Genomic DNA, 144,179 nt, shown 5'->3' with positions numbered 1-144,179 from the left:
GAGCTGATTGTTGTTCTTGTAGGCAAAGCTCAGTAAAACTTTAATCCGCTTGACTGTTGATGGGTGGGGCTGGGTTCCCCTCCCTGTTGGTTTTTTGGCCTGAGGCAACCCAACATTGGAGCCTGCCTGGGCTCATTTGTGGGGCTAATGGTGGACTCTGGGAGTACTCATGCCAAGGAGTACTTCCCAGAACTTATGCTGCCAGTGTCCTTGTCCCCACGGTGAGCCACAGCCACTGCCCGCCTCTGCAGGAGACCCTCCAACACTAGCAGGTAGGTCTGGTTCAGTCTCCCCTGGGGTCACTGCTCCTTTCACTGGGTCCCAGTGCACACACTACTTTGTGTGTGCCCTCGCGGAGTGGAGTCTCTGTTTTCCCCAGTCCTGTAGAAGTCCTGCAATCAAATCCCAGTAGTCTTCAAAGTCTTATCCTCTAGGAATTCCTCCTCCCTTTGCCCGACCCCCAGATTGGGAACCTGATGTGGGGCTCAGAACCTTCACTCCAGTGGGTGGACTTCTGTGGTGTAAGTGTTCTCCAGTCTGTGAGTCACCCACCCAACAGTTATGGGATTTGATTTTACTGTGATTGTGCCCCTCCTACCATCTCATTGTGGCTTCTCCTTTGTCTTTGGATGTGCGGTACCTTTTTGGTGAGTTCCAGTGTCTTCCTGTCAATGATTGTCCAGCAGCTAGTTGTGATTCTGGGGTTCTCACAAGAGGGAGTGAGAGCACATCCTTCTACTCCGCCATCTTGGTTCCTAATCTTCAAACTATCTTCTTTTTTTCACTAATAAATACTAGGTGCCTAGAAGTTCTCTTAGAGGAGAATTTAATGCAATGCAAGACAATACATTTGTAAAGGAGACCAAAAGTTTCCTCTTTTTATACAGTGCTTAATTTCATGAAAAGTGCATGAAATTCAAATATATCTTACTCTATATAAAGAAATCCCTCATGAACTTGAAGTAGAAGCAATAAATTGAACCCTTCATGAAGCCAAATTCCCTTATCTTGTAGAGAGGCATCTGCGAGTATGACTGTACTTATACTATTACTTCAGTCTTTTGGTTAGTGCTGTGAGAACTCCATTATCCTGAGTGCATTATAAATTTGGGTATTTTTTCAGTTCAGTTAACAGAGCTAAATTGAATAATTAAAAAGAGATGTAAGTACCAACAATCAGGCCTATCATATTGCTGTGAATTTAGCTATTATTTCTTTGATTGATTTCTAGGAGAAATACATTTTCTTGTAAAAATAAATTGATTGAGAGGACTTCTTTAAAAGTCCAGCTTTAAAACAACTGCTAGCCCTAAAATTATTACTGACATAACTAATTAAATATAAAATACACAAGAACCCATTTTACCACCAACAGCTAGGGAAGCATGCCATCTACATGCCATAAATATCAAGACATTTCTCTAAGACATAATGCAGAGGAGGACAGTTTGAAAATGGTCTTAAAGTGTCGATTTATTCAGTTCCATATATAGGACAACATTAGGAACAAATAGATGTAGACTACTTTGGCAGGTTCCCACTAACACTTCCTATGGTGTAGAGCTAAGAGGAAAGTCATAATTTATATAATTGAGGATTGTATTTTGTAGTGCTTGCTTTCTTCAATGTGGATTTCATTTGTAGCATTTGAAAATAGCAGTCAAATTTCTGCTCTGCCTTCCCACACTTTCACATTTCATGAATTCTCTCAGGTTTTTGAGCATCTGAATAGGAATATCTATTTATGGAGTCAGAATATGTACACACTTTTGTATTCCTTTAGTCCCCTTTTATCTGGATTAGAAGAATTTAGGGAATGGCATGCAACAAAATCAAACACAAACTTTTACAAGCTATTATACAAGTAAATAGTAGTCAAAGAGATCACTGCCTATAAGATCTTCTTTATAAGAATATGGAAATGTGAGAAATTATTCCTGCAAATACTGCTAGAATTCTGTAAATGCTATAATTCAAAATAAACTCTTATATAAATCAAAGAAAGAATTCAGTAAAGAAACTCCCAGAAAAAAAATTCACTTACATTCTTAATAAAATTTAAGCTATTTTAACACAGTGACTAAGGGTTCAGAAATGATCATAAAAATAGAACTATCTATCTACATGACCTTGGATATGGTGATGACTTTTTAGATAAAACACCAAAGGCTTGGTCCATGAAAAAATTGATAAGCTGGACTTCAGTAAAATTAGAAACTTCTGCTCCATGATGAAGCAATGCCAAGAGTATGAGAAGACAAGCCACAGACTGGGAGAAAATAATTGCAAAAAACACATCTGATCAAGTACAGTATCCAAAATATACAAAGAACTCTTAAAACTCAACAATAAGAAAACAATCTGATTAAAAAATCGACCAAAGAGTCTTCCCTGGTGGCGCAGTGGTTGAGAGTCCACCTGCCGATGCAGGGGACGCGGGTTCATGCCCCAGTCCGGGGGGATCCCACATGCCGCAGAGCGGCTAGGCCCGTGAGCCATGGCTGCTGAGCCTGCACGTCCAGAGCCTGTGCTCTGCAGCGGGAGAGGCCACAACAGTGAGAGGCCGGCGAACCGCAAAAAAAAAAAAAAAAAAAAAAAAAAATCAACCGAAGACTTTATCAAACCCTCACCAAAGTAGATATCAACATGGCAAATAGTCATATGAAAAGATACTCCACATTATAGTCATAAGGGAAATGCAAATTAAAACTATGAGATACCACTACATGACTATTGCAATGGCCAAAACCTGGCAAGCTGACAACAGCAACTGCTGACAGGGATGTGGAGCAATAGGAACTCTCCTACAGTACTGATGGGAATGCAAAATGGCACAGACACTTTGGAAGTTTGGGGTAGTTTCTTACAAAATTAAACATACTCTTATCAGAGTGATTCAGCAATCATGCTCCTTAATATTTATCCAAAAAATTTAAGTACTTAAGTCCACACAATAACCTGCACACAAATATGTTTACAGAAGTGTTACACAAATTTGCCAAAACTTGGAAGCAACCAATATGTCCCTCAGGAGGTGAATAGTTAAATTGTGGTATATCCAGACAGTGGAGTATTATTCAGTGGTAAAAAGAAATGAGCTATCAAGCCGTAAAAAGACATGGAGGAACCTTAAATGTATGTTACTAAGTGAAAGGAGGCATTCTGAAAAGGCTGCATGCTGTATGATTCCAACTATATGACTTTATGGAAAACACAAAACTGTGGAGACAATTTTAAAAGTCAGTGATTGCTAGGGATTGGGGATGGAGAGGGATAAATAGAGTACAGAGGTTTATTTATCATATATATATACATAATATTCAAATCAGCAGAAGAAAGTTTTTCCCAAAAAAACAAAAAAATCATGTTTGGAAATTTTTTAAAAGGTTAGAAAGAAGTTAAACAGAAATGAATAACAAATTGGAGGATAATTATCCCGAAAGCATTATAAGTAATCAAGAAATATTATTCTAATATTATTCCAAACATGGTTGTGAACAGATTCTTCCCTTAATGACATAGTTTACGATATCCTTTCAGGAAGAAATTAGCATTCGTGATAAAGTGCTTAAACAATTTTCGTATAAACTATAAAGAAATTGAGACCTCTTCTGGGTGAATACTACTCACCCACTTCACTGAATGACAATTAAAAACCTAACTTTATCTAGCACTCTTTTTGCTTATATTCAGTGTAAAAATGATTGTGTCCATTCTTTCTTCATATAAAATCCTGATCAAAAAAAAAAATCCTTGAAGTAGCATGCTAGAGGTTTCTTACAGTATTAAAACTAAAATTAAAAAGTTGATATATGGTCAAAACTAATTCTGGAAAACTTTTTAACTTAATGGAATAATACTTACATTTTATTTCAATGTGTTACCTTGTCCATGGCAGAGACAGTGACCCTCAAATTAGATTTATTAATATAAATGAACTATCCCATGAGATTATTTTGGTAAGTGTGAAAAAGTCACATAAATTTATTTACATTTTAGTTCACTCCTACTTAATGTATTATCTGTTATTAACATTTGCGTGTGCTATCTTACAATATTCTATACGTATATGTGGAATACATATATATGTATACACATAAACATTTGCATATGTATAGCCTCCTTGGCGTTTGGTCTTGTTAAATTCAGCTCATCATTCTAGCTAAAAGATAAGTTAGTGTCTGTTTCAGTCATTTAACTGATTACTTCTTCCAATTTTGTATAATATGTGGATTTGATGAGCATTACAGCAATGCCTTTTGTAATGATGTTGAACTAGGTGAGAATAGGACAGCACACCACTAGAGATTTGCCTCCAGTCAGTACTATAATTCATTAACTTAAAACCATTTATTTAAAGTTGCTCTACTAATCTGATCGAATGGCTAACTTTCTAAGCATTTCTGCAAAGAAAGGTGGAAGACTTGAAAAGGAAGTAATACAAGTCTTTTTTAAAAATAAAAAAAACATATTTCCTTTTTCTAGACAGTGTTTCTAGACCAGTTCTTCAAGTCAGTGGTCATGCTGAAAGGCATTTAGAGGAAAGGCATGCAGAGGAAATGAGCAGAGATGCATATGTTGACCATATGTCAACTTGGTTTTTTTTTTGCTCTTTATAAGTACAGTGCATTTAATGCTCCTAGTGTCATTCCACATAATTTAAGAGAACATTCTAACATTCGACTTGCTCATTTTACCTGAGCAGTCTTAAAGTGCGAAATTCGTTCTTATTTCATATAAATAAATGATGCCATCACAAATGTCAATACTGGGGAAGTTTCTGCCTGTCGAGTGCTGAGAAAGTTTGACTACAGCCTAGGGCAACAAAAGAGAAGTTCAGGAATAACACTGCTGGGAATTTCCATCCAGGAATTTGTTGTCAGATGCATTGATGGGACACCCCAAATGACTCCAAAACTGCTTGCTCCAATGACAAGAGCAACAAAGCGCTCATTTCCAATTACCAAGGGGTTTTAAAGTGTAAACTGTATTCCTCTTCTGTCAACTGCTCAGAAACCTGGAAAGGGAAATCAGCAACATATCAACACTACGTTGTTCAACACTGTTGCATGTGTTTAGGTAGCATTCTAGGACTTACATTTGGTGAATAAAATGTTAACAGCCTGTTTGAGATATTGTTTCCTGTGTGATGGATTTTGTTTAGAATATTAGAACTATCATCTTCTGAAATCAGACATTGCATTTAGAGAAACTGTTCAAGTGATATAAGCAAGACTCTCCCAACATATTTTTTTAAATGTGATTAAGGCACTTTTAATATAAATCTTGCTGGTAGAGAGGAAGCAATTTCTTATAATTATAAATTTCATGTAGAAAAGTGACACACCTAAGACACACTTTAATTTGGTGGCCTGAGAGTTAATTCTGGTCTCAGATTTTATTTTTAATTAGTTTTTTGTTTTGTTTTTTCTACTTTACGGTGATGATATAACAAGTGTGATTAGAAAGAGTTGACAACATTGAAAAATAATGTTTAGATTTCGCGACACTTAATAACCCATGACCTCTGGATAATTTCCCATACATACTTCCATCTCTCACCAGATCTCCATGGTTCATATTTCCTATTCCCTCCCTATGAATGGATTTTTCACTTAAGACAGTAACTCAATATTTGCTTAATCTCTAAAAGCATTAGAATTAGTAACCCTAATACAATCATCTTTATTTCTTCAAACTAAATTTTGAATTTTTATTCATCCTTTCTAACATGTCAAAGTATAAAGAAGAAATAATATCATGCCGCTCATACTAGTAGAAAATAAACGCACGTCAAAGATTTTATTTATTTCATTAATTAATAAGGAAAGCAGTAAGGTGTGGTAACCAAAGAACATTTTAAAAGCTTAGGTATACATATATATAATTGCTAGATTTAATGTAGAACTGGTTAATGTCTATCTAGGACGTAAAGTGGTATATCCACTGAACAGCAATTTTTTGCCTCTTTAACAAATAAAATCAGACTTGGCATGCAAGTTTACTACGTATGGGATATTTAATCTATAGTTAACATTTTCATTTGTTTTGAGATTTTTTTTAAATTTTCCATTTTGATTTCTTCTTTGACCCATTGGTTACATCAGGGGCAGGGGCTGGGAGAATTTGGGGAGGTGTTGTTCAAAGGGTACAAACTTCCAGTTAGAATATGACTAAGTTCTGGGGATTTAATGCACTGCATTTGGTTTGCATACTTGAAAATTGCTAAGAAAATAGATCTTAGATGTTCTCACCACCAGAAAGAAATGAAATGGTAATTATGTGATGATATAAATATTAGCTAAGGCTGTGGTGGCAATTACACTGCAATATGTAAGTGCATCAAATCAACATGGATATCTTTAACTTACACAATGTATATGCCAATTATGCCTCAATAAGGCTAAGAAAAAAACAGTTAACAGTGAATCTCACTAAAAACATGCACATAAAATCATATACATGCTCTTGAGTAGCTGTATCTCTCCTGATATTGAAAGAACAGAGCAAGGAAATATATGTACCCACCTTTTTGCCTTATTTCTAAGATTTGCATTTTTTTTTTTTTTGACACGTAAGGGAACTGATTTTCGGAGAAGGCACTATTGGAGAAGAGGAAAAGTGCTATAATTAGAATCTGTATTTTCTGGCTTGAATTTTTATGACCTTGCCAGTACACATAACAATACTTAGCTACTTCTCAATGGAAAATACAGGTTTGAGTAATTTTTCCAAGTAAAGGAGAAACGTTTGCAAATTAATTTCTTAAAAAACTTAGTCATTCTGTTATAGCTATCTTTTCTTTATGAAATCACTTTTATTTTTTATCCAGTTCTAGGATCTCATCCAGGGTACACAATACATTTAGTAGTCACGTGTTCTTAGGCTCCTTTTCCCTGTGACAGTTTCTTAAGCTTCCCTGATTTTGATGAACTTGACAGGACTGGTCAAGTACTTTGTAGAATGTCCTTCTATTGAGTTTTATTCAATATTTTTGTCATGATTAGCCTGGGGTTATGAGTTTTGAGGAGGAAAAGCACAGAAGTAACCTGCCATTCTCATCAAATCATATCAAAGATATATACTAGCAATGCGATTTATCACTCTTGCTGTTGCACTTGATCACCTGGCTGAGGTAGTGCTTATCAGGTTTCACTTTAAAGTTCCTCTTTTTTCCCCCATTTTCTATATTGTATTCTTTAGAGGAATTTATCATTCTCAGCCAACATTTAAGGAGTGGAGAGTTATGCTTCTCTTCCTTGAGCAGAGTTTCTATATAATTTATTTGGAATTATTTTGCATGTGAGATTGTCTGTTGTCTCATTTATTTATTTAATAACTTTAGATTTCTATGGATATTTATTTTGTACTTTGGGTTATAGTCCAATACTGATTCATTGGCACTACAAGATGCTTCACACTCACCTTGTATACTTGTTGCCCCACACCTAGATTCAGCGATTTCTTCAAGGAATGCTGATTCCTTGTATTAGAGAATGGGATTATAAACTAAGGGCTTGGTGCTAGGTGTTCTTGTTGCTCCTGGGGTGCTATTCCCTTCAGGCTTTCTTAGCTAACAGAGCAGGGGAATATATAGTAATTTGTTATTTTTATTGAATATACTCCATACAAAATTATTATAGAATATTTACTATATTTTCTGAGCTATATATTACATCCTTGTAATTTATTTATTTTACACCTAGTAGTTTGTACCTCTTAATCCCCTTCACCTATTTTGCCCCTCCCCCAACCCCCTCTCCCCTCTGGTAACCACTAGTTTGTTCTCTGTATTTTTGAGTCTGTTTCTGTTTTGTTCTATTTGTTCACTTGTTTTATTTTTTAGATTCCTTATAAGTGGAATCTAAGTAAATCTAAGTAAAAACACAGTATTTGTCTTGAGCCTCTTTTATTATAAGGGCATTAATCTCATTCATGAGGCCTCTGCCCTCATGACCTAATCACTCCCGAAGGCCCTACCTCCTAATACCATCATACTGGGCATTAATATTTCAACATATGAATTCAGAAGGAACACAGTCATTCAGACCATAACAAACCTGCTCTGAATACCTAGAATAAATCCAAGTAGATTGTGATTTATAATCTTATTATGCCTTGCTGAATTTGATTTGCTAATACTTTTCGAAGATTGTTTCATCTTCATGAAAGATATTTGGTTGTAGTTTTCTTTTAATGTCTTTATGTGGTTTTGTTATTAGGTTATGGTGGGCTTCATAGAATGAGTTGGGAAATATTTCCTCAGCTTCTGTTTTCTGGAAGAGATTGTGGAGAATTTGTATTATTAAATGTCTGGTAGAATTCGTCATTGAAATAATCTGGGCCTGATCTTTCTTTTTTAGAATATTATTCATTATCTATTCAATCTATTTCATAGATACAGGGCAATTATTACCTGTTTTTCGCCTTAAATGAGTTTTAGTAATTTGTGACTTTCAAAGAATTAGTCGATTTCATCTAAGTTATCAAAATTGCAGGCATAGTTGTTCATAGTAGTTTTTAATTCTTCTTAATGTGTGTGGAGACAGTCCTAATGACCCCTCTTTCATTTTTTATACTGGTAATTTGTGTCTTCTTTTTCTTTCTCTCTTCTCTCTTTGGTTAGCTTGGCTAGAGGTTTATTAATTCTATTGATTTTTTCAAAGAACGAGATTTTGGTTTCATTAATTTTCTCTACTTTTTCCTGCTTACTGATTCGTGTTCTACTTTTTATGATTTTTAATTTTGCTTGCTTTATGTTTAACATGCTCTTCTCTCTGTAGTTTCCTAAGATGGTTCTCAAGTTATCTTTCTATTATTTGTCTTAAATTTAATTCTGTTTTGGTCTGAAAGCATACCTAGTATGATTTCTATTGTTTTAAGTATGTTTTATGGCTCAAAATGTGGTCTATTTGGTGATTGTTCCATACATTCTTGAGAGGAATGTGTATTCTGCTGTTGTTGGACCAAGTATTCTATAAATATAAATTAGATAAAGTTGATTAATAGAACTGTTTACATTCAGTATATTCTTTCTGATTTTCTCCTCTGGGTATCAGTCACTTAAAGATGGTGTAGTTGTCTATAAGTATGATAGTGAATTTGTCTGTATCACCTTTCAGTTCATCAGTTTTTGATGCTCTGTTAATTGTGTACATATTTTGGCTTATTATGTCTTCTTGAAGAATTAACTTCTGTATTATTGTGACATGTTTCTCTATAGTCTTGAAAATAATTTTGTTTTGAAATCTGTTTTGCCTGAAATTAATATAGTTATCCCAGGCTTCTTCTGATTATTGTCAACATTGTATAGCTGTCTTCATCCTCTTACTTTTAACCTATTAGAGTTTTAATACTTCAAGTGATTTCTTGTAAATAACATATAGTTGGGTCTTGTTTTTTAATCCACCCAGACACCTGACTTTCAATTGGTGTATTTAGGTCATTCACATTTAAAGTGTTTATTGATATATTTGGATTAATACCCACTATGTTTATAACTTTTCTGTTTGTTGCTCATTGTAATTTTCTTTGTTTCTTTCCGCCCCACCTCTTTTCCTGCTTTCTCTGGTTATAATTGAGCATTTACAGGATTGCATTTTACCTTTTTTTTCTTAGCATGTTCATTTTACTTCTAAGAAAAAGAGATTAGTGCTTGCCCTAGAGGCTATAATATTCATTTTTGACTAAACCAGATTAAAAAACACTATACTCCTTCATGTGTGATACATGTAGCTTATGACAGCGTATTTCCAAGTCTTCCCTACTGTGACTCATAACACTGCTGTCATGAATTTCACTTCTCTGTACACTACAATTACCAATACATTGCTCCTACATTGCTACTATGATTATTTTAAACATTTATTTTTCAGTAAACTAAGAATAAAAAATATAATTTTATTTTCATTTCATTTATTCTTTTCCTGTGCTCTTCTTTCCTCTGTTCTATGATGGATTCCAAAAAAGTAATTGATTTTTGTTTCCTTAACCTTTTTTTTTGGTAAGGTTGAGAATTCTGACTTTTAAGCTCTATGTGTTGATGTTAAAACTGACTGTCCTACATGTTCTTTTCTTTAAAACGTATTACCTGAGAACTAACATATTCTTTTTCCCATTTCTCCTTTCATCAGTTGCTCTTCTCTACTTTAAAAGAAAATGATGTATTGATCATCAGCCCTGATTTATTATAATACATTGCTCAGATACAAAAAAAAAGGCACTGATAACAAAGAGATAATCATAAATATTAATGGCAGAAAAATCTCCTTTTATCCAGGGTTCATAACACCTTCCTTCTATTTATTCCATCTCTTAAAGAAGTGCATTTACACAGTGCTACATTTTGTTTAAATATATTTTTTGGAAAATTTTAAAAACAGCTCTTTGCTCAATTGTAATAACTTTAGTCAAAGGGAATTTAAAATGTAGTTTTATGATTATAATAACTTTTAAAAATACAATTTTGAATAATACATGTTTGTAGTGTAGTATTCTGTAGGAAATGTAGGATTGAAGTTATTTCAAAGAGAAATAGACAATGTAAAATGAGATTATTTATTAATTTATTTTAATCATTATAGACCTCAAATTACTATGGTATTTATATTCTGTTAGATACTCCTAAAAGAGCAATATAACCATATTACATAAAATTGTCATTCACCATATAGAATTTTCCAGAAATTATGTCCTTTGCAATCATATAATTTTATGATAATTTTTAACTACCTGAAAATATTTATTAGGAGAGATATAGTTCTTCAAAAGTATTTTATGGATTATAAAAGAAAGGGCAAAATATAATGGATGTCTTTAGGTTTTGTTACGGTTTAGAATCAGAGTCCAAACCTTAGATTGCTAATCTCAAGCGTTTGGAGAAAACCAACTCTAAGAGATTCATATAAAATTGAGCAAGTAATCCTCTGTTGATGATCACATTAATAGGACAGAAATATTAAGAAGCATACGGTAAGTTGTATGTTCTGCTGGATTGGCAACAGATATTTTATGATATAACGAAGTGGTACACATCCTTTCAGATCCCAAGTCCTTAATACTTACACTTTCTCTAGTGCTTGCAATTTCAAGTGTAGTCTGCCAACCATATGAATTAGCATCATTTAGGAGCATGTGAAAATCTCAGGCCCTAATCTAGGTGATTTCCAAGCACAATAAAGTTTGGGATGGAGGCATTAACTTCCTCCCTCCCTCTCTCCTCCTCCGTTTCTTTCTTTTTTTCCTCCCTTCCTTCTTCCTTCCTTCCTTCCTTCCTTCCTTCCTTCCTTTCTTTCTTTCTTTTTCTTTCTTTCTCTTTCTCTCCCTTCCTCCCTCCCTCCATTCCTTCCTTCCTTCCTTCACTCCTTCCTTCCTTCCTTTTTATCTCTCTTCCACTCAAATATAAAATTTGAGTGAGCAATTGTTCTGTCTGCTTCATTCTCTGTTCCTCTTACCTCAGGGACTAGGACAGTGTCTGCTACATAGTAGGTGCTCTATAATTACTTGTTATATGACTTTTCATAAAAAGAAGTCCAAAGGTAGGCAGTTTTACTTTGGCAAAGTCAGCAGCTCCACAACAAATTCAGATTTTTTTCCCATCTTGTTGCTTTGCCATTCTCCACAACTTTATTCCTTGAGGCTATAAATTGACCTGAGTCACCTAACGTCCTCATACATTATTGTTCAAAAACTTAAAATAAGAAGGAAAAAAAGGCCTTTGTTCTAGCTCTATTTAAAACTGAAGAAAACTTTCCTCAAAGCCCCATTTCTCAGAATTCTTCCTCTCTTAGTTAATTGACCAGATTGTTTCACATTCTCCTCTTTAAATTAAACACTCATAAGGAAATTGCCATCTTTGACCCAGAGCAGGGTTCAGTAAACTATGGTTCACGGACCAAATGTAACCTGCTGCCTGTTTTTGTATAGCCTGTAAGAATGTTTTTAATAATGTAAAGAGTTGAAAAAAATTTTAAGTATAGTATTTCATGATATTTGAAAATTACAGAACTTCAAATTTGATTATTTGTTGTAGGTTGAATTGTATCTCCCAGAAGGTATGTTGAAGTCTCAACCCCTATACTATGAATGTAACCTTATTTGGAAATAGTGTCTTTACATATGTAATTAGTTAAGATGAGATCATACTGAATTAGGGTTGGTCCTAGTTTCAGTGACTGGTTTCCTTGTAACAAGAGTGAGTTTTGGAGACACAGACACACACAGAGGGATGAGAGCGATGTGAAGGTGGAGGCAGAGATGAGAGTGATGCGGCCACAAGTGCAAGGATGCGAAGGACCACAAAGTAAACACCAGAAGCTAGGAGAGAGGCAGTGAAGGATTCTTCCCAAGAGCCTTCAAAGGAGCCAGGACTTGCTAGCACTTTAAATTCAGAGGTCTAGCCTCCAGAACTGTGAAAGAATAAATGTATGTTTAAACCACCCAGTGAGTGGTAATCTGTTGAAGCAGCCCCAAAAAACTAATACAATATCCTTACATAAAGTCTTACTGGAACCCAGCCATGCTCACTCATTTACCTATTGTATGTGGCAGATTTGATTAATAATGACGGAAATAGTCTGGCCTGCAAGGCTAAAATACTTACTTTCTGACCCTTTCCAGAAAAAAGCGTGCAGACTCTTGGTTTCATGTTTAGCACTCTGATTCATCCCTTGGGTCTGGGGACCACCTTTCCTGGGACACTCAAATGGGAAGAACAAATTTGGTGTTATATTAGGTTTGGAGAACAAGTTGAGGGGTTAGGGTATATGCAAATAGCAGACTATCTGCAGAATATCTTACAAATAACAAGCATGATATGTATTTCTACTGCTACAAAAATTAGCTCTGGGTTAATAATTTGTATATATTTTCTCAGAATTCTTCCTACTTTTATAGTTATAAATTATTTTTTATAGCACTACATACACAAAAAATATAATGCTTCTCTTTGGCCCATGTGGAAATTGTGAAAAAGTAGGAAATTTGAATAATGTTGATTAAAGGTGATTGCAGAAGCAAAGCTTAAGCCTGTTTCTAGACATACAGAAGGTCCAAGATCCTGCTTCTTGACTCATGTCATTTCTAATCATTTCACTGAGACCTAGCAGCCACAGCACAAATTCTGGAATGTGATATCAATTACCTGAAGAATGAAATACCGTGAATGAGGTATTTGCTTCAGGCACTTACTCTAGGACTGACCAGCAATTGGGAATATAGTAGAGATGGGCAGCCTGCCAAGCCTGGGGATCACTACGAGTCTTCTCCAAATAGTTGGATGCTCAGAGAGATTATCCTTTCCCAATTATAGGCACTGTGACATGGAACAGAGTTTCCAGGTGCTGTTTCTGCCATTAGTTTCCTTCATTAAAACAACTAGCAAGTGCAGTAAAATTGTATTTAAAGCTTACCCACTAATTTTAAAAGAAATCATGGTTCTTTAAAGGCAATAACAATGGAAAGAAAAAAATGGCCTCCCAAATTGAACCGTTATCCTGAGTCGATTCTCCATGAATCTGTGGCATTTCGACAGGTCCAGATGTTAAGAGGCAATGTGCCCTGGAACTGTCTTTTCAGGAACATTTATGGAGACATAAAGGCTCTGGAGAGACAGAAATAGGAAATTCTTCTTCAGAAAATCTATATGTATTCCTGAATCCATTAAGATAATGACAGTGATTTCCTCTAGAGAGATTTAGAGGCATCCCTCCCTGGAGACCTTTGCTTGTATTCCAGGACAATATATGGAATCTAAAAAAAAAAAAAACAGGCTCTGAAGAACCTAGGGGCAGGACAGGAATAAAGACACAGACGTAGAGAATGGACTCGAGGACACAGGGAGGGGGAAGGGTAAGCTGGGATGAAGTGAGAGAGTGGCATGAACATATATACACTACAAGTGTAAAATAGATAGCTAGTGGGAAGCAGCCTCATAGCACAGGGAGATCAGCTTGGTGCTTTGTGACCACCTAGAGGGGTGGGATAGGGAGGGTGGGAGGGAGACGCAAGAGGGAGGAGATATGGGGATATATGTATGTGTATAGCTGATTTACTTTGTTATAAAGCAGAAACTAACACACCATTGTAAAGCAATTATACTCCAATAAAGATGTTAAAAAATTAAAAAAAATCTCTCTTTCTCCAGAAAAGAGGATGGGCAGGTGTGGATGGGTTTGTCAGTAGCCCCTTTATAAGGTCAGAGTCTATGAAACTTAGGGTTCCTCACCTGTCAGTCACCCTCACTATGTGTGCAGTTCCTCACCAAGGCACACTGTAAGAATTGGGGCTCAGGGAACCCACACTACATTATTCTGTCTGCTTCTCTTGCTGCATGTAATAAGTTGTCTTTGTCTCTAACTCAGAGGTTTCCAGTTTTATGTGTAAATACAGAATTTGTGGTAGGCTGGCTTGCATAGTGTAAAATTTTGGAACTTTCACAGTAACTGACTTTATTTTGTAAGTTATATTTTCTGATTTAAAGCATAAAGTGTGTTCACATGTTCATTGAAGAAAATTTGGAAAATTAAATAAATAAAAATTACAATTAAAAAAATTACTCCAAACCCTTTTATTCTTTTCCTTCCATCTTCTTTGGTTATAGAATTTTTATTTGCCATGGTGTATAAAATTTACATTGTGTTTTATAAGTTTCACAAAAGCTTAACATGGAATCCCTTATTTATTAAATAGATTTGTTGGTCACCAGACATACTCTTGCTTATTTTTCCTTTTTATTTTTATCTATTATTTTTTCTTTCTTATTCATTTCTTCCTTGTCTGGAATCCATTTTTAGAAGAATGTTTGTTAATTTGAAAATATTGTCTTTGCATTCCAGTGTCATATTTGAAGTTTAATTATTTCCTGGATCATACTTTTCTTCCCCTGAAGACATTACAGGCATGATTTTAGTGTCGCTTAGAGAACAATGTTGTTGTGCAGAAGCCTATGGTCAACCTGATTGTTTAGATGACAAAGGATTATTTCTTTTCCTTTGTCCTCCAGGATTTTAACTAAGATAGAGCTTGTTGCTGATAATAATTCTGTTAACTTATACATAGACATCATACAACTTTTCAATATAGTGAAGAACTTTTTTTCTGGAAGGTTTTAAAAAATTATATGTTTGTATAGTTTTCTTTTTCTATTTTCTCATCCTCTTCATCGGAAACACTAATTAAGAAATATTGATGCTCAAACATCACATTTAACAGCGATTATTTTCTCTATAAGCCTTTTTAACAGTACAATCCTTCCCAAATCATTTTGCCCATTTTATAAAGTCCACTTTTCCACCTTTGTCATTGTTTTTAGCATTACTTGTTCTCGTTAAGCTGCTTCTGGTATGGAACACTTCTTTGATAATTTACCTTTCTCTCTAATTTCTTTTCCCAAACACTGCCATCTCTTTTTTCACCTTTTTATGTTGCCTTATGCTCTTTTCCTCAGTACTGAAATACGTGTTTCTTTACTGAGTTACTTAATGCAGTGATAAGTGTAGTTACACTTTTTATTTGCTTAGCTTAGTTGCAACTTTTTTTGGGGGGTGGGGGGCAGGGGTTGAGCATTCTTCATCTGACTTATTTTTTCCTGATTCTTTCACCTTCGTTCCTTTAGTACACTATTCCATGATGCCAAATAAGGTTCAGGAAAGTCTCATTACCAACTGGAACTGCTGTCCCTATTATGCCAACAAGAAATAGTTGGATTTACCTCAGTCTGCATCACCTCTTTTGGAAAAGTGATCTGCCAGTTCTCTTTGAGTTCAGGAATCCACAGTGTTTGTTCTTCCCACATCAAGACGATGTAAATTGCATTTGTGAATACTTATAATTTAGGATTATAGATGATAGTTACATTCTTATTTCTTATTCTCTTTGTTGTCTGGAGGAAATTTTCAGGGAAGAAGAAAATTAAGTCTCTTATTACGACCGTAGAACATTTATTTTATAACTGGCTACCCAGAAGAGCTCTTTTTCTTCGTCTATTGATTTCGTCTTCGTCTAATCATCTGAAAATAATGACACATTTAGCATCCCTTTTACAAAGTTATACTATATAGTGTCTCTAAAATGCATACAAAAATGATTGATATTTTATCTTCAATTTATGATACAGTTTCCAGGAATTCTTAGCAACTAAAATCATAGTTTGATTCTAACTATATATATACGTCAAAGCTTCTATATTATTGGAACTTTCGATTTATATTTATGTTTATTCTTCTCTAGAAAATATATCTTCCCCACAAAGAATCCACTTTATATTTACATGTGTTCAATCATTGTAATTAGTGGTACACCATTAATAATTCATGCTCCGTGCAGAATAAGTATAATAAGATACTGACATTTACTGTCTAAACCTGTTGTGCTTGGAAATGCCTTGCATTACACTGTGTACCATGACCCAATGATTTCACCAAAAGAGAAAAAAAGATAAAAGCTTTTAGTTTTTAAACTTAGGTACATAAATGGATAGAGAGCTTTGAAAATATGACACAGCAATGTTTTATTCTAGGGATTCTGAGACCCTTGACATATTAAACATTCTATATCTGATTTATGGTGCTTTCATTTATATTGCAGAAGGATACACCAACCACTTAACATGATATAGTATAGTTATATTTTCTATAAAAGTCACTCCATTATCAAGGCTGTTAAAATATCCATTGACGGTGGTAATTTACTTCTTTGAATAAAGTGAATTAAGTTCAATAAATCATATTTTTTCCTTGATGAGCTCTGAGGTTTTGTTTATTTGCTTTTATTTATATATCTCTCAATGTCTTTAAATTATCTATTGAATATAGTATCCCCAGCTAGTGTAAGTAGTAAGTACACCTTACTTTTTTCCAGTAAATTATTTTATCATAAAGAATCTACAACTACTTTGACTCTACAAATTTCAAGCAAGAAAAATCTAGTATTTATCCTCTTAAAACTTACCTCTTTTGAAGCATTTGTATTAATTGCCTGAATTTTTAAAAAATACATAATTTTATATTTTATGAATTGAAATAATTGGAGGTGGTCAAACATCCACCAGAATTTCATCTACTTTGATAATCCATAATGTTAATCTAAGTATCTGATAAACTTTATGCAACCTCAATTTAGTTACCGCCTCAGCCCACTGTGGAAATATACTCTTCATATTGTATTTTCTGCCATAGATCAAACTAAAGACTAATAAAAGGTGTCACAGTCTAGGGTCTTGATATCTCCAAGTAATTATTTTGGGGAAAAGTCCTTAGAAAAAACTTAATTCAAAAATTGTTTTACAGATTAGGAGACACTTTTGGTTCTAGAGTGATAAGAAATGTAAAATTTTCAGAAAATAATTATGAGAAATATATATTTTATAAATATAAGTATATATATCACTTGGGCTTAATAGTTTCTGCATTTCATTATGAAAATTTTCAAGTATAATGTACATTATACAATGTATAAGGACTATAACTGCTCTAGGGTCTACCCATGGCTATTAAATTTAAATTGATTGTAATTAAATAATATTTAGTTCTGAAGTCACACTAGATGCATGTCAAGTACTGAATGCCCACAGGTGGCTAGTGTCTACTCTATTAGGCAGCACATTTTTATCATTATAGAACGTACTATTGAGCAGCCCTGTTCCCATTTGGTATTGTAATTTTTAGTTTAAGTTGGTCTAGTACAGGTGTAATGGCATTTCATTGTGTTAATAGTTTAATCTGCATTTCTCTGATGAGACATGATATTCAACACTTTTCCATGTGCTTATTGACAATCTATGTAACTTCCTCTGTGAAGTGCTTGTTCAATTCCATTACCTCTCTTTTTGTTGGATAGTTTATCTTTTATCATTGAATTGTGAGTTCTCTTTATATCCCAGATACAATACTTTTGGTAGATATATGTATTGTTAATATTTTCTCTTATATTTGGCTTCTCTATTAATTTTATTAATTTTACATCTTAGTGAATACAATTTTAAATTTTTGATTAAATATAATTAAGCATTTAAAAATTTTGTGGTTATTGCTATCTGTGACTTATTTAAGAAAATGCTGCCTACACTCATGTCACAAAAACATTTACCAATTTCTTCTAGAGTCTTTATAGTTTTAACTTTTATAATGTAGGTTGGTGATGTATCTCAAATTGGTTTTTAGGTATGGTATGAGATACACAGCATGTATCATTTTTTTATCCATATAAATATACAGTTTTTCTAACATCATTAGTTGAAAGTACTTTCCTTTGCTCATAGGGTTGCTTTGGATCAGTTAAAACATTAAAAATTGAAGAAGCGTGAGCCTACGTTTGGGTCCTCTATTTTCTCTCATTCTTCTAATTTTCTATAATTATGTCACTACACATACAGTTTTAAAATTGTATTTCTATAATAACTCTTAAGGTAATGGGATATAAGTTCTTCATTGTTGTAGAATTTTCTGAAATATGTTTTAGGCATCTGGTGATTATATTTTTTTCTCCATTCATTAATTCAATGAATTTTATTAATTGATTTTCAAATGATAAACCAATCTCATATTTCTCACTAGTAGAAAGGCTACTTGGTTTAGAATGTATTGTCAAGTACATATAGATAGATTTGACTTGCTTATACTTGATTAAGAAATATATTTTCAATAAGAATATTAGTCTTTAATTTTTTTTAGAATTTTGTCAGTTTTTCATGCTGTATTTGTGCTGGCCTCATAATATTTTCTACCCCTCTATTTTCTTGAAGAGTTTGCATCAGATTGATGTGATTTCTTTTTTAATTGCATGACAGAATTTACATGTAAAACCATCTACACCTGAAACTTTCATCATAGGGAGATTCTTTAAAATAATTATAAATAAAAATTTCTTAATACATACAAGGGCATGGCATCTGGAAAGCAGACTCTTAAATAGACTTACCGTGTAGAGAGTTTATTTGTGAAAGCCGTTAGTATCAATTCCTGTGGAAGGGAGCTGGAAAAAATAAAACAAACAAACAAAAGTTTGGGTAGAGAAGTGAAGACCTGACCTCAACCTCAGCTTACACACAGAAAGTTCTGGAATTAAAATAGCTTGTTAGAGTTGTCCCACCTTAGGCCAAAATGGCAGAGCCATTCCTGCTAACCAATTGATCATTGGATAAGGGCCTTCTGAGCAAGGTCTTCTCAGCCTTGAGTGGAATGACTCTCTGAAGCTGAAACAACTATTAGAGGAGCTGAAGATTGAAGGTTGTTGGGTGACAGTACTTTTAGCAGCATGGACAGTGCATCTCTGTTTATACCACAGAAACTGTTTAGATTTTCTGTTCCATCTTGTTTCACTTTAGTAGGTTGTGTTTTCAAGCACTTTGCTCATCTTATTTAAGCTGTAGAATTTAATAGTCCCTAATCATATATTTAGTGTCTATAGAACATTGATTTTATTTAACATGTAACAAAATCCATATCTGATATTGATAATTTGTTTTCTCTCACTTTTTTGTAATTTAACACAGTACTAAATCTAAGAAAATGCTAAAATATTTTTTTAATTTAGATGTAGATTATCAATATGAAATTTACTAGTAATTATATGAACATACTGTTCCCAGAAGAAGAATACAATTGGTCAATAAATGTTTAATATGTTCCTGTAGCTCAAAGTAGTAAAGGTCGCATGAATTAAAACAGTTTAACAACATCATATTTTATTTACTATATTGGCAAAAATTAGTTTGGTTATATCAAATGTTAGTGAGGGTTTGGAGGAAAATGAACACTTGCACAGTCTTGGTGGTGCTATAAATTTGTTAAGCTTTCTTGGTGAGTAATTTGACTATATCTACAAAATTTTAAATGTGTGTGATCTATGGTGTCTTTTTGGAAGAGGAGAAAGTTGAGAGGATCATAAAGTTTAGTTAATTGTCACCAACAGTTATTCTTTTCTTTTCTTTTCTTTGTTACAATCAATCTAGACCCTATGAGACTTCTTACGTATTTAGCATGTTCTGAACTAAATTAGTAAATTATCCAGTTAGTGCTTTAAGTTGTTCTCTACTTTCACTTTGTAATTCTTTTTATAGAGTAAATAAAATATGGAATGTCCCCATTAAGTGTTGATTAGAAAGCTAATCTTTTGATGCTTTGTGACTTTTTAAAAAATGATTAATGCCATTCTTAACATCAATAGCAAACTGTTATCTCTCATTGTTTATTCTGGCCAGTAAAAAACTACCAAATATTGGTATCCATTCGTAATTGTTGGCACATAAATTCCTTCCCTCACTACTGTCTCCTACCTTTCTACGACTGTTGCCAAGTTTCCATTATTTAGGATCATTATCACATAACAAACACATGTGTTTTAATTTCAAAACTAAATTTTGGCTGCCAAATGTATTATTTAATAACTAACATAACTTTAGAGTAAGAGAAGAGCCATCAGTTACATTTTTAAAACATTAAGCCTGAATTAGTTTTTAAGCTTAAAATATTTGCTCAACTGCCCCCTTTGGGTTCAACTATCCAAGGCTGTGGAAGCAATTCATGCATCTTGCCAGTAAAAATTTCTGAGTTAGAATAAGATGTAGAATTGATATATTGAAGGTTGGGCTTCAATTGGTGATATCTAAAGTTGTTACTAAAATAATTGCCAATATTTCATTCAACTTATTTTAGACTTTTCTTCATGGGCCAGAAGAGGAACCAGGTGAACCACTAAATGTTGTCTTATAATTCTATATCTTGTATTTTGACATCTGCAAGGAGATTTTTTTTTCCTTCTTCCAGGATTGCTCATGATATTAGATGTGGGAATTGAGTAAATATTTGTTGTTGTTGCTCTTATATTGAAAGTAGATTTTAGGATCTAATTTATCAAAATGTCAACTGTGTTCTTTCTGGATAACTTTGCTTAAACAATATTCTTATCAATATTAAATTTTAACATGAAATAAACTAATCTATAAATCTTTGGCTTTTAGGCCAACATGCATCTTCAGAGGGACTCTGGAAAACATTGTAAATGGGCAACCTAATAAAAAAATGGAAAAATCCAGAAATGTTAGCAGCTGAATACCTGAAATATCAAGGTCTTTTCTTGACCAATTGGGGTGGGAAAAAAAATCATTGAAAAGTAACTCCAGCAGGACCAGGTGGGGTAACTAATGCCAGGCTTTCCAGGCAGGGTGGGCTGGGAACTACCCTCAGCTACAACTCTGAATTAATTCCCCCCACCTGGGCAGTAGCATGGGAACCCTCCACGTGGTTCTGGCTTTTATCAGGAGGCCGTAAGCCCCTCCCACCCACCTCTCAGCTCCTGTGCTGTTGGCTGTACAGCTTCCAGGTGTCCACTCCTCTGGTGAGACGCAGCTAGGAGACGCTCTCCTCAGCTCCTTGCCTGGGTGGGCAAGTCAGGCTCTAGGGCTGGCAGAAATCCTCGTTTGAGGGTCCCACCGAGTTCCCCGGTAAGAGTACTGCAGCTGAGCAGAGCAGCTGCTTGGGACTACTGCTCGGGCGCTGCAGAAAGCTTTCTTGGAAGCTGACATGTTATTACTTTGGGACCGTTAGCCAGCTGCTCCTGACTTGGACACATAAAGGCTCAGACTGTCCCAGTCTGAACTGAAGGGAACCAACACTTTTAGCATATCTTTTAACACCATGAATGCAAGGTATTTCAGTGAAGAGTATCAGGAGGACATCTACAAATCCCAGGCTGGCATGTGCAAGTTCTGAGGAATGGTGGAATGACCCAATGTATCTGGGAGACATTTGGAGACAGCTGAGACAGAGCTACAACAGGGCAGTGGCTGACACCCAACTCATAGCCCATCTTCTCCAGCTGTGTGGCTGATAGGGTCTTTGTGCTCTGGTCGGCTGTCAGGCCTGAGCCTCTGAGGTGTGAGAGCCAAATTCAGGACATTGGTCCACCAGAGACCTTCTGGCCCCACGTAATGTCAACTGGCAAGAGGTCTCCCAGAGATTTCCATCTCAATGCTAAGACCCAGCTCCATTCAACAACCACCAAGCTACAGTGCTGGACACCCTATGCCAAACAACTAGCAAGACAGGAACACAAACCCACCCATTAGCAGAGAGGTTGCCTAAAATCATACTAAGTTCACAGACACCCTAAAACACACCACCGGACATGGCCCTGCAACCAGAAAGACAAGATCCAGCCTCATCTACCAGAACACAGGCACCAGTCCCCTCCACCAGGAAGACTATACAACCCACTGAACAAACCTTACTCACTGGGGGCAGGCAAAAAAACAACAGTAACTATGAACCTGCAGCCTGTGAAAAGGAGAGTGCAAACATAGTAAGTTAAGCAAAATGAGAAGACAGAGAAATACACAGCAGATGAAGGAGCAAGATAAAAGCCCACCAGACCAAACAAATGAAGAAGAAATAGGTAGTCTACCTGAAAAAGAATTCAGAGAAATGATAGTAAAGATGATCCAAAATCTTGGAAATAGAATGAAGAAAATACAAGAAACATTTAACAAGGACCTGGAAGAGCTAAAGAGCAAACAAACAATGATGAACAACACAATAATGAAATTAAAATTTCTCTAGAAGGAATCAATAGCAGAGTAATGGAGGCAAAGAACAGATAAGTGACCTGGAAGATAAAATAATGGAAATAACTACTGCAGAGCAGAATAAAGAAAAAAGAATGAAAAGAATTGAGGACAGTCACAGTGACCTCTGGGACAACATTAAATGTGCCAACATTCAAATTATAGGGGTCCCAGAAGAAGAGAAAAAGAAAGGGACTGAGAAAATATTTGAAGAGATTATAGTTGAAAACTTCCCTAATATGGGAAAGTAAATAGTCAGTCAAGTCCGGGAAGTACAGAGACTCCCATAAAGGAAAATCCAAGGAGAAACATGCCAAGACACGTATTAATCAAACTATCAAAAATTAAATACAATGAAAAAATATTAAAAGCAGAAAGGGAAAAGCAACAAATAACATACAAGGAAACCCCCTTGTATGTTATTAACATACAAGGTTAACAGCTGATCTTTCAGCAGAAACTATGCAAGCCAAAAGGGAGTAGTAGGACATATTTAAAGTGATGAAAGGGAGATACCTACAACCCAGATTACTCTACCCAGCAAGGATCTCATTCAGATTCGACGGAGAAATTAAAACCTTTAGAGACAAGCAAAAACTAAGAGAATTCAGCACAACCAAACCAGCTCTACAACAAATGCTAAAGGAACTTCTCTAGGCAGGAAACACAAGAGAAGGAAGAGACATACAATAACAAACCCAAAACAATTAAGAAAATGGTAATAGGAACATACATATCGATAATTACCTTAAATGTAAATGGATTAAATGCTCCAACCAAAAGACACAGACAGGTTGAATGGATACAAAAATAAGACCCATGTATATGCTCTCTACAAGAGACTCTCTTCAGACCTAGGGACACATACAGACTGAAAGTGAGGGGTTGGAAAAAGATATTCCATACAAATGGAAATCAAAAGAAAGCTGGAGTAGCAATTTTCATATCAGACAAAACAGACTTTAAAATAGAGACTATAACAAGAGACAAAGAAGGACACTACATAATGATCAAGGGATCAATCCAAGAAGAATATATAACAATTGTAAATATTTATGCACCCAACATAGGAGCACCTCAATACATAAGGCAAATGCTAAGAGCCATAAAAGGGGAAATCGACATTAACACAATAATAGCAGGGGACTTTAACACCCCACTTTCACCAATGGACAGATCATCCAAAATGAAAATAAATAAGAACACACAAGCTTTAAATGACACATTAAACAAGATGGACTTAATTGATATTTATAGGACATTCAAAAACAACAGAATACACTTTCATCTCAAATGCTCATGGAACATTCTCCAAGATAGATCACATCTTGGATCACAAATCAAGTCTTGGTAAATTTAAGAAAATTGAAATCGTATCAAGTATCTTTTCTGACCACAACACTATAAGACTAGATATCAATTACAGAAAAAATAACTGTAAAAAATACAAACACATTGGAGGTGAAACAATACACTACTATAAACAGGAGATCACTGAAGAAATCAGAGAGGAAATCAAAAAATACTTGGAGACAAATGACAGTGAAAACACGACGACCCAAAACCTATGGGATGCAGCAAAAGCAGTTCTAAGAAGGAAGTTTATAGCAATACAAGCCTACCTCAAGAAACAAGAGACACCTCAAATAAACAACCTAACTTTACACCTAAAGCAATTAGAGAAAGAAGAACAAAAAAACCCCAATGTTAGCAGGAGGAAAGAAATTATAAAGATCAGATCAGAAATAAATGAAAAAGAAATGAAGGAAACGATAGTAAAGGTCAATAAACTAAAAGCTGGTTCTTTGAGAAAATAAACAAAATTGATAAACCATTAGCCAGACTCATCAAGAAAAAAAAGGGAGAAGAGTCAAATCAGTAGAATTAAAAGTGAAAAAGGAGGAGTAACAACTGATACTGCAGAAATACAGAGGATCATGAGAGATTACTACAAGCAACTATATGCCAATAAAATGGACAACCTGGAAGAAATGGACAACTTCTTAGAAAAGCAAAACCTGCCGAGACTCAACCAGGAAGAAATAGAAAATATAAACAGACAAATCACAAGCACTGAAATTGAAACTGTGATTAAAAATCTTCCAACAAACAGAAGCCCAGGACCAGATGACTTCACAGGCCAATGTTTGAATTCTATCAAACATTTCGAGAAGACTTAACACTTATCCTTCTCAAACTCTTCCAAAATATAGCAGAGGGAGGACCACTCCCAAACTCATTCTGCGAGGCCACCATCACCCTGGTACCAAAACCAGACAAAGATGTCACAAAGAAAGAAAACTACAGGCCAATATCACTGATGAACATAGATGCAAAAATCCTCAACAGAATACTAGCAAACAGAATCCAACAGCACATTAAAAGGATCATACACAATGATCAAGTGGGCTTTATCCCAGGAATGCAAGGATTCTTCAATATATGCAAATCAATCAATGTGATACACCATATTAACAAATTTAAGGAGAAAAGCCATGTGATCATCTCAATAGATGCAGAAAAAGCTTTCAACAAAATTCAACACCCGTTTATGATAAAAACCCTGCAGAAAGTAGGCATAGAGGGAAGTTACCTCAACATAATAAAGGCCATATATGACAAACCCACAGCCAACATTGTTCTCAATGGTGAAAAACTGAAACCATTTCCACTAACATCAGGAACAAGGCAAGGTTGCCCATTCTCACCACTATTATTCAACATAGATTTGGAAGTTTTAGTCACAGCAATCAGAGAAGAAAAAGAAATAAAAGAAATCCAAATCAGAAAAGAAGAAGTAAAATTGTCACTCTTTGCAGATGACTTAATACTATACATAGAGAATCCTAAAGATGCTACTAGAAAACTATCAGAGCTAATCAATGAATTTGGTAAAGTAGCAGTATACAAAATTAATGCACAGAAATTTCTTGCATTCTTATACACTAATGTTGAAAGATCTGAAAGGGAAATTAAGGAAACACTCCCATTTACCATTGCAACAAAGAGAATAAAATACCTAGGAATAAGCCTACCTAAGGAGACAAAAGACCTGTATGCAGAAAACTATAAGACACTGATGAAAGAAATTAAAGATGATACAAATAGATGGAGAGATACACCATGTTCTTGGATTGGAAGAATCAACATTGTGAAAGTGACTATACTACCCAAAGCAATCTACAGATTCAGTGCAATCCCTATCAAACTATCAATGGCATTTTTCACAGAACTAGAACAAAAAGTTTCACAATTTATATGGAAACACAAAAGACCCCGAATAGCCAAAGTAACCTTGAGAAAGAAAAACGGTGCTGGAGGAATCAGGCTCCCTGACTTCAGACAATACTACAAAGCTACAGTAATCAAAACAGTATGGTACTGGCACAAAAATAGAAATATAGATCAATGGAACAGGATAGAAAGCCCAGAGATAAACCCACGCACCTATGGTCAACTAATCTATGACAAAGGAGGTAAAGATATACAATGGAGAAAAGACAGCTTCTTCAATAAGTGGTGCTGGGAAAACAGGACAGCTACATGTAAAAGAGTGAAATTAGAACAGTTCCTAACACCATACACAAAAATAAACTCAAAATGGATTATTAAAGATGTAAATGTAAGACAGACACTATAAAACTCTTAGAGAAAAACATAGGCACAACAGTCTATGCCATCAATCACAGCAAGATCCTTTTTGAACCACCTCCTAGAGAAATGGAAATAAAAACAAAAATAAACAAGTGGGACCTAATGAAACTTAAAAGCTTTTGCACAGCAAAGGAAACCATAAACAAGACCAAGAGACAACCCTCAGAATGGGAGAAAATATTTGCAAATGAAGCAACTGACAAAGGATTAATCTCCAAATATACAAGTAGTCCATGCAGCGCAATATCTAAAAAAAATCCAATCCAAAAATGGGTGGAAAACCTAAATAGACATTTCTCCAAAGAAGATATACAGATTGCCAACAAACGCATGAAAGGATGCTCAGTATCACAAATCATTAGAGAAATGCAAATCAAAACGCCCATGAGGTATCACCTCACACTGGTCAGAATGGCCATCATCAAAAAGTTTACAAACAATAAATGCTGGAGAGGGTGTGGAGAAGAGGGAACCCTCTTGCACTGTTGGTGGGAATGTAAATTGTTACAGCCACTATGGAGAACAGTATGGAGGTTCCTTAAAAAACTAAAAATAGAACTACCATATGACCCAGCAATCCCACTACTGGGCATATACCCTGAGAAAACCATAATTCAAACAGTCATGTACCACAGTGCAGCCCTATTTACAATAGCCAGGACATGGAAGCAACCTATGTGTCCATCAACAAATGAATGGATAAAGAAGATTTGGCACATATATACTATGGAATGTTACTCAGCCATAAAAAGAAACGAATTTGAATTATTTGTCGTCAGGTGGATGGACCTAGAGTCTGTCATACAGAGTGAAGTAAGTCAGAAAGAGAAAAATAAATACCATATGCTAACACATATATATGGCATCTTAGAAAAGAAAACATGATTTTGAAGAACCTAGGGGCAGGACAGGAATAAAGACGCAGACGTGGAGAGTGGACTTGATGACATGGGGAGGGGGAGGGGTGGGCTGGGAAAAGGTGAGAGAGTGGCATGGACATATATATACACTATCAGATGTAAAATAGATAGCTAGTGGGAAGCAACTCCATAGCACAGGGAGATCAGCTCGGTGCTTTGTGACCACCTAGAGTGGTGGGATAGGGAGGGTGGGAGAGAGACGCTAGAGGGAGGGGGTATAGCGATATGTGTATACATATGGCTGATTCACTTTGTTATACAGCAGAAGCTAATGCACCATTGTAGAGTAATTTTACTCCAATAAAGATGCTGAAAAAAAAAAGAAAGAAAGAAATGTAACTCCAATATCTGAGAGAGATTTGGGAATTGGAACCTGACAACACTGGAAAGTTATAATACCTGCAGGAATATAGGCAAAAATGAGGAGCCTATGCTTTTCTCCAAATGGATTTCTAAGGTGAAATTCAATAATGTTTCTTTATTTTATACATTAAAATACATCTGGATTTAATAACCGTTCATAAAGGGTAGTATTGCATATTGGTTCACATTTTGATATAAAACAGACCCTGATATAAGCCCAGCTGCGCCACTAATCTGGCTATTAAATTTAATTCTTGTAAGGCTACTTTGTCTAAATCTCAGTTTTCTCATCTGTAAAATTGCAATTGTAACATATATCTATGGGTTGATGAGAAAAAAAAATCAGTTTAGAAATTCAAGTCAAAAACCAGAGTGAATGCTCTAATTTTTCAGCTGGAAATTTGTTCAGCAAAACAGAGTGTGCTACAGCGGTGGGTTCTAATCAGACTCAAGAAGGTAAACAGTGACAGTCACCATCTTGGATAAAAGTGGTAGCCTCCAGAGTTATAACATTAAATTTTGATGAAGCATTTTACAGTGTAAAGTATTACGATCTCTTTCTAGACATCCTCCACATTACCCCTTAGTGAAATGATGTGAGGCTCCTATGCTGTGTGTCTACTATTACAGTGATGGAAACAGAAAATGTAGGTATAGATTAGAAAAAAGTCTCTCAAAATGATTCTGAACTCTGCCTAACGTATTTTATTTATGCCTACTGAATACATCCTGATTTATTATAGTACAGGAGAGAAAAATAGGATGTGCTTTGATAAGGTCAAGATAAACTAAATTTGTATAAGACAATTCCAGATTACTAAAGTATAGTAACATGTGTATTATGCAGGTGAGTAAAATATAGCCTTTGTCCATACTTCAGCAATAGTAAACAAAAGAAATAAACAAAACATTCATTTGCCAGATAGTTTTATAGTCCAAATTAAATTCATTGTTTCAAACTAGGATGATGTAAATCAACTACCTCATCTGAAAGTCTCCTCCTGCCAATTTAACTTTCTCAGTATTCCAGCAATTAGAGCATAGTATTAGCTAATCCCATGTGCAAGAGAAGTGAAACTGCACCTTCATTGTTGTGTTCTTTGCTTAGTTTAATTTTTCAGAAATTTTAATATCTGGCATTTGTTATTCAGCTAGATCTACTAATGATTCTCTAACAATTTTCAAAGCACTGATAGTTCTAAGCAAATGTATTCAGAGAGCACCTGGAAAACCCAAACCAACGTATGGTCACAGATTTTATCCAGAGTTGCTTTTAGAAATTTTAAAGCTTTATCTTGTATATTTAAGTTTCTATCTTCAGAAATTTTTCGTGTATATATTAAGATAAGGGAATAAGTTTATTTTTTCTGTACATGGTTATCCAGTTATCCCAGGACCATTTTATGGAAGATTTTCCTTTCACCATTGAATTTCCTTGACATCTTTTTCAAAAATTGATTGACGAAAAACCTAAGGATTAATTTCTTGATTTTTGATTTGTATATGCCTGTTATTAACACTGAAACTGTACTCTCTGGTTCTTTATACTAAGTTTTGAACTATATCTGAAATCAGGCAGTGAAAGTCATTTAGCTTTGTTCTTTTTCTAAATTTCTTTCATCTTGGTCATTTTCATTTCTGTGTAATTTTATGATTAGATTTTTATTTTCAATTTAAAAATACCCTGTTTAGATTTAGTTAAGAATCTTATTGAGTGTCTAGGTGATTGGGGATAATTATCATCTTAAATTATATAGTTTTTCTATGCATTAACAATAAATGTCTCCTTTTTAAGCTAGAGATTCTTTATATTTTCTCAGCAACGTTTTAGAGAATTTTAGTGTACCAGTCTTGCCTTTCTCATGTTCAGTTTATTTACTGGTATTTTATTCTTTTTGGTGCTATTTTAATTGAATTATTTTCTTTATTTTTGGATTGATCACATTGATCATATTGATCACTATTGATTATTTTATATAAATTTATTTTATTTATTTTTGACTGCATTGGGTCTTCTTTGCTACGCGTGGGCCTTCTGTAGTTGGGTGAGTGGGGTCTACTGTTCGTTGTGGTGCAGGGACTTATTGCAGTGGCTTCTCTTATTGCAGAGCATGAGCTCTAGGCACACGGGCTTCAGTGGTTGTGGCACGTAGGCTCAGTAGTTGTGGCCCGCAGACTCTAGAGCACAGGCTCAGTAGTTGTGGTGCACGGGCTAAGTTGCTCCGTGGCATGTGGGATCTTCCCGGACCAGGGCTTGAACCCATGTCCCCTGCATTGGCAAGCAGATTCTTAACCACTGCGCCACCAGGGAAGCCCCTCTATTGATTTTTATATAGGTCATGAATCCTTAAATCCTGCTAAATTCATTTATTAGTTCTAGTAGTTATTATCTAGACCCCACAGGACTTTCTACACAAAAGAGCAAGAGGTCTATGATTAAAGAGATATTTTTTCTTATCTTATGTTTCAACTTCTTTTCCAGAGATACTGCAATGATACAGTAAAACACTGAAAAGAACTGGTGAGTACAGACATTTTTGTTATGCTTAAGGGAAAATAATTCAGTCTTTGAGTGATAAGTAATATGTTAGCTGTAGGGTTTTCATATCTGTTCTTTATCATATTAAGGACATTCCTCTCAATTCCTAATTTATGGTGAGTGAATAATGAATTTTTTCAAATGCTTCTTCTGAATCTATTCAGATACTCATGTTGTTTATCCCTTATTCTATTAATATGGTATATTATGTGAATTGGTTTTTGATTGTTCAACTTACGTGCCATTTCTGAAATATATGCCACTTGGCTGTGGTTGTGTAATCCTTCTTTTTTTTTTACTGAATTGGATTTGCTAGTATTTTTTTAAGGATCGTGCATCTATGTTCATGAGTTTGTAGGTCTGTAAGTTCACTAGCTTTGTTATCAGGGTAACACTGACCTTATAGCATAAGTTGGGAAGTATTCCCTGATCCTGTATTTTCTGAAAGAGTTTGTGTAGGACTGGTATTGCTTGTTCTTTAAATATTTGATAGAGCTGACTACTGACATCACGTGAGGCTGTTTTTTCCTACATTAAAAATGTATCTGAATTCCAATTCAATGCATTTTGTTTTCATAGATCTATTATGATTCTTTCATTAATATTGAGTCATTCTTGCTAATTTGTGTCTTTCTTGGACTTCATCCATTTCATTTTAGTTGTATCATTTGTTAGTGAAATGTTGTTCATATCATTATATCATAATCTCTTTAATTTCTGTAGAATTGCTTGTGATGTGCTCTCTTCTACTTCTGAGTTTTGGAAATTTGCACATCCTGTTTCTCTCTTTTCTTTTTCTTTCTTTTTTTTTTTTTCGGTCAGTCTAGCTAAAGATTTATCAAAGTCCTTGTTCTTTTTAAAGAGCCAACCTTAGATTTTATTGATTTTTCTATATTTTTTTGGTTTCTTTTTTAGCCTATTGATTTCTGCTTTGATACTTATTATCTTCTTTCCTTCTGCTTGCTTCGGGTTTCATTTGTTCTTCTTTTTCTAGTTTTATTAGCAAATGCTTACTTTATATATTTTTAAATGTTCTTATTTTCCAATACATTTATTTTTCTAAAATATGTATTTTAAGCCAAATTTTCCCTCAGTGGTTGACTATAGCTGTATCCCATACATTTTGATATTTTGTGTTTTCATTTCATTCAATTAAAATATTTTCTAATTTCCATTAGGATTTCTTCTATGGAGGATAATATATTTAGAGATGAGTTATTTTAATCTTTAAATATCTGAAGTAGTACAAATTTCTACGAGCAGTTAAATTTTAATTTATATCCATTGGTATATATTAGACTGATTTCAGTTTTGTTTTTTTTTTTTGAGAATTGTTGTATGGCCTAGTATATGTTTTATCCTCATAGATATTCTAAGCATTCTTCTCTTGATAGATGAAATGTTCTATAAATATCAGTTTTGTCAAGTTGTTTGATAATATCATTCAAGTATTTTTATACAAAATAAAATAAAAATGATTAACATATGAATACATATATTAAAAAATGTGTACAGAAAAGATTATAGTAACTTTGTTCATAACAGCCAGAACTTGAACATAATTCAAATGTTCATCACCAAAAGAATGGACAAAATTGTTGGTATATTTATAAAATGGAATGCTGCTCAGCACTAAAAGTAATGAATACTCTCTGATTCATTCAACCACATGGATGAATCTTCAAAACATTATGCTGAACAAAGGAAATCATACACAAGAGTGCACACTGTATTATAACATTTATATGATAATTCTAGACCAGACAATCTAATCTATAGTGGTAGAAATCAGAGCAGTGCTTGATATGAAGGTCAGACTGACTGCAAGTGGCACAGACAATTTTCTTTGGTCATGAAAAAGGAATATACAGTGCTTGGAGTATTGGTTAATGAGAAGTATATATTTGTCAAAGCTAATCAAATTGTATAAAGATACGTGCATCTCAACTAGAGTGTGTACTTTCATTACACATATACACATAATTGTACAGAATATTGCTTGCTTTTTGTTACATAAAATTTTGTCACACTTTGCCCCAAACTCTACTGAACACCTATAATGATCTGAATATAAATTTCAGTATGCTAACATAGTAAGTGTAAGAATTTAAATTAGATGAAGAGATGCATAAAGGGAGGAGTAAAGAGAATAAACATGAAAAGAGAAATTAGGAACCAAAATAGATTCACTTGCTTACTTCTCTAGGAATTTAGTTTTTTCGAAAAGCAATTCTTTTGAGGATATGAACTTAGGCTATAGTAGGGTAGCTTCCATCTCTGACAAACAGTAGCCTCTCATACTATATTCTATTCTATAGGTAATATTGATCAAAGAACTGCTTTATTTTATCCTAACATATTTACTTCTTGATTGCCCTACTTAAAATGATTAAAATAGGGGAAGTCTTCTGTGGAACAAATGGAGATAAGTTTGAGTATAACACTTTCTTTTAGTGTGGTTGACAAACCTTTTAGCTTCCTAAACATTTATTAGTGCTTTGAATTTTGACTTCACACAGCATGTCAAGGTGAGATAACTAGCAGTTCGCTTGATTTTATCTGATAGAAAAAAATAAGTCATATCAACATTTTTCAAATGCTCTACACTAAAATGTAATTCTATAAGCAGCCCTAGGGTAACATTCGAGTGGAAAAAGTAAAGAATGCATTTTCAATTATTAAGGACCCCAACACATAAAATTTAAGAGGAAAAATCAAATTTCTCACAAAGTAATAAGTCAATATATAAATAATATAGCAATGAGATGTTTTCATTAAATCAACAAGTATTTATTGGTTAGCTTCCCTTTTCCAGGTTCCGTTCTGAGGATATAAGAAGTTAAAATAAAATGCGTGAAGCATCTTCCTCGCACTCAGGGAGTTTATTCTTTGCAATGTCATTATATCCACTATGTGCGACTATGGGTCCTGTTACAAAAATATCTGCAATATGAGGCAGTATATAAAATGATGCATATATGAGGTAGCAAATGCTATGTTCTGTGAGAAAGGAGAGGCAAAGCACTTCCTGCTTTTGTGATGAGAGTAGATTTTACAGAGCTGATAGAATGTGTTTCTTTGTCAAGTAGGGATGCCCTCCAGATGAAACATGCTCACAAAGCTCTATCCAATGTCAAAATATTCAGTTTACATTTGCCAAATAGTTGTTACCCCAATATCTCTTATTATACCCTATACCTGACACCCAGCTGCCCTAGTTCTACCTTTGGAACTAAAATTTTCCAAGTTCTGTAAATGAAAATGTTAATGCATGGAAAGCAGGAACTTCTGTGACATGGCTCCAGTACTCTGGTCTTTGTCCATTCTTAATGGAGCATATCTTTCAAGTACCACTTGTTAAATATTTTGAATAGAACTTCTGCCTTTTAGGGTTTTAACAATGCACATTAATCCAAGTAGTTGAAATAATGGAATTCCAAGAAAAGTGATAATATGACTAAATGCCTGGGTGTCATTTCATATTGGAGAGGGATAGTAAGGGAAGTTATTCACAGATTTACCTATTGTAAAAGTAAATTGGTGTCAGCCTGCAGAGGGAAAAAGTACAAGGCCAAGGAATTTAGATAAACTAACCCTCATACTAAAGGTAAATTTATTTTCTAACTTTGATGAAATATGATAATAGTAATACTACAGGAAGATCAATTTCATGAAGGCAAAATAATTTATTGAAAAGTGTTCATTGCAACCTGATGTAATTCTCCTATCTATCTAGGCTAAGAATTGCTTTGTTTTAAAGCTTCAGCAAAACATATCCAAGGATATACTCATGTAGGTGAATATATCTTTGTATATGTTTTAAGGTGAAGAAATAGTGGATGAGTACATATTTGTGTATGTGGGTGTATTTGAGTGAAATCACTGCCATTTTCTCAGAGAGCAGACTAAGACTTGGTATGGGTGTTTTATGGTAGAAATTATACATATTATAATATGAAAGAAATTGTCAAACGAACTTACTAGATTTGTAGGTAGTAGTATTGGTGTTGCAAGCTTTAAATTTTATAAATTTCAACTTCTTTTTCTTTTCTTTCATGGTTTAGCCTATTGGCATTGTATATAAGGCTTGTAACCCAACAGAAAGTCACAAAGATTTTCTCCCAAGATTTTTTTTCCTAATTGTTTATTTTTAAATTGTATATTGTATATCAAAGTCTAGATCCATTTTAAGTTAAATTTTATATGAGTGTGAGATATAGATCGAGATTCATGTTTTACATATGGTGGTCAGTTATTTCAGCACCATATATTAAAGGACTATTCTTTGTCCATTCCTTTTTCTGTGCATATTTGTCCAAATTATTCATCATACTGGTGGAGATCTATTTTTTTTCTTAATTAATTTATTTTTGGCTGTATTGGGTCTTCATTGCTGTGTGCAGGCTTTCTCTAGTTGCGGCGAGCAGGGGCTTCTCACTGCAGTGGCTTCTCTTGTTGCAGAGCACGGGCTCTAGGCATGCGGACTTCAGAAGTTGTGACACATGGGCTCAGTAGTTGTGCTTCGCGGGCTCTAGAGCACAGGCTCAATAACTGTGGCGCATGGACTTATCTGTTCCACAGCATGTGGATTTTCCTGAACCAGGGCTCAAACCCGTGTCTCCTTCATTGGCAGGTGGATTCTTAACCGCTGTGCCACCAGGGGAGTCCCGGAGGTCTAGTTCTCGATGTTCTATTCTGTTCCATGGGTTTATATGGCTATCAGTACCAAACTGTACCTTTTTATATAGTAATGTAATATATTGGTCACTCCCCAAAGCCTTCAAAATGATGTATTTTACATATTTTATCTACAATTTATCATTGCTATCAGGTAAGAGGGTTAGTCCAACCAAGCTAATCAGTGACTACATGCCAAACCATCAGTAGACTTAACTTTACTTAATGTTCAGTGAAAACTATTAAAGGACATTCAATGATGACATGATATGTTGTCATGGTGCCGTTTAAAAGTTATTGAGATATGAGAAACATGTCCTTAAGCTTCCAAACGCATGCTTTAATGCAAGTTTAAATAGTATTCAGTAGTTAAAGATAGCACATCTTTAAGCCTTAAAGGCATGAATAAACCACTTTGCGAAAAATAGAAAGTCCTTGATTTTATAAATTATTCAAGTTGCAAGTACGTATAAATTAAAATGTGTTATCTTAGTAATTTCAACAAAGTGGAAATTTTAGCCCTTGTTGTTTTGGATTCTTGTGTTCTATTTTGGATTTTTGAGATATACACTGTATTCTACTTAAAGAAGACTTTGCATCTGTTAGGTGTTCTATACTAATAGTGTTCTCACTTACGGGGATTTTCATATGTATAAATCAACAGAAAGTACCCATTTTAGTTAAGTCTATAAAGAAGGAAGAAAATGTCTAACTGTGGCTCTAAAATTTCACAAACAAAAGAGCCATTCATTTTAAATCAGTTTTTGTTTTTTCCACAGCATATTCTAATATGCATTTAGATGTCATTTTATTCTGAGATTTTTTTGGATTTGGAAGTTAAGTTAATCTACATTTTGAATAGTATACTAGTTTGAAATATATAAAGTAAGCTTAACAATAGGATATAACATAAAAAATAACTCAAATGCATTTTGTTGTAGCAAAATTATCCCCAAATGTAAGTCTCTTTTCATTATCTGCAATCATAAAATCTTTCTTATTCAAAATATACTATATATTAGAAACCATTTCAAATGATAGTACTATAGTACTACCATTTCTTGTAATATCCATTTTAAACTCATTATAAATACATATAGATGAAAGGAGAGTGTTTTCAACAAATGATGCTGAAAAAACTGGATATCCATACACAAAAGAATAGAGGTGGAATGGACCCTTACACCATATACAATAATATATTTAACTCAAAAGTAAATGAAATCAAAAATAGATTAAACCTAAGTGTAAGACCTAAAACTATAAAACCCTTTGATCTTTATAGGGGAAAAAAGCTTCATGACGCTGGAATTGTCAATGATTTATTAAATGTGACATCAAAAACACAGACATCAGAAGGAAAAATAGGTATATTGGACTAGTTAAAATTTTTTAAAAAACCTTTCGTGCATCGAAGAATGCTATGAACCTAGTGAAAAGGCAACCCACAAAATGGAAGAAAATATTTGTAAATTATATACCTGATAAGGGGTTAATATCCCAAATATATTAATATAAGGAATTCCTACGACTCAACAACATAAAAGCAAACAACTTGGTTAAAAAATGGGCAAAGGACTTGCATAGATATTTCTCCAAAGATATACAAATGGCCAATGAGCACATGAAAAGATATTCAACATCGCCAATCATTAGGGAAATGAAAATCAAATCCGCAATGAGATACCACTTCACGTCCATTGGGATGGCTATTATAAAGCAAGCAACAAAAACAAAAAGCCAAAAATTATCAAGTGTTGGTAAGATGTGGAGAAATTGGAACCTTTGTGCTTTGCTGGTGGGAACGTAAAATAGTGCAACCACTGTGAAAATGTTTGGCAGTTTCTGAAAAAATTTAAAACAGAATTGCCATATGATCCAACAATTCCAGTTCTTGGTATATATCCAACAGTACTGAAAGGAGAAACGTAAAAAGTTACTTGTACACCATCTTTATAGCAGCATAATTCACAATTGCCAAAAGGTGGAAATAATCCATGTCCATTGATGTGTGAATAGATAAACAAAATGTGATATATACAAATAGTGGAGTATTATTCAACCTTAAAAAAGAAGGAAATTCTGACATATGCTACAACACGGTTGGACATTAACATTATTCTAAGTGAAATAAGGCAGTTGTAAAGGACAAATACTGTATGAATCCGTTTATATAAAGTATCCATAGTAGTAAGATTCACAGAGATAGAAGAATAGTTGGCAGGGGCTGGGAGGAGGAAGGAATAGGGAGTTATTGTTTAATGGATATGGAGTTTCAATTTGGGAAGATAAAGTTCTAGAGATGGATGTGGTGATGGTAGCCCAATAATATAAATATGCTCAATATTGATGAACTGTACACTTAAAAATAGTTAAAATAATATTTTTATGTTATATGTTTTGCCACAATAAAATATACACATAGAAATACTGAACCAGCAAAATCCCAGATATAATTCAGCCCCCACCACTTTCTTGAACTCCTCTCACACAAAATTTTTTAAAAAGACTTAAAATCAGTTTAAATCTATATTTCAATATAAGGATGACAATTGTGAGAGGATATATATCCAGAAATTCTGAGTGGGACTCCGTCAGCCATTAAGTGTGCATTCTTTTCTGTTCTTATTACAAAAAGAAAAAAGTCAAGTTCAAATTCACATTTTTACCTTAGGGAAACCGATCTTTAAGGTTTATCACTCCTACCCACTTTTTTGTTTTTCTAGGGAAAGGAGAGCAAAGATATTTTACTGCTCTGGCTAGATCTGGCCATTTACTGAACCTACTAGCCCAACTTATCCTGTGGTTATAGGCAAGGGCCAGATTACCTCATTTTGCTTCCTCACACAAACATATACACTTGGGGATTCTAATAATTTCCATGGCATGGAGTCCACCTCAAACTGCTAAAAGACTCTAGGGAAAGAATAAACATGCTGAGCAATTAGTTTCATATAGCACCATGCTTAGAAAACAAATAGCCTAGTTCCCAACAGCTATACCATTTCTCAAGGGGAAGGAAACAAGGCTCTCATGACTTAGTTCATATATATATGTAACTGAGTTTACCCGAGACTGAAAGTTTGAAAATGGGCTTTCTTTAATTGACAATTTTAAGTTCCTTTCAAAAAGAGAGAATCTCAAGAGTACAATGAGGTCAGTTACAGGAATAAAGAAAAACTCCTTGGTGATCTGCATGTGTAAATTTAGTGATTGTATTTCGATACTATCAGAAAACAAATGTAAATATAAATAAGGGTTCATTTTTAGGAAACCCCCCCAAAAAAAAGGTTTTGTGATATAAAGAATTGCAGAAGAGACATAATTAAGGTAGCATGGTCAAAGAGGTCCTCTCTGAGAATGAGCTTTCCCACCCTGAATGATGAGGTCTGATTGCTGTCTACAGTGTCTCCTAGTACAGAGAAGCTCATATTTTTATCTTGCACTTCTCACCATTTCTAATTAATGTATTCTGAACAATAAACACAGTACAAAGATAAAAGAAACACACACAGACAGCATACATAGTCAAAGAGAGGAAAATAGGGGACAGAATTACAAACCCTCTTCAAATAAGAATTATTCGTGAAGTATAATAATATATTTGATAAATCTAAGTCCAGTTAGAAATGTGGTATTTCTCCTCAAGAAAGCCACAACATGTATGGAAACCTAGTTCAAATAAATACAATCTAATTTTGCAAAATGATCCCATATTATGTCAACTGTTATTCAAGTTATTTTTCTTCATATGAATCTACTCCAAGGATGTTTAAGCACTTGTTCTACATTAGTATGACTGAAAAAACATATATCATCAGCACTTTTTCCCAGAATTAAATAGTATGTCCTCAGAGGTAAATTTAAGCCTACATTGTTTATAAAGAAACATTGTTTGAAATGTTAAAATGTAAATATTTCTAGTTTCTACTCAACAGAATTTTTCTAGAATCTTGAGGTTCCCTCAATCATCACCATGATGATTATTCATGGTGAAATTTTGTTATACATTTTATTCACTGATGAATAGTGGGGCTTATTTATCTAGGAAGTTGTGGGATTTTCTTTCATTAAAATTTTAATAAAAAGAAAACATAATTTATATAAATACCTGAGTGGACAAACTGACATTTTCTATATTGAACTAGCAAGCATATTATACAAACCAAGTGAACAATGCAGTAATTTCAACTGAATTTATTATTGCAATTGGCAGAGGGAAAAAAATATAGCTGGCAGTGAAAGATACTACTAATTTTATGCTTTTTAAAACATGTGATATTTATGTCTAAAAGGTAGCTGCAGACATATCCAGCGGTGTTGCTGCAAATATGGAATAGTTTACTGGAAATTACAATTAAGGGACTCTGGCCAAGTTGCCTAATAGAGTGCTCTGGATTTTATTTTGATTTTTCATCATCAAAATTACAGTTGTTGCTCTTTTCCTGATTGTTTGGGAGCTTTGGGTTGGTTCTACAAAGCTAATTAAACAGATCTTATTCTAGAAAAATATATGATTTGATCTTTTACCATCACCCTGCCCCTTGCCACTATCCTCAACAAAAGGTTGCTCTGTAGCACACAATTTTTAAAATTGAATTAAAAAATCAAGCCTAGAAAATATTTCAATTCACTTTAAAAATTCTATTGATTTCTGAGACTAGGATTTTGTACATGCTTCTCAATTCCCATCAATTTTCATTTATTATTTTATTTTATTATCCATGCTCAGATAATTGTGCTTATGTATATTTTGTTAGATTCATATCTAAGTATTTCATTTTTTAATTGCTATCATAAATAGTATTTTGTTTTTAATTTCAAATTTCAGTTGTTCATTGTTGGTATAAAAGGCAGTTGATTTTGTATATTAAACTTTTATCCTGCAGCCTTGGTATAGTCACTTATTAGTTCCAGGAGGGTTTTTTTTAATGTTGTTAAACTTACATGTCACTTTACAGTTTACCCAGGTTTGTCACATATTTCATCATGGTAACTACACTCTGATGAATGCAGAGTTGGCATTATTATATGCATTCTATAAACAGAATCTATTAAGGCTCTCATTAAAATGTCATAAAGCTAGTTTGTGTCAGAATTTGGAAGGAAAATCACATATTATGACCTCTGAGCCTATGTTCTGTCTATTATCCTTAAGAAAAGTATTTTAAATAATTAAGTTGGTCATTCGCTGAAATACCAGGACCTCTACCAACTACCAGAGTTAGTGGTGCTCAATAGGGTTAAAGAAGACTGGGGTTCAAGGATGAGATGTGGGTCAGTTAGTGGATCACAGCTGGACTGAATTATAGGAATGATGTGAAGGAATATATAATGTTCAGAATCAAGGATGGACTGAGATTCAAGGATGAATTGGAGGTGTGAATTACTCAAAACTCAAGAATGGGACGGCCACAGTAGTCAAAGATAATAAAGATATAATTGCACACATTAATATTTCTGGTGTCAGAATATTCCTGTGGCCAAGTCAAAAAGTTTACTTGGTCATCCATTCAGCAAACACCATCGAATACATATTATGTGTCAAAGCACATTGTAATATAAGTGTGAACAAGACACAGTTATGCCTTCATAGAAATTTTATGCTTGCAGAACCAGGCTAACTTATACAACAATATCTAACAACTAGACAGGTCTCTTTCTAAACTATATGGTAAAAAGGTAAATATTTCATCAGAAATTTAGAAATAATTTAATATTTTTAATCCAGTGTGAATATGAAAGTATTAGTATAAACATATTTAAGATTTAAATAATAATATTTTTAAAATTTAATGCTTAAAATGATATACCGATTCAGTTCTGGTATATATAATATAATTTAATTTTCTCACATAAGATTACCAAAGAATGATGGTGATAGAGAAGAACTTACTTCTGGAAATGAATGCATAATCCAGATAAATATAGAATGATGGTGAGCTTAATGAATCTTTACAAATGTAAAGAATACTGAAGAGAAAATAAACTTGTGAGCTGTCTTTCTGCCACTGATAAGCCCTGAATAATAAAGCAGACAAAAGTCTGAAAAATATCAATTATCTGTTTTTTCAAGCCAGATATATGTAGAGACATCATTGGGTTTATCAGAGCCATATTTGTCTGATTTCTTAGATTTGGTTGTCCAGACCTTCCTTTACTCTCTAGTCAGAAAATAGGTAATCAGAAAATGATTTATATGAGGCTACACTTGAAGGAGTAATGAAATTTCTCAACCATGACAATTATGACTGTCACTTTTCTCTTATTAAAGAATTCATATTAAAAATAATTTTGGAAGGGACATTTTGTCCCCTCTCAACTAGGAAAACAAAATTGATAAGCTGACATTAGCTCACAGGTCTTAGATAATTAGTAAAAGTGCCTTATCCAAATGCTTTTCAATTTTCCTCTAAGGCAAACTCATAATAATCCCAGGAGTGAATGAATATATTTTAAATCAATAAGCTAAATAAGCTAGAATATGCAGCCCTGAGGAACTTCCTACTAGTGAAACTTAAATCACACCTGAATTAGTCAATACAATGAGTCATTCATTCCTCAATATATTTTTTTAAGCATTGTGCTTGTGCTTGACATTGTGCTAGATCCTGAGGAAGATGAAATTAGACTAATTTCTTTTCTCTTTTTTTTGTTTTTTTTAACTTTTTCTCAAAAGGCTTATAGTTTAATGGCACACATATGCACACAAAAAGCAAAAAGTGTCTGTGATACAGAATATTTAACACTATGTACATAATACAGGGTATTTATTACTATGTAAATACAGAGTAGGACTTCCTACTCATACTAGAAGAAAATGATAATATTCACCATAGAATGATATAACATTGCTCAGTTTTGCAATAAAAATAAGAATAAGCTAGAAGAGAGTACAGAGCATGCAGGGGATATTCTAGGCACAGGGAAAGCATGAAGATAAAAGAATTTACAATTGTTTTGTTTCTTAAAATTGTTCTGTGGCTGGTTCACAGAATTTATAAAACAAAACACTGGCTGGAGATGCAAACAAAGATGATGCCGTGGAAGAACGTACACAGGCTGAAGAGCTAGGAGTTTGTCCTGGGCACTGATGTAAGGAGTTACAACGAAATTCACTGCCCCATGAGATACATGTTTTCACTAAGAAGTTTTTAAAGTAGCAAGAGCATTTATTGCATATTTCTAGTGACCCTGCACAGGTTTCAACATGGCATTTGGGTTGTCTTCTCCACCTTTAGCTTTTCAATATTCCGATTAAATTTTTTTTAAAAAATAATGAAATGGAAAAAATTATCTTGGTATTAGATAATAGGTCAGAGAGGCTTGCAACTCTGGAGTTTATCCAAGGGATACAACAATTGTTCTTAATACAACAATCACTCAATGTAATTCACCATATCAACAGATTAAGAAGAAAAACCATATTATGTGAAAAATTGAATTCTTGCCCCCTAATGTCAGGAACAAGGCAAAAAAGTCACTTTCATGGATCCTATGAAACATGGCAATGACAGCCTTAGTGAGTGCACTAATTAAAGGCAAAAAACAGAAGGTATTTCTAGAATCCATGGTTGTCTACATTAAAAAATTGAAAAGAATTCACAAAAAATGCTACCGGAACTAATAAGTACATTTAGGATGTTTCAGTATACAAGGTCAACATACAAAAATATTTTTTCAATTAATAGATGGAAACTGAAACTAAAAACAAAACAAAATAGCAACAAGAAAATAACAAGTACCATTTCCATAAGCAACAAAAAGCCTGAAAAACCAATATATAAACCTAACAAGGTATGTAGTTGGGTTTTATGCTTAAAATTATAAAATAGAAAGACATCAAAGAAGATCTAAATAAATACAAGGATATCCCATGTTCATGTATTGGAAGGCTAATATTGTTAAGATGCTAATTCTCCCAAAATTAATCTATAGATTAAATAGAATCTCAATAAAAACATTTATAGGGTTTTTATTTTTTTTTTTAGGAATCAACAAAATGACTCTAAAATTTAAATGGAAAGGCAAAATAATTAGAAAATACAAACCTAATTTTAAAAAAAGTTTTAAAAAATAAGAAAGTCTTACAGTAATTGATTTTTAAAACTTATACATTGTAGTAATCAGGGAACAGTAAAAAAATAAATTATGCAACAAAATAGAAAGTTCAGAAATAGACCCAAGGCATATATGGTCAATTGATTTTCAATGAAAATACAGAGGCAATTCAACATACAGAGAATAGTATTTTTAACAAATGGTGAAACAGTTGAACATTTATATACAAAAAAATAAAAGGAAAGAATCTCAAGTCACACAGCACACCATATACAAAAATTAATTGAAGTTATACTTTAGAGTGAGATATAAAATCTAAAACTATAAAACATTTAGGGGAGAAAAAAAAAACATAGGAGGCAATATTTGTGAACTTATGTTTAAGAAGATTTCTTAGCCATGACACCCAAATAGGATACCTAAAAGTAATAGTGCATAAATTGGACTTCATCTAACTTAAAAATTTTGCTTTTCCAAAGACAGAATTAAGATTAGGAAAAGAAGAAAGAAATGAAAAGAAAATATTTACATTGTGAATTCAGTATCTGAGATGTATGAAGAATCCTCAAGACTGAATAAGATGAAAACAAACAACCCTATAAAAATATCAGAGTTGAGCAGACATTTTGCCTAAGAAGACATATGGGTGGTAAATAAGCAAATGAAGAGTTGCTGAACATAATCAGTAATTAAGGAAATGCAAATTCAAACAATAACAAAATGCCACTACACACCTATTAGAATGGGTAAATTAAAAAACAACACAAGACAAGTCATAACAGCTGACATTACCAAGTGCTGGTGAGGAGGTGGAGCTACTGGAACTCTTATACAATGCTGATGGGCATGCAAAATGGTACATCACTTTGGAAAGCCATTTGAAAGTTTATCATAAAGATAAACATATATTGTGCATATGACCCAGAAAAATCATGCTTCTAATTCTTTGCTCAGGAAACAAAAACTTGTAGCCACAAGGACCCATACTTGACTATTTAAAGCAACTTTATTCATAAGCATGAAGAACTGGAACAAACCAAATGTCTTTCATTTGGTTGAATGGATCAACAAAGCATGGTAAATACGTATAATAGAATCTTACTAAGCAATACAAAGGAGTGAATTAGTGACAGATGTAAAAACATGGATCAATCTCGAATGCATTATGTGAAGTGAATGAAACCTGACTCAAAAGGCTACATACTGTATGATTCTACTTATAGGACATTTTCAAAAAGCAAATCCATAGGAATTAATAGTTGCCAGGCCCTGGTAATGGGGTGGGGAGGAGGGAAAGGATTATGTACAAAATGGTATGGGACATCTTTGGTGGAAATACAACTCATGTATATCTTGATTTTGGTGATAGTTACATGACTATGTGATTGTTAAAACTCAGAGCGCTGTACAATACAAAGCGTAAAAATTACTGTAAGGAATTTATGGTTTTAATTGAAAAACATCACTAGTCAGGTGAAGAACCAAGATCTCAAAATGAATGAAAAAAGATAATCAAAAGATGCCAACACGAAAGTAACAGAGATTATCTGGCAAAGATTTTGAAGCAGCTATCATAAAAATGTCTCAGCAAGTAACCATGAACATGCTTGAATCAAATATATGAGTAGAAATCCTCAGAAAAAAAAAATTAAAGAACAAAATGGAAGTTTTAAAACTAAAAAATATAATAACTGAAATAAAAGCTCAGTGGATTGGCTCAACAGAAAAATGGAGGTGACAGAGAAAAATACCTGTGGATAGAACATAGAACAATAAAAATTCCTCAATCCGAACAACACAGAGAAAATAGATGTAAAAAATAGACGTAAAAAAATAAAAATAAAATAGATACCTGTGGGACTATAATAAAATATCTAAATTTTAAGTCATCAGAGTTTTGGAAAGAGAGTAGAAAGCAAGCAAGTACTAAAAGAAATAATAGCTAAAATTTCCCAAATTTGGCAAGAGACATAAGCCTACAGTTTCAAGAAGATGAGCAGATCCTAAACAGAATAAACCCAATGAAATACATACCAAGATACATCATATATTACTAAATTTCTGAAAACTAAAGAAATGCGAAAGAAAAAAGAATCTTGGAAGCATCCAGAGAAAAGTGACACCTTACCTATACAGGAAAATCAATTCAAATAACAGTGAATTCTTATTAGAAATCATGTAGATCAGAAAGAAATGGCAGAATATCTTTTAAGTGCTGAATGAAAAAGGACGGAACCCTTAAACTGGAAAGGCACACTGAATTTGAGGCAAAGAAGGAGGGAAAGAAGGAAGGAGGGGGGGGAGGGAGGGAGGGAGGGATAGGAAAGCCTAGTATATCTTGCCAGTTTTTTTTTCATTAGAATCTAGTAAGCACATTGATTTTATTAGCCCATTTCTAATTTGGATAGGGTCTCAACAGTCTTAAGAGCTAGTTTGCCTAAGACTTAAGGCTTTTAGATTGTTTTTAAATGTCTGACATTTTAGACATGTACTTAATCATTACTATTTAATTTAGTTTTATTTTATTGTATTATTATATTCATATACAAAATTAATATTTAAAGCCACATAATTCTAAAAGATATTATTAAAAAAGCACTTTTACATCCTATTCCCATCTATTGGCAACTGTTTAGTTCTTCAGAGGTACTTTCAACTTTCTTCCCTGATTCTCTTGGTATTATTTTCAATGTGTAAGTAAACTGCTTATATTATTACCTTATGATTTCTTTTTTTAATTTTAGACTGTTGAGGATTTAGCTTTTTTCCCCATCTTCTTCCTTTTATATACACACGCACACTTCTAGTTTCCCTTGGTTAGATCAGTATTAATTTTTTCCGTTCTTATTACCATATAATCCCACTGTTTAGAACTAAGCCAGGTTGTATACCATTATGGTTTGAACTGTATCCTCCCAAAGATATGTAGAAGTCCTAACTCCCAGTTCCTTGGAATATAACCTTATTTGAAAATAGGGTCTTTGCAGATGTGGTCAAGTTAAGATGAGCTCATTAGGATAAATATGTGAAGATATGTTCATTAACTAGATGAGAAGAATCCTTTCACAATGTAGACATTTATCAAATCATCATGTTGTACATTTTAAATGTATTACAATTTTATTTGTCAAGTGTGCCTAATATAGTTGAAAAATAATATGCTGTGTTTTGGAGGGAATAAAAATTGTGATTTATATGCATAAATCATAGATAAATTGATTTTATAGTTATCTTTTATGGAATTTATTCTCAGGAAGTGATTATGGATATGTACAAAGATTTAGTTAAGCTTGTTATCGTAGGATTGCTTACAGTGGAGAAAAATGAGGAAATAATCTAGTTGTTCAGATGGAAATAAACTGTTACGTACATATAATGAATTTATGAAAATTTGACATGGAAATATATTTGGGATATATTTGGTAAGTAAATCAGTTTAAAGAAAACAGTAAAATCAACTATCAGTTATAGAATAATATGCCAAAAATAATATTATTTCTTAAATATTATTATTAATCACATTAGCTCACTCATTCAGTCATTTATCATTTAAAAATTCCCTAATTGCCTCCTGTGTAAAAGACCCTCTTCTAGGCACTGCAGGACACTGAAGTGGATTAAAAAGAATCTCTGCCCTTTTGCAGTTTAAATTCTATTGGGTAAAAAAATTAAATTATTTTTACAGCATACAAACTAAATATTTGATAAAGGTAAAAAGAATTTTTATGTTTACCTCTTTCAAATGTCATATAATCCAAGATATATAAGATACACTTTAATATTAGATGGTGAATGGGTTAGACATGTTTATTTTTTTAAATTCAATAGAATCAGATTTTTTTTTCTAGATTTATGGAACTGTAGAAAAAGACAGATGCTTTAAAAACAATCTTAATATGTTGTTTAGGAAAGGATTGTTCTTACTTTTAATGAACTTTTACAATGAAATTGCTCTAAAATTAACAAGGCATAGGACAATATGACCTCTGAAGTAAATGACATGTTTCCTATATTGTACTAACTAGGCATTAGGGAAGAGGGTATACTTTTTTCTCTTTATTTTAAAATTCTCTGCTTCATTGGGTAAGTGAACAAAAACTACTGATAAGATTTCTCAGGTGAGCATTTTTATACAAGCAAAAATAAGTCTGTGGAATGAAATATATTCATTGCTACTTTGCTCTATGCAATTATTTTAAATATTATGGTTGTTTGAAACCATATGTTAAAACTTGCATATATTATGTAATAACCATGAGAAGAAATTCAAGATTAGTGACCACAAAGGTATATGAAATAAATGGAGAAGGAAGCTCTAACATACAGTAAGAGATCAATAATGTGGATGGAGAGGTTAAAAGAAGACATGAGAAGATTTCTCTTGAATCTTTGTGTGACAACAACACTGTGTTTATATTGCTCAGTTAATGAGTTGCAGGGGGATTGCAGGTAGAGATGAGGGAAAATGTTAAACTTACTTTCAGCTGTTATCTCCCACACCGGGCAACGATTTGCCATATTTAAAAGCCCTTATGTATGACCTACTGTAGAGCATTTCCAGCCCCTCCTGGTTATTGTCATTATGGTCTCCAAGCAGGACTGAAAATACAAAGATAAATCCTTTCTTTCTACCAGTTCCATGTTTATTATATGTCTTGCAACTGTAGACAAATGTTTAGGTTTCTTTTTTTTTAACTTTATTTATTTTTATTTTTTAATGGTATGAACCAACCATGCATGGAACAATCAAAACATGCTTACTTTCTAGAAGAGATATTTACATTTGCATGTTCATTGGAGCATTAGTCACAACAGCCAAGATATGGAAGCAACCCAAATGTCAATTGACAGATGAATGGGTAAAGAAAATGTGGTATATACATACACTGGAGTATTATGCAGCCTTTATTTTTTTCCTGGCTTCTCTTTTTATCGTTTTTAATGACATTTATTTTGTTCTTTCTAATTTTACAAGCAGTACATGTTCACTGCAGACAACTAAAAATCCATGAAAGCATAAAGTAAAAATTAACAGTCACCCATAATCCCACCCCCCCGAGATAATCATCATTTGCATTTTGATCCATTTCCTCCTAGTGTCTACATATTGTTTTTTTAATTGAAGTATAATTGACCTATAACACTGTGTTAGCACCAGGTGTAAAATTTAGTGATTTGGTATTTCTGTACATTACAAAATGATCACCGTGATATCATCCAGTTACTATCTGTCACCATACAAAGATATTACAATATAATTAAGTATATTCCTCATGCTGTACATTTCATCCCTGTGACTCATTTATTTTGTAACAGGAAGTGTGTACCTCTTAATCTCCTTTATGTACTTTACTCAAGGTCTCTCTCCTCCCCTCTGACAAACACTGGTCTGTTTTCTCCCCTTCTTTGCCAAAATTCGTCATTTGTTGTCTTTTGGTTGATAGCCATTCTGACAGTTGTGAGGTGATATCTCATCATGATTTTGATTTGCATTTCCTTGGTTGTTAGTGATATTGAGCATTTTCTCATGTGTCTGTTTGCCATCTGTAGGTCTTCTTTGGAAAAAATGTCTATTCAGATCCTCTGCCCATTTTTTAAATCGGATTGTTTTGTTGTTGTTGAGTTGTCTGAGTTCTTTGTGTATTTTGGATGTTAACCTCTTATCAGATGTATTGCTCACAAATAGGCTTCTCCCATTCAGTAGGCTGCCTTTTTGTTATGTTGATAGTTTCCTTTGCTGTGCAAAAGTTTTGTAGTTTCATGTAGTCCCATTTGTTTATTTTTGTTTTTGTTGCCTTTCCCTGAGGAGACATATCCAAAGAGATATTGCTAAGACCAATGTCAAAGAGCATAGCTTTGATGTGGCCTTATATAGGAGACATCTTTCAGGGTCCAGAAGCTCACTCCACTCTTTTCACTAGAGCTATATGCTCTAGGGGTGCACTGTATATGGGCTGCATTGTCCTTTCTGTTATAACAGGGCTTACTACCATGGTCATGCTTGTAGGCAGGGCTGGCCCAAGCCCAGCTGGCTGCAAGGCACTGCCTAGTGCAGAGGCTGCCGGCCACTGATGGGTGAGGCCTGATTCTGTTGTGGCTGGCTGGGGGACTCGGGGTGGGGGGGCAGGTAGCTATGGCTGGTGCTGGCCTGTTGGTGGGTGAAATTTGGTCCCTGCATGGATGGATGCTTGGCCTTGTTGGTCCTGGGACTGGTGCCAACCAGCCATCCCAGGGCTAATAGGTTAGAAGTAGGACTCCAAATTGGCACTTACGAGAGCTACCAATATCCTCCTGGTAGAATGACTTCCCAAAATATCTGCCATCAACATCTGTGTCCCCAGGGGGCTCTTCCAGTTGCCTCATGCCTCTCCAGGAGGCTCTCCAATATCAGCAAGTACGTCTGACCCAGGTCACTTTCAAATCACTGCTTTTGAGCTGGGTCTTGGAGCACGTGAGATTTTTCCTTGCATCCCGTAAGAGTAGAGTCTCTTTCCTACAGCCCTCCGGCTCTCTTTTTTTTTTTTTTTTGCCGTACGCAGGCCTCTCACTGCTGTGGCCTCTCCGGTTGCGGAGCATAGGCTCCGGACGCACAGGCTCGGCAGCCATGGCTCATGGGGCCCGCCGCTCCGCGGCATGTGGGATCATCCCGGACCGGGGCACGAACCCGTGTCCCCTGCATCGGCAAGCGGACTCTCAACCGCTGCGCCACCAGGGAAGCCCCTTCCGGCTCTCTTAAATGCCAGCCCCACTGGCCTTTAAAGCCAGACGTTCTGCTGGCTCATCTTCCTGGTGCAGGACCCCCAGGCTTACTTACTCCTTGGGGGGAATTGCTGCAACTGTGATTATCCTCCTGTTTGTGGGTTGCCTATCTGGGAATGTGGGTCTTAATTATACCACATCTCCGCCCCTCCTACCTGCCTTTGTGGTTTCTTCCTTGTATCTTTAGTTGTAGAAGATGTTTCCTGCTAGTATTCAGGTTCTCGTTGCTAGTTGCTCTGTAAATAGTTGTAATTTTGGTCTGCCCGTGGGACGAGGCAAAATCAGGCCTTCCTACTCTGCCATCTGGGCCACTCTTCTGCAGACTTAAAAATGAAGGAATTCCTACAACATGGATTAACCACGAGGACATTATGCTAAGCAAATTAAGCCAGTCACAGAAGGACAAATACTGTATGACTTCACTCATGAGAAGTATCTAAAGTCAACATCATAGAAACAGAAAGCAGAAAGATAGGTGCCAAGGATTGGGAGAGGGGAAAATGGGAATTTGCTGTTAAACGGTATAGAGTTTCAGTTTTGCAAGATGAAGAGATCTGTTGCCCAACAAAGTGAATATACTTAGCATTACTCAACTGTATACTTAAAAATGGTTAGGATGGTAAATTTCATGTTATTTTTACCACAATAAAAAAAATGCTTGCTTTCTGTAACAGTAATTATGCTATGATTAATTTAATTACTTTGACATGAATTAACTTAGGCTTTTCAGATTTATTATACTGTTCAGTGACAACCAAGTTGGGAGCCTGAATTCCTCATACATCCAGTTTATCTTGCTGTCAGTCCCAATTTTGGTTTATATATACTATAAGAATGAGAAGAGGGGGCTTTACATTTCTGAATCTTCATTTCTGGCTCCTAACCGAACTTACAAAATTAATATTATTACTTTGTGCCTGCATTATGACAACTCCAGGGATACTGAGTTAATGCATTCATTAAAAGTGAAATAAATGCTCTCTAAATGATAGGTGCTGCTTTAGCATACAAGTAAAACTGTATCTGAATGGAAATTTTAAAAATTGTTTAATGAGATGGGAAATAATAACATTAAAGTGGTAATGAAGAACTTAGCCTGTAGCCCCATCCCAAATCACTTTCTACAGTCTGTGAACATATAAAGTTACTCCCCCAAACATGCATTGTCATTTAGAAAGCAGCATAAAAAAGTATAGGAAAATGAGCCAGATGCTCTTTATTCCCTGACAGCAGTGTCAGTATACTAGAGGCAGTATCTGACTTTGAAGGAGAAAATTTCTGAAACACATTGATAGTTATATTTTAAAGAGTAATGTTTATATTTCCTCTCAGTAAGGGATTGATAAGGAAAATCTTAAATGTGCATTGATAGACTAATACTTGATTTTCAGGATATTGGTAAAAGAAAATGTTAAATAGTATTTTGCATACAATTTCCTTCTTCTACATTAAGTGAAAATATTTTTCTCATTCAGAAATATTATGAAACATATTTTTCTAGTACATAATATGCAGGCCCTATAATACATAATTCTTATGCTCTTAAAAAAAAGAAAAAAGCTTGAAATGTGTATCTCTGAACTCTGCATCTATAAGTGACAAAAACCCAAACAACTTTATTAGGCCAGAATAAAACAGAAGAGAATTTCCTACTTTAAATGGATGGGCAAGATGCATCTGGCTTCAGGCATAAACGGAATAAGGAGCTCAAGTGATGTTATTTATTTATTTATATTTTCCCCAGCTTTATTGAAGTACTATTGACAAATAAAAATTGTATATACTTAGCTTGCACAATGTGATTTTTAAAGGTGTACAATGTAATGATTTAATATATGTGTACGTTGTGAAATAATTACCACAATCAAGTTAATTAACACACCCATCATCTCACACAATTACCATTTTGTGTGTGTGTGTGTGTGTGTGTGTGTGTGTGTTAAGAACACTTAAGATCTGCTTTCTTGGCAAATTTCAATTATATAATTCAATTTTTTTTGAATTTTTGAATTTTATTTTTTTTATTGTTTTTATACAGCAGGTTCTTATTAGTCATCCATTTGATACACATCAGTGTACACATGTCAAACCCAATCTCCCAATTCATCACACCACCACCCCCACCCGCCACTGCTTTCCCCCCTTGGTGTCCATACGTTTGTTCTCTACATCTGTGTCTCAATTTCTGCCCTGCAGACCGGTTCATCTGTACCATTTTTCTAGGTTCCACATATATGCGTTAATATACGATATTTGTTTTTCTCTATCTGACTTACTTCACTCTGTATGACAGTCTCTAGATTCATCCATGTCTCTACAAATGACCCAATTTCTTGCCTTTCTATGGCTGAGTAATATTCCATTGTATATATGTACCACAACTTCTTTATCCATTCGCCTGTCGATGGGTATTTAGGTTGCTTCCATGACCTGGCTATTGTAAATAGTGCTGCAGTGAACATTGGGGTGCATGTGTCTTTTTGAATTATGGTTTTCTCTGGGTATATGCCCAGGAGTGGGATTGCTGGGTCATATGGTAATTCTATTTTTCGTTTTTTAAGGAACCTCCATACTGTTCTCCATAATGGCTGTATCATGTTACATTCCCACCAACAGTGCAAGAGGGTTCCCTTTTCTCCACACCCTCTCCAGCATTTGTTGTTTGTAGAGTTTCTGATGACGCATATTCTAACTGGTGTGAGGTGATACCTCATTGTAGTTTTGATTTGCATTTCTCTAATGATTAGTGATGTTGAGCAGCTTGTCATGTGCTTCTTGGCCATCTGTATGTCTTCTTTGGAGAAATGTCTATTTAGGTCTTCTGCCCATTTTTTGATTGGGTTGTTTGTTTTTTTAATATTGAGCTGCATAAGCCGTTTATATATCTTGGAGATTAATCCTTTGTCCGTTGATTCGTTTGCAAATATTTTCTTCCAGTCTGAGGGTTGTCTTTTCATCTTGTTTATAATTTCCTTTGTTGTGAAAAAGCTTTTAAGTTTAATATAATTCAATATTATTAACCTTAATCACTATGCTGTACCCTAGAATTTATTCATTTTATTACTGAAAGTTTGTACCCTTTGACCAAAATCTCCCCATTACCCAAGCCCCAAGGTCCTGGTTGAAAATATATCTGTATCTGCACTCCTGTGTTCATTGCAATATTTTTTCCAATAGCCGAGATATGGAAACAACCTAAGTGTCTGTCAGTACAGAAAATGATATAAAAATATATATTAGAATATTATTCAGCCATAAAAAGAAGGAAATCCTGCCATTTATAACAACAATTTATGTTATTTAAATGGTCTTGCTTTCTGTTCCAAAGCTCTGCTTCCTGCACTCTTTGCTTAATTGGGGTAGTTATTGCTATGAACCTGGTAACTCCAGGTTTAACATCCATTATCTTGGCAGAAAGTAACTAATGCTTAGCACTAGATGGGTCATAGGTCATCCTCCACTAGATCAATTTCTCTGTCCAGAGATGCTGAATACTCTGACTGACTTGAATCTATCCATTCTTAAAATTCAAAGGATTAGGGAAGACTGTTGTGTAAGGAAAAAAAAGAGTTCTATTTCCAGAAGAAGGTTGGAATATTGGATGAAGGAGAGAAATAGAGGACAAAAGAATGGTAAAATGTGGCATAAATATATATGAGTACAAAACATGCTATGTGATTTTAAGGGTAGCACAGGCATAAGCCTATGGTTGTCAGATACGGAGAAAACATTTCGGAGTGAGAAGATAAGGAAAGAAATTAAGAGGTTTGTGTCATTTCTGGTGTATCTTAGACAAATAAGATTTTGGTAGCTAAGTATAGAAAAATATTTTAGACAGAATGAAGAATAAAATATTAGAAAACATAGATTTGAGGGAAAGTGTTAGGTGTCATTTGCTGACTTTTTAGTAAGAAATAAAATTAGGACAACATATTAATTCTACGTAATTTTCAGCCAAATACATTTGCTGGTTTCTACTTTTACCCATGAGGGAGTAAGACACTTTGAAATTACTCTTTACCATTATAGAAAAAAATGGGACTTAACCCAGGAACTCAAGGTTGATCTAACATTAAAAAAATTAAGACATGTAATACATCATATTAATGGACTAAACATAAAAAACAAACACATAATTTCAAACAGGTGCAGAAATAAGAATGAACACAATTCCACAATTATTCATGGTAAAAACTCAATAAACTAGTAACAGAAGGGAACTTATCATCATAATAACCATCTACAAAAGTTGCTAGAGCTAAAATCATGCATAATGGTGGAACACTAAATATGTTTTCCCTAAATCAGGAACAAAACAAAAAATGTTCACCTTTGCTACTTCTATTCAGCATCATACTGGAGGCTCTAGAATGTAATAAGGCAAGAAAAAATAATTTTAAAAAATAGAAAAATGTAAAACTCACTTTATTCACTGACAACATAATTGTGCATCTGTGACATCCTAAGGAAACTACTTAAAAGCTACATGAACTAATGAGTTTAGATACATTTCTGACTACAAGGTCATCAAACTGATGTAAGTCACATATCTCTATATTAGAAATAAAATTTGGGAATTGAAATTAAAAAACAACTAAAATAGAAACAAAAAATGGAATAAACTACAAATATGCACAAGATTTGTTCACTGAAAACTACAAAATATTCCTGATAGAAATTAAGAAAGACCTGAAATGTCAGCAAATTGGCTAAATAATATATTCTCTGAGCAACAATAATTTTGCACCTCTCCATGGACAAAAATGCCTTTTTGGAAGCTTTGGGTTCCTGGTACAGCCCAAGATTGAGGAGAACCAATTTTGAGAACACCAGCTGACACCCAGGTGGCTAACTTACTGACCATGGTCCCAGCTACAAACCTAGAAATAGCTTGGTATCCTGAGGAATCAGCTACAGACCCATTTGGCTTGATGTTGTCAGAAGCATCATGCCAAGGGGCCTGGTAGGAGTCATGCCCACCCATGCATTGGGTAATAGGCATACATATCTCAGTTCAGGCTATGGACCTTGAAGTGACCTGTGAACCAGCTCCAGCTTCTTTTGGCCTCTGTCCAGGAGCCACTAAGTAAGCCCACCAAACTTGGTCAGACTGTATGTTCTGAAAGGGCCTACAGCTGGGCTCCAGCCCTTACCAGTCATAGTTACTGAGGAGTCATGCTTGAATAGGGACTCTGCAGGAAATACTCTCATCTGCACCCCGGGAGATCCTGAAAGGGCCTCATACTTAGTCACTCAAAACCATGGTCTGCCAGCAGTCTCATGTGTCTAGGGACCCAGAGGGAGAGAGTCTCATCTGTCTCAGAGATTCTGAAAGTGTCCTCTACTTAGATCCAGCCCCTCTAGCCACGGTCAGAGAACAGTCCAGACCCAAGGACCTGGTGGGATACATGCTCATCTATGCATCCAAATCTGCATCTGCAAATCTGAATCTTGGCTGTGGAAACTGAAACAGCCCTTGAACTTGGTTCCAGCATCTCTCAGCCATGGTTCATGGCCAGTCCTGCCCACCCAGGGTCCCACCTAGTGACCAGGCAGGAGTTCTTCCAGGGACCGGGCAGGAACCAAACCCAGTCATGCACCTGGCTAATAGGCCCAATGGCTTAGAACACAACTGTTACTCTGAAGCAGACCCTTGTCCCAAAGTCACTGTACTGAACAAAGTACTGGAGGTGGTACCATCCATCCAGGGACCTGATAGGATTCATGCTTGCCTGAGCCTCTGGCAACAAGCATGCCAACCAGAAACTGCACTGAAGACCCAGTGACAGCCTAAAACTTGGCTCCAACTGAGTATGACAGTGATTAAAGAGGTAAGTTGGATTTATCCCTAGGATACAAAGATGGTTCAACATACACAAATCAATAAATGATACACTACATGAATAGAATGAAGGATAAAAATTATATGATTGTATAAATAGATGCAGAAAAGCATTTGACGAAATTCAACATCCTTTCATGATAAACGTTCTCAAAAAATGGGGTATAAAAGGAACACACTTCAACATAGTAAAAGACTATACATGACAAACCCACAGCTAAGATCATGCTCAATGATGAAAAGCTAAAAGCTTTTCCCCTAAAATCTGGAAGAAGACAAGGGTACCCACTCTTATCACTCCCATTTGGTATAATACTGGAAGTCCTAGCTAGAGCAATCAGGCAAGAAAAAAAATAAAAGACATCCAAATAAGGAAGAGGTAAAATTGTCTCTGCAAATGATATATGTGAAAAACCCTAAAGACTCCACCAAAACACTGTTAGAACTAATATATGAATACAATAAAGTTTCAGATACAAAAATCAACCTACAAAAATCAGTCACATTTTTATACACTAACAGTTAATGGTAAAGGGGCACAATAACACTTTTGGGATATTGGAATAATAAAAATGTATATCTTGAGAGTGGTGGTAATGTAACTGTATAATTTGTTAAAAAGCCATAAAATGGTACACTAAAAGTGGGTAAACTTTATTTTAAGTAAGTTATACCTTAGTAAAACTTACTTTAAAAATTGAATTAGCCCAATTTAAACTCAGATGCATTCACTTCCTCATTACCTGTAATTTCTTTCAGAAATATCTTCTGATTTCCCAACCCATATGAATAGATACAAGTCAACACCTCAATATTCAGATGTTATTCTTATCACTTTGTTGACCACATCTTTGTTATCCCAGGAAAAGTTAGGCATCCTATTATAAACACTCCTTTTTCTTAGAAGGTATAAAACTTGTAATTAAATAACAATGTTATAATGATTTATTTCTTACATTTCTTCATAGCTTTATTATAAACTTAATGTTACTAAGACATTTGTTAGTCTTTTTCACCCCTTTTCTAGAGCAGCTACAGCATAACCTGGAACAGAGGCAGTGAACCAATAGTGAATGAGTAAATACACACAGGAATTAATTACCTTCTGTACTTTAAAAAATCTATCATATATCTATTTATCTGTCTACCTGTCTATCTACACATGAGTGTATTGTGTACCATAATTTTACTTTAGTAGATCAGCTCCTCATAGTATCCATGAAAAAAGGCACATATTTTTTTCATCGACAATTATTTACCCACGGAATCTCAGGATCTCAAATTACTTAAAACTGTTGATTGTCATATAGAGAAATAAGTAAAATGTGATAGCGTATATTAAAACTAACACTAACATAGTTCTAAATCTGTGTAGGGTGACCTAACTTACACTTATTGTCCTGGCATTATTATTAAAATAAAATAACATATCACTGAGTATAACATATGTAGAACCAAAATGCATGACAAGAATAACTTAGAGGACAAAAGGGGAGTAAATTGAAGTTTTGCAAAATTCTTCATTAATATGAATTGATATTATACTATTGAAAGATAGATAGCAGTATGCTAAAAATGCACTTTTTATTTGCTAGAGCATTGCTAACAAGTATAAAACAAAATATAAAAATATAAAACAAAGCAGTGGGTCAAAAGCAAGACCCAACTATATGTGGTACACTTGAAATGTAAACATACAGATAGATTAAAAGTAAAGTAATTAAAGATATTCAGTATATAAGAAGTAGGCATAAGGAAGTTATAGGGGTTTTATTAATATCAAATAAAATAGACTTCAAGACAGGACAATTACTAGAGATTAAGGGGGACGTTTTATAATTCTATAAAGGTCAGTCCATCAAGAAGATATTACACTTTTAAATGTGTATGCATCAATCAACAGACTCAAAATACATGAAGCAAAAAAATGGACAAAACTAATTGAATAAAAGAATAAATAGACAATTATAGAAGAGAATTTTAACATCTTTAAGTAACTGCAAAAGTAGATAAAATGTCAGAGAGAATGTGGAAGATATGAACAACATTCTCAACCAAATTAATTGATTTTTCTATGATAAAAAGAAAATACAAACAAAATGTGCATTTGTCTCCAAAGCACATGGATAGTCAATAAAATATGTGTTATAGTGGGCCATAAAATAGGTAGTTTCAATATTTAAGAAGTAAAATGTTATTATATCGAAATGGAATTAAGTATATTTGAGGAAAGATGTTAGACATCTACATTAAAAGTTACAAGACGTGGCTGACTAAGAATAATAATAATCTAAAAAATGGAAAAAGAGCAAGATATTGCATTGGGATAGATCTAATATAAATCAAATCTCAAGCAGAGTCAAGATGGCAGACCAGGATGACATGGAATTTGTGTCTCTGCACAACTAGTGCACCTACCAGGCATCAGTGGGGGACCATGGACACCTAAGGGGATGGGAGGAACCCCCAGTGACCGGGTAGGATGATGGGGCATGGGGCAGAGTGAGGGGAAAGGAGAAGTGGAGACGGGACAGGACTGGCACCCCTCGGGTGACTGGGGGAGGGGAAGGTATCCCATGCCCGAAGGGGAAAATTGGGGGACCATTGGGAGGGCAGAGGATCAAAAGGGAGCAGGGCCAGGTTTCCCCTGCTCACTTGGGCCCCTGGGAGCCTGCTGAGATCCTGGGCCTGATCCTCTGCCCACCAAGGCCCCATCCAGCTGTGCAGGTCCTGAGGGAGTGGGAGGGAGGGAAGGGAGAGCAAAAGTAAAGGCCAGACCTGCAGGACCGGCAACCCCTGAGGGGTGGCTGGGGGACAGGAGGAGTTCCTACACCCAGCAGGACCCACCCATGGTTAGGGGTCCAGCAGGGACAGGGGAGACCCTGGGAGACACCATGGGGGGTGGCATGGAGGAACGGAAAGGAACACGGCCAGCACTTTCCCTATCCACTTAGGCACCAAGGAGCCTCTTGGGCTCTTGGGCCTAATCCTCTGCCCTCCGAGCATCCCTCCTGCCATGTAGAGCCAAAGCCCCACCCCTACACCCCACCCAGGGCCCTACCTGTACACTCAGAGACCCCCTTCAACACTCTGGGCCTAAACCCCACCCACACACCCTCACTGAGGGCCCTACCTCCAAACTCCAGAACTCCACATTCCAGAGCCCTCCTTTGGAGGTGCTGCCTCTCTCCTTCTGAATGCAGGTCCTAAGCAGAGGCCCTGCCCCACGCCTGAATGTCACCACGTATAGGCCCCGCCCCAAAGGCCTTTTCTGGCTACGTGGATTCTGAGCCTAGGCCCCGCCCCATGCTCAAACGTCACCTGCCACCCACCTAGGTCCTGCCCCCAAGGCCTTTTCCAGCTACGTTGGTCCTGAGCCTAACCGCTAACCCCCACCCCTGCCTAAGTTCCAACACTGCCTAAACTCCATCCCCCCATAGACAAAGCTTTTTTTTTTTCTGTTGTGATTTTATTTTACCTTGTTGCAGTTGTTTCAATTATGTTTTTATTTTTCCTAATATATTTTTTATCTTTCTAATTTTATTTTGTTTTTTTATTCTTTGTTATTGCTCCTTTTTTTTTTTTTTTTTTTTTTGGCATGCCACATGGCTTGTGGGATCTTGGTTCCCAGGCTGGAGGTTGGGCCCAAGCTCCTGTGGTGGGAGCTCTGAGTCCAAACTGCTGGACTAACAGAGAACCTCAGACCCCAGGGAATACTAATTAGAGTGAGGCCTCCTGGAGGTCCTCATCTCAGCACCAAGACCTGGCTCTATCCAACTGCCTGCAAACTCCAGTGCTGGAATCCTCAGGCCAAACAACCAGTAAGACAGGAATACAACCCCACCCATGAGAAAAAAAAAAAAGAAACAACAAAAAACTATGTTACAGACGAAGGAGCAAGGTAAAAACCTACAAGACCAAATAAATGAAGATGAAATAGGCAACCTACCTGAAAAAGAATTCAGAGTAATGATAGTAAAGGTGATCCAAAATCTCAGAAACAGAGTGGAGAAAAAACAAGAAACATTCAACAAGGATCTAGAAGAACTAAAGAACAAACAAGCAGTGATGAGCAACACAATAATTGAAATTAAAAATACTCTAGAAGGAATCAATAGCAGAATAACTGAGGCAGAAGAACGGATAAGTGAGCTGGAAGATAAAATAGTGGAAATAACTGCCAGGGAGCAGAATAAAGAACAAAGAATGAAAAGAATTGAGGACAGTCTCAGAGACGTCTGGCACAACATTAAATGCACCAACATTCGAATTATATGGGTCTCAGAAGAAGAAGAGAAAAAGACAAGGTCTGAGAAAATAGTTGAAGAGATTATAGTCGAAAACTTCCCTAACATGGGAAAGGAAATAGTCAATCAAGTCCAGGAAGCACAGAGAGCCCCATACAGGATAAACCTAAAGAGAAGCACACTGAGACACATATTAATCGGACTATCAAAAATTAAATACAAAGAAAAAATATTAAAAGCAGCAAGGGAAAAACAACAAATAACATACAGGAGAATCCCCATAAGGTTAACAGCCAATCTTTCAGCAGAAACTCAGCAAGCCAGAAGGGAGTGGCAGGACATATTTAAAGTGATGAAACCAAGATTTCTCTACCCAGCAAGGATTTCATTCAGATTCGATGGAGAAATCAAAAGCTTTACAGACAAGCAAAAGCTAAGAGAATTCAGCACCACCAAACCAGCTTTATAACAAATGCTAAAGGAACTCCGCAGGGCAGGGACTACAAGAGAAGGAAAACACACAGAAAAATAACCCAAATCAATTAAGAAAATGGTAATAGGAACATACATATTGATAATTACGTTAAATATAAATGGATTAAATCCTCCAACCAAAAGACATAGACTAGCTGAATGGATACAAAAACATGACCCATATATATATATACTGTCTACAAGAGACCCACTTCAGACCTAGGGACACATACAGACTGAAAGTGAGGGGATGGAAAAAGATATTCCATGCAAATTGAAATCAAAAGAAAGCTGGAGTAGCAATTCTCATATCAGATGAAATAGACTTTAAAATAGAGGCTATTACAAGAGACAAAGAAGGACACTACATAATGATCAAGGGATCAATCCAAGAAGAAGATATAACAATGGTAAATATTTATGCACCCAACATAGAACCTAAATAGACATTTCTCCAAAGAAGACATACAGATGGCCAACAAATGCATGAAAGGATGCCTTTTCATGAACATCATGAATCATTAGAGAAATACAAATCAGAACTACAATGAGGTATCACCTCACACCGGTCAGAATGGCCATCATCAAAAAATATACAAACAATAAATGCTGGAAAGCGTGTGGAGAAAAAGGAACCCTCCTGCACTGTTGGTAAGAATATAAATTGATACAACCACTATGGAGAGCAATATGGAGGTTCCTTAAACTGAGAATAGAACTACCATATGACCCAGCAATCCCACTACTGGGCATATACCCTGAGAAAACCATAATTCAAAAAGAGACAGGTACCACAATGTTCATTGCAGCATTATTTACAATAGCCAGGACATGGAAGCAACCTAAATGTCCATCAACAGATGACTGGATAAAGAAGATGTGGCACATATATACAATGGAATATTACTCAGCCATAAAAAGAGATGAAATTGAGTTATTTATAGTGAGGTGGATGGACCTAGAATCTGTCATACAGAGTGAAGTAAGTCAGAAAGAGAAAAAGAAATGCCATATGCTGGTACATATATATGGAATTTAAAAATCGGTACTGATGAGCCTAGTGGCAAGGCAGGAATAAAGACACAGACCTAGAGAACAGACTTGAGGGCACAGAGGGGGAAGGGGAAGCTGGGATGAACTGAGAGAGTTGCATTGACGTATATACACTACGAAATGTAAAATTATGGCTAGTGGGAAGCTGCTGCATAGCACAGGGAGATCAACTCTGTGCTTTGCGTCGACCTAGAGGGATGGGATATGGAAGGTGGGAGGGAGGCTCCAGAGGGAGGGGATATGGGGATATATGGATACATATAGCTGGTTCACTTTGTTGTACAGCAGAAACTAACACAACATTGCAAAGCCTTTAGACTCCAGTAAAGATGTGAAAAAAATAAATTTAAATAAATAAAACCTCTGCATCCCTTTTTGGGGTAAAAATCGACAAGTTGTTTATACTCTTTACATGGATATGTAAAATACTTTAAAAAGTCAAAATAACTTCATAAACAGAACAAAACCACAGTACTTAATCCTATTTGAATTTAAAAGTTAAAGGGGATGTTGGCATACGAATAGAAAAATTGATCTCTGGAACAGAATAGGGTCCAGAAATAAATTGGACATTTATATGAAAACAATAAACAAAAAAACTTTGATTCCTACCTCACACTACGCACAAAAAATAATATGAGATGAATCATGACCCTATACGTAAAAGGTAAAAATATGAGACCTCTAGCATTAAACTAAGGGAAGTATTTTTGTGACCTTAGGGTAGCCAAATAGATTTCAGGACACAAAATTATTGAAAGTCAGAGTAGGAAAATCACAGGGTAGGAAAGTATGTATTTGGTAAAGGATTTAGCCATACTGTATAAAAAATCTCCCACAACATAATAATGGGCAGACAATGCAATAAAAATGGGCAAAACATTTGCACAAATATTTCACTACAGACAATATATGAAGAGCCAATGAGCACATGAAAACATGTTCAACATAATTAATCATCAGGATATACAAAGCACAATTAGATACCACTATGCATCCAACAGAATGGCTAAAATTTAAGTCTGACAATATCAAATAATGGTTATGCTGTGGATAAACTAGAGCTCTCAGGCATTTGCTGGTGGTGGTGTAAAACAATAGACACATTTTGGAATACTGTTTTTCATTTCCTTCTAAAATTAAACATACATTCATCATATGACCCAGAAATTCCCCTTCTAGATACTTAAACCAAAGAAATAAAAATGTATGTACACAAAAAACCTTTTATAGGAAAGATCACAGCAGCATTATTCCTCACAGATCCAAACTGAAAACAATCCAATTGTTCTTCAACAGGAGAATGGGTAAAGAAGTCATGGCATATTTATAGAATGGAAAAGTATTTAGCATTCAAAAAAAGAAAAAGAAAAAGGCGGGCTTCCCTGGTGGCACAGTGCTTGAGAGTCCGCCTACCGATGCAGGGGACACGACACGAGTTCGTGCCCCGGTCCGGGAAGATCCCACATGCCGCGGAGTGGCTGGGCCCGTGAGCCGTGGCCACTGGGCCTGTGCTCCGCAACGGGAGAGGCCACAACAGTGAGAGGCCCGCGTACCGCAAAAAAACAAAAACAAAACCAAAATGATGAGGCTTGAAGTATGGATATGGATAAATCTCCAAAACATTATGCTGGGTGAAAAGCCAGACATAAAAAAATAATACCAAATGATTCAATTTAAGTGATGTTCCAGAAGAAAGCACTAAACTAATTTGATAGAAATTAAAACAGTGGTCCCTGGGGCCAGGGTTGGTAATAGTGGTGCTGGGGAAGTTGGGTAGAGGAGGGAAACTTGAATACAAAAGGGCACAAGGAAACTTTGTGGGGTAATGGAAATACCCCGTGTGTTGATTATGGTGATGGTTACAAAAATGTATATATGTGTCAAAATACATTGAACATTTTCACTTGTAATCCGTGCATTTCACTGTATGTAAATAACATCTTAATTTTTAAAAGTCGAATAGAGATTTAACATCTTTGAATACAGCATGCATTCCGTATATCTATAATGTCTGCCCTTGAAATTTTCTATGGATAAAAACTGTTGCGTAAACTGTAGTCAATTAACAATTGTATATTACAGTAATATCTTTTTAAGAAAATCTTACTTTCTCTTCCCTGTTGATGAATTTAAATAGCCATTATGTAAGAGAGTGGTTATTTATAATCAGTGACATCCTTTTCATCTCTAAACCTATGAATTTGCACTGATTAATGTTCAAAGATATTTGGATGACTTTGGACCGACCCTAGCCTATCCGTGGTGATATCCAGTGATCAGCATGATTTTTCAGCCTATAATCCATCACCTTGAAATACATAGTACATGATGCAGAGCTGATTTACTTCATAGGCATTTCAGCACTTCTTACCAACACCTAAGTGAAACTTTGTGAAGACTGATAAAATTTAAAAGGTCAAAGCATATACAAAGTCTTAATCTCACAAAAATAATTATTTTTAAAAGAAGTTAACTAAGTTTTCCAGTTTTAAAATGAATATGCCTAACTTTTCTTAGTAATCATTTCAGTTTGTTTGTACATTATTCACTGACATTACTCATTTTTTTTCTCTTCTGCCTCTATGTATTCATGAAAAAAAATGTAAATGGATATCTATACTGTCCTGAGTATAAACCAATAAAAATGTTTAAATGCTTTCTTCCACAAAATTTACACTCCGGGGCAGTTTAATATAGTGGTTAAGGGCACAGAATTTAGAGTGGGATTGCTCAGCCACGTCCCTTTATGATGTGTGATATGAATGAATTTACCTAACTTTCATAACCTAATTTCCATCACATGTAAGGGTGATAAGAGCCTACCCCACAGGGTTGTTTTTGAGGAACAAATGAGAAAATGCATGCAGGCCAAGTCCAGTGTTTTGTACCTTTTGATCACATAATAAATGTTAATGTTTATTATTTTCTGTATCTTGTGTTTGCTTGCTTTCAGATTTTCAAGAAGCTTCTCTGGTTTATAAGAACACCAGTCAGATTCACAGACTTACTGAGAATGTTGATGTTAAATTAGATTCTTCACACATAAGGTAGATTAATGATATTTTTGCTAAGGCAGGCAAAGGCTTAAATACAATTCAGCAGAATGAGTAGTTGCCATAAATTGTCTTGGCCACAACAACTACTTTTGCTTTGTTTGGTCATGATTCTCAGGTATCATTGTAGAACAATGACTGTAATATAGTAGATCTCAGTGCCTATAGATCACAGTAAATATTTTTGAATAAGTAGACTGATTGAGATTTGGGGGCTCTGGAATGTGTCTTCACCAGTCAATGCTAACATATTTTACTACAGACGTTTTCAAGTATTTTTAACATGATGAAATAATCTAAATGAAAATACTGGAAAAGTACATTAAAATACATGCTTAATTTCTAAACTTTGAAAAGCTTGGTGCTTGATTAAAAGTTGTGTAATAACTTTTAACCTGTTTGCTATAAAAACAATGTTAGACTAAAATCATTAATTTTTTTTTTAATTGGAGTAAAGTTGATTTACAATGTTGTGTTAGTTTCAGGTACATAGCAAAGTGAATCAGTTATACATATACATATATCCACTCTTTTTTAGATTCTTTCCCCATATAGGTCATTACAGAGTATTGTGTAGAGTTCCCTGTGCTGTACAGTACGTCCTTATTAGTTATCTATTTTATATATAGTAGTGTGTTCTAGAAGAAACATTAGTCATGTTGATCAGAAGAACACTATCAAAAATTCATAAGGCATTTTAAAGACCGTCCTTTTTTTTTTTTTTTTTCCATGCCATTTGGAATCTTAGTTCCCCGACCAGGGATCAAATCCATGCTCCCTGCAGTGGAAGTGCAGAATCCTAACCACTGGACCACCAGGGGATTCCTCTACAGAGACCCTCTCAAAAGCACTAAATTTTAGTGCACAAAGCAAAGGGATTTCTTGAGTTCCATACCTATATTACTGGTCCATAGTTTTATCTTCTTTCCCAGACTGCCTCTCCACGTGTGTGCGTATGCCAAAAGCATATAAAATCCAATATGATAAAGAGGAATTATTTTCTGTTGGGGGAGGCCATCGAGAGGACATGACCACCGATTGACCCTCAAGCTGGACCCAGGCAATAGGAGACACCTTACCCCGTCCCCTGTCCTTGGAATGTATTTCCTGCCTCTTATTCCTATACTAGCAGCTGTTTCAAGGTTGTAGCTTTGAGAGAGCAATATGTTGCTGAGATCATCTGGACGGAACCCAGTTAAGGCCTCTACGTAAGCTTTGAAGATTCTAGAGGCGGTGTGAGGAGATCTACTCATCTTGTGGTCACCCAGGACAAGCCTCGTATGTAATTTCTGTTGTATTAACTGCCACCTACCAATCTGGAGTGGTCTTTCTTCAGTCTCCCCTTATCCTCTCTGTATGGGGGACAGCTGGAGAGCCAACATTTTCCTCGACGAAACTTCTGCTTTTCTCTTGCTTGGTTAACTATCTATCCAGTTACCCGACTGGAAAACTTGGTATTTATCCTGTTCAAGGGTAACTGGACTACTTCTAGTTGTTAGTGAGCATGAACAAAGCTGTATAAACATCCACATGAGTCTTTTTAAACAGATATGTTGAGATGTAATTCACATATTAAAAATTTACTCATTTAAAGTGACAATTTAATAGTTTTTAGTATATTCAGAGCTGTGCCACAGTCACCACAATCAATCTTAGGACATTTCTTTCATGACAAGAGGAAGCACAGTGCCCATTAATAGTCACCCCTCCTTTACTCTCAATGCTCATGCCCTCGGCAACCATTAATCTACTCTGTCTCTAAAGATTTGTCAATTCTGGAAGTTTCATGTAATGTATGGTCTTTTAACTGGTTTCTTTCACTTAGTGTAATATTGTCAAGGATCATCCATGTTGCAGCCATTTATCTGTAGGCTATTTCTTTTTGTTGCTAAATATTAATACTATTCCGTCTTACGGTTATATAACATTGTATTTATCTATTTTGTTGTTTCCACTTTTTGGCTGTTCTGAATAATGCTGTTTAAATCATTCATATACCAGTTTTTGTATGAACATATGACTTTATTTCTTTTGAGTATAGGCCCAGGAGTTGGATGGCTGTGTCGGGTCATATGATAACTCTATGTTTAATATTTGGAGGAACTGCTAAACTCTTTCCAGTGCAGCTGCACCATTTTACATTCCCATCAGCAGTGTATGAGTTATATTGGAAGATTCAGTATTGTTAATGTATCAATTATCCTAATTTAATGTGTTAGTTCAATACAATCCCAACCAAAATTGCAGCAAGATTTTTGTAGATATTGACAGTCTGATTATAAGATTTATATGGAAGGATAGATAAATTAGAACAGTTACAACAATGTTGAAAAAGAAGAATAAAGTTGGAGGGCTCACAATACATGATTTCAAGACTTACTCTGAAGCTATAAAAATCAAGAATATGTGACACTGACAAAAGGATGGGCACATAGATAAGTGGAACAGAATAGAGAGTCTAGATACAGACTACATAAATACAGCCAACTGATTTTTGACAAGTGTGTACAAAAATTCAATGGAGAAAGAATTGTCTTTTCGACAAGTGGTGATGAAAAATTTTGTCCCTATGCAAAATAAATAAATGAAAAGTAAAATCAACCCATATCTCACACTTTACACAAAATTAATCCAAAATAGATAGTAGCTCTAAAAGCAATGTGTAAAATTATAAAACTTCTACAGAAAGTTAAAAACCTGTGGGACTTCATGGTTATCAGAGTTTTCAGACACAATAAACTAAAGTATAAACCTGAAAAGAAAATACTGATACATTGAATTTTATAAAAATCTTTTAAAAAGTTTTGACCTGTGAAAGACACAATTATGATAGTTTAAAGGCAAACTACATACAGGGGAAAATATTAGCAAATATTTTGCAGAACTGCACTGATTTTTTTCAGAACAATTTTATTGGGGTACAATTTAAATTCCATAGAATTCATCTAATGTAAAAGTAAAACTCAATGAATTTTTTCATACACTTACAGATCTGTGCAACCATGACCTTGACCCAGTTGCAGGATGTATCTGTAACCCACCAAATTCCTTTGAACCCATTGCATTCAATCCCTGAACCCATCCTTGGTCCCAGGCAACCACTGATCTGTACTCTCTCTGTGTATATTCACTGCTTCCATGCATTTTGCTCATATAAATGAAAAAATACAATATGTAGTCTTTTGTGTCTGGCTTCTATCAACTGCCATAATATTTTGGAAGACCATCTATCTTGTAAGTTGTATCTATATAAATATTCCAATTATTTTTATTGCTAAATGATATTCCATTGTATGGATATAGTACATTATGTTTAACCATTCACCACTACTACTAGCTTTCAGTATACAAACCTTGCATTTCATTTGTTAAATTTATTCCTAGTATTTGATACTTCTGTAAACAAAAGTGTGTTTTTTTATTTTATTGAAGTATAGTTGGTTTACAATGTTGTGTTAATTTCTGCTGTACAGCAAAGTGACTAAGTTTTATATATATATATATATATATATATTCTTTTTCACATTTTTTTCCATTTTGGTTTATCACAGGATATTGAATGTAGCTCCCTGTGCCGTACAGCAGGATCTTGTTATTTATCCTTCCTATATATCCTGTATATACTAGTTTGAATCTGCTAGCCCCAAGCTCCAAATCCTTCCTCCACCCTGCTCCCCACTGGGAACCACAAGTCTGTTCTCTATGTCTGTGAGTCTGTTTCTGTTTCATAGATAGGTTCATTTGTTTTGTATTTTAGAATTCACATAAAGTGATATCATATGGTATTCGTGTTTCTCTTTCAGACTTACTTTTCTTAGTATGATAATCTCTAGGTTCATCCATGTTGCTACAAATGGCATTATTTCATTCTTTTTTATGGCTGAGTAATATTCCATTGTATATGTGTATACCACATCTTCTTTATCCATTCATCTGTCAATGGACAAATGTTTCCATGTCTTGACTATTATAAATAGTGCTGCTATGAACATAGGGGTTCACATATCTTTTCAAATTATAGTTTTGTCTGGATATATTCACAGGAGTGGGATCGCTGGATCACATGGCAACTCTGTTTTTAGTTTTTTGAGGAACCTCAGTACTGATTTCCATAATGGTTGAACCAACTTACATTCCCACCAACGGTGTAAGAGGGTTCCCTTTTTTCCACACCGTCTCCAACATTTGTTATTTGTAGAATACAAAAGTGTTTTCTTAATTTCACTTCCAGGTTGTTAGTTGATAATATATAGAAATCTAATTGATTTTTTAATATTCCATAATTAATGTTTAAATATATACCTTATATCCTATGACCTTGCTAAACTTGTTTATTAATTATAATAGTTTTATCTTGGATTCTTTAGAATTTCCACATGGAAGAATTATGTCATCTGTAAATAAAATCAGTTTTACTACTTCCTTTTAACTTTGGATGCCAGTATTTTATTTTTTAACTTATTGCTTTTGCTAGACTCTTTGATGCCATGTTGAATAGAAGTGGTGAAAGCAGATATCTTTAATTTGTCCCACATATTGGCAGTAAAACATTCAGTGTTTCACATTGTGTGTTTCACATTAGTTTTTCTTTTCCTGTTTTCTTAATGTGAAAGTTTTGATAATTGATTTGAGATCTTTCCTCCTTTCCAATATAGTAGTCCTTAAAGCTACACATCTCCACCAAGCACTGTTTTAGCTACATCCAATTACCTTTGATATAATGATATTGTTTACTGTTAATTCAAAATACTTTCTAATTCCCCCCTTTTTTCCTTTCACCTATAGGTCATTTGAAATTGTGTGTTTAATTTCCAAATATGTGGCACTTTCTAAGATTTCTTTCTATGGTTAATATGTAATTTTATTTTTCTACGATAACATAATTTATATTATTTCAATCTTTTAAAACATATTAAGACTAGTTTTATGGCCCAGCATATAGTATATCTTGGAGAATGTTTTATGCATGCTTGAAAAATACATGTATTCTACAGTCATTGGGTAAAGTGTTCTTTCAGTGTCAGTTAGGTCAAGTTGTTTGATATTGCTCAAGTCTTTTATATCTTTGCTGATTTTCTGTCCAGTTGTTCTAGCAATTATTGAGAGTGGTGTATTAAAATCCCCAACTATTATTGTTGAATTGTCTATTTAAGCATCATTTTGAAGGCATCTAAAATACATATATCACTTATTCTTTGCTTATCAACTGAATTACTACAATCTGCTAATTTTTTAATTTTATTTTTATTGGAGTATAGTTGAGTTACAATTTGTGTTAGTTTCAGATGTACAGCATATAGTTCCCTGCGCTATACAGTAGGTCCTTGTTGGTTATCTATTTTTTATGTCTGAGTAATATTCCATTGTGTTTGTGTGTGTGTGTGTGTGTGTGTGTGTGTGTGTGTATCACATCTTCTCTATCCATTCATCTGTCAGTGGACATTTAGGGTGTTTCCATGTCTTGGCTATTGTAAATAGTGCTGCATTGAACATTGGGGTGCATGTATCTTTTTGAATTATAGCTTTCTCCAGGTGTATGCCCAGGAATGGGATTAAAGGATTATTTTTAAAGTTTCTAAAGTTTCTAAATATTCCCATGTAATTTTATGTTTGTTCTTTTTTATTTTAAAATAATCACAAAATTACAAAATAGGTGGAGTTACAGTACAAAGAAAGAGGTTTGATTTCTTTTTTTATATGAACCATATTAGACTGAACTGGCACCTTGATGTCTCATCATCCCCAAATAGGGTTAGGGTTCGGGTTAGGATGTATTTCCTTTAAACAGAGACATTGTCTTAATATAATCTTCAAAATCAGAAAGTTAAAATGCTACATTACTATTATCTTATACTCAGGCACCATTCAAGTTATGCCAGTTTCCCCAATAATGTGTTTTATAGCAGTCTCCAGTTCAGAGTCATGCTTTGCATAGGGCTCTCACGCCTCATTTCCATGTTCTGTCTTGAAAATTTTCTTTCTTTGACTTTCATGAGACTGATGTCTATGAAGATTATAGGCCAATTATTTTGTAAATCATCCATCATTTCATGTATATTTGATGTTTCTTCAGGATATGTTTCTTTGGCAGGAATATCACAGAATGAAAGATTTTCTTCACAATTATTTTTTTATGAATTATAACATATTTTGTGAAATCATTTGTACTTGGACAAAAAGATTTCCCAGCATGCTGCAAGCTATTATGAAGCCTTAATTGTAATCATCATTTATTTCTCTTTTGTAGTCATTAATTAGGCTTCCATTTTCTTATCAATAAAAATAGAGACTTCTGAGTCAACTATTAATTAGATATTTTCTTAAACTTTTTTGTTTCATGTCATGGATGCACTTATATATTAATCAATATCGGACTGTTACAGAATCAGTTAAAATTTTTAGGTTTTAAATACTATTTAAGTGAAGTCAATCATATAATATATGCAGTTATTTTTATTGTCATAGAAAATGTTTCAGTTATTTCTTGTTGTTACATTACCTCATAAAATACCCTTATTTCTGGAAGTGCATTATCTCCTGGTGTTATCTGTGCTGGAGTTGATTTAATGAAGTGTCAAACATACATCTGAACTTTTTGGTAGGTTCATCTTAGAAAGTGTGGGAATGCTGAGCAACAATTCAGCAAAGAATTTCTGAGAGGCTGATGTTCTCTAACCTACAGTAGGAATATTCCCAGACATGAAACGTGCACAAAAGAATGCACTGGCATTGTTTACACTTAAAAAGTCACTTTACTTGGCATATTTTCTGCATGATTTTATGTAATAAATATTTATCTTACTAAAAAATGACACCATGTAAACAAAGCTTTAGCGAGTTCATTTTATCTGTGTAAAAGTGAAATTTAGATAATTTTTCTAAACTATAAATTTACAAATCAAAATTTATAAAGTAATTAGGATTAACCTCTGGTCTTAGAAGTTAGATAATCCTAATTAATTTAGAAAACAAAATCTCCTACAAGTTCTAAATTGTTTTGTTTCTGTAAAATTATGTATTAGCATATATAATATATATAATATGTATATAGCACATATATACTTATTCACTCAGTAGAGTAAAGATGGAAATTTAAGGCAGTAATTTATACACTCCCAGTGGCTGTGTGTGTGCGTGCACACACATGTGCTTAGCCACATGTATGTGCAATTGAATGATGAGTTTGGAAAACATAATTATTTAGATCAATGTTTTACATTTACTGAATTAATGTAGTAAGTTTTAAGCTAACATATAATTTTTCCTCTAAAACCACAGGCAGAGTTGTGCCTGTGACATGTTAAATATCCACAGGGAAACAAAATTAAGGCAGTAATTTTGATAAACTGTTCTTTCTACACAACATTCAGATAAATATTTCATTAAGAGATAGCCAGATTGTGTACTATTAGAGATATTTTAAAATAATGTTAATCTTTGTTTACTCCAAAGTAAAAGCTTAGTCTTTTATTTTTTCATTTGTTAAATGGGGAGATACAGTATCTATAAAAAATAATCTATTCACATTTAGCATATTCATTTTTATAAGAAAAATTGCGCTGCCTTTGCTGGGTGTTTTGGTTTTCTCTGTCTGGTGGTTTAAGCTTTTTCAGAGTACTGCCTAAGTAGTTTACTTATAGATCACCTAAAGGCATGTTAGTTACTTCACATTGCTGAGAAATAGCTTGCTTACTGAACAGGATTTAGCTAACACATTTGAATTCATCCCCTGTCACATCTGTAATCCTTTGGTACTTATCCATTATGTTACCATTTTAGTAGTCAGCAATCTTTGACCACTTATTACTTTTAAAAACATTTTTGCTTTCTCCAGTGATAGTGTAATATCCTTGAGGGCAGAGTGAGAATCTGTCAACCGTTTATATCCAGAAGGCTCAGCCAGGTTAAAGATATGTGATATTGTGGTGTCCCTCCCTCAGGGGTAGCTACTATCTCCCATTTGTTAAAAAAAAAAAAAAAAGTGCATTCACAGCATAAGTATACTATGAGTGATTTAACCTCAGAAGCTTTACTTCTTATGTTGATTATCTAATATGAGAATCCTCAGATTTTTCTCAGCTTTATCTGTCTCCCAGACACGTTGACTGCTTAGGCCACCTCAGCCACTGCTCTGGATCCCCTGTGTCCAGCACTGTTTCTCCAGAGGCCAACATCAGGGAACCCAGGGTCTCTCCTGCTACTGCCGCTTTCATGGAATAGTATCTGCTCAGACACCACCACAGGGGCCAGGTGAGACAACCTGCAAGTTGAGGAAATAGCCGGGTGGCAAATTTTGACTAATAGGAAGTAGAACCAGAGAACAGGGTTCCTGGCAGATAAATTATCTCTGCATTCTTCCATAGTCACCTTGCAGCTTGTCTTGAGATAGTGGCTACAGCTACAATGAGTCACCTTCTTTGGCTTTGATATTTTCCATTCTCACTGTCCTAAAAATGTGTACCCCCCAGTAAAACATTAGCACTTACACCTTTTTTAAGACTCTGTTTTTTAGGAAAAGTGGACTAAGATATCTTTTAAAGTAAGTTGCAAGGGCTTTCCATATTCTTATATTTGCATATGCTTTTTAAAAAATTGTATTATCAGCCCAGGCTCTGTCTGCAGCCACAAATGATCTACCATTTTGACTAGCTATTGAATTATTAAGGTCCCTAAATATTTTAAAACACTAATTTTCATTCAATATATTCATTCAAACAAGCAAATAATAATTGACCCATTATTCAAAAATCATTTATCTCTGACTGAAAATATAACTCAATTATAAAGAAACAAATGTTCATTCCTGATTTATCAGGGGCACATAGATATGTGTTCTGCAAGCAACAGGAACCCTTGGTTCTTGATTCAGAAATAAATAATGGTTGCCATAGAAAAAAAAATCATTATACAGTTTTTTGATTCCCAGTGGGTTTTGAGAGAGAGTTTCTGCTTTATGACTACAGGTGTCTTACTTCTGTATTTGAGATGTGAGCCATGGTAGTAGTATTTAAATTTTAGCAGTTAATTTTTCTTGTAATCTTAGGAGGTAACCTCAATAAAATAATGAAAATAGGCAGAATAACAAATAAAAGGCTCCAATTTAGTTGTCATTTTAAGACCTTTGTTGGTCCTACACATTTTTTAAATTTTCATCTTATATCATAGAAATTACATTAAAATATACCTCATAAATATATTTTTGCTGAAGAAGGCAAAATTATTTTTACCATTCAGTCTTTTATAATATCTTAATTTGTATTGGACTAATTTTTTCAATTCCTTATCAAGAACATCTTGATAAGCAAAGAAAATCTAACAAACTTTTTAGCAACTATCGTAACACATTTTTGAATACTAATAATGAAGTTGGCATAATATTAAAATTATTGAAATTAATTCATTGTGATTGCTAAGTGCTTTTTCAGTATTCTGGACTAAATATATTTTTTTATGTCAGTTAGTTACTTAAGGCCCTGAAAAGCTCACTGGCTTTAGGCAGTATTCTTATAGTGTCAAACAGATATAAATCACTGCCTGATCTTTATCACGGATAAAAATTACTGAACAGAGAGTAAGCAGAATTTAATGTTGGATTACAATTTGAAAAGCATTTGCTCAGTGTTTTGTCTTTGTTCTCTTTGAGGATCCTCATGAGTGATGAGAAAGTTCAAGTTCATACACTCTCGGGGGTTACAAGGAGCTTAATTCTAAATACCGTCATCTTTGTAAAGTAAAAATAAAATATCATGCATATTAAATAAAACTAAAGGAAAATGTATCGAATTTCACTGCTTAATTGTTTTCCTGCTAAACCATGACTTTATTAGTAGTTAATTCTGTATTAAACTGCTTAGCATGAAAGGTAAATACAACACATTTTCATTTACTTTCATAGAATATTATAAGTTGACATGTTCTGAGAATGGGTTCCTGAAAATAAGACTTTGAGCGATAAAGCTTAACTATTACAGATGATTCCTATGACATCTGAAAGCACAAAGGCTGATAGCACTTGAAAATCTATAACGATTTACTGCAAGGGTTTGTTTTTTGTTTTTATTTTTGTTTTTTTGGTAGAAAATCTTTATAAATCTCATCGGCTTTTGAAAAGCAGTTAAATCCATTCTATATATAAAAGCTTACATCTGCTCACCCCAACCTCCCACTCCATCCCTCCCCCAACCCCCTACCCCTTGGCAACCCCAAGTCTGTTCTCTATGTCCATGAGTCTGTTTCTGTTTCATAGAGAGGTTCACACCCTTGATTTCTTATACTTAGCATTTCAGCTTTCCACTGAGACTCAAATTGCCTAAGAATCCTGTAGCTGTGGTCCTGAAAAGGGATCTGTTGGATCAGTTAAGGCTATGAGTTCTAGACTCCAAGAGACCAGAACTCTAGCTCTGGCAACTCAATTTACTATTTTATGACTGCTAGGGACTGAATTGTGCCCCCACAATTCAGGTATGAAGACCTAGTCCCCAATATGACTGTATTTGGGGAAAGAGTCTTTAGGAGGCAATTAAGTATAAATGAGATTATAAGGGTATAGCCTTAATCCAGTAGGATTAGTGTCATCAGAAGAGGAATAGTGGGACTTCCCTGGCAGTCCAGTGGTTAAGACTCCACGCATCCTCTGCAGGGGGCATGAGTTCAAACCCTGGTCAGGGACTAATAAGATCGCACATGCCCTGCGGCGCAACCAAAAAGAACAAAAAGAAGAGGAATGGAGACAAGAGCTCACTCAAGCAGTCTCTCTCTCTCACTGGCGTTTGAGGACACAAAGAGAAGACATCCATCCACAAGCTAGGAAGAGAGCTCTCACCAGATATCAACCATGTTGGCACCTTCATTTCAGACTTCTAGCCTCCAAACCTGGGAGAAAATAATGCTTTCTTGTTTAAGCCACCAAATCTATGGTATTTTATGATGGGAGCCCAACTGACTAAGAGAATAACTTTGGGCAAATTACTTTTCTCTCTGGTTTGAGAGTTCTCACCAGTTAAAAGGAGGAAAACAATAAAATCTTCCTCATGGGATTATTGTAGTGATTAAATGAGATGGTACAGATAAGGGGCATAGCACAGTATCAGCACGGTTTGCACAGAAGAAATATTGTCTCTGTCCCCTCTCACACTCAGAATTGTACTTTAAATTTATCAGTGACAAGCTTATTTCAGGGTCTGGTTCATGCGTATATTTTTAATATTTTTTTTCCCTTTCAGTGTCAGGGTGACTGGATCTTGATCCACATAGCCCACAGACACTGGTTGAAATCATTTCTTTAAAGGGGGTGACTATCCAGAACTAAGATGATATCAAAGGCATTTCATTTCAAGGATTTCCTACTGTACTTATTCCTACTGTTGTTAACTCACACATTGGATTAGACAGTCTCACATAACAGGTTCTCCTTGAACCACAGTCAAGTTTGTTAAATAAATGTACACTGTGCCATGGATAAGCTGCCCTCATGGGTAAGCCAACAACAGCTTCTTCTTCTGCAAACCAGTTCCTTCTCCTTGCAGTGGACTCACCCACGTGACTGAGGCCCCAGAATGTCTTGTGCAAGTACTTAATTGGTATGTCAAGTTTTGAAATGTAATGCACAAGACTGTATGTTTAATTGTTTTTGACCATCAATAACAGTGTACTGCCAGTACTCTTCTCAGATTCATAATAATGTTTTTAAATGCATAAAGCAATACACAGATTGGAAGGAAAGTGAATTTAGTTATTAAATTTTCACAAATATAATATACTTGCTTCTTCATTAAATAACAAGATCTAATTGAGTGTCTAATTACTACTGTAATGACCTAGTAATATTTCAAGATGCTTGCAACATGATTTGGAAATATCTGTGATTTTGACTGGTAAAAATCAACAGATACTGATAACGCTGCAGTGATTTGTTGCCCACTTTCATAATTGAAGTGCTAAATTTACCTAGTGAAAAATAAACTATGTTTTAAATACAAATTCACCCAGAAGTTCAAATTAGTTGTGAATTCTGTCCATGGATTCTTTGGGCCCAAATCCATCGCATTAAAACAACCCCGCAATGTTTCATACAGCACTTAGGTGTCAGGCATATGCTCCAAATGGAGAGTCAGCTCTCTAGTCCCAGATTCCCTAGAAGCAGAACTGTACTCTAATATTTCAGTCAGGCTTATTCAGTCTTCACAGTTTAGACACAACTTTCATTTATTCCCATTTCAACTCTCAAATAGTTAAATAAATCTAATGTAGATGGGGCTGTTCGGCTTCAGAGCCACTAGTTCTCTATTTTGCTGAACACACCCGATAAGAACACTTTCCTGTCTCTGAGGAGCGAGTCTATTTTCTCGAGTTGATTGATATCTTTATAGACAGACTCCCTTTCAAGTACTGCCTGCCCTATAGCCAGTACTTAGAAGCCGGAAATGAAGTCCAGCAGGAGCTATCCCAGTTTGTTTCTAGCAAAACTGTGCTAAGAGATAGAGCCTCAAAAGTGAAAATGGGAACAAAAGACAAGGGGGAAGATGGTAGTCTGCTCTCTTTTATCTATTGATGGGAACGGCCGTTGTGTATTGGAGGTCTGACTCTAAATGTTTGAAAATGTAACATTGAATACTTTCCAAATTCAGTACTTAAAGTCCTCCTACCTTTTACCTTTAGAACTATGTTTTTATTAGTCTTCCCTCCACTTGGAAGTAAATTGGTAGAGTTCCCAGAGTCTGAACTAAAACTTAACTTGGTCTTTGTTTTTCCATTAAAAATGTGTGACTGAAAAATTTGCTTCGTATTTCTGGGCTTCTGTTGTTCATGCACAACATGAAGGATGGAGATGGGAGAGCATCAGATTCCTTGCTAGCTCTGAGGCTCCAGATGTATTACCAACTGACTTGACTGCCTCCTAAGAACAGAAGGAAGACTTAAGACTCTTGAACAATGGAAAGCACTGAGGCTGTTATAGACTCTATAAGGAGAAAGGTCTGAAATAATAGATGACAATGTGAAAATGAGGTAGACTAAATACGTTTTGAAAGGTGTAATTGTTAGGCTTGAGTGAAAACCTGTAATCTTTAGACAGAGAGGAAATACTTGCATATCAGTCAGGTCAGGACTATGGTTGGTTTTCCTTCTTATAAGCAATTCCCATGTTCTCCTTATCATTATACCCACCCTTAGGTTTCCCTGTCCTAGATCTTCCCTGTCCTAGCTCCTTGAGGAAAGTAACTATTTCTTATTCATTTTTGCTTCCCTAACCTTACACATCATCTGGCATATTGTAGGAATTCAGATAAATATTTGTTGAATTAAACTGATAAACTGTACTTTGATCTCTTAATATGTAAATGCAATGTACTAGGTGCTACAAATTATTAATTCCAATTCTTAAAAATGCTTAATATTCCTTCTGTTTCATTTTGACATTCCTTTTAAAAAATGTGCATGATTTAATAATAAGTATAAAACACCACTAGGTAATAAAAATGTACTAAAAAAGTAATGGAAAATAGTAGAAAATGTATTAACCCTATGTTCCCTGTATAATGTAGACATAATATTCATGGCTTAGCGTATGGTTTGTAGGTTTTGGAATGCCAAAACAATTTGGAATGCCAAAACAATTGTTTGGAACAAACAATTAACATAGAAGTGTCTTCAAAACAAGTCAACTTATTAGTTGTTCCAAGAGTCATAATTCAAAATTCATGTCTGTTTTCAAGGACATCAATTTTACTTAGAGAGAGAGAGGGAGCAGAGAGAGCACAGAAGTACTGAGTCCAAGACAGATAGCTGATTTATCAGTGTAGCTTCATTCTCTGTAGATTTTCTTCTCTTCTGTATGACAGTGCGAGCATTAAATTCAAAATGAATTCCTTAATCGATAGGGATCATCTTTAAGCGCGTCAATCTAGGCAGATAGAGCACGATTGCCCAGTGTAATCTCAGAAGCACTATACTGGAGGAATACCTGCTCACTTTTACTTTGACCTTTGGCCCTGAATTTCTTTGAGGTGGAAAGTGTTCGTGTGCTGTCTTTCTCATGTCTCCAGCTCTTACTTATTGTGTGTGTAATCTGCTGTTTTGGTAAATATGTGAACCTTATTGGGATATACTTTTAGGAAGGCAAAATCTACTTAATTCAATGAGCCTTTTAAGTTCCTATATCCCAACCTTACCATATAGTACACTCTGTATTAAAATAATAAATTATACTTTTTCTTCTGGTTTATAGTAAACATTACAATTTATCGTTTATTAAAGTTTACAGTACTTTTCATCAGTCTCCGATACTTCTCCTTGCCAGGCATTCTTATTCTTCATTCCCCCACAGATGGCCCCATTGACACTACTTGACACCAGTTCTTTAAATTAAAGGATTGCTCTGTTGTATCTTCTGCGAACGAGGGATTCCAGCTGTGGCTCCGACTCCCCATGCTGTCAGCTGGTCCCTCTGTTCAGCCCTTTTTAGTTGCTGCTGCTGTATAATCAGGAGGGTCTTCCTGCCAGCCACATGCACAGTGCTGGTTTTTAGCATGACTCGGGGCAGTAATTTTCATCTAAACAGGGCTCTATGTAGCTTATTTTGGAGCAGTGAGCCTGCTCTGTTCCTTAGCATGTTAGCGTCTGTGCCAGGGAAAGGACAGATACTTTTGGAGATTTAAATTCCCTGTATATAATAAATTTAAAAAGAAGACTGGTGAATAAAATACATTATATATCTACATAGTATACATTTACATATATATTTTTTACATTTATATGTATTTATATCTATATTTACATTTATATGTGTACATATTCTTGTTAATTTATTTTGAATTTGTGAACAGACTACTTTTTTTCTTAAGTTGTCATGAATAGCAGGAACACATAAATCAAGTTTACAGATATAATCAAACAGAGAACCTTTGTATGTTTTAAATATTTAAGTATATTTTTATTCTATGAGAGCTTCCATTGAAATGGGGTTTAGTGGATATTAATGAGGAAAATAATTCTACTATTAGAATGAATTACAGATATAGGAAATCTATTGATATGAAAGGGAAAGCTAATTAAGATGAAGTTTGCGTATGTCAAAATAATATTTATGTGATTAAATTTACCTGCACACATGTACATATACACACATTACATAATGTGTATGTAATGTGTATAATTGTACTAAACTCTCTGAAAGTATTTGTACCCACTTGTCATCCTTGGAAATTGTAATTATAAAGGTTTTTCACTGTCTACTAAGCAGTCCTTCATTTTTAAATGTTTGGTAAAGAACATGCACAATTTTTAAAAATTAAGAGCAAAAGCTATAAATCTACCTATTTCACTAAGTAATCCTGGAACATTTATATCAAAGATTTAGAATGTGTTTTAAAACGTCAAAGAACTATTTCCTAGAAAATCAATTTAATTTGGCTTGTGATGACTAAAATATTCCTTAAAACTATACGTTCAAACACACTATTCTTTCCTAGTCTTCATTCAATAGGTTATCTAAACTGGACAGACGGAACTAAGGTCTATGAACATTTACTGTGAAGATAGGGATCGAATATCAGTTTTATAATCTAATAAATATAAATCAACCCTAGACCTTAGAACTGTGACCCCAAAAGAGCTTCTTCCATCATAGCCCTTGAACTGGAGATAGTTGTTGGTACCTACCTGACTCACCCACTGAATCCCAAATTGAGAATATGCAGGAATACTCAAGAGACTAAAAGAGAAAAAAAATAATACAACCTGTTTTGCATTTGAAACATTCAGTAGTTACATGGTCCAACTGGATTAGCCACTTTTACTTCAGTGGGAAATATTGGCTTAAAAATATATATATATTTCTAGTATTTAGGTCCAAAAATATCTTGAAGATGCATAATATATATTTGCATATCCTAGGCTATGAAAAATTCTGCAGAGATAAACCAACCAAAAGGAAGTAGAACTCTATTCAAGTGTTCCCCTCACTTGTTTGCTGAGAGAATTCCTATTGTTTTGTATCTTGCGTTAACTTTTGTACTGTAGAGATATTTAGTAAAATTAAGTTTAAAAAATATTTAGAACATCTTTAATGAATCCCCTACTCTGCAAAAAAAAAGAGTATTTTTTATGAAGTGTATGATATCCATGGGGTTGAATATAAATTTTAGGGAGTCAATGTTATTGAAAAGAGTAAAAACATTTTAACTGTTTTCAAAATAAACTCCAAGAATTCCCTGTATTTTGGGGGAAGGGCTACTCTTTTTTTGCTCACCTATGAATGTCTCTTTAATTCCTTACATATTAAATTCTCATTCCCCACAAATAAAAAAAGGAGAGGAGCAGCACCTTTGTTACAGAGCTCTAGAGCCACCAAGGTGTGGACATATATATGCCGGCACACAAATACAATCCCTTCTGCCAGCTGTGAATCTAAATAGCTACCGAATCTACTTAAGACTTTTGTCAAGAGAAGCTTAACTCAGACCTTCTACATGTGAATTATTTACTGAGAAAATAATAATAACAAAACATGTTAAGTGCTCGTCTGTTTCCTCTATGGCTATGGTAATAATTTTAAAATAACTAAATTAATAATTTAATCATTAAACATGCTATTTCCATAAGCAAACAATAGCTGCATTGTTTAACAGTGAACTCTTGAACTTCTTCAGATTTTGTTTTGGTTAAAGTACCAGACAGAAACTGTCCTATGCTTAGTTGAGACTGGCAATTTAAAAATACACTCCGAGGTCCCCTAAGTTCCCTCCCTGGCCTGCTATTAGTTTCCTGTGTTTTGTTTGAGGCACTATCTCTAGAAAGCTGCTATTAAAATGTATAACCTCTAGTTGAGGTTATGCATTATATGTAATTAGGGTTTTTGTAAGTATGGAGACATCTATACCTGTGCTTCTTGATCCTTGCTGTACATTTGAATCATCCACGGAACTTAAAAAAATGCTGCATCCCGTGCAGGACCAACTGAATCTGAATCTTTGGGCTTGGATTTAGACATCACTTAAAAAAATATCTTCTCGTGATTTTGATTCATATTGAAGGTTGCGAGCCACTGAAATAAACAAATTCCATGTGTTTCTATAATATCAATATTACTCTTTATTCAGAGCCAGCTATATAATTTGTGGTGCCTACTGCAGAATAAAATCATAGGGCCCCTCTTCAAAGAGTAGAAAAAAATGCCATTAAAGATACTAAAATATATTGCTTTTATTCTGTCTTTTGACTTGTCATATTGTTTTGTATTTGCTATTTAATGTTCTAAGTAAAAATAAAAATTAATTACTGGCATGAATTTTGCCATTTATCTTCATATTTTGCAATGTTTCTTTTAAATGTAAATATAAGAGCATACAGAATCACCAAAATTGCGCAATCTATATTTTGTATCTCATATATGCGTATGTTATTCTGTCTTACCAGACCTGTAGAATCAATATACAAAACTAGCTCAAATAATTTTATTTCACTTCTTGATATGCTTACACTATACCAATACAGTCTACCTTCATCTTCCCAGTGAGTAAGGGAGGAGTTTTCTTTCCTTCTAGTCCTTACCTTCAGTGTAAGTGGTTAGCTAATATAGATAGGTAGCATAAGTAAGAAAAAATATGATAGGTTTTCTTGGTCATTCGTGCTTCTTAGAAAGCCAATCATTGCCTTCTCTTTGTGTTCAAAACAAATTTTGGTTTGAACAGCGAGCATGGCATCTCAGGGTTGTCTGTGCCCCTGCATGTTCAGTAACAGACGTAACACTATTTGCTTTGAGTCTTGCCGTACTACCATTTATCGTGGGTCCACTATGCTCACGAGGCAGCATGAGTGCTATATGCAAATGTGTCAGCAAGAAATTGTAGTAGGTACACATGCTGTGCATGTCATTTCTGCCTGTGCATGCGCCACTGTCCTATCCAACTTTACTTCCAAAACCAGGATTCAAAGATAAAACTATAAAGTATTACAAGATGGCAACAGCAGAGCATTAAACCAAGGATGGGACCCTTTTGATCATGGGTCTTTGTATAACTACACATGTCTAACATCCGTGAAACCAACCCTGCCCTTACTGTCTGAAGTGGATTTCCTACAGATCAAAGGTCTGCTGTAGTAGAAGGTTTGAAGTAGACTTGAGTTGCTGCTCTAACATTAACAAGTTTGTTTAAGTAACAAATTCCCTGAGCCTTGGTTTTTAACAAAAGACGATAATATCGTTCCACGAAATGGTGGAGAGGAATAAATCAATTTTGCTTTTTTTTGTTTTTTTTTGCTTACTTGCTCTTCCTAACTACCTGGGCTATCGAGACTGGCAGTCCCTTTGTTTAGACGGAATTTAAAGGCCCTAATAGCCTCAAGTTTTTGACCAAATGTCTTCTTCTGCCTTGATCCGTAGTGCCTGGATGTATGTCACTCCTCTCATCTCATACAACTAAGGGACAAAGCAAAGCTGAGCAAAGGGCCACTCTGAAGACTCTATGCAAGCCTTTCTTTTCATTTAGAAACTTCCCCCATTATCAATACAAAGAATACACACACACACACACACACACATATATATGCACACATACAAATGCATATATATTCATTTATGCTAACCATGTGCTTGTTTTCAGAATCACTTTTTCATCCTTCCCCTGGTCTGTTCTAAATCACAGGGGCTGACTTTTGCCAGTTCTGTTCCCTAGGCTCCCGTGCTAGGTTCAGCCAATGGGAGAAGGCAGGGTATTTTCCGCGCTGTTTTTCTGCTTTGAGTAGTGTCATGAGCAGTAGTTGCACCTCCTCTGTGGTCAGTTTCCCCTCCCACCAGGCAGGCCCATGGAGCTTTCTGCTCCTGCCTGGTGGCCCCGGTTTCTAGGCTCCAATAACTCTGCTTGTGTCTTTTGTCCCTCTAGCTCTGAGGGCAGAGATGGCTGACTAAAACCAATGTTGCCTCACTTTCTCCTTTTTTTTTCAGTTACTCCAAATACATTTGTAACTAAGCCCCCAGAAAAAATGTCCTCAATTGAATTATCTAGTGTAGGTTTTGTTTTCCTGGCCAAAATAGGATATTTGTACACACACACATATATAACATACATATACATAGACACAGACACATACACGTGTGTGTGTGTGTGTGTGTGTGTGAAACTATAGCGAATGAGCTATTTTGTATCCCCCAAATTACTGTGGCAAGTGAGTTCGGCAATTAAAATAGATTTAGGAATATTAGTGTGTTACTCAGAGTTCTCCAGAAGAACAGAATCAATAAAATCTATCTATCTAGAGAAATGTATTATAAGGAATTATAATAAATTTATAACTTATAAATTTAAATGTATACACGATGATGGAGACCAAAGAGTTCCAAGTTTCACCTCCTGAAGGCCTGAGAAACAGGAGAGCCAGTGGTATAAGTTCCAGTCAGAGTCTGAAAGGCAGGAAAGGACCGATGACCCAACTCGAAGACCCTCAGGCAGAGAGTGAAGTGTCTTCGGCTCAGCCTTTTTTTCTATTCCGGCCTTCAAGGGATTGAATGAGGCCCTCTCACACTGGGGAAGGCAATCTGCTTTGCTCTGTCTACCCATTCAACTGTTAATCTCTTCTAGAAACACGGTCACAGACACACCCAGAATAATGTTTAACCAAATATACCTGTGCACCTGTAGCCCAGTCAAGTCGACTCATTAACTTAACCATCACAACTGGCACTGAATTCAAGCACCCTCTGTCTCACCTAGTGGAAACCAAAGGTGAAAAATGCCAAGGGAGGAACTGATTTGGCTGCCAAAAACAACGGTTGTTTGTAGTTCGTTATGAAAACATGAAACTTAGAATTCAATAGCAATCCTTTGTCACATCTGCAACAGCAACAAAGTGCAGCACCTTAAATAAAACATTGGTCTGTTCTTCTAGGCAAATTTTGAATTGTTTCAGTCTCTCTTTTCTTCCCCTACCACACCCTCCCTGACCCCAGCCAATCTAAATTTGGTTTTAGTGTTCCTTGGTTTGCTTAGCAAGTTTAAGAGACAGAACAATATTGGGATAGCTTTCATGCTCAAAACAATGCCAGGTATTTCAGCATCTTACTGAGACAAGTTGACCACTGAGATTGGTTTTCTCTTGTTCTCATAAATTGCTAATGACAAACCTATATGTTGCTGTCACTGCTTGTTCTTGGATTTTAGAAGCAGGGAATGATTCTAATTTTAATTCTTTGCTCTGTCTTTTGTACCATGTAGATCTAGGTGTCTCCAAGTAAAACTAGTCTCATACTAGAAATATATTTAATAACTAGATTGGATTTAATCAAATTTAGCAATTCAGTCTTATTAAGATTCTCAAATTTGACGGCACTGTAAGAAATATGATTGATAATAACTTGAAACTCCCATTCATTTAAAATAAAATTTGCAAATTACCAGATTTAGAACATACTATCATTGTATACATACCTAATGAATTGTTATATAAAACTATAAAATAACACTGTAGTAATATCAGTTTCTTAAGCCACCAAACCCTTTCCACACACGCCTACACACAAACTAACAGAGAAGTCATGGCCTTAAAGAGTATCACATTTTCCCCAACTTCATAATTTTTTTAACATTATGTCTACTCATTTTAGAAATCAACTATACAGTATCATAAATCAATCAATAAAGTCATTTGCTTTGACCCCAATACATTACTTAGTGTCTATGTTCTTTTCTTATTTTAACTATGAAGTCCCAAACGACACTGTGCATATATGTAAATTAAGGGAATGAAGCACATGGTAGTATCTGATTTTAACGTGTTCAACAGAAATTCCAGATTAACTCATATTACTTGGTAGGTCATCGCCTTAATAAAAATCCAAAATTCCCTTTATGGTGTATTTCTAGTGTGGGTTTACTTTGACCTGCGGGGTATCCATTAATTTTCTACGACAAACTAACTGCTGTGCTATTTGGAAAAACTTATGTTCTACCCGTATTATTACCAGGAGCTTTTGTATCCTCTCCCTGGTGGCACATTAATGACCAGTTAAAAATAGGACTTCCTGGTTCTGGCTGTCTTTCCTGAGCAGGCCCATACTCAATTATCTGAGGAAGGGAATATGCATTGTTGTTATAGAAACCCGAAAGAAAACCTTTGTTTTTTTGCTCTACATCTAAAACAGAATATTTGTCTCCTGAAAAGAAATAACAGAATAACATGAAAGACCAAGCAACTGAGCACTCATTTCTGACACATTCTGCTTCCTGGGATAAAGAATCAGTTGGTTTCCCTACTGAAACTTCCCTGGCCACAGTTTCAAGGCAGAGACAAGACATTTTACATCAAAGGCATTAAGTGCCCCTAGCGGTGAACTGCAGCAATAGAGACCTAAAGAAATGCTGCCTTGGGGCACTTAATTCTATTTGTCCACCAGTTCTTAAGTGTGTCCTTGTACATAGGTCAAGGTCCTCACCCTGAATGTAAGGCTTTACAAGGAACACCATACTTCACAGCATTAATCCTTACTACTCTCCCAGTACCTAGGTTCTCAGCCTGGGGGGCTACTCCTTCAAACACACCTGTCTGTTAACATGCTATCGTTCTTAAAACTACGGTAAGCATTAAAATTCAGTATGATTTGGAGCACTGAATTTTAGCCCATGCAACTATGAACTACTTTCACTCTTGTAAGTTTCTTAAGTTTAATTTAAAACTTAAATTTTTCAGTTGTAATTTCTTTAGATTCCTAAAGAATGGTAGCACAATTATTGAGTAATTATCCACTATATGCCAGACATTGGGCTTTCCACAATGCATCTCACTGGTTTTCCTGACAGCCTTATTAGCTCACTGTATAGAAGAGAAAAATAGAGGATCAGAAAGGTAGTGACTTACAAGAAAGGTAAGCAGAGCACAGAATTCATGACTGGCAGTTTTACAATCAAAACGCCAAAATTCAAAATCAGCTCAGCAAATAAAGACCATGTGCATTTGGAAAAGTTTACAATCTCTCTGTGGTAAAGTGATAAAGTAGTATGAAAATAATAATACCTACTTCACTGATTTGGAATTAAATGAGTAAATGCGTGTGAAGGACTTAAGGGTTCCAGACATTTATTAAACACTCAAGAAATGTTAGCCGTTATTATTACCTAAGATCACATAGCTAGATGGTGACAGAGTAGGGAATTCAACCTCAGTCTTACTGAGAACAAGGAAGAGGGCAGGTGTCATGCTACCCAGGGATATGTAAATAGCACGTGTCTGCTCTAACTCCCCAGTAAGCAGAAGGAAATGTCAAAATATTGTAAATTGTAAAGTCCTATGAACATACAATATGATACTCTTAAATACATGTGTAAAAATGTGATACATCATCTTTATAATTAAATGTCGCTATTTAATTAGCCATTATTATCTTTAAACCTTCTCTAACTGCTTTTAATGGGCCTGTGATGGGAAGTAAGCTGTCACCTGTTTTGACATGAATAATCCAACTGGTTTGTGTTTTCTTTTGCTCATTTTGTGAGTGAGAGACTTTCCCCAGCATGTAGTTCAATTGTCATCATCACTCTGGGGACACTGGGCTTCATAAGCTACTCTTTGGGGAATGTCTGGGTTTCAGCCATGGTGGTTTGGACTCTGTCATGTTAAGTTGTTCCATGTGGTACTTTGTAAAAGGGCCAAGAAGATTACTGGGAGGTAAGGAACGATAGGACTATCATGAGGAAGAATAAAGAAAGTACAGGAGAAAACTGAGACGCAAAGAAGGCAGAGGGGTAGCCCAGGTGCCAGAAGCCCTCATACCTCATAGAACCAAATGCATTTTCATAAAATCTGCTCTGTGTGGGAGGCTGTCTTCTCTCTGTCTCTTTCTCTTCCCTAGGAGAGCCCTTACCAGGTAAACACTTGAGGGAACAGCAGGAGTGACGTCCCATGGCTGAGTCCTCCCTTCCCATGTCCAGTTTCCATCAATGTACTCATCACCAGGCAACGAAGGGGGCCCTGCAGGGAGGAATCCCACTCTTGCTCTTGGAAGTTAAACTGATTTAGAGAATAAGTCAATAAAATTATTCAATTTCAGGAAATTGACAAAGATGTGCATTTAATTGACTTTTTCTCATTTCTGATAAATTAATCTTAATTCTTCATCTGAAGAATCAGAAATTATATTAAGAACTAAAAAAAAAAAAGAAAAATCCTGTATTACTTTATTTACTGTCTTTAATTTATACACTCTTGTTCATTTTCTTCACCAGAACTAAAGTCTAATACCAAACTCCTCTTTTAAGTTCTTATTTTCTTCATTATTAATAATGATTTACAGTAGGGTCCTCTGCTGAACATTTGTAAGGTTAGGTCATATACTGGGAGGGTTGTATATTTTACCTTTTTTGTTAGTTTTCTTTGCAAAGTTTATACTTATTTGCCCAGTTTTAAAATAATGTCTTCCAATTCAGCATTCTCCTCGATCTAGGTCATCTTTGAAATGAATAGATTTTGAATGAGTATTTTTGGCTCTTTTCAACTTCTATGTAATTGTATATACCTTCCCAAAAGGAATATTCTTTCTTTTCTACTTTGCTCATCATTAACTGCATTTTTTCCTTTATGAAAGGATCTTGATATCATTTTTTCTTACAACTATTTTATTTGTGTCTTTATGCTATTGAACATAGCTGTTTTGTGTGTATTATATACCATTATTTAGTGTATCATATTTATTGCTATACCCATAACTCTACACTTTTCTGCTGGTGGTTATTATTGTATAATGAGTTTGAACACAGAACAAGTATGTGATATATCTTTATTTCCTTTCAAACTTTCAATCTCCTTTTACTTTCCAAAATACTGGAAATTACTGACCTCTAAACCTCTTTCTTCATTGTGTTCATATGTCACTCATATATCCCTTAATGCTCCATATTAGTCTTCATGTTAGAAATCTCTCAGACATATTTCCCTTTCAGCAGTCTTTTTATAATATCATCCTTATAAATAGTCCCAGTTTATTTGTCCTGCCTTCCCCTTTTTTCAAGGAAACCTGGTTTTTAGTCAACTTTATTTTGTGTTGGCCTTCAGTCTCATTGTATTTATTTAAAATGCTGTTTATTTTGTCTTTCTGTCATAACTGTATTATATTATTAACATTTGTTTGTATATATACAGATATTCCTGAACTTACAGTAGGGTTACATCCCAATAAGCCCATTGTGAGTTGAAAATATTGTAAGTTAAAAGTGCATTTAAAACACCTAACCCACCAATCATAACTTAGCCTCAGCTACCTTAAAGGTAGTCAGAACACTTACATTAGCCTACAGTTGGGCAAAATCATCTAACACAAAGCCTATTCTATAATAAAGTATTGAATATCTCATGTAATTGATTGAATACTGGGCTGAAAGTAAAAAAACAGAATGGGGGTGTGGGTACAAAATGGTTTTAAGTGTGTCACTTCTTTGCCCTCATGATCGCATGGTGACTAGGAGCTGCGGCCGCTACCGCTGCCCAGCATCAGAGAGTAGCCTAAGACATTTCGCTAGGCTGGGAAAAAATCAAAATTAAACATTCGAAGTATGGTTTCTACTGAATGCTATCACTTTCACACCATCATAAAGTCAAAAAATCATGAGTGGAACAATAGTAAATAGTAAGTCAGGATTGTAGTAGTGCTTTCATTGATATAATGATATTTTAAATCTCGGCATTCAACTTTGTTAAATTTTGAAGTGTGTGTGTGTGTGTGTGTGTGTATATATGTATAAATTGGAGATGTGAATGTAAAATCATGCAAGATTTAAAGTCTAATTAGGATACACATACATATATTTATATTTATTTACATATATATGATTTCTATCTGGGAAACAATTCTTTGAAAAGATCCTTCTGTTTAGCTACCTGTGGGGACAGCCCGATACACTGCCATGAGCAGTCACTATTGTATCCAAATTTCACATATTAAAATAAATTCAGTGACAAATATTTATTACAGAAGACATCTGGCTAGCCATTTATCATGATAAAAGATGCATAAAGCATATCCATTACTCATAAAGGATCTTTAAATACAGTTGAAACCTTCAGATATGTATGATGGATTAACTTATATCACCAACCATTTAACGGGAACCCCCAGGTAAGTGTTACTGTGATATCCATTCTTTCACAGTCACAGTCACAGAAAAGACAGAACTCTCTGCTCAGAAGGTAGTCAAGACAAATTTCCCTGAGACTTTGAAAACTTAAAAGATGTGGAAAGACTGGAGCAAAGTTCATAAGCTCAAAGGCTTTTTAGAAACCAGGCAGGTAATGTAAATGTATAGGACACACAAGGTATAATAAAACTGTTGAACTGTTTGCATTTGCACCTAGCCAAAAGCATGCCTTGCTACCTTATTGCTCTTTTTTTTTTTTTTTTGTAAAATAAAACCCAGGTCCAGAAAACCAGAGACTGTAGTTTAAGGAAAGGTTAATCAGAACCATGTCAGTATGTTCCAGAATCATCTTGTATCAATACATCTCCTAACACAGACATGGAATTGGTCATTTCTCAAAGAAGCCCTAGGTTTACCTTTCCTTCCTTTCTTCCTTCCTTCCTTCCTTCTTTCCTTCTTTTCTCCTAGTGGAAAATAGCACTTGAACATGCCAATCTGAGAATAGAATGCTAGGGAAACTCACTGCCATAGGATTAGTCATTGTTTCTTGGCCTTTTTAATGATAGAGTTGGGGAATATAGAGTTTATTCTGATATTTTCAATTCAAATTCAAGACTAAAACTTTTTAATTAACCTCTTTTATATTATATCTCTGTCTTCTCTGGCTTATATTAACAAACTCATATTGAATGATCTCAACTAATGAGGATCACTAAAAACAGTTGATTTGGTTGTTTGAATATACTGTCTCCATTTTTCCCACTTTATATGTCTCCATACAAATATTATATACATACTCTTTCCCCTTGAACTCTCATTGAGTGTTAAGTTTACGTGTACTATATATTCTTATTGTCAGGGCTCATGTTGAGTCTTTCTTGTTATTTTGTTGTCTGCAGCTCATTATTTAGTAGATTTTTTGACAGGGGCCCATGGGAAAAAAGAATTCTCTGAGATCTTGCATGTTTGTACTTCTTATGCTTAAAGGTCAACTTTGCTGGATATAAAATCATTATCATATTTTCTTTCTATTTTAAATATTTTACTCCATTTTATTTTCTGGCATAAACCATTTCTGTTGAAAAATCTGATGAGACTGTACTGTCCTCCTGCATACCTTTTAAATCACGTGTTCTTTTTGTGAGGTAATCAAGGGATATTTTTCCTTCTTTCTTTAAAGTACAATAATTTTACTAGAATATGTCTTGGTCCTGGTCATTTGGGAATGATATTCTCAGATTTGTGTAGTGTTATTTAATACATAGTTTGAATATTAATTATAATTATTATTATTTAAAGAAAGTTTTCTTGAATTATAGATTTTATTATTTGTTCTAATCCCTTGTTTTCGTTTTCTATTTTAGGTATCCCTGTTATCTGTGTGTTGCATGTTCATTACTTTGTCATTTGTCACTCTCTTTTGAATCTTCTTCCTTTAATCTGTCCTTATATTTTATTTTGAGTTTTAAAAATTTCCTTTGTCTAACTTTTTATTTATTTTGAGGCATTACCTATTATGATTAGTTAATCCTGGGTTCTAATTTTGTCTTTATTTCTGAAATGATTTTTGCTTTTATTTCCAGTTCTTTCTTGAGTTCTGCCACCTCATTTCTGTGTTTTATTTTCAGAAAAACTTTTCAGGCTTTGATCATATCTTTCTTTCATGCTCTCTTTGTGTGTGGACATGTTGTTCTGGTTTTTTTGTTTTGTTTTGTTTTTTTTCTTATAATAACTTTTTTATGGGATTTGACTGTGGTAATTCTTTATAACTTTTTACATGAATTTACATGAATCTAATTTTCTGGAATTTTTAGGAGGAAACCTCAACTAGCTTTTTTTTTTCTTTTAGCTTATAATCTTTGTTTTAAATTGAAATACAGTTGATTTACAATATTATGTTAGTTACATTTGAAGGGTCTGTCAAGTCACTTTTCTAATTTTACAAAACTCCTTCTTATATTGTTTTACATAATACTTAAAACATATTGTAACCCTCATTTTATTCTCTTTCCTCTTTTTTTTTCTTTATTGCCTGACAATTTAGTTCAAAAGTCTTTAAGTGAGGGCTCCCCTGGTGGCACAGTGGTTAGGAATCCACCTGCCAAAGCAGGGGACATGGGTTTGAGCCCTGGTCCAGGAAGATCCCACATGCCGTGAAGAAACTAAGCCTGTGCACCACAACTACTGAGCCTAGAGCCCGCATGCCACAACTACTGAAGCCCATGCACCTAGAGCCCATGCTCTGCAACAAGAGAAGCCCATGCACCGTAACAAAGAGTAGCCCCCGCTCACCGCAACTAGAGAAAGCCCATGCACAGCAACGAAGACCAAACACAGCCAAAAATAAATAAATAAGTAAATAAAATTAGAAAAAAAAAAGTCTTTAGGTGAGGCCAATAATATTATGTGTCAGTTGGAAAGTTAGCCCTCCTCTCATGTTTTACCCTCAACAGCTTAAAATATTTATACAGTTGTTCATAACTATACAACTCCCAGTTGCTTCTGGTTGTGTCATTACTTTACAGTAGTTACATACTTATTTAAAATTCTGCTAACTTTAACCTAAAGAACATTTGTTCTCACAGCTATTATTCATTACAGTTAACTTTGTCCACAGCAAAATGATTTTTGCATTAAATTTTTTCTAGATTATGTACTTTGAATTATATTTTGTAATAGTATTCCTATATTAGTTATATAAAGAGAGATTGGAAACTGCATAAAAATTGATTTATTTAAAAATGAGTAATTATAATGATAACTCACTGAAAAATTTATGCATATCAATAGACCTGAGATTTTAGGACGTGTTTCCATTTTCACTTCCTACCTATCTTCTTTTTCTTTGTAGGCATCTATTAATAAGACACTAATAGAGCAAAATTTCGTGAAGTCTCACATAAGGTTTTTCAAATATAGTAGATAATGAACTCAGTCATAATGTTTGAAAAATGCAGAGGAGTTCTTCAAGTAAACACTGTCTTTATCAACTCTTAGGTTGTAACGCATAATATGAAACTGTAACTGGTGAACATGTTTCTGTGGGGAGATGACGTAGTACAGTTAAAGCACTTTTCATTTTATTTCTCCAACTTAATATGGGAAAATAAGATGGAGATCATAGGAGAATGAAATATTAATGTGTAACTCAGTCCCTCATATACCAGATGTTTGAAGAATACCTTGGCAAAAGCAACATCCATTAATAATAGAACTCACGTGTACTTTTGTTGCAGGTCTTTTACTTTAGTGTTTGGCTAAAGTGAAACCTCTACAACAGTTATTCTATGTGATTCCAGGTACAGTCATCCTTCTGATGGAGTTATTTCCAGTCCTCAGTATCAGAAAAGTCAAGCTTGTATCATGTTTTTTTAAAGTTAATTCAATTGCCTAATGAATTATCCCCTTTATGTTAATTTAAAACTTAGTAAAACTATATTTTTATGGTATTGGAAAAGATCCTCCCATTCCTAGCTTGCACTGTACCTAATATGTCTCAAATAATGGTGATAAAAGAAATACTATTACGATCACCATTATCATTGTAATTTTGCAGATCCTCTTTCCTTGTTACTTTGAAGTGTGTGCTCTAACTTGAGATATCTACCATTTATATTAAATACAATAGGCTGCTAGGTATGTGCCCATTCAGTAATTTAGCAGTTTATTTCATTACAACAAGCTAACGCAATGAGGATATAGAACACTTGTTGTAATTAGATCTCTTGATTACTACACTTAAAGCATAAGTGCACACCATGGCTGTGATAACCCTGAAGTCAGCTATATACTAAAGTTCAGAAGAGAATCATAATGGAAGGTGATGACCTTCCCGTAGAAAATTATCATAGAAGAATTATCCTAATTAAATCTAAACATCAGCTAATACAAGTCAGAATCATGCTAAAATCATTGGCATTATCAGATAATGGATGTCGGTAACTGCATCTGCCTTCCAGTAACCTGGTCACCCTCAAGTACTGACCATATATATTAACCATATATATCTTTGTATTGTAATTATAATATGTAATGTACTACAGGGTGCATAATATCTACAGTCTTTCTACGTTTTAGGTTAATATAATATGGACTGTTTAGTTTCCAATGAAATGGATACTTGGCAATTAATATACCCAATATAATAACCAAGCCTGCTTTCATCTTAGGTCCTTTATGCTTCTTGTTCCCTTTGCTGGGAATATCTTTCACCGCATATCCACATAGCTCTTTCCCTCATTTCCTTCACATCTCATTAACTTGTCACCTTAACAAAGAAGTCTGTTCTGATTATCCTTTAGAAAATAGCATGGCCCTCATCCCCAGTCATCCCTCAATTATCTTTTTCACAAAACTTATATAAGACATACATTTTTCTTTATTAATGTCTTTCCCCATTAAATGAAACATCCTCTGTGCCCCAATTGCCTGGAACAGTCAACAAATATTTACTTAATGAATTAATAAATAGAAGTTTGAATGGATGACCTTCTGACTAATACATGTAAACCTCATCAGTATCATTTAAATAAGTTTCTGATTACAAAAATTGGACATTTCCTACTTAATTTATAATGATAGACCAATATTAGTTTAAAATAGAGATGCTTTGTTTCTATTTCTATATTTTTATTACATAATATACACATACTTGATTCACAGAAAGATAGACAAGATGAAAAGGCAGAGGGCTATGTACCAGATGAAGGAACAAGATAAAACCCTAGAAAAACAACTAAATGAAGTGAAGATAGGCAACCTTCAGAAAAAGAATTCAGAATAATGATAGTGAAGATGATCCAGGATGTTGGAAAAAGAATGGAGGCAAAGAACGAGAAAATGCAAGAAATGTCTAACAAAGATCTAGAAGAATTAAAGAACAAACAAACAGAGATGAACAATACAAAACTGAAATGAAAAATACACTAGAAGGAATCAATAGCAGAATAATTGAAGCAGAAGAATGGAGAGGTGAACTGGAAGACAGAATGATGGAATTCACTGTGGCAGATCAGAATAAAGAAAAAAGAATGAAAAGAAATGAAGACAGCCTAAGAGACCTCTGGGAACACATTAAATGCAACAACATTTGCATTATAGGCGTCCCAGAAGGAGAAGAGAGAGAGAAAGGACCCGAGAAAATATTTGAAGAGATTCCAAGTCCAGGAAGCACAGAGAGTCCCATACAGGATAAACCCAAGGAGAAACATGCCGAGACACATAGTAATCAAATTGGCAAAAATTAAAGACAAAGAAAAATTATTGAAAGCAACAAGGGACAAATAACATACAGGGGAACTCCTGTAAGGTTAACAGCCAATTTCTCACCAGAAACTCTACAAGCCAGAAAGGAGTGCCATGATATACTTAAAGTGATGAAAGGGAACACCCTACAACCAAGATTAACCTACCCAGCAAGAATCTCATTCAGATTCAATGGAGAAATCAAAAGCTTTACAGACAACCAAAAGCTAAGAGAATTCAGCACCAACAAACCAGCTCTACAACAAATGCTAAAGGAACTTCTCTGAGTGGGAAACACAAGAGAAGAAAAGGACTTACAAAAACAAACCCAAAACAATTAAGAAGATGGTAATAGGAACATACATATCAATAATTACCTTAAATGTGAATGGATTAAATGCTCTAACCAAAACACACAGGCTTGCTGAATGGATACAAAAAAAAGACACATCTATATGCTGTCTACAAGAGACCCACTTCAGACCCAGGGACACATTCAGACTGAAAGTGAGGGGATGGAAAAAGATATTCCATGCAAATGGAAATCAAAAGAAAGCTGGAGTAGCAATATTCATATCACATAAAATAGACTTTAAAATAAAGAATGTTACAAGAGACAAGGAAGGACACTACATAATGATCAAGGGATCAATCCAAAAAGAAGTTATAACAATTATAAATATATATGCATCCAACGTAGGAGCACCTCAATACATAAGGCAACTGCTAATAGCTCTAAAAGAGGAAATCGACAGTAACACAATAATAGTGGGGGACTTTAACACCTCACTTACACCAATGGACAGATCATCCAAAAGGAAAATTAATAAGGAAACACATGCTTTAAATGACACAATAGACCAGATAGATTTAATTGATATTTATAGGACATTCCATCCAAAACCAGCAGATTACACTTTCTTCTCAAGTGCGCACGGAACATTCTCCAGGATAGAATGCATCTTAGGTCACAAATCAAGCCTCAGTAAATTTAAGAAAATTGACATCATATCAAGCATCTTTTCTGACCACAACGCTATGAGATTAGAAATCAATTACAGGAAAAAAAAGCGTAGAAAACACAAACACATGGAGGCTAAACAATACGTTACTAAATAACCAAGAAATCACTGAAGAAATCAAAGAGGAAATCAAAAAATACCTAGAGACAAATGACAATGAAAACACAATGATCCACAACCTATGGGATGCAGCAATAGCAATTTTAAGAGGGAAGTTTATAGCTATACAAGCCTACGTTAAGAAACAACAAACATCTCAAATAATCTAACCTTACACCTAAAGAACTAGAGAAAGAAGAACAAACAAAACCCAAAGTTAGCAGAAGGAAAGAAATCATAAAGATCAGAGCAGAAATAAATGCAATGGAAACAAAGAAAACAATAGCAAAGATCAATAAAACTAAAAGCTGGTTCTTTGAGAAGATAAAAAAATTGATAAACCGCTAGCCAGACTCATCAAGAAAAAGAGGGAGAGGACTCAAATCAATAAAATTAGAAATTAAAAAGGAGAAGTTACAACAGACACCGCAGAAATACAAAGCATCCTAAGAGACTACTACAAGCAACTCTATGCCAATAAAATGGAAAACCTGAAAGAAATGGAAAAATTCTTAGAAAAGTATAACCTTCCAAGATTGAACCAGGAAGAAATATAAAATACGAAGAGACCAATCACAAGTAATGAAATTGAAACTGTGATTAAAAGTCTTCCAACAAACAAAAGTCCAGGACAAGGTGGCTTCACAGGTGAATTCTATCAAACATTTAGAGAAGAACTGACATCCATCCTTCTCAAACTGTTGCAACAAATTTTGGAGGAAGGAACACTCCCAAACTCATTCTGTGAGGCCATCATCACTCTGATACCCAAACCAGACAAAGATACTATAAAAAAAGAAAATTACAGACCAATATCACTGATGAATGTAGATGCAAAAGTCCTCAACAAAATACTAGCAAACAGAATCCAACAACACATTAAAAGGACCATACACCATGATCAATTGGAATTTATCCCAGGGATGCAAGCACTCTTCGATATACACAAATCAATCAGTGTGATACACCATATTAACAAATTGAAGAAAAACAAAAACATATGATCATCTCAATAGAGGTAGAAAAAGCTTTTGACAAAATTCAACACCCATTTATGATAAAAACTCTCCAGAAAGTGGGCATAGAGGGAAACTACCTCAACATAATAAAGGCCATATATGACAAACCCACAACAAACATCGTTTCAATTGTGAAAAACTGAAAACATTTCCTCTAAGATCAGGAACAAGATAAGGATGTTCACTCTCACAGCTATTATTCAACATAGTTTTGGAAGTACTAGCCACAGCAGTCAGAGAAGAAAAAGAAATAAAAAGAATACAAATTGGAAAAGAAGAAGTAAAAGTGTCACTGTTTGCAGATGACATGATACTATACATAGAGAATCCTAACAATGCTACCAGAAATCTACTAGAGCTAATGAGTGAATATGGTAAAGTTGTAGAATACAAAATTAATGCACAGAAATCTCTTGCATTCTTATACACTAAAGAAGAAAAATCTGAAAGAGAAGTTAAGGCAACACTCCCATTTACCATTGCAACAAAAAGAATAAAATACATAGGAATAAACCTACCTAGGGAGACAAAAGACCTGTATGCAGAAAACTATAAGACACTGTTGAAAGAAATTAAAGATGTTACCAACAGATGGAAAGGTATACCATGTTCTTGGATTGGAAGAATCAATATTGTGAAAATGACTATACTACCGAAAGCAATCTACAGATTCATTGCAATGCCTGTCAAATTACCAATGGCATTTTTTACAGAACTAGAACAAAATATCTTAAAATATATATGGAGACACAAAATACCCTGAATAGCCAAAGCAATCTTGAGGGAAAAAAGCGGAGCTGGAGGAATCAGACTCCCTGACTTCAGACTATACTACAAAGCTACAGTAATCAAGACAATATGGTACTCACACAAAAACAGAAATATAGATCAATGGAACAAGATGGAAAGCCCAGAGATAAACCCACGCACCTATGGTCAACTAATCTATGACAAAGGAGGCAAGGATATACAATGGAGAAAAGGCAGCCTCTTCAATAAGTGGTGCTGGGAAAACTGGACAGCTACATGTAAAAGAATGAAATTAGAACACTCCCTAACACCACACACAAAAATAAACTCAAAATGGATTAGAGACCTAAATGTAAGACAAGATACTATAAAACTCTTTGAGGAAAACATAGGAAGAACACTCTTTGACATAAATCACAGAAAGATCTTTTTTGATCCACCTCCTAGAGTAATGGAAATAAAAACAAAAATAAACAAATGGGAACTAATGAAACTTCAAAGCTTTTGCAGAGCAAAGGAAACCATAAACAAGACTAAAAGACAACCCTCAGAATGGGAGAAAATATTTGCAATGAATGAAGAGACAAAGGATTAATTTCCAAAATATATAAACAGCTCATGCAGCTCAATATTAAAAAAAAAAATAACCCAATCCCAAAACAGGCAGAAGACCTAAATAGACATTTCTTCAAAGAAGACATACAGATGGCCAAGAAGCACATGAAAAACTGCTCAACATCACTAATTATTAGAGAAATGCAAATCAAAACTACAATGAGGTATATCACCTCACACCAGTTAGAATGGGCATCATCAGAAAATCTACAAACAACAAATGCTGGAGAGGGTGTGGAGAAAAGGGAACCCTCTTGCACTATTTGTGGGAATGTAAATTGATACAGCCACTATGGAGAACAGTATGGAGGTTCCTTAAAAAACTAAAAATAGAATTACCATATGACCCAGCAATCCCACTACTGGGCATATACCCAGAGAAAAGACACATGCGCCCCAATGTGCATTGCAGCACTATTTACAATAGCCAGGTCGTGGAAGCAACCTAAATGCCCACCGACAGACGAATGGATAAAGAAGGTGTGGTACATATGTACAACGGAATATTACTCAGCCATAAAAAGGAACGAAATTTGGTCATTTATAGAGAGCTGGATGGATCTAGAGACTGTCATACAGACTGAAGTAAGTCAGAAAGAGAAAAACAAATATTTCATATTAATGCATATATGTGGAACTTAGAAAAATGGTACAGGTGAACTGGTTTGCAGGGCAGAAATAGAGACACAGCTGTAGAGAACAAATGTATGGACACCAAGGGGGGAAAGAGGCGGGGAGTTGGGTGGTAGTGTGATGAATTGGGAGATTGGGTTTGACGTGTATATGCTGATGTGTATAAAATGGATAACTAATAAAAACCTGCTGTATAAAAAAATAAATAAAATTCAAAAAAAATATACACATACTTGCCTATACACCAGATGGTTTTCAAAATTCAGTAAGAGGAGAATCTGAGTAGGTTTTGACCTGAAAAAGACTCTCTTCCCTCTCATTACTTTTCCTGCTCTTATCTTTCTGTCTCCCCTGATTAAAACAGCCACTGAGGTTTATAGATGCCTATTGGCAGGTAAGGTAAGTGCAGCTAAGTCTTTGGTGTCCGTTTGAGTCTTGGCAAAGGATACTAGTGCAGTTCTTTCTCGCTGTTGAGTTTTTGAGTGAGAAACATAAGGTGCCTGGTGATACGTAAATGTGTAAAACACATGTGTATGTGTGTGATTTTATATAAGAATATTATAATATGTTCGTGCACATGGGGTCTGACAAAATAGTGTTTGATGTTTAGAACTCACTCTTTAAATCTAGGTGCTAGCTCTTAGAACCCAGTTCTACTGATTACTATCTGCAAGTTATCTTCCAATTCAGGTCTTAGTTTCTGTAGTCATTTCCTATTGCTATTATAACAAATCACCACAGACTTAGTGGCCTCAAACAGCACAAAGTTGCCATGTTACGATTCTGAGGTCAGCAGTCCTAAAGCTAGGGTGTTGGAGGGCTGTGTTTCTTCTGGAGGCTTTAAGGTAGAAACCATTTCCTTACTGTCTCCAGTTTCCTGTTTCTAGAGGTGACCTGCATTGCTGGCTTCCTCCATCTTCAAAGCCAGCTGCATAGCCTCTTCAAATCTCTCTCTGACCTCTGCTGCTGACTTCACATCCCTTCTCGGACTCTGACCCTCCTGCTTCCTTCTTTTTTTTTTTTTTTTTTTTTAATTAATTAATTTATTTATTTTTGGCTGTGTTGGGTCTTCGTTTCTGTGTGAGGGCTTTCTCTAGTTGTGGCAGGTGGGGGCCACTCTTCATCGCGGTGTGCGGGCCTCTCACTATCGCGGCCTCTCTTGTTGTGGAGCACAGGCTCCGGACGTGCAGGCTCAGTAGTTGTGGCTCATGGGTCCAGCTGCTCTGCAGCATGTGGGATCTTCCCAGACCAGGGCTCGAACCCGTGCCCCCTGCATTAGCAGGCAGATTCTCAACCACTGCGCCACCAGGGAAGCCCCCTGCTTCCTTCTTTTAAGGATTCTTGAGATTACATAGGGCCGACCTGGATAATCCAAGATAATCTTTCCATGTCAAGATCCTTAACTTAATCACACCCACAAAGTCCCTTTTGCCACATTCATAGGGATGTCATGGTGATCTTCTGATAACAGTAATTTTGATGAGATTTTGCTTTTACATGTTTGGGTGGATAACAAGTTATTTAAGGTATTTAAATTCAAGTGTGAAAGTATGTTACATGCCCCATTAATTATGGCATGTAATGGGAATAAGGTAAAATAATGCATCTCAAAAGGAGTTGAGGTTAAATTGTCCTTTTTGCAATCATTAAACTCTTTCATAATTAGGGTAGCAAAACTCTGGAAATATGTTAACCTGGAACAGGTCACACCGCAGAGAAGAGATCTACTCTATTTCTTAGAGTCAATTTGGCTTCAATGCAAGTTAACGTTCAACAAATCTCTAAATAGTAAGGTTGTCAGTTTCCATATACTAAATAGCATCCCAGGTGTGATTCTTTCAGATTCTACTACTATTAACATTATAAAAATTCAGGAAGCTTATGCTGAAATTTTTCATTGCTCTTGCCACAGAAATTCCACCTTTCTCTTGAGCAAACAAATAAACATGTTGGCATATAGAGATGTTTAACCCACTTAAAGTAAAACAAAAACTGTGCAAACACCTTTCTAAAAGACGATTTTCCGCAGAATTTTCTAAACCGTATTTTATTAGCTTAGTTCACATTTCTGAGTGTATTTAAAAGAAAAAAGATTGATTTATATTGTTACTTAATTCATGCTCTTCATGTTTTCAGGCTGGTTTCCCTCCAGTAATCCTAAGTTCATATTTATAAATTATCAGGGATCTCTGTGTTTAGTATAGCTGAAAAAATATTATGTTTAGGAAACCAGGTTAAAGTATATAAAAATGCATTGTTTATCACAAAACATTTTTATGGAGAAATTATTTTCAAACTATGGTATTTTTGTTTGTCCCTTCTGAAATAATTTTTATATTTTATTTAGTAATAACATTTTGCTTAGTTTCCTCTCAGAATTCTTTAAAAACAAAACCATTCAATTAGAATATTTTGGTCGATGGTACAAGAAAGCTTTTTGACTGTTATATACGAAATGGTTACCTTAAAAAAGAAACCTTTAACTAGTGTATCACCCAGGTTAGATTTTATTTTTATTTATCTGCCCTTCTGAGTCTCAGTTTTCTCCATGGTACTGAGAGACAGGTTTGTTTTAAGGATCAAAAGAGATAGTGTGTGTGAAAACTCTCCATGCAAATGATTATAGAAGCAGTCTAATGTTTCATGTTCTGTACGAATTTTGTGATTAGTAGATGTTGGTTAACAGTAACGAAGCTAAATTAAGGAAAGAAATTGATTTAGTGCTGGAGGTCTTTTAAAACCACATGTTGAAAATTCTACCAAATTGTTCTGGAATGCAGGATTTTTGCCTCGTGATTGCTTTGTCATGACAACTGCAATCAAGGGCATCTTGATCACTGGTACAACAAACACTGCAGTAACAGTAGAGCTGATTCAAAATTCAGGGTATGACGATTCTAGATCTGAATGACCAACTCAAGAAGGAAACGAAGTTTTAATTATGATGGAGTGGTCCTCACATGTTGAGAGAGATGAAGGTGCCCTCCAGCCTCCATAGTCAAGCTTAACAGTGTTCTATTATTTTTCCTTAAATTCTTATGATTAAGTGTGTTGAATTCCCCAAAATACCAACAATGTGCTAATAAGACAAAAGAATAGTTATTCCTACTCATTGCAGTGAAACAGAATACTAGTTTTAGAGAGTGCCACAATGTCTTCAAAGAGGGAGATCAGGAGTGGGCTAGTTATAGGACTCTGGCATCTGGGTCATTAATGGATATATTAAACTTAAATTGTTGTTTAGTTGCTTGGATTATAGATACCTAATTTTGGAGGTTTAAAAATACAGGTATGGTTGAATTCAACTTGTATATAATTTGATTTTTTCATGTTTTCTTTGTCCATTAGAATTTTTAATTCTAACTTAGATTTACGTCTCCATCTTAAATTGCTTATTTAATTGAATTTTACACGTATTATCATAGAATTCTATATTCTAATTCCTAATATAAGATTTATAAAAGCTTATTTGTCTAGACCCCTTTGAAATTTTATTAATTTTTATTAAAGCTAAGAATTCTCTCCCCAGGGAAATGCATATACATGCAAAATATTACAGATAGTTCCAGGGGTTCAAGGAGCTCTTAAAGTCCATTCATGAACTTTTGGGGGAGGATGTTAATTAAGGATTAAACACTAGAAAAAGAATTATCAAAAACAGGGAATAAGAGAAGAATGTCACCTAACACTACTATATACTTTTTTCAAAAGTTTCCAGCAGTAAGAAATTAAACAAATACAAAAGATATAATAATTGGAGAGAGACAAAATTATTATTTTTCCAGACATCATGATTACGTACTCAATCCCAAGAGAAACTTTAATTCTGAAAATATATATTACAATTAATGAGTTCAGTTAAGCATCTAGATCCAAGAAATATAGAAAATATTAATAGACTTATTATATCCTAGCAGTAACCAGGTTGAAGATATAATAAAAAAGAGAGAGTATTCCATTCAAAATATTAATGAAAAATGTGAATGCCCAGGAGTATGCAACAAGAAATATGCAGGAACTATATATAAGGAAAACTACAAAGTTTACGGTGAGATGTAAAAGTAGATTTTAATAAATGGAGTGGCATAGTATACTCCTGTAAAGGAAAACAAATATAAAGATAATAATTCTTCAAAGTTTTTAAAGTTAATTAAAGCTTAATACAATTTCAATTAAAATTCTGATGACATCTTGCTGGAACTCAAAAACATGTTTCTTAAATTAATATGAAATTAAAAATAAACTGGAAAAGCTCTGAACAAATTTAAAATATCATATTAATGATTACAGGCATCCTGTCTGAGATAATACAATATTTTATGCAACTGTAACAATTAAAGCAGAGTGAACAGAGTGGTACTGACAAAAGAATCCATAGAGAGATCAATGAAACTGAATACTTAGCTCTGAAATAAAACCTCATACAACATGACCAACTATATTCTTTGAGATTTTATTAAGCAGGCTTTTTTATATTTTGGAGGGGCTTTTGGAGTAGGGAAAAAGTCTAAATCCAAGTGATTTTGGAAAACTCTGGATAAGCGCAATTTAAACACTTTCCTATATGTAGAACAATAGAAATATATGATGTAAATCTTCAACAGAGGAATACGGTTAACAATGTTTAGCAAATGGAGATACTATGTATAAGGAATCTTTCACAACTGGGAACATACTACAGAATACTCTGTCTTGGAATATATACATGTAGTAAAATACTAATAACCCACCTAGTTTAGAGCCAGATCATGATTTTAGAAATACTGGCAAATTATTTGTATGGGAAAGGCTGAAAGTAGACGTTTAACAGATTTGAAGCTGGATAAGAAATTCCTAAAGATAATAATAATAATGGAACACATAACTAAGGGAAAATACCCATTTTAACACTTAAAAGTAATATACTTCGGACACCCATACAAACCATTAACAGCATTAAAAAATACTAAAGGATAGGGCTTCCCTGGTGGCGCAGTGGTTGAGAGTCCGCCTGCCGATGCAGGGGACACGGGTTCGTGCCCCAGTCCGGGAAGATCCCACATGCTGCGGAGTGGGTGGGCCCGTGAGCCACGGCCGCTGAGCCTGCGCGTCCGGAGCCTGTGCTCCGCAACGGGAGAGGCCACAGCAGTGAGAGGCCCATGTACGGCAAAAAAAATAATAAATAAGTAAAGGATAAAATCATAATAAATATGACGCCCACGTACGGCAAAAAAAAAAAAAAAACAACTAAAGGATAAAATCATAATAAATATGAAAAACAAAGAGTTAACATCTAAAAGTCTAACTGTAATAATAATGGCAATAATCCCACATGCTGCGGAGCAACTGGGCCCGTGAGCCACAACTACTGAGCCTGCACATCTGGAGCCTCTGCTCCGCAACAAGTGGCCCCTGCTTGCCACAACTAGAGAAAGCCCTGGCAGAGAAACGAAAACCCAACACAGCAAAAATAAATAAATAAACTCCTACCCCCAACATCTTCTTTAAAAAAAATAAAATAATAATAATAATAATTCAGCAGTAATTTAGAGATTTCTCTAACTATAATCATTGTTGCTCCTGTTATTAAAATATTATCATTTCAGTCAAAATAGGTTACAGAAAGAGGTAATGTTTGGATTTTTCTTCTTAAGTTTCAACATGTAATCAGGATTTCTTTGTCGTCAACATTATTATCTTTATCATCAGCATTGCTGTCTTCATCATCATTTCTACATATTGGCTTTCAACATAAGACAGATAATTCTTAAGCATATTGCATATTTTTATTAAACTTCTTATTAAATTTTATAATGTTTAGAGGTGACTTTCACAACAGATACACTCAGGGTTGTTTTTTTAAATAAGGGCATAGATTTTACTTGTACGATGCCAAGTTTGTCTTATTTCAATGGGGGCTCTTTGTGTAATGGAGTTTAGTCTTCCTGTACTAGTAATTTTACAGTGATTACCTAGAAGAGGAACAAAAAGAATCTATCAAATGGATAGTATGTTTTATTCTATGTTTGTACCTTAATTTTATATGGGCTGAATATCATGATGTTTAGGAAAAACTGGTGTGTTGTCATCATGATTATAAGGATACAACAAAAACTGAGTAGTAATGCATCTCTATAGCTAGGATACCTGAGTTTGACTCAGATGCTGAAGAAACAATATGTAATTTCAGATGAGCAAATAAGCAATTAGATCTCAAATTTAGAGGATAGAAGATAATCTTATGAACCAAAATATTTTGAAAATTGATTTTTTGGTAGGCTCAGTCTATCAGACTGGGAGATAATGATTTGTACCACAAAGTTACTGCAGTGTTTTCAGTGAATTGAACATACTGCCCTGATGGTTTCTGATAATTTTTTTGAGCATCACTTAGTGCTAAGAACTGTGGTAGGCATTTGTAGTACAATAATGAGTAAATATTACTTCTTTTCTAACAACGACACTTTTCCCTGGAGAACAAAACCATTCCACAAGGATAATACTATGAATAGTAAGGGTAGTAAAATAAATAGAATTATAACTAACATTCTTTAGTGCTTTGTGACAGCATTTTCCCGCATGCTTTGCTTATACACTGTATAACCCAGTTTATCCTCACAATATCTTATGAAACAGGTATTCTTATTTCTTCCTTTTGTGTATAAGAAGCCTGAGTAAACAAAGTGGTTAAATAAAATATCGCCAAAGTAAGTGGCAGAAGTAATATTCAGATCTGAGAACTATAGTTCCTTCCCTGAAACTACTATACTGCATCTCAGTTGAAATCATAGTATTTTATACAGTTTATATTGAGGAACATTTAAGGGCTGAGGAGAATTGATCTCAGGTATATTTCACAGGAGAAATACAACTTAAAACATACCTTACCACATGTGTTTGACAGGTAGATACAAGGCAGATAAGAGTATTGTATAAAACATTATGGGGAAAAGCATCAACCTAGGAAAATGTACTACCTCAAGGCTCCATGAAGACAGAGACCATGTCTGATTGATGCATTGCTAGATCTCCAGTGCCTAGAATAGATGCTGGGTTGTTGCTAAATAGCATTAGGGGCAAAAAGCACTAAATTTTATATTCTACACCATAAACAAAACTGTTGGTAGTCCTGTATGCACATTAAAATTCTCACTGCAAGGATAGTAAGCTGAATGATTTTAATATTATATTCTGTCTTCATTAAGTACTATTTGAAAATAATATTTTTTTTCAAAGCCCTCTCTCCCCACCCATAAACAACAGTAAATTTTTTTTTTTTTTTTTTTTTTGCGGTACGCGGGCCTCTCACTGTTGTGGCCTCTCCCGTTGCGGAGCGCAGGCTCCGGACGCGCAGGCTCAGCGGCCATGGCTCACGGGCCCACCCACTCCGCGGCATGTGGGATCTTCCCCGACAAGGGCACGAACCCGCGTCCCCTGCATCGGCAGGCGGAATCCCAACCACTGCGCCACCTAGGAAGCCCAAATTTTTTTTTTTTAATTAATGGAAATATCAACCACATGTAAACATGGCCTTTATGATGTTAAAGTTCTCACTATGCTTTTATAGTCTTCATAGTGCATGTTTTTGTGCAATTTACTGCAGTTTTTGAGGTTCTATCTATCTCACACATTCTCCCTATTTTTTAGTATCTGGGAAAAATCTCCTTTGGATAGCTAATAAAGTTATGGAGGTAATAGCTCAAACAAAGGCAAAGTTAAAATGTAAATAACCTGTCATCAAACTTTTAGTGACAATTAAGGAAAGTAAACAATCATGTTAAGAATATACCTGAGTACAGCAACTGAACTTTTATAAATATACAAATGGATCCCAGATAAATGTCAGAAAACCATTATCAAGATTAAGTGCATAGCAATGGTCATTATTTTAAGAGCCCACATTTTCATTAAACTATAATCACCGTGTTTAAAAATAAAGTAATTGTCAGACCAAAAAAAGCCCAGGTAATTGAACAGAAAACTGATCGTCATGAATTGGTGGGGTCCTGTGTGCTAGTGTCATGGTATTATGGGGCCAAATGTTACTACTGGAAATGCCAGACTAACACCTGGCTTTGGTACATGTCCTTCCCAACGAAGAGTTATAGTTTCTTGGAGTTCTGAATTTTCAGAGCACTGAGAATACCTAACATGTACGTAACTTTTGGAAAGTCAGTCTTAAAGCCCTCCTTGCTAAACAGTTGCCATAGTGGGGAGTTGCCTTTTCATTCCTCTCTGAGAAGGGCTTTTCAGCTTTACACATATTGTTCTTTATGGTTGCTCTCAGCTGTTGATTTGTGTAGAAAAATGTCAGTGCTTCCATGATTTCATAATGATTAATGAAAATAAAACTAGGAATAGGTGGAACATGAGATGACTTTTATATTCCAAGTCATTAGTGGCCATATAGGTAGTTCTGAAAGACCCAGTAAAATAGATTATTATAACAAGGCAAATTAATGGTTTCTTCAGAGTTTAGAAAATAAACTTGATGAGTTATATGAGAAATTCATTACCAAAAATCATTTTTCATATCTGAATAATGAATTACAGTCTATATACAACTAATTTAGATCCATTTTTGTGATGACATATTTGACCTACCTTTGTTTATGGGATAAATGCAGCTGCTAAATGTGTTTATATAATAACTAATTAATGTTTGATGGTCCATCAACTTGATCTATGAACTCTATTGTAAAGAAAGCAAAAAAGAACTATCAAATTGCATGCCATGCCCTGAAGTAGTCAAGATTCTTCCGGGGAAAATACTTTGAAGGAATTTTTTAGCAAGATATATTTTATTATCCTACACAATAATTTCCAAATTAGATATAACACTTCAGAAGGGCTGGTCTTCCCCCAAGTAAACTGATTACAAAGAGAGTCCTTACTCATCTTTGTATTTAAAAGTAACATACGTTAATTTCAAAACATCACTTTAAAAATAATGTATTTTGATATGATAACTTTTAGTGGGCAAGTTAATAGGGTAAACTTTATTTTTTATAATAGAAAATTGTATACATATATTGGATTTACACATGTTGACATTTTTTCTGTTTAAAATAAAAATATAAAAATTAAATTTTCTATTTAAATCATGGCTGGAGAGCAAGCATTTGTCTCCTCTCCCTTTGGAAACCCCATTGTCATTCGGTGAAAACTATAAAAAGGAACAATCCCGTAACCCAAACAAAAACATACCATGTGGTTATCAGCAGATGAGAAATCTCAATAAATTTCTAGAAAATGGAATATGCAAAGTAAATTGATGGGTGAAATGAGAAAGTAAGCCACTGTCCATGATATATACAGCTTAGGTGAAAATGCTTTGAGATCCTGGGTCCAAGAAATGGGCAGGGTGGGGGGGGGTTAGAAAAGGAGCATTAACGCTGTGTTTAACTACAAAACACCTAGACAGTTCAACCATCCTACACAGCTTCCTTAATACTACAGCAAGCAACCAGTTTTTTACTCCCTAGTCAAAAAATAAAGGGATTTTCTGCAAAGAAATTTAGTGAACTCTTTGGTTCTTAATATTGGCGTTAAGCACCAGAGTTGAGTACTCTTCACTCTGGCATTACCTACATAAAGGGAGAAAAACCGACAATAACCTAGTAGGAAACACATCAACTGGGTCCTTCATTTTTGCTATGAACACCCAATCAATTAAGACCAGCAGCATGAGAGAGGGAAAAAAAAAAAAAAAACTAAAGGAAAATGTTAATGCCACAATGGTGGGAGAAATATAATTTGAGGTACAGACCAATATCAACAAAAGAAAATAAATCTTAAAAGGAAAAATTAGAAAAATCTAATTAGAATTAAAACGTAATAGGAAACTAGAAGACAATCATTTTTAGGAAGTTACTTCTTCAAAGCAAATGAGTAAAATCAAAAAGGAAAATAACCTGGGATCCAGGAAACAGTGAATTGGAGATAGGAATATGATGAAATGAAATTTTAGAATGACAGCTGTGCTGTCTCAGATCTTAGTAAAGCAGGAGTTTGAAAAGTATAGGAGGGACTGTCTTGGGGAAATGGATGGAAGTGTACGTGAAATTCTAGATAGGGTACATATATAGTGGATATGGGAAGATTCATTTTTCTTTTGTAAATAGAAAATAAGGGCAATTAAAAGACTCAGGAAACAAAATATGTAGAAAAACATCATTATCTACATGTAGAACACATATTAAAAGTGATTTAAATTTAAGCAAGTGGCAGAGAGTAAGAAAAAAATAGATTTTGCTGTGATGCTAGAAACATTTTCTTTAAGTGGAACAGAAGTTGTGATGGGTCTAAAGAGAAGGAAAGTAATTCTAACATACTAATAAGCTCTGCTGTTAAAAAATTCACATGGTAATTTCTATATGTATGTAATTTTATATGTATAATTTATAAGTATATTATTAATATAATCTATATAAAATTTTAACATAATTTATAGTATATATAATATATATGGTATCTATATTTTTTAGAATTTGGAAATAAACTTTAGAGAAAGCCAGAAGACTTACATGTCACCATGGAACAGAATGCAAACAAAGGTATCAAGCAAAGGTACAGTAAAAAAATGTTGCAAGTATAAATGGTGAAAAGAGTTTATAGGAAAAGGTAGGTGCTCTAAAATTTTCATCTTAAATAGTAGAACATTTAAAGAAAATGTCTAAGGTAGGTGCGGTAAGAACAGAAGTTTAAGTACATTATTTTATATTAGTGGTATCTAACCATACAAATAAATAATGAACTGCACAATCATGACCACTAGTATTGAATAATATTCCATTGTCTGGGTGTACCACAGTTTATCCATTTATCCATCTACTGAAAGACATCTTGGTTTCTTCCACAGTTTGGCAATTATGAATAAAGCTGTTATAAGCATCCATGTCAGGCATTTTGTGTGGACGTAAATTTTTAACTTATTTGGGTAAATACCAGTAAGTGAAATTTCTGAATCCTCTGGTAAGCTTATGTTTTGTTTTGTAAGAAACTGCCCAACAGTCTTCCGAAGTGGCTGTACCATTTTACATTCCCATCAACAATGAATGAAAGTTCCTGTTGTTCCACATCCTTGTCAGCATTTGGTGTTGTCAGTGTTTTGGATTTTAGCCATTTTAATAGTTGGTAGTGGTATTTCACTGTTGTTTTAATTTGCATTTCCCTGATGGCATATGACCTTGAGCATCTTTTCATATGTTTATTTGCCATCTGTATGTATACTTGCCCATTTTTGAATCTTTTTTTTTAAGAGTTCTTTGTATATCTTGAATAATAGTCCTCTATCAGATATGTGTCTTTCAAATGTTGTTTCTCCGTTTGTGGTTTGTCTTTTCATTTTCTTGACATTGTCTTTCATGGAGCATGAGTTTTTAATTTTAATGAAGCCCAGTTTATTAACTATTTCTTTTCTTTTCTTTTCTTTTTTTAATTAGAGGCAGAGCTGAGAGCAGCTGTGCAAAATTAGTACCAGTATCCTCCTACCCTCCATTTTATTTATTTATTTTTAATTATTTTTTTAAACATCTTTATTGGAGTATAATTTCTTTACAATGGTGTGTTAGTTTCTGCTTTATAACAAAGTGAATCAGCTATACATATACATATATCCCCATATCTCCTCCCTCTTGTGTCTCCCTCCCACCTTCCCTATCCCACCCCTCTAGGTGGTCACAAAGCAGCGAGCTGATCTCCCTGTGCTATGTGGCTGCTTCCCACTAGCTACCTATTTTACATTTGGTAGTGTATATGTGTCCATGCCACTCTCTCACTTCATCCCAGCTTACCCTTCCCCCTCCCTTTGTCCTCAAGTCCATTCTCTACATGTGTCTTTATTCCTGTCCTGCCCCTAGATTCTTCAGAACCTTTTTTTTTTTTCAGATTCCATATATATGTGTTAGCATAAACTATTTCTTTCATGGATTGTATCTTTGATGTTGCATTTTAAAAGTCACCACTAAAGCCAAGGTCATACAGATTTTCTATTATGTTATTTTCTGGGAGTTTTACAGCTTTGTGTATTATATTTAGTTCTGTAATCCATTTTGAGTTATTTTTTGTGACAGGTGTAAGGTCTGGTCTAAATTTTTTTTTTTTGCACATGAGTATTGTTTCAGCATCATTTTATGAATAGACTGTCTTTGCTCCATTGTATTGTCTTTGCTCCTTTGTTAAAGATCAGTAGTCTATATTTGCATGGGTCTATTGTGTGACATTTTAAAAGCTGGCATAACATGCATAACAATTTTCAATATATCCCTTTGGAGATAGTTCTGGTTTAGTAACTAGGACAGACTCAAAAGAAAAGAAGAGAAACTTAGGAAAGAAGGAAAGTTTAAAAAAATGTCTAATTTCTTACAGCAGATTTACATGTAAGAATTGCACACATATTAAATTAATAGCCAAAATTTACATCATACACATCATTTTCTGTTACAAGAGATTATTCCCTGGAGTAAGTATTAGTTAGAACTGCACTTCCAGATTCTTTTCAATGTGTAAATTATGTATGTAAAAAAGTATACATAAAGTTCCCCTCTACTCCATTTTCTTCCAGTTGACACTGATGTAAAACAGTATTTTCCCTTTCATAAACCTCAAATTCCCTTTTTCTATTTTGGAACAAAAGCAAAAGACATATATGACAGAGTGGAGCTATTGATTCTTAATTTTGTTCATAAGGTATAAACGGAGTGAGATTCATGTACACACACATTGTTAAATGAACTTTTCCAGTTGTGTTTTTTTAATTTCATTGAGACTAATTAGTATGATCTATCATAGACTGCAGCATACCTTACACTTCCATTAAGGATAAAATACCTGTGTGCCACATGTGATTAAGAGAATCAGTAGGTAAGCGCCTCATTATGAATGTGATTATTAGGTGATTCTGCCCCATTAAGGTCCAATAAGTATTCTATAGTTACTAGAGGTCCAGCAAACGTTCAATTATAGGAGCACAATTTATATTCTCAACCTAGGTTGATATGCACACATACAGATCATAAACCTGATTGTACTGTGATAAAAATGAGGCTAGATTGAGTTATTTGCCTTTCCCATATTTGGCAAAGTGGACACAGTTGCTTTTTCCATATTATGTGAAATGACTTTTCTCAAGAGCTTATGTCTACATATCCACTGTGCTCAGCACAACACCTGCTCTAAGGTCATAGCAGGAGGGGATCAGAATGGACATGTAGAGGATACTTTTGTTTCCCAACCTAACCTCCCACCATAACTTTATGATAACTTTAAGAAGTCTAGGAACTATGATAGAACATAAAATATGACATGCATCAGATCATGAGCTCTAAATGGAAAACATATCATGATACTCTGTTTCTGGGGGGATGTGTAAAAATTGCAAAGTTTCATTAAATCAAAAAAAAAGTGTTAAATTATGAAGGTCAACCCATAGAAACATATATCACTTTTTATCAGGTTATTTCGTCTCCTGATATATCCCCCAAAACGTTGGTCACACCTCATTGGTAATAGTAAGCATCCCCTAGACATCCCCAAAATGGGGGAAATAAAATATTTGCCCCATCAACATGCAATACCAATTCACTCTCAATAGGAGAAAATGGACAAGGTGTCACAAAGCACTGACCATTAAATATCCCATTAGTATCAATAAGTAAGTACAGTAGGGATAGTTTCCAAGGCCTAATTTATCCAGTGATGTTACTAACATGTGCTTCTGTATTCTCTGTGTTCTGATGCCATGTCTGCATGGCATCAATTTCCCTGGCACTGTTTTATGAATCTCTTTGGCTCATTTTACCCTATGTAAAATAGATCTATTATTCTTTCAGCAAGCAGATATCAAACACCCATTATGAATTAGGCACTGTGCTAAGATAGTGCATCTCTCATGACAGAAACTCCAAGAGATCAAATTATTCATGTTTTAGGTATCCTCTATCATTCAATAGGATCAAAGTACTGAATATGATAGAATGGGATTTTTCTCTTATTTGAAAATATTTGAAGACTATCTGCCACTTGTAGATTCTACTAATTTTCTACAGTGTGAAAATTATTTACCAAATTGAGAAAACTGACACTTTCCCTATGGCTATAAGACAATATTTATACCTCTAAAATCCCTCTCAAAAAAAAAAAAAAACTACTAAGAAAGTAAAGTTTCTTTTTTTAGAAATATGTTACTAAGGATAATTTCAAATGTTTGTGTGCAATAAACTCCAAAATGAATATAATTTTTATAATGCTTGTTTTCTGAATTTACTATATATCTACCATTAAAACAGGAAATGAAGATATTTTACCTGAAGGTTTCCTGATGTGTGTGTATGTATGAATGTATATAGAGAGACAAAGAAAGGGATAGGGGAGGGAGAGAGATGGAGAAGGAGTGAAAGTTTAGAAGCATAGATTTTATATTATCACATATTTCCTGTATGGTTACTTATTAGATGAGGAGTTTTAACATATTTGTTTTTGCTCTAAGGTCTTGGAAAATTCAGCAGTGTAACATCCTGAATCATTTACTTGAGGAGAAAAGTTAATTCTTGGATTACTCTTAGGTATAGAAAGAGCTAAGAAAAGAAAATGCCAGATCCTTCAAACTGAGGTCATTTTTTAAATTAGTCACATGGGTATTTTAAGAAGAAATGAAGCTCAGGAAAAAAAAGGAAAGAAAAACGGGGGTGTTTTACTATGAGAGAAGCTTCATAAAAATTTACTTTGGTCTAGTATAATATTTTGCATCAGATATTTATGTAAAACTCACTTTCGTATTATTTCTTTTATTAAAAAACGAAACGTTTGTGGGACTGTAAATTGGTACAGCTACTATGGAAAACAGTATAGAGGTTTGTAAAAAAAAAAACCGAAAACAAAACTACCACATGATGCAGCTGTTCCACTTCTACGCATTTATACAAAGGAAATGAAAACACCAACTTGAACAAATTTATGCAGCCCCATGTTCATTGCAGAATTATTTACAATAGCCAAGATAGGAAAACAACCTAAGTGTTCATCGATGATGAATAGGTAAAGAAATTATGATACATACATACATACATATATTATTCACCCATAAAAACAATGAATTCTGGCCATTTGCAACAACATGGATAGATATTGACAGCATTTTGCTAACTAAATAAATCAGACAGAGAAAGACAAATATGATTTCTCTGTGGAGTCTAAGAAAAAAACAAAAACCCCAAAACAGGTTCATAGGTACAGAGACAGATTGGTGGTTGTTAGAGGCAGGGGTTAAGAGAAGTGGGTGAAGGGGTGAAGGGGATGAAGAGGGAAACAAAGAAATAGAGAGAGGAGGAAGGAAGGGAGGGAGGGAGGGAGGGAGGGAGGGAGGATGGAGGGAGAAAGGAAGGAAGGAAAGAAGAGGGGAGGGAGGGAGGGAGGATGGAAGGAAGTGAGTGAGGGAGGGAGGGAAGTAAGGATTCTTCAGTATATGCAAATCACACAATGTGATACACCATATTAACAAATTGAAGAACAAAAACCATATGATCATCTCAATAGATGCAGAAAACACTTTTGACAAAATTCAACACCCTTTTTTTTTTTTTTTAAGAAGATGTTGGGGGTAGGAGTTTATTAATTTATTTATTTATTTTTGCTGTGTTGTGTCTTCGTTTCTGTGCGAGGGCTTTCTCTAGCTGTGGCAAGCGGGGGCCACTCTTCATCACGGTGCACGGGCCTCTCACTATCGCGGCCTCACTTGTTGCGGAGCACAGGCTCCATACGCGCAGGCTCAGTAGTTGTGGCTCACGGGCCTAGTTGCTCCGCGGCATGTGGGATCCTCCTAGACCAGGGCTCAGACCCGTGTCCCCTGCATTAGCAGGCAGATTCTCAACCACTGCACCACCAGGGAAGCCCACCAGTGGCATTTTTTACGGAACTAGAACAAAAACCTTAAAATATGTATAGAGACACAAAAGACCCCGAATAGCCAAAGCAGCCTTGAGGGAAAAAACAGAGCTGGAGGAATCAGACTCCCTGACTTCAGACTATACTACGAAGCTACAGTAATTAAGACAATATGGTACTCGCACAAAAACAGAAATAGAGATCAATGAAACAGGATAGAAAGCCCAGAGATAAACCCACACACCTATGGTCAACTAATCTATGATAAAGGAGGCAAGGATATATAATGGAGAAAACACAGTCTTTTCAACAAGTGGTGCTGGGAAAACTGGACAGCTACATGTAAAAGAATGAAATTAGAACACTCCCTAACACCATACACAAAAATAAGCTCAAAATGGATTAGAGACCTAGATGTAAGACTGGACACTATAAAACTCTTAAAGGAAAACATAGGAAGAACACCCTTTGACATAAATCACAGCAAGATCTTGTTTGATCCACCTCCTAGAGTAATGGAAATAAAAACAAAAATAAACAAATGGGACCTAATAAAACTTCAAAGCTTTTGCACAGCAAAGGAAACCATAAACAAGACAAAAAGACAACCCCCAGAATGGGAGAAAATATTTGCAAATGAATCAACGGACAAAGGATTAATCCCCAAAATATATAAACAGCTCATGCATCTCAATATTAAAAAAACAACCCAATCCAAAAATGGGCAGAAGACCTAAATAGACATTTCTCCAAAGAATACATACAGATGACCAAAAAGCACAAGAAAATATGCTCAACATCACTAATTATTAGAGAAATGCAAATCAAAACTACAGTGAGGTATCACCTCACACCAGTTAGAGTGGGCGTCATCAGAAAATCTACAAACAACAAATGCTGGAGAGGGTGTGGAGAAAAGGGAACACTCCTGTACTGTTTGTGGGAATGTAAATTGATACAGCCACTATGGATAACAGTATGGAGGTTCCTTAAAAAACTAAAAATAGGATTACCATATGACCCAGCAATCCCACTACTGGGCATATACCCAGAGAAAACCATAATTGAAAAAGACACGTGCACCCCAGTGTTCACTGCAGCACTATTTACAACAGCCAGGACATGGAAGCAACCTAAATGCCTGTCGACAGATGAATGGATAAAGAAGATGTGGTACATATATACAATGGAATATTACTCACCCATAAAAGGGAACGAAATTGGGTCATTTGTAGAGATGTGGATGGATCTAGAGACTGTCATACAGAGTAAAGTAAGTCAGAAAGAGAAAAGCAAATATCATATATTAATGCATATATGTGGAACCTAGAAAAATGGTACAGATGAACCGGTTTTCAGGGCAGAAATAGAGACACAGATGTAGAGAACAAACGTATGGACACCAAGGAGGGGAAAGTGGAGGCGGGGGTGGTGGTGGATGAATTGGGAGATATGGATTGACATGTATACACCAGTATGTATAAAATAGGTAACTAATAAAAACCTGCTGTATAAAAAAGTAAATAAAATAAAATTTAAAAATATTTATATTTTATATGCTCTAAGACATAACAAGCGGAAGCCTTCAGTTAATGAGGAAACAAAGTCCAAATGTATGTTTTATTTTATAATTCACCTTGTCTGTTTTGCCTGAGTGTTATGTAACAATGACTGAGCAAGTTTTTACCAGTTTTTCAGCATTTGTGTGAGACAGCCTCCCTCAAAATATAGTCAAAATGATGTATGTACTATTCTTTTGGGGCCTTTAGGAGCACTTCAGGAGACAGGCTGCTATCCTCCACAGTGACAGAAGCTGGCATATAACGAGAAGCCCATCTAATGCTGGTCAGGGGAAATTCCCTGTGAGTTCTGACACTGTGAAGAGTGGTTTCAGACTAAACTCCGAAGTCAAAAAGGTAGACACAGAATTGCAAGTATTAATTGCCTTTGGGGATGCTTCTCTTTTGAGCAGTGCTGCTCCAGGAGAAGCAGCCTGAGAGCTTTATTCGTTTATTGAAGGATGATGATTCTCAGAGTACTCTCAAATAGGCCAGAATTTATGCAACTAGATATTGTCATACTAAGTGAAGTAAGTCAGAGAAAGACAAATACCATATGACATCACTTATATGTGGAATCTAAAATATGACACACCTTATCTATGAAACAGAAACAGACTCACAGACATACAGAAAAGACTTGTGATTGCCAAGGAGGAGGGGGGGCAGTGAGGGAGGTATGGATTGGGAGTTTGGGATTAGCAGATGCAAAGTATTTTATATAGAATGGATAAACAAGAAGGTCCTACTGTATAGCGCAGGGAACTATATTCAGTATCCTGTGATAAACCATAAATGGAAAAGAATATGAAAAAGAATGTATATATATATATATATATATATATATATATATGTATAACTAAATAACTTTGCCATACAGCAGATATTAACATAACATTGTAAATTAACTATACTTCAATAAAATAAATTTTTAAAAGTCTATATGCAACTGGATTAGTATTAATCAAATATTATTAATGATCAGTGATTGCAAGAAAATTATCACAAACCACCTGATTAAAAACACTTTCATAAAGTGGTTCCAATTTATCATTAAAATATATTAACATATTGAGGGCAGAGAAAGTATGTTTTATGTTTCTTTTATATCGAACTATTTCTTCTAATTGTATGTTTTGGTTTTGTCTGATGATCAAACAATATTTTTTGAATAAATGAAGAACATTTTGTGGTATTAAAGATAGAGCAACATGAAAATAAATTATTGAAACTGTCATTTCTATAGGGGACAACCTAAACACAATAATTGATAAGAAACTTGTTAAGTGGCTTTTATATTTTTCTAGAACCTGGTCCAGAAAGATTATTCAAAAATGGCAAATATCTCCACTAACTTTCCACTTATTAATACTTCTTGAGAAAATCTTGTCTGTTTTTTAATTTTGCAAATAAAAGAGCATGGAATTTTTTGTATACAATACCTATGAAGTGTCAACATGTAGAAAAACTTTTAAATCCTCAACACTTTGAATGGTGGAAAGGTACTATATATTATTTTACCTCTCACTTTTCCTCATGTCTCTAACCATTTCAGAGTAACTTCAACTTTTTTGTCATTGTCCTTCCATCTGATAAGCAGAACATAAAAATAGATGACATAAAAATCTGCTACCAATTCAGAGAATTTGTTAAGAGCCAAAAAAACAGGAAGTGACAGCACGTCAGTAACTTGTTTAAATGTGAACTGGAGCAAAAGGGTGTTAATCATTTGAATTCCACTTACTTCCACACTTTTTCAGACATGTTGCTAGCAGGCAAAAATGCAAGGTTATAAACATTTAATTCCTTTAAGTCCATATCTTTTAGTTCCTCACCATGAGAATTCTTTAGCTAGAAAAGTGTGTGTATAATAGTCAGTGGGCTATTTAATATAAAAATTTTAGTTTCTTAGATTTTAGGGGAATCAAAAAACAATTAGTAAAAATAATGGTAAGTAAAAAGTTTTGTTTCAAAAAGAAATACTTAGCTTCAGCTTTAAAATGTGAAAGAAAGGAGGCAAAAGAGGCTTCTAACAGCTTTCAGCTAGAAATTTTTAAGATATTCTGGAAAAATAAAATCAGCTTTATGTATGTATAGCTGACCCTTGAACAACACGGATTTGAACTGTTCAGGTCCATTTACATGCAGATGTTTTTCACTAAATATGTATTACTACTACAGTATTACATGATCCTAGGTTGCTTGAATCCAGGGATGCAGAACTGCAGAAACAGAGGACCAACTATAAATTTATACAGGGATTTTCAACTGCACGAAGGGTTGGTGCCCCCAGCCCCTGTGTTGTTTAAGGGTCCCCTGGATATGTCTTCTGATTACAAAAGTAATGCATATTTACAATAAAAATAAGTGATAATATAAAGAAGAAAATAGTAGAATTTTTTTTTTTTTAATTTCAGGAATCCACTGACTTCTATTCACCAAAACTCTGGGATATGTTTTTAAAATACCTATTTCATGTGTTACTACATTGCCTTAAATAATTAGTTTTTTTTTAATTCCTCTCATTGTAATTTTTCAAAACATTTTCTCTTTTCCTCTCCTTTTTTATTTAAACGTATATCTAAGTTATGTATTAAATTCATATAAATCATTTATAACATATGTAGAATTATTTTAAAAAAGAAACAAATACTCATATGCCCAAACTTTGGTTTAAGAAATAATATTTTGCTGTGGGACATTTCATATTAAGCTGTCCCATAGGCACTTAAGAACGTGGATGTATCATCAGAGATTATGTAAACTATCAACTTATAAAGGTAATCACATAAAAATATAGAACAAATATTAGATTACTGAGGAATGCAAGAAGTCTGAAGAGGAGCACAAATTTATTAATTGTATAAGCTATCTGAAATTTATTTTTACCTTTGTTATGCCGTATTTATAACAACTTGTTCCTTAATCATTTATATTTTAATAGTCTGTTTCCTTAGCCATGCCACTTTAAAATATGACATATTCCTATAAAATGCTCTGGTCTCTTTCATGGAACTTTTCAGATCTATTGGTATATTTGTTTCTTAGAGTATAATAGCACACTTTAAAAAAATTGATGGATATCTGGCCTGGCAGGTTACATCTATTTTTTTTATTATGTTTTAAGATTTTTTATAGCTATTCTAGCAGCTTTAAAGTTCCATATGCATTTTAGAATCATTTTGCCAAATCACCTCTCCGTAGCTTTTTTTTTTTTTTTAATTTTTTAATTAAAGTATAGTTGATTTACAGTGTTGTGTTAGCTTCTGGTGTATAACAAAGTGATTTCCATTATGGCTTATTGAATATTGAGTATAACTCCCTGTGCTATACAGTACAGGGATACTGATAACAATTCCCTGTGTTATACAGTAGGACCTTATTGTTTATCTCTTTTATGTATAGTTGTTGGTATCTAATACCCCAAACTCCTAATTTATCCCTCCTTCACCCCCTTTTCCCTTTGGTAACCATAAATTTGTTTTCTATTTTTGTGAGTCTGCTTCTGTTTTGTAAATAAAGTCTTAAATATTAGATATGACAACATGATACAAATGAGTATCATATTTTAGATTCCACATATAAGTGCTACATTTGATATTTGTCTTTCTCTGTCTGACTTACTTCACTCATTGTGATAATCTCTAGGTCCATCCATGTTGCTGCAAATGGCATTGTTTCATTCTTTTTTTATGTTTGAGTAGTATTCCGTTATATCACATCTTTTTTATCCATTCATTTGTCGATGGACATTTAGGTTGCTTCCATGTCTTGGCCATTGTAAACAGTGCTGCAATGAGCATTGGGGTGCATGTGTCTTTTTGAATTATAGTTTTGTCCAGATATATGCCCAGAAGTGGGATTGCTAGCCCATATGGTAGTTCTAGTTTTAGCTTTTTAAGGAACCTCCATACTGTTCTCTATAGCTGTTGCACCAATTTACATTCCCACCAACAATGTAGGTGGGTTCCCTTTTCTCCACTAAACTCTCTGATTTCTTACCCAGTTCAGTGGTATGAAAGTTATCAGAAACTTACATTTGTCAAGAAGTCCTTTCTGTGAATATTCTTGAAGATGAAGCATTGTTTGCAAAATCGTCAGAGTAAAATAATAAATATCTATAGATGACGAAGACTTTAAATGGCATGGTTAAATATATAATTACGATGCAATTGATGAAAAAGTTGGTTATTTCTTTGACATAAGATTTTAAGATAGTAACTAGAATTATGACTGGTAATATACCCAGACATATTCAAATTTTAGTAATATCATATTGTGTCTAGAACATTTAAATTAATAACATTCATCCTGAAGGGGAACAGAATTTGTTACCCCAAAATATGTCTCTTTGGCATATTAATTATTTTAAACTGGTTATTTTCTAAGAGAAAGAAGATATAGGAAAAATTCTGAAAACCAAGTAGGAGTTACCGTTTTGTAAGAAACATACACATTTGTAAGAAAAATCTTCATTTTTAAGGGTGTCTCCCTCACTGTACCAGAAACAGGAGGATGACCAAATTGCTAGAAACTCTTATCAATGGAGAAGACAATGATTTAAATCTGCATAACAAGCTTACCCTTGTTTATGGTGTTTTTCCTGATAATGTCCCAAAATTGACTCTCCCCAACCTCAGCATCCTCTTTTGGCTTTAGTTGAGGGTGGCATTTAAGGTGAGGGTTTTGGCCATTTTGACAAGTTACTCAATTTTCCTGGTTCTCTTCCATATATACATGTTATTAAACTTTTGTTTGGTTTCCTCCTGTTAATCTCGCTAATGTCAGTATAATTCTTAGACCAGCCAGAAGAACCTAGAAGGGTACAGGAAAATATCTTGCTCCCTGATAATCCAAACAATATAACCCAAGAAGGTTTATTGTCACTTATTTGACATTACTTCCCATGAAAGTTAACGTGCCAAAGAAGGATAATTAATCTAATACCTCTCTTTGAGATGTTTCAGAAGCCCTCTGAAAATCCTAAAGTTAGCTTGAGTTCAAAAGAACTTTATTTTGAATTTGATTTGGGAAAGTTTGTCAAAGATTTCAAAAGGTTTTTAAACTCTGGTCAAATAAGATCATAGGTCACTGTGAAACAGTTCCTAGTTATCCATTTAATCAAAGTGACAAAGACTTCTAAGGCAAATACAGAAAGTTAAATAGTTGCTAAAAAAAACTTAGCTCTTGTAATATTGAAAAGATTCAGTTTAAGCAATCAAAGACCTGATAAAAACAACAAAGGAAATTATTTTGATAAAACATAAAATCCTGGGGTGGTGGTATGATAAATTGGGAGATTGGGATTGACATATACATACTAATATGTATAAAATGGATAACTAATAAGAACCTGCTGTATAAAGAAATAAATAAAATAAAATACCAGAAAATCTCTGCTTTTTAGGCAGACTACTAGAAAGTAAAGAAAAGCCTTTTATAATTTCGTTATCCAGCAATCACACTACTGGGCATATACCCTAAGAAAACCATAATTCAAAAAGAGTCATGTACCACAATGTTCACTGCAGCTCTATTTACAATAGCCAGGACATGGAAGCAACCTAAGCGTCCATCGACAGATGAATGAATAAAGAAGATGTGGCACATATAGACAATGGAATATTAATCAGCCATAAGAAGAAATGAAATTGAGTTATTTGTAGTGAGGTGGATGGACCTAGAGACTGTCATACAGAGTGAAGTAAGTCAGAAAGAGAAAAAGAAATACCATATGCTAACATATATATGGAATCTAAAAAAAAAAAAAAAAAAGGTTCTGAAGAAGCTAGGGGCAGGACAGGAATAAAGATGCAGACGTAGAGAATGGACTTGAGGACACAGGGAAGGGTAAGGGTAAGCTGGGATGAAGTGAGAGAGTCACATGGACATATATACACTACCAAACGTAAAATAGATAGCTAGTGGGAAGCAGCTTCGTAGAACAGAGAGATCAGCTTGGTGCTTTGTGTCCACCTAGAGAGGTGGGATAGGGAGGGAGGGAGGGAGGGAGGGAGACACAAGAAGGAGGAGATATGGGGATATATGTATATGTATAGTGATTCACTTCGTTATAAAGCAGAAACTAACACACCATTGTAAAGCAATTATACTTCAATAAAGATGTAAAAAAAAAAAAGCAGACTTTCATCTTCTTAACAGAGAGAGAAAATCGAATTCTAATTTTACACCAGCTTACTTTGATATTAAAACTCATCTACTTAATTAAATTCATTCCAGTCTTAGCCAGCTGACCATGCATAAAATTCTTTTCTCAGGGTTTCTTTTTGTATAACTTCCTTTTTCATATTCATATTTTGTCCTATGTTTTCTGTCTCTCTCTTTTTTCATCCCTTCCTTCCTTCCTTCCTCCCTCTCTCCATCCCTCTCTCCCTTACTTCTTTTCTTCCTTTCTTCCTTCCTGTCACAGTTAAGTCTAGAAAAGCCTCTCAATCAGTGCTTCCTCCAACTAGGTTAAAATGTCTACAAGGTAGGCAAAGTGGACAATCTTTCTGGATACACAGACCTAGATATTCATCCATGTTATTTGAAGTAATTTACTCAACTTCTCTGATTTTCTGTTTCTTTAACTATTACCTATCATGTGTAATTTATTTTGATTATTTAACAAAATAACGTGTAGACCATCACATTGCATACTCAATAATTTGTCGCTATTTTTAAAACTGTTATTAGTCTTTACCATTTGACTATATTTGAAAACATCTAATTAATTCTAAATAATTTAAATAAGGTAAGTCCCTTTTGAAAGATAAATGCTTATATTTTGCTCAGAAGATACAGGTGTGTGGTTAGTTTTCATGCAAGGTCGCTTTTTAGACTTGAAGTGCTTTCTCCCTTTACCTAAAGCTTGTCTTCTGCAGTCTAATAACATCCCTACTCCTTCTCCTGAGTACAGAGGGTTTTGCTTATGGAGAATCTCTATCCTTGAATTTCCAGGCTCAAAGAATTAATTGTCTAAATGTTCAATCAGTGTGCCAATGGGAGATGGATCATATGGATATGTCCTTTGTTAAGTGCAATAGTGCTCAATTCCGGCTGACTTGTATATCCCCTGGGGGGAATTTTACTTTATTTTATTTTATTTTTTAAATTTTTTGCAAGAAAAAGAATAAAATATCTAGGAATAAACCTACCTAAGGAGACAAAAGACCTGTATATAGAAAACTATAAGACACTGATGAAAGAAATTAAAGATGATACAAAGAGATGGAGAGATATACAATGTTCTTGGATTGGAAGAATCAACATTGCGAAAATGACTCTACTACCCAAAGCAATCTACAGATTTAATGCAATCCCTATCAAACTACCACTGGCATTTTTCACAGAACTAGAACAAAAAAATTTCACAATTTGTATGGAAACACAAAAGACCCTGAATAGCCAAAGCAATCTTGAGAACAAAAAATGGAGCTGGAGGAATCAGGCTCCCTGACTTCGGACTATACTACAAAGCTACAGTAATCAAGATAGTATGGTACTGCCACAAAAACAGAAATATAGATCAATAGAACAGGATAGAAAGCCCAGAGATAAACCCACGCACATATGGTCACCTTATCTTTGATAAAGGAGGCAAGAATATACAGTGGAGAAAAGGCATCCTCTTCAATAAGTGGTGCTGGGAAAACTGGACCAGGTACATGTAAAAGTATGAGATTAGATCACTTCCTAACACCATACACAAAAATAAACTCAAAATGGATTAAAGACCTAAATGTAAGGCCAGACACTATCAAACTCTTAGAGGAAAACATAGTCAGAACACTCTATGACATACATCACAGCAAGGTCCTTTTTGACCCACCTCCTAGAGAAATGGAAATAAAACCAAAAATAAACAAATGGGACCTAATGAAACTTAAAAGCTTTTGCACAGCAAAGGAAACCATAAACAAGACCAAAAGACAACCCTCAGAATGGGAGAAAATATTTGCAAATGAAGCAACTGACAAAGGATTAATCTCCAAAATTTACAAGCAGCTCATGCAGCTCAATATCAGAAGAACAAACAACCCAATCCAAAAATGGGCAGAAGACCTAAATAGACGTTTCTCCAAAGAAGATATACGGATTGCCAACAAACACATGAAAGAATGCTCAACATCATTAATCATTAGAGAAATGCAAATCAAAACTACAATGAGATATCATCTCACACCAGTCAGAATGGCCATCATCAAAAAATCTAGAAATAATAAATGCTGGAGAGAGTGTGGAGAAAAGGGAACCCTCTTGCACTGTTGCTGGTAATGTAAATTGATACAGCCACTATGGAGAACAGTATGGAGGTTCCTTAAAAAACTACAAATAGAACTACCATATGACCCAGCAATCCCACTACTGGGCATATACCCTGAGAAAACCATCATTCAAAAAGAGTCATGTACCAAAATGTTCACTGCAGCTCTATTTACAATAGCCAGGACATGGAAGCAACCTAAGTGTCCATCAACAGATGAATGGATAAAGAAGATGTGGCACATATATACAATAGAATATTACTCAGCCATAAAAAGAAATAAAATTGAGTTATTTGTAGTGAGGTGGATGGACCTAGAGTCTGTCATACAGAGTGAAGTAAGTCAGAAAGAGAAAAACAAATACTGTATGCTAACACATATATATGGAATCTAAGAAAAAATTAAAAAGTCATGAAGAACCTAGGGGTAAGACAGGAATAAAGACACAGACCTACTAGAGAATGGACTTGGGGATATGGGAAGGGGGAAGGGTAAGCTGGGACAAAGTGAGAGAGTGGCATGGACATATATACACTACCAAACGTAAAATAGATAGCTAGTGGGAAGCAGCCTCATAGCACCGGGAGATCAGCTCTGTGCTTTGTGACCACCTAGAGGGGTGGGATAGGGAGGGTGGGAGGGAGGGAGAAGCAAGAGGGAAGAGATATGGGAACATATGTATATGTAGAATTGATTCACTTTGTTATAAAGCAGAAACTAACACACCATTGTAAAGCAATTATACTCCAATAAAGATGTTAAAAAAATTAAAAAATAATAAAAATAAAATAAAAAAAATTTTGGCCATACCATGCAGCATGTGGGGTATTAGTTCCCTGACCAGGGATCGAACCTGTGCCCCCTGCATTGGAAGCACAGTCTTAATCACTGAACCACCAGGGAAGTCCCCCTGGGGGGATTTTAAAAAACACCCATGACCATTTAATATCCCCAGTGATTTTAATTTAACTAGTCTGGCGTGAGGCCTGGGCATAGGTATTTTTAAGAGTTCTTCAGGTAATTCTAATGAGTACCTAGAGTTAGAAACCATGTTAGTGACGCCAATGGTTGGCCTTTGAGAGTCCATCAATCACTGGACAGGCCAATGGGTGGAATATGAAAGAAGGTGAGCCAAGGTTTTTAATAGTGCAGCTCTATTCCAAGCCAATATCGACATGGAAAATAATTAGTTGTGCTTACAATAAACTGGTTAGTTTTATTTCCAAAGTATTTTGGCTTTGTCTACATACTTATAAATTCTATCTAAGGCTTCTAAACTCACATATAATTTTAAAAACTTTGAGAAACTAAACCATGGATTAAATGTAATTTTCCTTTTCTGCCCCAAAACAAACACCACGTTGAAATTTGGGGATGTAGAGAGATAAGTCACTCTGTCCCTGAACATTCCACAGAAACTGAACCCTGAGGTCATTATCTTCCTCTGGGGGTTTATGTGTGCTTCCACCTCCCCTTCTTACCCTTATGTGGACTCATATACTGGAGGACTCTTGAGGGGCTGCCTGAAAGCTCAGCAACTTTTATGTGCAGAATACTTGAGCTTTTGATTTTTTTGAAAATGAAAAAAGTGAAATTTGATTGTTTAACGTCTTTCATGCAATGTATTCCTGAAGACATATCTTTACTGAATTTTTAAAAATAATAAATACATTTACAAAAGTAACTAATGTCACATAGAGAAAGAATGAAGAAAGATGAGATGGAGTAGGATACTTTCACTGAAAAGGAGGGTAAAAAAAACGGAGTATGAAAAGATGAATCCAGTAAAGGACCTATTTGGGAGTGCTCTGATAGGGATGGTTCTTTGACAAGCAGCAGAAAGATTATTCAGAGGGAGGAATGGCAGGAGAAGTATATTGAAGAAGCAAAATAGGTTGAGAAAGAAACAAGCACATTTGAGGCAGAAGGTTTAGAGAGCAGAGCAAATTTATGAAGTGTATTAAAATTAGGAAGTGCCATTTGAAGCTTCCACCTGAAATGAGTGGATTAACGAATATGATCTGTTATCCCACCTGGAGACAGCCTATAAAATTCCTTAGCCAGGGGCTTCCCTGGTGGTGCAGTGGTTGAGAGTCCTCCTGCCGATGCAGGGGACACGGGTTCGTGCCCCGGTCCGGGAGGATCCCACATGCCGCGGAGCGGCTGGGCCCGTAAGCCATGGCCGCTGAGCCTGCGTGTCCAGAGCCTGTGCTCCGCAATGGGAGAGGCCACAACAGTGAGAGGCCCGTGTACCGCCAAAAAAAAAAAAATTCCTTAGCCAGGGAAAATATAGTTTTAATCAGTCACACAAAACAACTTTCCTCATGTATCCAGTAATAAAAAGCTTTATCAAGGTGAGGATAGGAGAAATACAGTGTGTGTAATACTTTAGAATACTGGATAATTTTTACATACCATTTTTAAATTTTTACGTACCATTTGCTACCTGAGATTTTTTTTTTTAGGCTTCCCATAGAAATGGAAGTGTTTATGCTAAATTTCTATGTGAGAAGGTTGCTACCTTCTCCCACAAGAGAGTTTTAGGATGTGATGGATGTAGCCTAGCCATAGCATTGTGTCTTAACTTTGCTGGAAGATATATCTAGGAAGTTTTTCATGCTAAGCAAATTCCTAAGGCCTTGAGGTCCCCATCACTTATGTTTGATGTTGAGGGTCTGCTCTGTGGTCTCCTGCTCTTTAAGGTGGGAAGGGACAGCAGAGGAGGAGACAGAAGAGAGCTTTTGCAAAGGAATATCAAGTAAAATTAGCACTGTCTTTTAATGTTTTCCAGTTTTACCCACCAGTCTCCTTCTATGGTACGAATGTTAAAGGTAAAACCAAAGTAACAGAATGCTTGCGTTATCTGAAAGAAATTTCTATTTTGTTAGCCAGTCTTTGAGAAACTTTTCTTCCACCTGGAAATTTTGTGTGCACAGCTCCTCTGTGGTATTTAGAGGAAATAATTTTTACAGGCAAATATCAACTATCAACTGTTTTGAAAGAAACCTGAAATTTAGGTTATTTTTCTGGACCAGTGCCAACCTCATTTAATACTATAGCCATATGAAGTTGGCTTTTAAGAAAATACATGTGTTTAGGTGCCAAACCAAGCTGACAGCTACTTACATTCATGGATGTGACCGGCAAGCCTATATTCTAGTCTTCTTTTAATATCCACAGATAAGTCTTGTGGTCTGGTCTTCATTTATGAGTTGAATGAGCTTATTTTTCTAGTATTTAAATTTTTTAAAAATAATTTCTAATCACTGGTTCAAAATTAATCTTTAAGAGAAAACTTCTTCAATGGAGCAGAAAATAATGAGCTTGAGACTGGGAATCAACCACACCAAGGTATGAATTGCTTTACCATAGTTAGCCAAGTGGCCTTGTTCAGACTATTTAACGTCTCTGAGCCTGGGTTTCCTCATCTGTAGAATGGGATGGTGATAATAGTGTTTACTTGTTATGATTGTTACAATAATGAAATTAGATAATGCACAATGATGCTAACCAGAGTGCCTGGCCTGTAGTGGCTATCATACATGTTAGTTATATATCACTGTTATTATTATTACATTGTTGTTGTTTCTTGACTAATCAAGTACGTATTCAGTACCTTTAGTATTACTGCATTTTTGTTTGTAGAGTGGACCATTCCGTTACTGGAAGTAAAATAAACCATTTGCCTGCTCCTGACCCTTTCTCCCTCTAAATCAAGGTAGGACAAACCACTAGGACAGTTTGAGGAATTCGCCTCATTTAGATTTTATCATTTCTGGTAAGAATGGTTTGGTGTGCTTTATTGCTCATCAGGCTACCCAAGGAACTGGCACCATCAACTGTCATAATGACAAGTGCCTATGACAGTAGAGATGCTGTACTAGGGGAGACGTGAGGGAAGCACACAGTGCGTCCCTAAAGGTGTGGGCTTTGGCATCAGAGACCACAAGTCTGTGTCCTGATGTTGCCCCTCACAGAGGTTTAATGACTCTCAGGCAAGTCATTAAGCCTCTTTGATTTGTTTCAACATCTCAGTAGTGGAGATAATAGTAGAACTTACCCCATAAGGATTTTTTTTTTTTTTGAGGGTTTAAAGAGATAGTGCGTATAAGGCACTTAGCAGAATGCCTGGCATCTGGTAAGTGCTTGATGCATGTTGCCTCAACCAAAGCAATCACGACAATAGCAGCAACAATGGTAATGGTTCAGAGGAGGGAGAGGTGACCATCAGTGGACCTGAGATGTGCATTGGGCCTACAAGAATGAGTAGGATTGGAATGGTGTGGAAGACTAGAAAGCATGTCATTGGCATGGTGGAGACTACAGCCAGAATGTATAAGGTGAAAGGAAGGCAAGAGTAGAAGTTTCCAATAGAAAGTAATGTAATGTCTTTATATTTAAGAGGACTTTGCATGCCAGGCTTAGGAGGTAAACTTTAATCTTTCTGTTCAGTTTAAACTTTAACCACAAGGATCATCATTTCTGAACCACACATCCTGGTTTTCTTTCTTTTTTTTTTTTTTTTTTTTTTTGCAGTACGCAGGCCTCTCACTCTTGTGGCCTCTCCCGTTGCGGAGCACAGGCTCCGGACGCGCAGGCTCAGCGGCCGTGGTCACAGGGCCAGCAGCTCCGCGGCATGTGGGATCCTCCTGGACCAGGGCACGAACCCGTCTCTCCTGCATCGGCAGGCGGACTCTCAACCACTGCACCACCAGGGAAGCCCGCATCCTGGTTTTCTGAATCAGTAAACCTGAGATAGCGTACAGGGATCGACATTTATAACAAGGCATCTGGAAGGTTCTGTTGCAGGTGTTTTACAGATCACAATTTGAGGACACTGCATTGAAAAAAATGATGAATCACTGTAGGTAATCAAGAGGGGAGCGATTAGCTTTATAATGATAACTGTGCCTCATAGGAGCTCTTAAAACTGTACCCTTGGCCTAGGGGACGTATTAAAGAATAGATATGGTACTTAATTACAAGAAATCCAAATGAGGACTATCCTGGAAAAACATATATTTGCAGAAATAAGTCCCAGGAAATAAAGTTTACCTAAGGGAGGAATTTGAATGTCAGGATTAAAGGTTCTACTTAAATGTTTTTACAAAAATACAGTAATGACTAATATGCATCATCGAATGATACCCTCAAATAATTTGAAACCTAGTGGGTTGCTTAAGGATATAAATATAAGGAACAATATCTAGATCTCAAATCAGAGGCTCAGGCTTGAATTCTAGTTCAACCACTCACAAGATCTAAACTCGGATAGCTGACCTAATCCTCCATCTGCCTCAGCTTGCTCAGGTGTCTGATAGAGATAAGAATCCCTGCTTTGTACAGGGGCCTCACAGAGAAGTTGTGAAGAATGAATGATGATATACTAAAATGTGATTTTCCAGCTCTGCGTACATTTAAAATAATGAAATTTCTCTAAGTGCTGTGAAAAAGGAAAGAAAGACGGGGTAGAGGCTTAAATGAAGAGAAAACCAGGGACTTCCCTGGCAGTACAGTGGTTAAGACGCCATGCTTTGCCTGCTGGGGTCACGGGTTCGATCCTGGCAGTGGAAACTAAGATCCCACCTGCTGCATGATGGGATCAATAAATAGATAAACAAATATTTATCTATTTAAATATCAATAAATAAACAATAAATAGATAAATATTTTTTTAAAATGAAGAGAAAACCAAATCCAGAAGTGGAGGCAGGGAATCAGGAATGACTTCATAGAGGTGGCAGCATTCGAGTGAGTCTTGGAGGATGGATTCCATTTGATGGAGGTTGATGGGAGGTGTGTGGGCATTTCAGGTGGTGGGGGAAATAGCATGAACAAATGGTTGAAGCTCCAGAATATAGGGGGTTTGAGTGTTATTAGGAGTGAAGGTAGTTTACTAGGTAGAAGTAGTTAGAGAATATGGGGGAAATAGATAAGGTCCCAAGATTCTGATTTTGATGATTAATAAGGGACCATACTGCTTTTATAACATACTTTATATACTTTCTCTCCACTTGCACTGTATTTTGGCATGTAAAATTTCTTCTTTCAACTGCATATCATTCAAGATAGGGTAGTTAACTTATTTTAGCATAGATATTTCCTTAGTACTATGAAAAATAACTACACCTTAACAGTGTACACTGTCACACCTAGGGTAAACAACTGTCCAAGTTTGCTTGGGTCTAAAGGGTTTCCCAGGACATGGAACTTTCAGTGCTAAAACTGATACAGTCAGTTTCAGGCAAACTGGAATGGTTGGTTACCCTAACACCCACTTATAGCACCTTCCCAAAAGCTCTAAGTCTAGCCGGGGACTTGCTGTTGGAAAGTTAGTTCTGATTAGAGGTAAGGTGGAGTTTAATTTTGGAAGGCTTTGAATTTCAAGTCAAGGCTGTTTTACATAATTCCCTAGGAACCGTGGTACCATAAATGTTTCTGAACTTGAGAGTGATATTGTTACAGCTATGCACTAGAACACTGACTTGGCTGCAGTGTAAATGATGGAATTGTAGTAAGAAAGAGACCTCTTAGCACTTGGTATGGGTCTTGTGGACAAGCTCAGGTGAAATAATTACTATACTACTGATAGGTTCTGAGTCCGGTTGAGTCATCTTTTTGGAGATGCCAAGAAAATGACTTTATATGCTCTCGTCCAATGTCAAATTTGGGTATTTTGTGCAAAAAGGGTTACACAGTGAAGAAGTAAAATGACTAATCTGGTAGAGTATTTTGGGAAAGAAAATATAGGAAGAGATAAATTTTACCTTTATGCTGGTAATGGGAATGAATCTTGCTTGTTATTAACTATCTTTGCTGCAAAATGATTGTTACTTGGCAAAAATCCTGGTCACAGATTAAAATAATTTTCTGGTATCTTAGGTTGATTTTCCCCCTCAGCAGACCTTGAGGTGAGGATGTAAATGCAAGGACTATTTGGGATGTGATTCTGGGAGAGAATAAGTGAGACAAGGAAGAGAAAGAAGCACAGAAGGGTAATATCAGAGAGGTTATTGCTGTGGGCATGTGGAGCTCTGAATCCTAAACGTCATTATAGCATATGCCTTAGGGTTAATCCCACGTGATGGCAAGAAAAGTCATGTAATTATTCTCCAATTCCCCTTGGCTATTGGCTGGTAGATGTTTTCAGAAGCATTAATTTCACCTAGTACTCATGATGCCTCACTATTTCATTGCTCACTGGCCAGAATTCCAATTGCTACAATTTGCATCAGTTTGGCTGAGGTCCTCCTCTGCACATGTGACTTGCTAGAAGTCCCAGGGAATTAGATATTTTGTTCCTACCACAAACAGCCCAACTCTTGGCTCCTCTGTGGGATACCTCTAAGGCATGTGTTCTACCCCCATTTCCCAGAGCTTTCCAGCAGAATTAAGTTCAAGTTACCCAGAGTGGTGGTTTGTTTGATAATGTACCTTCATAGGCTCCCTTCCATTCTCTGTTTCCCTCCTCCAGTCTTCTACCTGTGCTTGGTAGGACCACATCCAATATTAACTACCTGCACTGGAACCTTTGTTCCAAGGTCTATTCCTGGAGAATCCCAGGCAGAGAAATATACAACATTACTTTTTCATTTTTTAATATAAATAAAATATTAGTTTCTGACACTACACTGGTTATAGGAAGATGATATGTTATCCATTTTTACGGGCAACTGTTAAGGAGGGAGCCATCAGTCGTTTGCTAAGGATTGTTTCGGGTATAGTCAGACCGGTGGAAGTTGGAAAGCACTGGACAACCTCACATAGCTTTGCTAAGCCCCGCCTCTACTATTTCATTTTAATAATGACCAGATTCCAACTGGGGGGACAGGAAGAAGGAAACACACAACAATTCAAATGTTAAAATGCCTTCACAGTTTATAACAGGTAATTAATAGCAAGGCATCCTAATTCATTCTTATTTCATACAAAAAGTGTGGATCTTAAAGCCAAAAGATGAAGAAATAATACTCTAAAGAGAAATATGAAGCTCTGGGGGTTGTATAACTGCCTCATCACTCACCTGCTTAATGACTATAGTTATGATTTCAAAAAGGAAATAGATATCCAATTATTTTACTGAGGGTTAAAGAACATAGCAGACTACACAAGAGCTCGTTTTTAGTGGAAAAATGTCAATGCGCAGTGGAAAATAACAGATTATAATCACCAGGCCCTCACTCTATGTTTTAATATTAATATGTTGCCATGTTTTCAGGACACATTGTTTCAGAAAATTAGTCTCAGGTTTCCATATTTTATGAGAAGATGATTTCATTAGCCATGGAATGTCTATTTTTGTTACTGCTAAGGGGAGCCCGAGAACTTCAAATCATAATTGAAATATTCCATTGATGTGGTTGCTTAGCAACAGACTTTTATATAAGCGGACTAATCATTTTGCTTAAAATTTTGTGACTTTAAACTTTTTAATTTGTTGTTGGCAGATCACCTTGCTATAAAATGTGTATTTTCCTCTATAGCTTTAAATGCATATTTGTGTATGGATGTATGTCTCATAGAACGTGGCCAAAATTTGGTTTCCTTTGAACTGTCTCCATGGACCAGGTTGACATGGCATGACTAGAATTAATGGAAATTTTGTGACTTGCAAGACTTTTTTTTTTTTTTTAACTAGTAAAACAACTCAAATTATGCTCAGATTGTTAAGAGCAGCAATCAACTTTGTTGTCAATTCAAAACAATAGGCCCTGGAGAAAAAAAGGGGAATTCCATGGTGGTCCAATTGTTAGGACTCCACACTTCCACTGTAGGGGGCCTGGGTTTGATCCCTGGTCAGGGAACTAATCCTGCGAGCCATGTGGCATGGCAAAAAAAAAAACAAAACACGAAAACTTAACAGGTCCTGGGTCTCACATGCGGTTCCTCTCCCAACCTCCTTTTCACTGTTTGAGCCTTTCCACTCCCATTCACAGTCTCTGTCAGGAGAATATAACCCTCAAATACCCAACATAATAACAGCTGTTTCTTTGGTAAGTTGCTAACATTATAGTAGCAAAGATTTTCATTCCTTTCCTTATCAGTGTGTAACTGTTTTCCATGTAGGTTCACAAAAAGCTGTGGGTTTAGTGGACAGTATATAAGCTCTAGAGTTACAGGGACTTTGGTTGAAGTCCTTGCTGCACTGTTTACACTTTGGAAAACCTTACCTAAATTAGTTTCTGCCTCTGAGCCAGAGGCAGATGGCCGTAGAAATATGTCTTATAAGGCTGTTGTGAGAATCAGAGATGATGCACACAGAGTGCTGTCTCTAGATGCAGGTGCTCAAGAAAAGGCAAAAGTGAAAATGTGGTAAAAAGGTGTTTCAGAGATCATCTAGTTTAAGCTCAGGATTGACCGTTGCACTATGGACCAAACATGACATGTAGATAAATCCACTGTTGCTGTGCCTGCATTTGCTGGTCAATGCATCTTTCCCATCAAAATATATCCTGAGCTGTTGCTCTCTGTTGGTCACTATGGTATGTTTGGGAGGTTGCAATTTAGTGTAAAACAATGCTCTCTGCTCTAAAGTCAGTGTCTAGTTGGAGTAGAGAGAGAGATTAAGGAATAAAGTTAGCCAAAGAAAGGGTGTTGCATACAATGTGGAAAAAAGAGAGATGATGAACATTCCTTGAAATATTCACTCTCCTTGATCCAGACAGCATAATTTTAAATTTATTTAATATATAGCATTTGGATACATGTAGTTGTACCCCGGGGAGGTTTTTGTTTATACCAGATTATCACAGATTATACTCATTTAACTCAATCCATATACTTCGTCTCTTACACTGCTCCCTTCTGTTCCATGGAAGCAAAATAGCATGATCACGAGGTAATTCCATTGAAGACTCTCATCAAACATGCCCACCGTTCACTGCTGTGGTGGAAAAAACTTGGTAGCAGATAATCTTGGTTTGATTATCCTTTAACTGCTATTTGTGCAGGCTCAAGCAAGCTAGTTACTAACCCCCTTGGACCTGATTTCCTTTTTGACCAAATGGGAATGACAGTACCTACAGTGCTGAGAGAAGAGCCAGTGAAATCATGCAAAGAAAATGCTTAGCCCAGTGCTAGGCACAGAGAGAGCGATCAGTTACATCCTCCATTATATATTCACCAGATAGCAGACTTTTATGAGACCTTAATACAGGCATACCTCATTTTATTGTGCTTTGCTTTATTGTGCACCACAGATACTGCATTTTCTACAAATTGAAGGTCTGTGGCAAGCCTGAGTTGAGCAAGCCTGTTGGTGCCCTTTTTCCAATACCATTTGCTTACTTCATGTCTCTGTATCATATTTTGTTAATTCATGCCAAATTTCAAACTTTTTCATTATCATATTTATTATGGTGATTTGTGATGTCTTTGATGTTACTATTGTAATTGTTTTGGCAATTTTTAGCAATAAAGTAGTTTTTAATTAAGGTATATACATTGTTTTCTTAGACATAACGTTATTGCACACTTAATAAACTACAGTATAGTGTAAATATATCTTTTATATGCACTGGAAAACCAAAAAATTCATGTTCTCATTTTATGGTGGTATTCACTTTATGAGGGTTGTCTGGAAATGAATCGGCAATATCTCTGAGGTATGCCTGTATACACCAGGCATCATTTTCACTGCAGAAATGATAAGGATGGCATACATTGGGTCCTTGATAAGCCTATAGCTTAATAAAGGAAGCACATCATGTAAAAAGATAAATCATAATAAAAAAGAAGCATTATTTTATTTGCAGAATCCTATGGGGGCAGCAAGAAGAGAGCCACATACTCCATGGCACAGTTCAGAAAGGGCTGAAGAAGGGGAAGACCTTGGGACTGGATGTTAGAGAGAAACAAGAGCTTGACGTGTAAATAAAGAGCTTGATGTGTAAATAAATGGGAAAGATTTGAATGATTTAACTCCAGAAAGAAATACTAGTATTTCATGCTAGTATTTCATATTTCATTTTTTGAATGAAAACTTGTGCATTATATTTTCAATAGATGTCCTCATGAAAGGACAAATGAGAGATTTAGGGTCAGCTTATTAGCCCTGAAATCACACTCTTTTAGGCACAGAATTCTACCCCAAGCACGTGTGGGAATGAGGCATTTGATGCCATTGTGTCCAGAGCATCACATTTATTGTCTCCAGGAACTTACAGTGTCAGAACTATAGACTTAATGCAGCTAATGTCTCCAGAAGTTAAGAAATAATCAGTGAAAGCATGAATTAGGCACTTATTTTTATCTTTCAATAATAATCTGTTTCAAGTCAGATACTCTGCCTTGTTTAAAGGCATTAGTGGGTGGTGATCAAGATGGTGGAATAGAAGGACATGGAGCTCACCTCTTCCCACAAATACCTCAAAAATACATCCACATGTGGAACATAAAGATCGCTGAAGATACACTGAACACTGCCAGAAGATCTCGTACAACCAAAGCTGCAAGATCACTACATAACCGGGTAGAACAAAAGGAAAAACAGAAAGGAACGTGGATAGGACCTGTGTCCCTGGGAGGGAGCTGTGAAAGGAGAAGCAAGAAGCTATAGGAAAGAGAAAATCACAATAGGATAAGCAAATACAAAAAAGGATTGGAGATCAAAAAATAAGCCAGTACATAGATTTTAAGAATCAAAAAATGTTTGTGAAAGTGATTTTAACCACAATGAAAAGCAAGAGACTAACCATGAAGATGTAAAATAAGACACCAGAATCATAAAATGTGGAGAAGGAGAGTAAGAAAATGTAGATTCTTTTGTTAGAAGGCATTTAAGCTTATATAACTACCAGTCTAAAGCAAGTAGATACAGTAAGGAGTGAACACACTTGAAAACCAGGGTAACCATGAATCAAAGACATACAATAGAAGCACAAAAACCAAAAAGAAGAGAACTCAAGCATAATACAAAAGAAAACCATCAAACTGAAAAAGGAAAAAGAAAAAGAAATAAAGAAATACAAAATCAACTGGAAAACAAGGTTTAAAATGACAATAAATACATACCTATCAATAGTTACTTCAAATATAAGTGGACTAAATGCTCCAATCAAAAGACAAAGAGTGGCAGACTGGATACTAAAACAAGAGCCTACAATATAAGAGACCCATTTTATGGCAAAGGACACATATAGATTGAAAATGAGGGGATTGAAAAAGATATTTCATGCAAATCTGAAAATCTGAATCATTTTGCTGTACACTTGAAAGTAACACGACATTGTAAATCAACTATGCTGCAATAAAAAAAAAAATTTATGTATTTTCTCAACCTGACTGTGAAGGATGAAAGTTATGAAATAAATGCACCTACATTTTCATACAGTTTTATACGTGTTTAAAATTAAATTCCCACTGCCCACTAATGACTTAAGTTAATTCAGAATAGTTGAAACAAAGAAGTCCAAGCCACGCAGATCCAAGCGTGATGGTTTGTAATCATTCCTACAAAACAGAGCTCTTAAGGCTGATTTATCTTTAGTTGTATGCAAGAGGATACTGCTGGAAAATTCAGTCCTATGACTCTGATCAAATTCAGAGTGAGAAAAGTCAGTCTACAGGGAAAAAAAAATACAGTTTTTATTGGACATAGAACTTCTGTAGTGCAGGTGCTTATTTGCCTGGGGGAGTCCCAATTTTTAGTTCTAATATATCCGTTGTATGTCTTCAATTAACTTATTCTATGCATCTCACTGCTGACAATTCTCTTATCAGAACTTGGCTAGGTAGGTGGGGTAGGATTCAAAATGAGTACTTCTGTCTTGATTTTTAGTCAGGCTACTTCTGACACAAAGCTTAACAATTTAAGTTAACAGGTTAACGTCTACAGTTATCTGTGGCTCTACCACAGTCTTATGAATTTTGAAGGCAACTGTTTTCTGATACTCACGACTGATTATTGTTCTTGGTGCTTTTCTTGTATATGGAAGGAGCTGATCATGACAAACTATACCAGTTTGATTATTGCTGTTGTGTTTAAGATGTTAATTTACCTTCTTAGTTGATGGTATCCTGATCCCTGTGTCTGAACTAATGTATTTCTTACTTTTAGCACCAATGTATTTACATCAAAATACTACTCACATGATGGTTTTCATTTGGGAAGCTTTTGTTTAAGGTATAAATTTATCTTGTCCTAATATAGTTGTTATGTAATGCAAATGTTTAAGATAGTTTTAAGTCTCGTGCATGGGTGGCGTTTGTGTCAAAGATGTTGCTACAGTATTATGAGTTGGTTTGTTGCCTAGGTAGAACTGGAAGGGAGTAACACATTTTACTTTGTTTAAGGACATCCCCAGCTCTTGTGACAATGAACAATGCAGAACAGCCCATTGATTCTCTACTTGCCAGCAGTCCTAAGCCAATATTTTGGAAAGCAGCTTCTTGGATGGAAATCATCGACACATATTACACTATACAGCTTTATGGTGCATAAATTCCCACAATGACCCAATTTGCTGGAGTCCCACAGTCCCACTAGATCACTTTGGCACTGTGCTCTGATGTGTGCAGTAGTTCCAAAAATCCTCTGATTTGAGAGTCTTTCCTAGCTCTTTGCTAGCTGGTCCACTGGTGTCTTTTTTTTTTTTTTTTTTTTTAAGTGGTTCTGTTCCTATGTTATCTGGAGAACCTAAATTTCTTCCTAAAATCACCCGTAGTGTTTGCAAAGGAGGTATCTTTTTAGGGTTCTACCACTGTCTACTCTTCTTAACGTCTTCACCATTCCAAAAAAGTGAGGAAAATAATTCCCATTCCTTTCTAGTCATTCATTTTTCTCAATCTCAAATCATGGTCACCTTCACCTACCCCTGGCTACACCCCTACTGCTAGTGAAATTACTACTTTCTTTAGCTGTTCCAGAGGGTATACCCTGGTATAAGACCTGTAACAAGATTTTAAAAGGTAATAACTGATGTCAGGATAATAAATTATAAGTATTTCCCCCAATTCTTTAACATAGTTATTACTTCTATTAAAAGAAAAAAGGCCAAACTAATATCCCTTGCGATACAGTAGAGTGGTTAAAGGTAAGGGATTTGAAGTCTGGCTCAAGATAGAATCCCAAATCTGCCCACTTAGTCCTGTGACCTTGGAAATGTTACTTACCCACTATAGTCCTCAATTTTATCATTTTCACAGGGGAGATGGGAGGATCAGATAAGATTAACATAATGACTGGCACAAATTAAATCTACAAATAGTGGGTATTTTTAACATCATAGTCCGTAATCCTTTATCTGCAATTTTAAAATCCCAAAGGCTCTGAATACCGAAATATTTTCATACATTTCATGCTAAAACTTATTTGGGAAAAAAACCATTGACCTGAACAGGTTTGAGACTACTTACACTTTAGTTCATGTTAAATATTCATTCATTTTTATGTGGAAATGTTACTATTGTTGATGTTAGGGTGCTGCAATATACCAGATTACCTTTCTAAAATCCAAGAAGTTCTGAATTCTTAAATACATATGATCTCGAGAATTTCTTAAGAAAGCCCAAAATACGGCATCACCATTTCTTTTATTTCACTCAGAATTTGCTTGTTATTCATAATGATACCTAGGATGTCGCAAAAATCACTGCTGTGATTTGCTGAAGGTCAATGCTTATTCACTGGCACATTCCCCTTTTCCAGAGATCGAGAATATTTGAAATAAGGATGAGATCTCTTCTGCACTTCTGCTGGCGTTCATGTCATAAGGTTTTCATACAAATCATTTCATAGAACAAAAAAGAATTGTCGTAACTATGAAAACTGAGTTGCTTCATCTGGGAAAATTCTAATTTTTGAATGTCCCTTGCCTCATTTATGATACTTAAAAAGGCAGGGTATTTTCTGGTTTCCCTTGTACGTTGGTCTCTTTTGGGGAGTCTTATGAAGCAGGATTTCTGGACATGCAGTTCAAGAGCTTTCAGCAGCCACAGACAGCTGAGTATAATTTTAATTGCCCTCAGCTCCTTGAGTTACTTAAAGCATGCCATGAAAACCACAATTCCTTTCTTTCTCTGGTTGCTGTTCTGGTTTTTTTGTTTGTTTGTTTCTCCTCCACTACCTTTTTGGGGTCTTTCCCTTTTGCATGCTTTGCTTCTGGTCTTGTGTATGGTCAAAACTGATTGTCTTCATTCATGTAACCCTAACAGGAAAATGTATCAGTTAAGTATTTGCTGCGTAACAAACTACTCCAAAATTTAGTAGCTTGAAACAACAAACATTGTTGTTGGATAGTTCTGACTCAGGCTCTCTCATGAGGTTGTAGTCAAGATGTCAGGTGGGTCTGCAGTCATCTGAAGGCTTGACTGAGGCTGAAGCATCTGTTTCCAAACTCACTCATGTGGCTATTGGTCAGAGGTCTCAGTTCTTCTCCATATGGGCTTCTCTCTAAGCGCTAATTTGGGCTTCCTTACAGCATGGCAGCTGGGTTAAAGGGGTAAGCATGGTGAGTGATAGGGCCACAAAAGCATATCATCTTTGATGAGCTATCATCAAAAGCCACACAGCATCATGTTCACCACATTCTTTTGATCAAGTCAGTTGAGGGAATGGGAAATAGACTTTCCCTTTTAACGGGGAGTGGCAAACTTCTATAAGAGAATGCACAAAGTGTTGCTGTGGCAAAATTTTTAGAAAATATTATTGGCCACACTGTGGATTTTCTCAGTCACAGAGTATTCAAACCATACAAGATCTGTGGAGATTCATTTAGGCCAGAACTGGGGGTAGAAAGAAGGAGCAGAGTGAGGGGAGGACCATTGGTCAGCCTTTGCACTGTAAAAGTAAATGGCTGGGGCTGTTTTCTAGTTCCATTTTAGCCACCATCTTTTTCGAATGTATTCCCATTTGATTAGGCTGACTGAAGACATGGTAATGTAAATTCGAGAAATGTATCTTCCTGCTTGGTTTTCTTACTTATAACTTCTTTAGCCCTATTTCCTAGGGAGATAATTATAAGTTAGATGTTGAGATCATCATTCTTTATTACTCAGCTGGAATGGCCTGAAATTTCCCTCAAAAAGTGATTTTTTTTCTATGCTAAGTGCTGATTAGAAATGAATGATATGAGATCACACCTTATCCTTTTTTCAAAACTCTGATTTTTAAATATAAGTGAAGTAGAGATCAGTTACAGAAATAATGCTAATGCATGAGAAAATTGCAGGGGAATAATATAAAACAAACATCAGGGGCTTCCCTGGTGGCGCAGTGGTTGAGAATCTGCCTGCTAATGCAGGGGACACGGATTCGAGCCCTGGTCTGGGAGGATCCCACATTCCGCGGAGCAACTAGGCCCATGAGCCACAACTACTGAGCCTGTGCGTCTGGAGCCTGTGCTCAGCAGCAAGAGAGGCCACGATAGTGAGAGGCCCGCGCAGCGCGATGAAGAGTGGCCCCCACTTGCCACAACTAGAGAAAGCCCTCACACAGAAACGAAGACCCAACACAGCAAAAATAAATAAATTAATTAAAAACAAAAGTACCAATGCCACCGTGGATGTGAGGATTAAATTAGCCAATGCTTAAAAAAAAAAAAATCATAGAATTTCTTAGAGTGAGATATGCTATGTCTATCTATGTACATAAGGGATATGCTTTGACCTAGAGTGTGACTTAAATCCATCAGGAGCATAGTTCTTTAAAAAAAAAAAAAAAATCATTGAGAGAAACAGTCCCTCTTTAATCTTCCACTTTTCCTCTCAAATTAGAGCTAGGTGTGAAGTCCCATTTAAACAATTCTGTCCTAAGATGAAAGCCTACTCCTGGAAGCCATGGGGTTTCTGTGCCTTAAGTTTGCCTGATGAAATGAAAAATTCTGTTTGAAGAGGTCTTACTGTTTACTACCTGGAGGACAAGGCAAGTGGAGGGCTAGGACGGGTCCGTATCTCCACCACGTTAATCAGACTGTCTAGTTAGGATGTCCATGTTGCTGATGAGCAAGCCTGTCCTTGGTTGGCAAAAGCTGTGCTGACACTTCTTTCTATGTCCTTTGATACTTACCAAGCACTTCGTCCAAAGCTCTCACTAATTTATTCTGTACATATGTGATTTGTGTCTATATAAATCATCTCAAAACAAGGTACACAGCCAACATAGTAACTACTTGAGTTTTAAGCTGTGCAGGGAACTGTGTAAAAATATACGTTAAACTAGGAAAGAAAAGCAAATGAAAGGATGAAAGGGAAATCCCCTCATACAGGAATAGTGGAATCTTTGTATTTAGAAACTGGCCAGTTGTTTACTCAGGAATGTCTACAAAAATTACCCTACCAACAGGTTCACTACTTTGGGACCGAGAACAGTTGGACATCAGCTTCTGTGGCTTTTGTTTAATTGCTGTGCTGGATGTTGGAACATCTTCCTGCTGCTGCCTGCTGTAAGTCTATCTTCCTATTCCCATCTTTCAAGGCTTCTAATGGCATGGATCCACCCTCAGCCCTTGGACACCTGTTCCCATTATATATAGTCCTTTGGTCCCCTTCAGTATGGCTTCCTTGCTTTCTGTTTCATAGGCTATGCTCCAGGCTTCAGCTCATGCTGTTCCCGCTTTGTTCTTAGGGGCAATACAACATTTATTGAGAATATGCTGTGTACCGTGATTACCAGATGAAAGAAAATCTCGGCTTTCAAGAAACCCAATGATTGGGTTAATAAGCTTTCATTTTTGAAGATACAAGTATCTCAGTTTGGGTTAGTTAAGAGCCAGTTTTTAAAATATTAGTATACATTGTTTTCATCAGATTGACTACTGTATAAAAATAATAATAACCACACGTTATAGTTCTATACTACTTTTAGAATTTTAAAAGAAGATACTCCTATTACCTCATTTGATTCAGTGGTAGCTCTTATTTCTATATTTTTCTTTCTATATTGTGGATTAATACATTAAAACTCATATAATGTATCAAAGAATTGTAACGTAGAAATATATTCTGGAGGTTGGACTACAACCCATGTTCTCTGATGATTAGCTGTATCCTCTTTCCACTAAACCACACCTTTTCATTTAATGGTTAACTAAAATCATTGCACTAAAGTAGAGGAAATTGGTGCTACAAGTGGGAGAAAATAATTTCAGATCTTGGTACAATGTTAGAGATTACAGCAGATCTGAGTAGAGGGCTCTGTGTCATTGATGACAGTGTGAGACCAATGGTATCCGGTGGTCCAGGCCTAAGGTACCAGAGTCAACCTTATCTATTAAAAATGTTAGTTAGGGTCAGCCCTGCTTTTCAATGGCAGAAATGGAAGCTTTCCCTTTTCTATCTCCTTTTACTTTTTAAATTTAGCTATAATATTTCCTGCTCCTAGATCGCCAGTGTTGTAGTTTCTTAGGACAGGGCCGAAAGTAAGCTCATCACAGGAGATGAATTGTGCCAAAGCACAGCAGTAGAGGGCTGCCGCTCGCTCAGGCAAAACAGCGCCGTCTGTCTTGCTGTGGTAACTTTTATTAAAGCATTATCTAGATTTACACTTTAAGACTTGTCTTCTTAACATTTCAGAAGTGCCAAAGCAGCAACCTATGTTTTTATTAATTATACAAGCAATAATTGGCTTTCGTGAGCACCTGCCGTGCTTCGTCCTTGAGCGCAAGAACAGCACAAAGTTCCCACCATTATTTTGATTATACTGAAGTAGCACAAGGACATTTCCTTGCGTTCCCACCGCTCTGATTATACTGAGGACATCTCATGGATCAGTGCCCAGAGCACTCAATGCTTCTTTTGCAGGCCCCCGGTTTGCCGGGGGGGCGCTCGAAGCATTCAGAATTGTTCACAACTCTGGCTTATTCGAATGCCGCCGGTTTGCCGGGGGCGGGGGGGGTGCTCAAAGCAATCAGGACTGTTTGCAGTTCTGGCTTATTCGCCAGCCCCCAGTTTGCTGGGGGGGGGGGCTCATGGGTCACATCTCCTTTCCATGTCCTCAGTTATCCCACTACACCCAGTCTCAAGGCCAACAGTATTTGTAGTCCTAATTTTCTTTTACCGATGGGTTAAATTAACCTTTGTGGATCAATATAGGGACACAACCACCATGTGTAATCTTGGCTCTATGTAACAGTTCATTTTTAGGTCTCAATGATCCATTCTCACATGAAGTGCTCTTTCTTTTCTTTGCAAACCAATTCTGTTCTTAATTCAGAGCCTAACTTACATCATTCTTACATTGTTTTGGGTGGACTTGAATTCTTTAGTTTGCTGATTGAATTCTTAACTTCTGCTATTCTATCTCTTATTGTCTTTCTGCCTGGTAAAAGAAAGATTAAGGGAAAAGAAATGATTGTGCTGAGGTTAGGAGTGCTTTCTACCAAATATTTCTGGTTCTTCCCTTGTACACATTTCAGGATTGCACTTCTTTCTTCCTTTGAAATTAGCTATGGTCACCTGACTTGCTTTGGTCAGTGAAATAAGTAGTAGTGAGGTCTGGGTAGAAGCGTGGAAGCTGGTCCGTGATTTGCCATGTTGTTTCCTTTAGTCAGGGTGAGTGCAAAGGCCCTAGGGTGGTGGCTGCTCCATCAGGCCCCATCACCAATCTCCAAAGAACATGCAACATGAAGGAGAAATAAACTTTTGTTGTATTATGCCCCTGAGATATGGGGGTTATTTGTTACTACAATGAACCCAGCTTATCTGTCTTGTCTAAATTCTTCATTGTCAAAATTATAAAACTAACTAAAGAAACAGTCCTAAAACTTGATAGAAAACAAACAAGAAAAACACTCCTCCCTAGAAAATAAACAGCAGCAGATGCAAAACTCACCTTGTTAATCAGAACCATAAAAAC

At 35.3% G+C, this 144,179-nt stretch overlaps 1 long non-coding RNA gene across 1 annotated transcript; it reads left to right on the top strand.

Moving 5' to 3' along the window:
* The first annotated feature begins 29,977 nt into the window (after nucleotides 1-29,977).
* LOC149747231 (uncharacterized) lies at nucleotides 29,978-113,888 on the top strand. Its single transcript, XR_016388055.1, has 2 exons — nucleotides 29,978-30,016; nucleotides 109,167-113,888. It is a non-coding gene; the product is annotated as an uncharacterized LOC149747231 (long non-coding RNA).
* The last annotated feature ends 30,291 nt before the right edge of the window (nucleotides 113,889-144,179 follow it).

The sequence above is a fragment of the Delphinapterus leucas genome, chromosome 16 (genome assembly GCF_059928025.1).
Source record: "Delphinapterus leucas isolate spDelLeu-1000000601 "Yukka" chromosome 16, BTC_Dleu_Yukka2, whole genome shotgun sequence".
In the NCBI taxonomy this organism is placed as follows: domain Eukaryota; kingdom Metazoa; phylum Chordata; class Mammalia; order Artiodactyla; family Monodontidae; genus Delphinapterus; species Delphinapterus leucas.
The sequence above is the reverse complement of the archived record's forward strand: the minus strand, read 5'-3'. Positions and strand labels throughout refer to the sequence as shown.